This window comes from Eutrigla gurnardus, assembly GCF_963514095.1.
Source record: "Eutrigla gurnardus genome assembly, chromosome: 10".
NCBI classification, from domain to species: domain Eukaryota; kingdom Metazoa; phylum Chordata; class Actinopteri; order Perciformes; family Triglidae; genus Eutrigla; species Eutrigla gurnardus.
Genome location: NC_139924.1, coordinates 14,250,609 through 14,389,801, shown reverse-complemented (window position 1 = coordinate 14,389,801; position 139,193 = coordinate 14,250,609). Strand labels below are relative to the sequence as shown.

Below are 139,193 nucleotides of genomic sequence, written 5' to 3'. Positions count from 1 at the left end.
AAGTTCATGTTTTTATATGACGACTTTAATAAAGTTGAATATTAAATGTTTTAAATAAATGCTGTGGTTTTTTTCCCATAGTTACGACATGATGAGCTCTCTTTCTAATTTATTACATGACTGGTTCTTTGCCAAAAGTATCACAGGATCCTTGTGTGTAAAGCTGATCACAGTCTGAGGGATTGTAAAAGCTTAAAAGCATTCATAAAAGAATGGATGCCCCCAGCTCACTGCTCCTAAAATGCTTAGGATGGGTTAAATGCAGAGGTTAAATTTCATGCATGTACGTGTATATACATAACAACTGAGAAATAGTTTAAGTTAATGTAAGCACTTTCAAAAGAAGGCATATTTTGATGAATGAAGCAAATGGGTATCCAGTTAGCCAAACACACGCTTTATTTGCCAATTGAAAGTGCAGCGTAATAAATACCCTTGCAATAAAAAAGAAGTAATTAAAAAGTTTCTAGTGCTATATATAATAATAATTAAATGCATGCCTACACACACACACACACACACAACCACGACACACAAACACACACACACACACACTTCTGTGACTGACTGATCAATGAAGTATTTAGTGAGGATACAAGCTCCCATGTTAAATATTCACTTGTTTTCCAAGATGAATAAAGGATGAGCAATTGACGCATTTATCTGCACGCCTATCTGTATGAGTGTCTGATTGCATGTGTGTGTGTGTGTGTGTGTGTGTGCATGCGTGAACTATGATAGCTGACTGCACACATTTACTCACTGCTTCTCAAGTGTCGATTTGTTACAGCGTCATTAGACTCTGATTAAGAACCAAGACAGACACGCACACTATCACTGCAATATAAAGTGAGACGATCAGTCTCCATCTTTAAATCCTTGAGATATCCTTAAGGTAATGTTATCAGGTTTCTTATCTTTATTTTAAAATAGTCGTTTTTGGTACTTTGTTCCTTTCTCTTCACCCCTCTATCGTCAAATCTTGTTTCTATAATAAATAGCCGTGTGTCAGCTTCTCCTTACAAAGGCAGATGCCAGAGTCTAAACACTTTGAGTGGACACAAGGCTCCAGTCCAGAGAGGACAAGCCTGTGACTGGCTCAATAAACATTCACTGTTGCTTCCTCTTATATGGGGTTCAAACACAGCACTGTTATTTTTGTCCTGATTTTCTTCTCCTGCAGTAATGTGGAGCTCAGAAACAAACCCACCCTTACAAATGAATCACAAGATCAAAAGGGTGAGTCGATAGCAAACATCTGCAACCATGTGAACAATGTAGTCGTAGTACGTTTGCATCCATTTCACATTTCAATGCTGGAGTTCATTTGAATTCGAGTGTTAATGCAGAACTGACAAACAGAGCAAATAATAATCAAGTGTATGTTTGCAGTCGGCCTCCAAAGTGTGTCAGAGCACATTTGGGTACTCGGCAACAAGGAGATATTTGAAAAGAGTTTAAACAGATTTCCATTTTTGTTTCATCTGAAATGTGTTGCATTTCGTGCTGCAAAAAGGATATTTTTCACTGCTGTTTATACATTTTAAAAATAGTCTTCTTTTGTCAAAAACTGCTCAGATTATATATATGGCATACAAAGTGAAGTTTTTGCTGATTATGCAGCAGATCATCAGACCCTCAATAATAATTTATATTATAAAGCAATGTTCTAATTTCGCCCATTATTTTTTTTTAAATAGATAACTAAAGATCTATTTTGTGATGTAAAAACTGAAAAAAGTAAGATTGCAAAGAGCAAAAGCATGAGGACAAACATGAGTGACAGAAAAGTCGAGGAACAACTGTGGGGACGCTAACTCTGTCACCTTCACGTGGTCTATCAGAGCTCATTTAATCAGATGGACTGACAAACATCCAGACTGTCTGCACACACACACACACACACACACACACACACACACACACACACACACACACACACACACACTGGCCCACTCATGAACACATGGCATATGCTTCCTAATGTGACCTTCTGCCCCCTGGAGGTATGAATGCTCCCTCACTGTCACTCCTTTACCCAGCATGCCCTGCTCTGTGTCCAATAATATCGTGGGCTTTTGATTAATCTTTTTCCCCACTAGGCTGATTGAATTGATTTCTGCTTTAATTTGGTCTGTGTTATCAAATATCAACAGAGTGCCTTTGCCATTTAGGTTAAAAGGGGATGTCCTAGATTTCTGCTTTTCCATTTTTTTTTTAGGGAAAGTTTGATTGAACACAGAAACAGTTCTTTTTCAGCTTAGTATTCATTTAGTTACCCCAAATGAAAATATGAAATCTGTCTTCATGTGGTGGAGCACAGACATATTAGCTGCACAATGGCATAATATGTCCAAAGAGCATAAAACTTGATAACAAAAGAACATAAAACGTCTCATCCATCTCCTGCAAACAGTGCAGAGTTGATTTCTAGTAAAGTGTTTCAAATTCCTCACACTGAAGTGATTAAACATGGCAGATGGCAGAGGTGTAAAATACCAAACCCTCTTTTAACACTATGCAAGACCAGACAAATAAAACAAAGGAGAGTGAGAGAGGCGAGGTCAACACCCGCGTAAACACAGAGCGCCCCACGTTCATTCAGCGGGGAGGCGTTCAGGGCCAACCTGGGTGGATGTCTAAGTACGTCTCTAAACCAAAGTGAATTGACTGATCTCTGCTTTTCTAACATGGCTCACTAATGTCGTCACATGGCAACAGTATCCGGGCCCGAACAGATGTTTGGTGTGAACATTCGCCACGTTAAGGCCCGAGGGACTGTTGAATGCATCAAGACGCGTATTAACGATGAAGTGAACATGCACATCGAAGAAACAAACACACAAAAGACACACACAGATGCTCCTTCACAACTGGAAACACACCAACGCCACCAATCACACACACACACACACATGAATAATAAAGTGTAGGGCAAGTGAGGGCACGCTGTGTAACTCAGGCTCACATCTTCTTGTTTGTCTATTCTTCCTCTTACCATCTGCGCTCTTTCTATAGGATTTTGAATTAATCAAACATTTACACAAAAAAAAAGAAACAGTGCATATGAGTGCGATGCATATGCGCTCTTTGCATCTGAATTGAAGCATGAAAGTGGGTAAAAATACACTTCTTATGTACTTATAGCACTTTGATCATAGCACTGTTGTACTTAAGGTATCCTTGATGAACAGCTACTACTTTACTCAGACGAGCACTTGATTCTATGTTTTTGCTCTTACTTTATCGGCAATGTTATGTTGTTGAAAAAACTATATTTTGTTGGGTTTAAATTTGAATTAATTTCAGGGGTTTCAGTTTGAGATAAGGATTGTAGTTGGTACAGCAGCTCCCGATCTGGGGGCCAGGACCCCCACCATGGTATCACTGGATCCCCACCATTGTATCACTGGACCCCCACCATGGTATCAGTGGACCCCCACCATGGTATCACTGGACCCCCACCACGACTGGACCCCCACCATGGTATCACTGGACCTCCACCATGGTATGACTGGACCTCCACCATGGTATCACTGGACCCCTACCATGGTATCACTGGACCTCCACCATGGTATCACTGGACCTCCACCACGGTATGACTGGACCCCCACTATGGTATGACTGGACCCCCACCATAACTGGACCCCCACCATGGTATGACTGGACCTCCACCATGGTATCACTGGACCTCCACCATGGTATGACTGGACCTCCACCATGGTATCACTGGACCCCTACCATGGTATCACTTGACCTCCACCATGGTATCACTGGACGCCTACCATGGTATCACTGGACCTCCACCATGGTATCACTGGACGCCTACCATGGTATCACTTGACCTCCACCATGGTATCACTGGACGCCTACCATGGTATCACTGGACCCCTACCATGGTATCACTGGACCTCCACCATGGTATCACTGGACCCCTACCATGGTATCACTGGACCCCTACCATGGTATCACTGGACCTCCACCATGGTATGACTGGACCTCCACCATGGTATCACTGGACCCCCACCATGGTATCACTGGACCCCCACCATGGATGATTAGTCTTGCAGAACCTAGCTCCTGCTTGAGAAAGCTCTGACTGCACCCATTATCATTTTACTTTTGGGGTAAAAACTCTCTTGTTATTTGGTGCTTCTACTATTTCCCTAGCCCAGTTGTTTGCCCAGCTGTCGTGGACTGCACTAAGCACACGATGTAGGGACGGTGCACTTGCAAAATAGAAGGAAGGGTAAAGAGAATGCTCTGTGAAATATGCTGCCAATGGCAGGCTTAGTCTGGTAAGTCAGACTACAGGATCATTAACAGGATAGGCAAGAAGCAGAACTCTACTCTCTACAGAGCCAGAAGGATTCAAACAGAGAACTTGTTGGAAAGGCACAGAGGGCACTTCACTGAACTGCATCTCTTCCTTTGGGCTGTTCATATGTTGTTTTTAATAATGCGTAGGTGACTGTTCCTCTTCCTGTTTGATAAATAATATTTGCCGAAGCTAAAATAGATTTTTCTGTCCTGTTTGTGTGAGTATGCCTTAGAAGGAGTGCCAAGCACAGGTCTCGACCGCTAATACACACTGACCTGGAAAAAGGAAGTCGGCAGCCAGCTGTTTTATCATGGTTGCCATAGCAACGAACACAAACGTCAAGATCTAAGCCCATACACACATATGCCAAGGTCCCAAGGAGAAATTCTAACAGCACACATGGCCATATGAGCTCCCATAGCCAGGTTGACCCAATAGGGACACAGACTGCCATCACACACACACACACACACACACACACACACACACACCTCTCTCTCTCTCTCCATTGGTGGACATGGGAAGTAGGGAAAGTCACGCTCCATGCTGTCATTTCTTCTGCACCTACACAACCAGTTGAGGTTGTGTTATTATTACACTGATTGTAAAATGTGTTTGCATGTGCAGAATATAACCCCTGAATCAGTGATGCAAGCGTCCGGGGAATGAACGAGCCATTCAAATGACCGGAATGTAACTCATGGAAATGTTAAGCCATAAGTCTCTCCAAATATAAAACACTCATGGACACCTCATTTCTAATAAACACGGTGGAGTTAAATTTGGATATTGTGTGATTGGCATTACATCTGATAAAATGACAAAATGAAATTTGTGAGGGTTGTCCACAAAACGCACATTCATGTTCAGGCAACTCTCTGATTCATTACAAGCAGTGACCAACAACAAACTCATATCAGAGAATGAAATGCTGCATTCAAGTGCGTTCTTCTCCGTTGGGAACAATAACACAATGAAGGCAGAGCGGCTACATGCTGCTTTCTAGCCGGAGGGCTGAGCAGAGATCCACAATGTTCCAATCACACTCACTCAAACCTCTCGCCAACAGGATGCTTTGTCCCAGATGACAAACTAGAGGGAAAAAAACAAGCACGCAGCGGCGGTGGGAAGCACTCTGTCATGAAGTCGACTGTCATCAAAATAAAAACTATGTAATATTTAACAGGAGTCATTCTGGGGATGATTTAATCCATTTCTTTTCCTATTCACATGTACGCATTCTGATGGTACGATAACGTGTTTAACATTACACTTTTTTTTATGTCCAGTTTAAAACTGTGCTCAAGTTAAAGTTTGGTGCAGTTTGTAGACATGTTGATGTATTCAGTAATACGCCACAGGATACATTTGTGTGTAAAATATGGTTCAATCCAGCTTGTGTAAGAACATGAAAAATGTGACACATTACAAAAATGTTCATGTATTTTTAATATATAAATATATTAAGAATTCATTTTTCCAGAACCATAGAGTGATGAACGAGATCACAGTGATTGAATTCCACTAATAATACAACACACTGACATAGATATGTGCTCTCTGAGGGCGATCAATCAGCTGTTGGTTTCTGTTGGGCGCTGCTACCAAATCAACGTTTTAAGGCCACACCTCACGTGGCCACTGTGCGTTCTTATTACAGATCCCGGCATCCAAACACATGACATGACATCATGCAAACAAAGAATTGCCAAACAAACAGTTGCCGAATGACTACGAGCCCCACAACCGTCCAACTATGCAGAGCGACACGTCCCTCAGCCGTAACATGTAGAAAGTCCATTCTGGAGCCAGAGATGACAAAGTAATATCAAAAATAATCAATCAATGAGGAAGAGGGATCTAAAGTTAACACATTCAAAATCTCATGTCAGCAGTGGACAGAGACAACATGCGGGATGCTTAGCTGTAATGCTGTTGGGGTCGCCATGGCAACAGATTACAACAGGTATTGCCTTGGAGGACGGCAATAAAAGTCTCCATGAGAGTCCTACAAACATTTGCGCGCGCACACACACACACACACACACACACACACAGTGTGAGGTTACCTGTAGATCATGCCTGTCTGGCTCTTGACCGTGTCGTGCAGCGACAGCGAGTGGAAGTTGAGAAACTCCTCCAGCTGTTTGAGCTGCACCACACTGTTTGACTTGTGTGGCGTCCACAACATCAGAGGAGCGTAGGGTCGCGGGCCTGTCCCCGCGGACGTCTGCCTGGCGAGCCTCCCCTGACCCGGGCCTTGGGCCTGGACACCGCCCTGCCCTCCCGCCTGACCCCTGGACCCCTTCTGCTTGGGGTTGGGGATGTCCGGGCACGTTGCTTTGTACAGGTACATCTTCCTGCCTCGTTCCTCACTTTATCCTCTCTTTCAGTCTCTCCCGTCTTCTGTGAGTCTGTCCTGCAAACATGTACGCTCAGAGTAATCCAGGTAGGCCGCCTCGCCCACGCAGCGCCACCGAGAGCGGAGGACTCTAGTGTATGTGTGAGTGTGATTGAAGCTCAAAGGCAAGTGAAGTATTCCTCTTGATGAGGCTCCAAATGAACTATATTCCTCTTATTTAAAAAGAAGAAGAAAAAGAAGACATGCAGGAAAATTCAACTTCGAAAAACATCATTTGAAAAGAGAAAAAAAAAAATAGAATTCAAGAGTCCATAATTAAACTTGAGTCCAATTTGTCTGCAGGCTGCACGTCCACACTGGAGAAACAGGCTTTTTCTTTACATGTGCTCCTCCATTGGCTGTGCCACATATGTTCTACATGCAGATATAGAGACACAGATAGCCCAGTCTCTCTCCTCTGCTCTCTCTATCACACACACACACACACACACACACACACGCTGTCACTTTGCCCCCTGCTCAGCCAGTCTACATTATAAGCTCAGTTTGGTTTTGCTCCCTATTAAATGGCATGGGAATCTGGGACATTTTTTGCCGCCCTCTCTCTCTCTCTCTCTCTCTCTCTCTCTCTCTCTCTCTTCTTTACCCTTTTTTCTCCGACTCCCTCTTATCCTCTCTCCAGCTCTCACTTTCCCCATCATCCCTCCTTTGTTTCTCAGTGTTCTCTCTGTCACAAGCTCTTTCTCTTTCTCCTGATTTCCTCTGTTGTCTCTCTTCCAGCTTTTATGTCTCCCCGTTTTCCTTTTTTCTTTCTCCCATCTGCCCATCTCTCTCTCTCTCTCTCTCTCTCTCTCTAAACAAAGTGTACTCTGGAGTTTCACCCATAACAAACACCCAAAGTAAACACACTCTCGCACAAGCCGACAATAACTTTTGCCCAACTGTATGCAGTCTGTGGGCACTTTGTTTGTAATGAAATGAACCACAAAATAATACGGGGAAGCCTCTTTATTCTGCTGTTTTCCTTCTTACTCTCTCACTCTGTCTCACTCACACACACACACACACACACACACACACACACACACACACACACACACACACACACACACACACGCATGTAATCTCTCACCTCTGGCCTCCTCTTGGGAGTGTTCAATGACATCACGTCTGGTTGTTCAGTGGATTGTGGGAATCATGAGGAATGTCATTCTCCCATATCAGGAAATTTGAGTTTAGAAACACACACTGTCACTTTTTCTACAGTATAAACACACACACACACACACACACACACACACACACACACACACATATTCATCTTTGTACAAATAATTGTGCACATACAAGCAAAGCCGAAAATGAAGGAATGACACGTGGAGCTACTTGTGAATGTGCTAGCGACGCTGTTTATCATAAAACAAATCCATCCAAAAAGTGTAACTTTTGTTCATCAGGATTAGATTTCTGCTCAGGTATCGACTGCATCACTGCATGGGTTTTTAGTTAATCCTGGAATAACATTTCATTCTCGAAATATCCTTTTCAAAATTTCAAAAAGAACTGCTCAAAGACAGCACAGTGTATTTTAAACAACCACAATTTAGATTTTTTTTTTTATACATTTTGTAAAACGTGGACTGACTCCTACCGGAGCAAGTATATGCACACACACCCAAACACACAGACAGACAGACAGACAGAGGGAGGCTGAAGCAGAGGGGCAGCTGTGTCCATTGTCCGGCAGGATGGGTGGAAAAACTGATCCTGCCTGGCAGCAGGAATGTCAGCTGAGCTTATGCAACGCCAGAGTGTTTACAGCGTATTTATAGTCACTGGGAGCGTACACATCCATACACATGGAGCGTACGATGCATATATAAACTTTGATCAACTTTAAGTAAACTTTACTATCGCCATCAAAAGAATGAATGCTATTTTTTCAAGATTCAAAAATCAAAACACTATTTTATTTTACAGTCATGTCACGTGTCTCACTTTGATGTCTTTGTTACTTTTTTCTCTTTTATTGTGGATGCTGGTGGTGAGAATAGTCTCCGTCTCCTGTGAGCCGATGAGAACGTGGGCAGGTGAGTCACTGACAGGAATACCAAAAAAACAACACCAGGAGGATAGATGGAGGGGAGAGAGAGGGGAGGGAGGGGGAGGGAGAGGGGGTCTGAGGGGAGAGAGAGGGGAGGGAGAGGGGAGGGAGAGGGGAGAGAGAGGGGGGGAGAGAGGGGAGAGAGGGGAGAGAGAGGGGAGGGAGGGGGGAGGGAGGGACGGGAGAGAGAGGGGAGAGAGGGGGGAGAGAGGGGAGGGAGAGGGGAGAGAAGGGAGGGAGAGAGGGGAGGGAGGGGGGAGGGGGAGGGAGGAGAGAGAGAGGGGAGAGAGGGGGGAGAGAGGGGAGGGAGAGGGGGAGGGAGAGGGGAGAGAGGGGGGAAGAGAGGGGAGAGAGGGGGAGGGAGAGGGGAGGGAGAGGGGAGAGAGAGGGAAGAGAGAGGGAGGGAGAGGGGAGAGAGTGGGGAGAGAGAGGGAAGAGAGAGGGAGAGAAAGGGGAGAGAGTGGGAGAGAAAGGGGAGAGAGAGGGGAGAGAGTGGGGAGAGAATGGGGAGAGAGAGGGGAGAGAGTGGGAGAGAAAGGGGAGAGAGAGGGGAGAGAGTGGGAGAGAAAGGGGAGAGAGAGGGGAGAGAGTGGGGAGAGAATGGGGAGAGATTGGGGAGAGAGTGGGGTTGAAGGGGGGAGGGAGGGAGGGGAGAGAGTGGGGAGAGATTGGGGAGAGAGTGGGGTTGAAGGGGGGAGGGAGGGAGGGAGGGAGGGAGGGGAGAGAGAAGGGAGAGGTCAGTTTGGGGGTCCAGTTGTCTGTTATGTCAATGAGTATGGCCGTCATGTATTATTAGAGAGGAATATGCTCTCCCCTTCCTCACCTCCTCTTCCCGTCTGCTGTTTACATTCTGAATGTTTCCATCACTCCGTGCTCCCTGAGACTAATTAACCATCTTCCTCTGCCTCTCTCATGTTTTCGTCGCGTCCACTCCCACATGCACTCCTTCCAGTGAGCGAATCCCTTTACAATAATCGCAAAAGTCTGATAATGATCCAGTGGTGCACAGCGTGATAGAAACACAACAAGCAGAGCAGCACGCCACAGAGCAACAATGTGCAACTTTCTTGTGAGGATGAATTAAAAAATGAAAGATGAAATGAGTGAAATTCATGTTCATGTTGTAACCTCTCACTAGTGAATTGCAGTGTATAAAACAATATTTCTGCGTTGTTTGCTTTAACAAGAAAGCTCTTTCTATGGCGTCTGATTCTATGGCAGCAATAATATGCCAGTGATGAGTCTCGGGCCCTGAGGGAGCGTCCTGCTCCTGTTTAACACCAGTGCGTTGGCCTACATACTCCAATAAATCCCATTGTTACAACCACTGAAAATCGAAACCCACTTCAAGCTGAGTGAGAACAAAGCCATGATGACAACATTATATTACACTGACTGTACAAAATATATGGACTATACACCAAGGTATTGCATAATCAACATTTCAGCTTCTCTTATTTCATTGTTATTTTAATCATCTAAAAGGGTTTAAAAGATGAACTGAGGAGATAAATAAAAACATTATGGATGTGTATTTTGTGACATCAGAAAGTGTGAGGATACTGTTATCAGGCAAAGGTCATGCTGTGTGAATCAAACCGCTAATCCTGGCAGCACTTTCATGCTTCATCCATCAAGCTCAGCTGTAACATGTGTTTTGTTCATCGTGTTGCCACACCTTTGTCTCTGGCCAAGAGTGGGAGGGACATGTGTAATATAAGAATACCCAGGGTTCCTCCGGCTGAGTGTGAGCGCGTTCGCACGGAAGCAGAGCAGCATATTTCATAAACCAAGAGAAAGCTATGATTTTAGACAAATATAAGGAGGAACGGTTCAAACTGCCTAATGCGGGAACGACAGCTGACAATTAATCATGACTTTATGAATGTGCAAATTAATTGGTTAATAATGAATAATTAACCATAATTACTTGTTTGGGTATTCCATAAAATTTTCCAACATTCCAATAAATAAATAAATGTTTATTCGTTCCTCTGGCAAAATTATTACATTTCAGCCTTATTCTTTCTGCTGCAACCTGCTGCAAAATAGCATGAATATAAAAACGTAAACATTATTATTATTATTTAACCAACCAAAGTTGCCTTGCATGCTTTCTGTTTCTGTGTGCACCAAATCTTCTCAAGTCTTTATGGAATAGCAAAACAACAGACATGAAAGTCCGAAGATACGATTTGTTGGCAAAAACACAAATATGAGAAAAGAATTCTAGCTTGTTGGCAACTTTCAGAGTTGATTGCAGCTTGAAGCTGTTCTAAAGGCAAGTCTATCACAGTTCATATTCTTCTTTATAAAAATATTTTTATTTTATTCTCCAAGATTTGATGATTTCTTAATCAAACATATTAGAAGATTTCTGATGGGCAATAAAATCAGTCCCTTTGAGTTTGAGTTTTTTTGCCAGTTATAGAAAATCAAATACAGTTACCTTGATCGCGTAAGGCAGCATACATTCATTAAATTAAAGACAATTAAGAGAAGGAATATTTCAAATACTGTATCAAAAGCACATGGAGTGGAGTAAACAACATGCATCTTTGGGGGGCTATTTTTAGCTCAGCTCTAGATGTCTGGGATTCCTGCAGTGAAATTCTGCCCCACTTTTTAGGAGGAATCACTGAAGAGTTAAAGAATTATAGCAATTGTTGTGATTCAAATGACAGAGGAGATATCTAACCATCGCCTGCTGCTTGGCAACCACAACAGGGTGTGTGTGTGCGTGTGTGTGTGTGTGTGTGTGTGTGTGTGTGTTTGATCTCATGGTCACATCTTTTCTAGGTCAGACTGAGACGTTCAAGCAGCAGACTGCCTCCCTGTTATATTAATGGAGTTCCAGTGATCAGACCCTAATGATCAGTATTGATCCTCCAGAGGGGATTCATTATAATGTGGGGGTTTTTTTGTTCCCTGTGTGCGGTGAAGGTCGTGCTAATCTTATGGGGATTCGCACGTAGTCATTTTTTTTATTGGATCTTCCACTGAGCTCATCACTTTGGAAACATACCTATTAAACTCACGCACACACACCAGGCGACACCCTCCACCCTCCACCTGTTAGCCTGTCAGCGGAGCCCCAAGAGGCTGTCATCATATCTTTATGAGCCCGTAAATAAGGACGACTGTGCAACAACCACTAACACGTCGCCAACTCCTAAAAAACATTAGACGCAACATGTGGCAGGTCAACGTTGACATGCTTTTTGATTTGACAAGGGACTCCACTTGTTGAGTCACGTTTTTTTTTTTCTCGTTTAACAGGCTACAAGCATTATTTCTTTGTTTGAGAGTGAGACAGTACTCACTTATAACTCTTCATACTAGCAGCTAGAAATAGTTGCTCCTGTCAGTTATGGTGTCTGAATAACAAGCAAGTTTGGATTATAGAAATCCATTTGAATTATAAGATCTTCTGCTTTTGGCGCTCCGTGAAATAAATGGATCCTTTCATTATTCGGGAGACCTCGCTGCACCCTTTGCTCTTAATCATCCTAGTGTCTTGTCTTTGCTCTGCTTTGTTTTTTCTAAATTAGAAAGTGAACAGAGCACCAAACCAGCAGGGAGCCCGTAGAATAAAGAGGGGAAAGAGAGGAGGGGAGATAAGAGTGAAGGAGGAAGGCTGGAATAAAGACCTATGAATGTGGAGCTTAGGCTTGAATGATTGGAATGGGGCGAAGACAGATTAGGCATTTAGCAACAAAAAAAGCAGAGCAGAGAGACAGACGTGGCAAGAAAGAAGGGGGAGAGGCGGTAACCCAACGCTGAAAATATCCATGTGTGAGAAAAAGAAGAGGAGACGGAGAAAGGGAGGAGATGGGAACACAAGATCACCACCACACCAACATTCTCACGCCATCGGTGCTTTCCGTCTGTCGGTCACACCAGAATCAGATCGCTCCCTCCAGCCTCCATGTGTTTTGTCGCCATGGCATTGGAGGACGTCAACATGGTCTAATGCGGTAAGACAGATGCTGGCTATTAGCATTAGGGCCGGATCAGGTGACACAACTCTAAGCCAGAGATCCTCAGGACCAGCGTGACTCCCGTGACACACAATGCTCACAAATGAAATGATATGACGGGAGGAGGACAACTCATCAACAGATGGCACTGATGGTCCGGCCCAGAAACACAGCATACCTGCACACGCCGCGTATGTGTTGCACACACATGCAAAAATACTGTGTGTGTGTGTGTGTGTGTGTGTGTGTGTGTGTGTGTGTGTGTGCTCTTAACAAGCAGATCTGTACCAAACATTAAACCTTCTTTCTGTTTGCACTGTCAAGTGTGGCTGCACGGGCACTTTTTAATCTCTCTCTCTCTCTCTCTCTCTCTCACACACACACACATGATCACAACTGACCTGTAGGGCATGCCAGTCTTATGTGCGACTGTGTCCTCTTTGCCCAGTCCAAACATTTTCAGATACCAGTTGGTCTCCATCTCTCTGATAAGCGCCGCCTTGTGTCTGTGCTGCCCCGTCTGCTTCCCGGAGGAGGAGGACGGCCGCTTGGCATCCTGGCTGCGATGGGCTTTCGTCCCACTGAGAGAGGCCACCGAGTGCTTGCGGTGCGGGTGGTGCGGCTGGTGGCCACCCCCGACCCCCCCTCCGCTGCTCCGGGCGGCTAGCATGGCCCCAGAGGGTGGCCCCCTCCCCTCAAGGGCAGAGTTCAGAGAGCAAGGTGAACAGGAGGAGCTGCAGGTTTCCCCAGCCCTTCTTTTTGACTGTGTCACGTCAGAGAGGGATGCACGTCCAAGGAAAGCTTCTTCTCTCTACTTGTTGGGGGGACCTTCCACGCTTCTCAAACGCTCTACATTATGTTTTCAGCTCCTATCTGTGTATCCTGAGTTCTGTCCGTCTCTCAGTGTCTTTATAATCTGTCTGTCTGTGCAAGTGTGCTCTCTAGTCTCTTATAGGCTCATCCAGCCTGAAACAGGATCCTGGTTTCCTTGTCTCGCCACAGACAGCCCTGGCCTAAAAGGAGGGAGCGAAACATACCAGGGTGTCGACAATGCGTATTCAACATCTCACGCACACACACACACACACACACACACACACACACACACCCTGCAGATATGACGGTGCTAAAACAATGTATAAGACATAATATGAATATGCACACAGACTGCATGCGTGTGAGCACAGGCAATCCACAGAAACAAGCAAAGTGTAAGCAGTAACAGAAGATAAAAAAAAATGTAGATTTAGACAATAAACACACCACATGTGCAACAGCACACACATGATGGGCCTCATGCAGCAACATTCGCTTACATTTCGCAAAATTTTCTGTTAAGAGAAAAAATAAAGTGAACTCCAGATGCACCGAACGTTCTTCACCATCCAAATCTACTCTAAGGCGTGCTGAAAGGTGAATTAATTGGAGGCATGTGGCCTATTGTTTATTATTAGCATGGGAAATGGCCGCCTAAACACTATATAAGGGCTGGTGTTGTGCCATGTGCAAATGCCCTGGCACACGCCCAAGATGTCACCAGAAAAAGGCAGCGAGAAGAAGATCTAACTGAAACAAAGTAAGAAGAACGAAAAATCAGAGGGAAGAGCAGCATGCATTCTCATCTTACTTAGGATCAATAGAACAATAGTATATCTTTAAATAATCAAATCATCATTATTGCTCTAAAATATATAATAATCTTTTGATGATGTGATATTTTTTATGTTCAATATAAAATGTTTCCTTGCATTGGACCAACAATGTGTGGATTGTGAAAATGTTTTTTTTTTTTATCTTAAGACCCGTTGACCACTCAACAAATAAAAATGGGAAGAGTGTTTTGTTGTGTTCAAAATGAAGCTATAAGAGCAGTTATTTAGGTTCTAAGTCAGCTTTATTGAAGAAACAGCGAAGTCGCACTGGTTACAGGTCTGGGTCTGACTATGTTTCCCTGACGAACAACAAAGTCCAGCAGTTCACGAAGTCTGATCACTATATCTTCCCTGACCCAATCTTTTATACAATATTGAATATTTAATCATGCTAGCGGGGTGTCGTCCTCTCTGATTGGCTGTTTCAAAAGATAAAAAGAAAACCAACAATGGGTAGGCCAACTAACAAAATAAGAAGAAATCATGCAGACAAAATGAGAGGAAACGTGTTCTTCTATTGCTTCCTGCGTCTGTTTTTATTTGCATGGTTGGTATCAGTGACAGCTCTATATTTACACTCCTCCAGGACCGTTTCAGAGTCTTAAGTCCTCCTTAACACCATTCCCTGTGTCATCAGACTCCAGACAGAGAAACTATCTGACTGGCTTGAATGTATATAATTCTTTGTGTGGGGTTTTGTGTTTCAGCCCGTTTCCATTTGTGTGTGTTTGTTCCACTGGAAGTTTCAACTCAAACAAACACCCGGGAACCTGTATGGATTTCTTCCTGACAACTTCCAAGCAGACTTTGAGTTCTAGAGAGCAAAAAGCAAAAGCACTGCAAAGAGGGGGGGAGGGACAGTATATTAACTGAAGGTGAGTGGAAGGACCCAGGAGATGCATGCATTCAATCATCGTTTGTGTGGTGGAGAGGGATTGCATGCTGATGAGATGCTAACTCACGGACTCAGGGACTGCAGGAGAGCAGGGGGCCGATGAGACCCTTCACCACCTGACTTCACACAAGTCTAGTGGATTACAAAGAGAAGTCCATAGTCAGTCTGATATCAGGAGGGGGGAGGAGGAAGGAGAGAGTTTGTCTATTATAAAAGCTGTCGAAGCAAAGTGCTGGCTAACTTGCACAAACCAAAGGATGAGAGCGAGCTTTGTTGGGGGAGCGTTGCATTTTAATACTCAGATCGTCTTCTGTTTAACTGCAAAGGTGACAGAAATGTCAATGAGGTCTTATTTGTTGAAGCTCACTAAAGTCACTCACGGAATTTAAGTGTTCAAGCAAACGGACCCCCCTCAATCCTGCACACTGGTCCTTTAAATATGCTTTTAATGGCTGCATGTACCATATCATGCTGAAAGACTGAGGCTAAAGCTCTATGTCAGCATCATCGACATCTGATGATACATGGAAGACAGGAAGAAGCAGCATTGTTCATGTCTTATGAAGCAGAGTCTCAGTATTTAGCGGCGTGCTTGTTTTGTATTTTGAAACCATTATGCTATGTTTTTAACAATGCAGGGCTTTTACAAAGAGGACTAACCAGTGGGTTTAGCTAAAATAATGATATCCAATGAGTTGGGATGCCAATCCAATCCAATGGACAGAGTTGCCAACGTGAGCTAAAACCCTCATATCATCCATAACTGGCCTCCACACAGTTCGACCAACAGATGGAGGTCGTCTGAGACTCCACGTTCTCTGGCTGGTCAAGCTGTGTGGTCTGAGGATCCTGCTGATATCTAAGCAGTCACCCACAGGTTGGTGTCCTCAAAGGTTAAGTGAATAGATCAGCGATGGAGTGTCAGCCCTGAATTATTTAGACGGGTAATGAGACCCTGAAAGCTCACAGGAGGTTTCTCCAGGGCCTAGGGTGGGGGGGGGGGTTGGGGTCAGTGCTGACTCTACAGTATCAAAGGACCTGTGGTCGACAGCTAAGTTGCACTGGAAGTGTGCTGGCGGTCTGCAGTTTGCTGTGTCTTTGAAGACCATGTCACTGAAAGCTCCCGCTCTGCTGATACTACAATAAACCCGTGGAATATTAGAAATACATCACCTGGCAGAGATTGCAGGTAACGTTGCATATCGGACTTCGTCTGGATGTTGTCGCTGCCCAACGATCTTCTTCAGGCAACGTGAACCCGACTTCTCTGTCCTGTTGTCGTCACTAAGAGAGAAACTCAAGCGTGGATAAAATTAGTCATTCAAGTAGTTTATCCTGAATCCCTGCTTAGACGCAAACTGATACACAGGCACACACACACACACACACACACACACACACACACATTGCACAGTGGTAGTGTTAGATTGCACTATGATTCATTTTAAGTAGATGCTGCATGCATTTATATGAATGAGGTTCTGCCTTTCAGATTGTTCTCAGGTAATCGGCTTAATGCTTCATTATCAGTATGGTAATGTTAATTATACATTTGTGCGTACTTTAATGAGAACTTTAAAACCCTCCACCTATACATCCCTCTCTGCAGTAGCAGAGCATGATGTATCCTTGCATTTATTTTATTATAATGGGTGTATAGAAGGCTTATTTTACATTTACTGCAAACATTCTCACAGCCGAGTAGAATCATTTCCACCTTAAAATCTTCAATGCATAATTAGATAATTTACCTTTGCATGAAATGTCATAGGCTTATATTTGGATAATCACAGAGGAAACCTAATCCTTCATGAAGCAAGTTTACTAGTTATTAGTATTGTGAATAAATGAATAAATGCCATTGTCGTGTTTATTCTTCGCCTAGTTTCAGCTTCCCGGGATGAGCCTGGGTTATTTTAGCGGTAGATTTGAAGCAGGTAACGTTGTGGCTTCAGACACACAAACACATGCAGACTGAACCAGAAACAACTATGTGGAGCAAAAGAGAACATCTGCCACCGTCAGTTCTGGATCTCTGCAGGTCGGTTTTGACAGATTTAGTTTTGAAGAGAGTGAAGGTCTTTTGTTTCACTTCAGAAACACAGTTGAACAGTCTGTTCCTCCCCTCCATCTCTACGTCTCAGCACTAACAAGAACACTGTGGTGATTGATTTTCCCCTTTGAAGTCAAATAACCTGCATCTTATTCATTGAGATTTATGTATATAGAAAACAGAGTGTGTATCTGGGAAAATGGAAATTAATTTTTCAGAGCTGGGAGGTTGTCACTATTAATTAGCCCAAATTGCCCAACGATCTACACAGCGATTCATCTGGACTTCAAAAGAGTGTGAGGTACAACTTTCACATGAACACCACCGTTCATCCACAGTGAGCAGTTTGAGGACGATGAGGCTCCGTTTACAGCAATCTGCCTGCGACACCAGCGTGGGTGACCTCGGCTGATACTGTGAGTGGTAAGAACTGGTGACAAATTAAGAAAATATCGGAATAACTGAGTGGAGAAATGCAAGAAAAGGAAATGTTCCATCCACTACAATAATACTAAAATAAGAGCAGGACCACCTCTTGGGAGTTTCTGTCTCCAGCATTTCAAAGTAACTTGTTTCCTACACAGTTCACATCTGTAAAGTTATCTGGATAGAAACATGACATTGGCTCTTTGGCTCATTTGGATTGAGTCCAACTCGTTGGCTTCTCTATCAATCACACCGAAGATGTAAACTCCTTCAAGCGTATGAAGTGGATGAGAACTTCTCAAAACGAATCACAAAAGTGGTCCAGAAGCAACGCAGGCTCATTTGCACTGCGTCTGTGCAGTGATGCACGTGTGCACATTCTAACTTGATTGTCGTCAGCTGACAATAAATCATAAACACATTACTCCACCGCTCCGTCCCCAAGAGAACGTATCAGCGTGCACGGTCACAGCATATCACGCCTTATTAGTGTTCACTACATCTTTTTTCTTTCACAGTTCTGCGCTTCTCTCTCTCATATCTTGTCAACTCCGAGTCATCCATCACCCGTATTCCAGCATAACTCAATTCTCTCAAACTGAATATTATTTGAAAAATTCATGCAGCATCATATTTCCCTTCAACTTCTCATCACTTTCTAGGCTCCGAGGGGAAACGTCTGGCTCTTTAGCTGCTAGATTTTCAGTCACCATGACAACCCCATTAACATTAAAGTAATTTGTTCTGTTTTAGTATAAAAACATATTAAATGTAAAAATGAGTGCAGCTTTAGCACTGCTCATGTAACACTTATTGTCCATACATTATAATTTAGCTGGTGGCCCTCTAGTGGCCACACGGAAGCATGGCAATGAAACAGCATCCTCTGCAGTCATAATCTTAACTGTAGGAAGACAGTAATATCAGAGAGCAATAAAAGTAGCACCCAAACATGAGCATACATGTATTTATTTCTTCAATAACAAAAAAAAATAATGTTTATTATATTAAATGTATTATGCTAACAGAGTTACACGAGTTTGTATCACATTGACAGATTATTATGGATACGGAAAGTTCAGTTTACAGTGTAAACAGCTCATACAAACTGTAGTTCTTTAGCTCCACTAATCATCAACAGCAGTGGATGCAATCGAAGCATTGACCTCAGTAGCAGTTGTAGCGAGCGAGGCCGAGGTCCCGGTCAGGGTCCCATCACGGGGTTTGGCGCGGGGCCTCATCATCTCCTCTCTGTTGCGCTCCGGTTTGACCAGGAGGACGTAACACTTGGGCAGGAAGATGCAGGTCAGCAAGCCGAAGCTGGACGCCAAGATGGCAAAAATCTGGACAGCGACCATGAATTTGCCACGTGTGCTGAGGTACGCCGGGACGAAGGAGATCCACACGATGAAGAAGACGAGCATGCCGAACGTCATGCACTTTGCCTCACTGGAAGACAGAGGAAGAAACACGCTGCTCAAGTGTCCAAAGAAATGTTCAATATAAGACTCAATATGGGAAAGGTGGAAATTAAATTCATTAAATTGATATTTCATGGATTATTATGTGTTTTTCTGTGGTTGTGCCAGCTAATTTTACACATTTACTGCTGATGTCTGCATAAAGCCTGAAGATGAGGAAGTGTAAGTAGAAAGAAGTAAAAAAATCCCTCGAAACTTTGCACTACAATACGTTTTCTCTTTTTTTCTGGACAAAAGTCCATTTCAGAACCCGTTTTACTAGAACACAGAAACATTATTGTGTATTTCCAGCATGTCCCCCTTAGAGGGAAACCTCATGTGTTTCCTACCTGAAGTGGTCCTCCAGTTTGCGGGCTATGAAAGCAAAGACAAAAGCCAGCAGAGCCAGCAGGATGTCATAGGCGAAGATGCAACAGATGAAGACCACGGAGCCTTCGTCACACTCCAGGATGATCTTGATATTTTGGGCAGAGGTGTTCTCAACGGGGTGAGGAGGGAGGATGACGAGCCACACTGTGCATGCTACAGCCTGGGAGGAAGAATGCAACATGTACTACAGGAACCCGTCAGAGGAAAGATGTCAAGCAAGATGAGTGAGAAGATGCATTTACTTGGATTAAAGTTGCCACAGCAGCTATCGCCCTCTGGTGGGCGCAGGTGAGACTGTCGACTTCAGGGTTAGCACAGGCGTCATAGCTCTCGATGGTGTTGGTGACAATGACATCAGGACTTCCGCCGTTGGCTGCCGCCTCAGCTGCGGCCAACTTAGCAGCTTTGGCAGCTGCTTTGGCTCGGAGACGGGCCGCCTTCAGAGCCTGAGCTCTCAGCATCAACACGGCTGCCTTACCCATGATAGAGGAGAGGCAGAGAGCAAAGCCCAGAGCCAGGGCTACTTGACTGGTCATGCAGCTCCAGTGCTGGGGCTCTCCGAGGAAGACGATGGAGCAGAGGAAGGTCACTATCAGCGAGAAGAGCAGCGTGAAACTCAGCAGAGCGTCGTTGGCTTTCACCAAAGGGGTGCCGCCGTGCACGACGAACACCACCTGATGCAAAGAAGAACCGTGAAACACGACAAGGTTTTAGCTCGGCAACAAGGGATCTTGTCGGCATCGCAAGGAGGCGTGTCTCACCCCGACAGCGATGGTGACCAGGGCGCCGAAGGCCGAGATGGCGATGAGAGTGATGCCCAGCGGCTCCCCAAAAGCCAGGAACTCAATGATTTTTGGTACACATGCGTCATGAGCATCGTTGGACCATTCTTCGTAACTGCACAGGATACAGGCGCGAGCATCTGGCGGAGAGGGAGGATCTCTGAATCAACCGTGAAACCAAAATGACCCTCAACCAGAAATGAAGAGCAAGAGGCCCCTTAGATACGAGTGTCCTCTAGAACAGAAATACACCTGACATAGTACGCTTTCAGAGGGAAATAGCCATTTATAGCTTTTGTAGAGCCGTATGTCTTATGTCTTTTGTTTGATTAAAGCAAAATGTAGTCATTCCTAAGATGTATATTTCAGCAGAAGCAACAGATTGTCCAGGAAGACGCCATCATGTCTGAAAGCTGTATACTGACTGGTTGAGTTGCTGATCTCTCCATCAGCACACGGGATACAGTCGAAGCAGCAGACCGGCTCTCCCTGTCGGATCCCCTTCCTGGTGCCCGGCTGGCAGTTCTCACTGCACACTGACCGAGGAGGCTGCAACACACACACACACACACACACAGATTTATAAAGACACACATGCACGTGATCATTATCATTATCTAGAAGAATCTAATTAACGGCTGTCTTGATCAATATGACCTCCAACATGTCGTTGTTCCACACGATGGAGTCGTTGGCGATGGTCATCCTGTCCCCCGGAGCCGCCGAGCCGTTGTAGCGCCCCACGGTGACGTAGGAAATCTCCCCGCTGCCGTTGAACTGCCAGTTGATGATGTCATAGATGCCTTCCACATCCCCGTCGTCAAAGTAGATCTCCTCGTCCGTGTGCGGCACTCTGAAGCGCACGTTCTTCAGGTAGTACATGAGCTGAGGGAGAGAGAGAGACTCAAGCCTGAGTGAAACATGGGCATTTAACAGCGGTTGTACATAAACACACACACACACACACTGGTTTACCTGCCATGGTTCAAAGTTGGTGATGTCAGCACAGCTGTTCCCAACAAACGGCCCCCGTCCATCTTCACAGTGCTCCAGGTTGTGCAGGGCGTGGGCCACGGCATACACGGCTTTGTACACACTGTGGGGTGGCATCTTCATTATTTATTTCCTGTAATAATGTCTAACTCACTGTGGAAGCATGAAGGTAAGACAGAATAGTGCCGTTATAAGCAGTGACACAGAGCTGACCTGTACGTGATCCGTAGCTGGGACACATCGGAGTAGGTGTTACCGAGCTGTGCCAGAGACTCGCTGCCCGTACACAGCCCGTCGGGGAGCCCCCTCGCCGCCCTCGGCACCGTGCCGTTCACTTCCTTGGCCCTCTGTTTCGCCCGACTCACCGCTTTGCCGTAGTCCAACGTGCAGTTAAACAACTACGAGACAACAATAAGGTCACACGTTTTCTCTAAATGTGTGGATTTTGTATTTGGTATGTGGAGATGCATATGAAGACAGTCCCTAATGCTTCTCTGACCAATGAGTCTTATGATTAAACCCACCGTCTCCCAGAACTCCTCAGTGAGCGGGTCAGCATAGGGGTCCAGTTGCAGTAGATGGCGCTGAAGACCCGGGATGTCAGCCCTTTTGACCCCGAAGCCCAGCGTTCCACCCAGTACCGAGTCCACCTGGGTACAAACACGCACATCGCCAACTTCAGCTCAGATTGTGCTCCATCAACCAATCAGTGAGCTTCCCCTCTCCCCGTCATCACTGGACTCACCCCGGGCTGGTTGATGAGAGCAGAGGTGACCCAGGCCTCGCTGGCGATCCAGGTGCGGTTGGTGACATTGTGCCGGAGCAGCTCACCAATAAGAGGACTCAGGTCCACGTCCGAGGAGAAGACCACGATGATCTTGGCCGTGGCCTCAACTACAGTTTGAACAATACGCTGGATGTCCTCCGGTGAACTCACCTGAAGTTTAACAAACATTTTTAAACATCCGTTCATGACTTGTGTTTCATCTCTAAAGAAGACGATCAACGTAGTATCGTTACCTTGGGCAGAGTCTCAGAGAAGGAGATGCAGACGCCGGCTTCCTCCACCTGCTCCTTGAAGGCTTTGATGCCATACTTGCCATAATCATCGTCGGCAGCTATGGTTCCCACCCAGGTCCAGCCGAAATGCAGCACCAGCTGGGCAATAGCTGTGGACTGGTGCTTGTCGTTGGGAATGGTCCTGAGGAAGGTGGGGAACTGGAACTTACTCTCCAGGGCGGAGCAAGTGGAGGAATAGCTGACCTGAAGATGACAGGGAGGAGACTGTGATGAGCTTGCTCTCTCCATTGCTGTCTGCATCTACCTCACCACCAGGCCTACCTGGGGGAAGTGATAGAGACCAAGTATCCTCGCCGTGGCGATGGACAGGTCGGAGCCCCCGGCGCCCACCAGAGCTGCCAGAGGGGCCCCGGTGCCGCAGCGGTAGTTGGGCACGGCCTCGTCTTGGCCCGTCAGGTAGGTGAGGGTTCCCTCCACGGCCTTGGAGATGGTGAAGCAGGAGTCGTAGATGACGTAGCCCAGGTCGGTGTCGGGCAGCAGGTCGTGCCGCTTGTTAATTTGGTCGATGGCAAACAGCATGGTCTGGGTCCAACGGAAGGTACGGAAGTTAAACCTGGAGGGGCGGTGGGAGAGAGATCGTAGCAAACACGAAACATGATGCGTCTGTGAATTTCACAGCAATACTTGATGACTGGAAGCTATACACAGACTTTTCATGTCATTACCTTAATTACCCACAAGAGGACAGTTTGCAGACTTGCTGATTATTGTTGCATATTACACTGTAAACGCCTGTCTCCAGGATAAGAAGTGCTACTGTGGCTAATTGGCCCCAGGGGTGCTGCCCTGCTCCGTTTGGATTTCTAGTCAAATCTAGAGGCTCTCGGAAACACACTGTGTAGATAAAACATAACCTCTCATATATGCTGAAAAATTATTAAAGAATTTCACTTCTATATATATATATATATATATATATATATATATATATATATATATTATATATACACCCTAAGATGAGTGTAAACCATTCTAACAGAAGCTAAAAGCCAACACTGTCACACTGATGAAGAAAAGGACATATAAAGCAGCTCGACTCACCCCTCGCACCCCGAGGAGACCGGCACCCTTGAAGTGTTGCCGTCACTGGAAGCAATGCGCTTGTGAACGGGGAACATCCCGCCAATCACGACCGTCTTCCTCTCCACATCCTTGTAGCCGCTCAGGTTGAATTTGGCCTTCAGCTTGCATGTGGACTCTGCTGAGACAGACGAGCAAAGGAAAAGAAAGGAGCACAATCCAAACAAAAGGCAACTGATTTCCATGCTATGCAGAAAGGAGTGGTGGAGCGCTCTCGCCGTGTCAGACAGCAAAGGAAGCAGCAAAGTGTGACAGGTGTCCCCGTCTGCTCCCCGGGGAGATGTGCTGCAGGGGAAACCTGGAGAAGGAAGAGGACGTCGCTGGACGAGAGCATCATCTCCGTCCATAAGTGTATATCTATGCCTTCTAGTTGGGGAATATTTTGTTTTCTGTATTAATTTTGACATGTTTGAAATAAAAAATCTAAATATAAACACGAGGGCATTTCATCAAATTTTCTCCCTACAAGAGCACTAACGAGACCATGGACTTCCAAACTTACACACACACACAAATTAACTTAAAGAAATATCTCATTTAATTTCTCTTTCTGTTCTGCTGTAAATTTAAATCAGTTTTTCCGTCTGCAGAACATAAACTGCCACAGGCAAAGAGTTAATTGGCAGCTGCGTGTGGAAACTTGTAGTCTTCTACACAACTCAGCTACTGTTCCAAGATGGTGGCTTGTCCCCCAGGTGGGCCTGCATGTGTGTTGATGGGTGACTGAACTTGTCTGCTCTTGTCTCGCAGTCAGCGGGGACGAAGGCACACCTGACCCTCCGCCCGCCCCGGCTACAGTCTCAACAATATGGCTGTTTACGAGCAGGAGTCTAAGTAAAGGTTCAGAACAGTTGCTGGTGATAAACGATGACTTTCAGGGCGTGTGATTGGACCCTTGTGATCCGTCTCAGGCACATGAGAGACGCCTGACTGATGCTGATTAGCTCTGCAAGAAATCAATTACGCACAGTCATTTAGGAGTAAATGCTAATGTAATCATTTCAAAGGCCCTGTTTTGAGGCCGACATTCGTAAAGAGGCACATGACTGGAATAGGTTTGTGTATTCTACTTTTTCCATTTTAATGGATTTTTTTTGTAGATTTTGAACTTCGAGATAAATAGTCAAGTGGCTTATACGTTCACTCGCTTCCAGTGCTAAAGAAAACTTTAATTTACAGGCGGTACATGAAACGCTGCATCGGAAAGCAAGTTGAATCATTTTAAACCACTTTTTGTGACAAAGACAAGACGAAAATATCAATATTTGAAGCAGCATTAATGCAGATTATACTTTCACCTGTATGAGATCATAGCAGCCTCCTCACCAAAACAGACAACAAAAATACCCCCCCACCAAATAATGTAAAAACATATCTACATAACATTATGAATAGTATTAAGAAAATGACTTTGCAACATTTCTGCTCTGCTAAATATTTACCTTCCACACTCCAATGATACTTAATTGTGAGGGAAAAAACAAAATAACCTAATATCTGGATAAAAAATATTACAAATAAAGTTATGCAAAAAAAGGTCAACAATTACATTGCTCATTATAGAAGTGAGACGTTTCAATATGGGGATCTTTATTAAAGCTGAGTTGTCCATTGTACAAATGTAATCATCGTTGAAACTGCATGCAGTGGCTTGGTTTGAGGCACGTTACTAAGGAGAATGACCGTTGTTGAATACAAATTATAAAACAAAATAAACAGACATTAAATTGCATAACTTAATCTTATCGATATTGCAATTAAATCTTACTACAAACGTATGCGTCCAATATTATCAAGCTGTTATTTTCCATGAAGACATGTTACAGAAAATGCACACATAGAAAAGGCCGGTCTGAGGGAGAAACACTAATAGCAGTTAAGACGAGTTAGGAATTTTGCATTATCATTTTTTTTATTTTGCCGCTAAAAAGGTCAAAGAGATACCAGAGGATGGGAGGCACAAAGACAAATCCTGGAGGCGTGAGAGCCACCGCGTCCGAGTGAAATGGCTCTATTAGGGGACACGTTAAATCTCAGTTAAACCGGAGCTCTGTATTCACTGAGGTCTAAGTGATGGGACTAGATTGTGGATGTGCTGGAACGGGAATTCATTTAGCAGTCAATGCCTTTTGAGACACAGTGACCTCATGTTTGAGATGGTAACAGACAGAACGCTTCAAGTCGAGCTGAAAACGTATTTCAGGGGTCTCGGGCTCCCAAACCGTGATGTGGTTTCCAGGTGAAATGGAACCGGCAGGCGGGAGGAATTTAGTTTGATTGTTCAAAAGATCATGAGTTCTATGAAGTCACAAAGTCTTCATTGATGGATGGATGCCATGACATTATAGGTTGGTACTAGTCGATGTAAGCATGTCATATCGTGTTTTCCCAGGGGGGAAAATATATTGGATTTCGATATAAAAATACAAAGAAATTGATTTTGGGAATTATTTTGTTACATCGTTTTTTTCCATTTCAGTTGACTTTAACCTGACCTTTGACTCTAAAGAGAAACAATTAAGTTTTCACTGGAAGCACGACTTAAAACGATAAAGCACCGAGGCTTTAATTAAGGGTGAGGGGAAAAAAATGTGCAAAAATGTTCCCCTGAGCAACAAGGGGAGGCCAAATAATGATGAAATGACAACAACCATTTACACGATGTGGTTATTATAAACTCTAATGTATTTATAATTTTGTTATTAGCTAATCCTCCTGCTGTGTTTCATAAAAAGCATACATATTTCAGCATGAGGAGGAACGGTGTTATATACTCCTTTATGGAAACACAGTCCAGGTCACACCGAAGAAGTAAACAGAAATAACAGAACAGGCACGTACGAAAGTTGCCCATCACATTGGCCTCCTGCACACGAGTCATCATACTGAAGCTGATTTCGGGTTGTCCGCTGGCCACCACGCGGTGCAGCAGCAACACAAGCCCTCTCGTCAATAACTGGAGTTTGGAGAAGATCGTCAACGTTACATATCACTACAGCAGATTCTACTTTTGGCAAAATAAAAAGCTTAAAAATTATTGATTGGTCACATAGGTTGCCTGTTGGATTTGAAAAACAAGCAACCATCATAGCACAGTATACAGGCGGAAAGTGAAGATGATCAAATAGAGAGGATAGTCTTAGGTTGAGCATATTTAGACCTACAACAAGGAAAAAAAGAAAGAAAACGTCCGACAAAAAAAAGGCAGAAACGATTGCTCAAACTCTCACTACTTTCTGAACTTTCACAGCTTCTCGCCGCTTCCCTTTCATGGTTGACCTTACAGAAAGGAAGCAGCAACTTACCTCTTTTTAATCATTAGAGAGAAAATACATTGATGTACATGGAATCAAAAAAAGACGATATATTTTCAATAACCAATATTAAATCAATCCCTATCGCCAAAAAATATTAAGACCAGGGAGGAGTGTTGTGGGGAGAGCAGAGTGGTAGCGCCTTTGCATCTGCGCCCGTCACAGTACGGTCTGCCTTCCATGGGAATGTTGACGAGAGGGGGAGGTACAGGAGGAGGAGGAGGAGGGAGGGAGGAAGGACAGAAGAGGAGAGGAGTTCACCAGCCCTCTCTGATATCTGCCGAGTGTGTGTGCAGTGTGTGTGCAGCGTGTGTGTGCAGTGTGTGCAGTGTGTGTGTGTGTGTGTGCGGTCATGTTGCGGTTTATTCCCACTCTGTGGTGCCAGGTGGCTTGGAGGTCAGATCATACATGACTCTGGAGATGCCTGGAATCTTCTTGATCTCGTTTACCATCTTCAGCACCACCTGAGCAAACAGACGAGACAAATAACTCAAAACATTCAAACTTTTAAAAGCATTCTTGGGCCAATAATGCTCAATCCCTGAACTCAGGTTGGTAGAACGCAGCGTAAGCGATCTGTAAGCAACCATCCTCACGGTTCTGCATGCATATTAACGTTTTGCTGCCGATAAAAATATCAGCGTCCATGTTTTCTAGTCGCCAATCACTGACAATGCTACACTGTGAACAACAAATCTGTGTTGAAATCAGCAGGAGCCAACAATAAACACGCGGAGGTTCCACTGAGTTACATTATCACGTGTTCATTATGTTTTAAATGGAAATTTGTAACCGGCAAAAGTATATTTTATTAATTATGGCAAATCTAGTTGAGAGCCTGAATCCCAACATACCTCCTCTGGGATATGGTTGCCCGGCATGGCAGGGATGCCGGTCATGAAGTCGCTGGTGATGAAGGTGCGGACCACCACAGAGCGCCGGCACGATGGCTGCTTCTGCAGAGGGTCACGGTCAAAGTGCAGGGGGGTCAAGATGACCGGCATCTGGCTGATTTTACTGGAATAACCTGAACGAGAGAGAAAACATTTTTATTTAAAATAAAATCTGAAAAATGTTTTTCAAGATTAATTAATTATGTCCAGCTGTATGGTGGATTGTGGCCCATAACTTGGACCATTGATATATCAAATGTGAACAAAATTATTTTCAAATCCAACCTGTTAATCACATCTTAAATTAACCAGGAAAAGTACATATCACAAAAGAAAACTATAGAAGCAAAGAGAGGCAAACCACATATTTGCAGTGAGAATTAACATTGCTCATAAATAAAAAAGAAATACAACTCCTCCCCAATAAATGTATAATGCTTCCATCCATAGGGCTAAATTAAAAACGTCCTATACACACTTACCAGACTCTCTAAGGATGGAGTGAGCTACAAAGTCAGCCTGTCTGAGTGTGCTCAGCACGCCTGTGGTCAGGAAGGTTGGCGTAATGTCTGTTGGCGGCTCTTTCACGTGGGACCCAAACACATACACGACTCTGGAAAAAGGAGACATAAATTAATGGAGGTCCATAGAATATAGTGTCTAATGTGGAGTATTACTGAGGAGAGATGAAGAGTACAGCTGTGTGTGTTACCTGTTGATACTATGGCACATGCGAGGGATGAGTCTGGTCAGGAACATGAGAGATTCCCAGTGTGGCGACTCTTTACTTGTGACACCACACACATAACTGTAGGACCGGCAATCACCCTGAGACAGAAGAGTTATTGGTTTTCATTTATTTGTAACAAAAAAAATAAAACGAGAACACAAATCTTCAACAAATTTGAGATAAGTGTGGGTGCATGTGGCTTTTTCCAGACATTTTCCTTTTAAATAAACATTTACGGTTCTATAAATAGAGTGCGCAAAATCCGTCTGTTTTCAATTCCAACATGGGCCCCAGGCAAGAGACGCTAACTGTGTTTGTCCACAGTCTGCCCCACAATTTGAGGTTTATGGTTAAATTTAAAGCTCTGGCTGCAAACAGGAAGTACTAGGACACACAGACACACACACACACACACACAGCCACTGGCTGACTGCACTGTTTGGGTGAGGAAAGTAGTCACGACTATCCTTCCTTTTCCAGGCAACACGCCGCATAAGATACTGGAAAATTATGGGTTGGCCATGCATCGCTACAGAGCACACCCTTAGTAAAACAAAAAACTTGTCTCAATAGTGGTAACAAATCCCTCTCTTGACGAGGGCGAGAGAGAGAGACTGTGTGGGTGGGTGTGTCTCGTGGTTAACCACTGTTGCCCTGCCTCTGAACATTCAGCAGCAGCTCTTGAACCCTACATACATGTAAAACAGCTGCTTAGTGACGCTTGGATTAACCTACAAAATTAGAGATTATAGAAACTATTTTGACTGCAGATTAATACATTCAAGATGTGTGGATTAAAACTGTAAATCTTACAAGATGTATCTGGGCACACAGTCGCACAAAAATACAGCGTTGGGTTGGATTCGATGGAACCGACTAGATTACCTGGACGCCGACAGTTTTGATGGGCAGCAGGAAGGCATTGAGTGAATGAAGGCTGGTGATCTGCATGAGCTTCTCTTCCTCCTCATCTGAGATGCATGACTTGACTCTCTGCAGCAAGGCATGGGGCTGGGGGGGGGGGGGGAGAGACGGTGGTAAAGCACCATGTAAAACGGAAACTGCAAGCAAAATAGCCCCGTCTCTATTTGTGACGGTATGTAATGCAACGTCTGTGAAAGGGTGAGCGGCAAAAGCCCTTCCTTTAGCAGCAAAGTGAAAAACAAGGGTACCAAACCCAACCTAGACACTAAACATTTTTAATCAGCAGAGTTATTTGACTTTGATGCAATGTGACCAACGAACCAGCAGAGGTTGCACATTATTAACTCCATAATTAGCCATTCAGGGCCACGAATGTATTCTCACTTGTATTTAGGCATAGCTTCCACTGTTTTCTTGGCTTAAAAAAAAAAAAAACACAAAACAGCCACTGCTCATTACTTGGCCTCTCGGGTGCTGTATTTTGGGACAAATTAACCTAGTTGCCAAAAACTGCATGGAAAGTCAATTCACAGTAATAGATCAGACAAGTCCTCACATACAGCATTTTAATGACTGAATATTTCATTAGTAGTTTGTGATGCTCAACGTGTCACACACTATTTGTAAGATATTCCTTCACTGGAAGAACCCTGTTTGGTGACATTTCCCCAAACCCAGAACGTCAGACGACAACTCACTAGATTTCCTAAAGCATCTTTACTGTTCTGACCTTTTTGACACTTGCAGAGAAGTCTGTGATGATTTTGAGGATGTTGTTTGTTTCAGCAAAGTCCTTACAGACGTAGGGCTCCTCTGCACAAATGACTCTGATGGACAAACCAGGACCTAAAAAAAAAAAACAGGGAGGAAATGCACTTTTAAGCCAGCTTTGAGTAAATGGATACACAAGGGAAAGATGGCCATATCTAGAAAGAAGACGATGGCAAAAGAGCATTATATTAATAACCACGCTTGTCAGAGTGGTCACACAATGATGTACTTGCCAGGGAAAGGGTGTCGGGAGACGATCTCCTCTGGCAGGCCCAGCTCTCTCCCCAGCGCTCTGACCTCATCTTTATGGAAATCTTTCAGTGGTTCGATTACTTTTCCCTGGAGGATCACAAAGGAGTGGATCAGCATTACAACAGGATGGGAGTGAGGGATATGCTTAGGAGTTGCATAGTTGTGCTTTTTTTTTTTAATAAATAAAATAAATATTTAAAAACAAAAACACAAAATAATGCATGAGCAGTAAAACACTAATAAGGAGAATGAATGAATGGAGTTTCAGCGCTCCTTTGAGATACTCTACCACTGTTTAAGAAGGAAACCCTCTTCAGGGGTTGTTGATGTAGAACTACATTTTCTAATAAAAAGTAAAATGATATTTGCCATCCTCCTAGAGTTCAAGCAATAATGCTTGAATGTGTGGACACAACATAAAATGTTCTCCAATAAGTCAGGGTTACTGCATGTTAGTGCTGCTTTAGGTTACACCGCAACAACCTATTTTCTTTTCACACAGACTTGTGGTGTTCAGCATTGAAATTAATGCATTAATGTCAGTCTTGTATCATGCAGTTCTTCAAAGCATTATAAAATGACTTTAGCTGTGCTGTTTAGCGATGGTATTTAGCAGAAACTGTGCTTCCATTTGTCAAATTCTGCCATTTTTGCGAATAATCGTCTCGACTCTAATGTGTAAATGTAATTTGGCATTCAATTTAAAATTGTATGAATGTATTACAACTCTTGAGGACACCGTTGATCCATGTATCCACTTCACTGAACATGATGGAATTATACTCTGAAGCATCAGGACGCATCAGAAACTGATGAAGTTGGTGTCTGTGCGGTGCAATACCTCATCTCTGAGTTTGCGGATGAGCTCTGTGTCGTTGTGGTGCGTTTTAATGACATCTGCCTTGCCACTGGCAAGATGAGAGGCACTCTCAATGAGATCGGGCCGCAAGGTGCCCTGGGCCAGGAAAACCTCTTCTGGCTTCAGATTCATCTCTCCTATCACTTCATTTGCCACCTGGGAAGCAACGGAAATTCAAAAAGTCAAGACACGACAGCCAAGTAGTAAATTAAAGACAAAATAAAGCAGCCGTATTGGCAGATGTGAACATGTGTGCAGTAACGACTTCAGCCGATCTGACAGTGTGATACATGAATATGTAATGCGTGGTATTGAGGCTGTAGGGCAGACGAGCTGGCTGTTTCAAATAAAGTGTGATGTATGACCAAAAAAAAGTCAGATTGCACTTTTCACAAAGGAATTGATTGAGATCCAGAACTCACTTTGACAAATGTATCTCCAATGATCTTCCTTTTCTCTTCCGGGTTGGTAGTCATATTCAATGTTTTGCTGATGCGTTTCCGTGGCGTCCTGTCCTCCTCGGAGATGGGGAGAGTTGTCGTTCCGTTGTAGAAGGTGTGAGCTGCATTTACCACTAAAAAGAGGAGACAATTGGGTCGTGAACACAACATTTCTTCTTCAACACAATTTAGAATTCCAATACTTCAGTTCAATATCCAGAGTTGCAACTTTTATCTTCAATAATTAGCCATTTTGTCCATAAATTGTAACATTCTTACATACTCTTTAGACTGCTAAAGTCTTATTGTACCACCCCACTTCATTGAAACCACCAGGGCTTCGGTCCCTACCTTTCAGTTTGATCCCCAGCTTGGTGAGGGCCTCCTCCACACTCTGACTCTCTCTCTTCCTCATGAAACCGTTGTCGATGTGAACCGCTATCACCTGGTCCTGGTTAAGTGCTTTGTTGAGGAGAGCTGTGCAAACTGTTGAGTCTACCCCGCCACTCAGCAGCACCTGAATAAATCATCAGAAACAGTCACCAACTGTGCAGCCAGATAGTCGAGCATCGACATCCAACCTCTTTAGAGCTAAATGTGTGAGCCTGCTGGATTACGGAGAGAGGATATGCTACTCTGTCTTGCTCTAAAACAACTGAAAGGATCATCTTTATGTTAGCATCCCATTGCATTAGTTCTTTGTCTTTATCAAGTGTTTCATCTGCTATATTGCCAAAAGCTACTGCAGGAACCAGCTAAACAGAGTACAGGGAAAATAGTGAAGCATGCATCCCTCAGACTGTAGATGAAGAATAAAAAAACAGGAGGCTGCATCATTTTTTTAAATATAAATCTTGTGCTTTAAACCCATTTATTACATTCATTTATTGCCTTCAAACTCCCCTGAGATGAAGCCCAGTTTGAAGGCGCTCAGGGAGTCGACTACCTCTTTCCAGATAAAACAGGGTTTAATTTGATAGTTTAATTGGTTCTACTTTGCTTCCCACTGCTGCTGCTGCTTTCACCACTTCCTGAGCAGCTACTACACTTCACACTTAGCGTCAGACTTTAAGTCAAATTATCTCCCGTTATAGCTTTAAAAAAAATATATATATATTTTCTGCTGGTCTTTTTTTCTTTTGTTTTAATCTCTCTCCCCTGAAATGGTTTGGATAACACACACACGCAGACAATATCATGAGATTTTGTGTAATTTTACTCACCAGCACTTTAGACTTGTCTACTTTTTCTCTGATCTCATTTATGCAGTCCTGTTGGCGGTTCTGTACGGTGAAATTGCTTGTGCATCCTGCAATCTCGAAGAGGAAGTTACGCAGCATCTCAATGCCTCCCTCCGTCAAGTCGACTTCAGGGTGAAACTGTGTTCCATACAGCTTCTTCTGCTCGTTAGCAATGCCTGGAGGGGAATTCAGACGATGGAAGGGACTGTTAACAGCCATTTATCCTCTTTGAATGCCCCTTTATCTAATATTAGATTATGTTAATGAGGGCCACAGCTCATCTCGTGTGCTCACCGGCAATGATATTCCCAGACTGGGCCACCACTTTGAAGCCATCAGCAACTTTATCCACACTGTCTCCGTGGGTCAGCAGGACCAGTTCCTCCTTCTGAAGGCCTCTGATGAGATAAACACATTCACGGACGTCAGATGAAGATGTGTGGTGTTCAATAGCGCTGCATATAATAGTTAAATGTGTGCCTGCTTTCACTGGGTGCACGTGAGTTAAATACGAGGGGCAGATGGTAATAAAAGACTGCAGCAATCTATTTTAGACTCTGCAGTATTTGTGTAACAACCAGAGGAAAATATGTGACTGCTGGAATGGACAAACCTGTTGAGCGGCAGTTGTGTTTTACACATTTCACAACATTTTTATTATAGAGAAGAGATGGTACTGGAAGTTTGCTGACTGATTAAATATTCACTTTAAGGGTTGGGTGTCAGGATGATTACATTCAATTATATTTTCAATAGGATCAATTTTGTCAGGTGTACTGCATTTACCCTCCCTCTGTAGCTGCATGCACACGCAAACACCGGCTGAAGGGAGGATGCTGGCCAGAAAAAGAAAAAGATAAATCTGCTCTATTGGCCAGCCCTAGATCCTCTGTAGAGTGCCAGCGTCTTCCATGTACTAATCATCGCCCCACATTGTGCATCAGACCATGTTGTTCCCCCACCAATTATCTTTATATGTTCTGTCTTCATCTACAACCTCTCGGTATGTTTCTCATCAGTCTGCCATGTTCTCTCACCAAATATCAGAGAATATCAAGTTGAACATGCAAAGTTGTGTAAGAAAGTGCGGCTCTGAGAAGCCGATTTTAACTACCGTTTACATCGACGCACATAACACACACCTCATTTTCTTGTGATATTACCTGAAGAGAGAACAAGTGTTGTCCAGTCCGATACTGAAAACTCCATCTTCCCTCACACTCTTTTTGTGTACTGTGCCGCCAAAAACTTTATTCATCATCTGCAACACACACACACACACACACCAGAGTTAACACATGGACACAAAAATGACACGTCAGTGTGATTCCATAGATGGTTAAACTGCCAGCTGTCTAGAGAAATGTGCTAGAGAATTGATGGCTGCTGGTTTTAATTTTACAGGCAAGCTGGGAAAATTGAGCGAGTAATGTTCTCAGCTCCCTCAGCTAGTGTCAAAGTGCCCTTGAAGAAGGTGGTGAAGTCCCAGCTGGCCTCGGAGAGCTGAACAGCAGCCTGGAGTAGACGGGACTTTAAGTGTAGCGACTCCTTTTGAATGTGTGTCACACAAATGTTTCCATGACCAAAAGGCCTTGTGGAAGAAGGATGGTCTACCTAATCACTATAAAAGCCTTACTTCGTGTATGAGCGTGCATAGATACCTGCATCCCATAGCAAATCCCAAGGACAGGCTTTCCTATAGTGAATATGGCAGGGTCAAACCAGGGGGCATCTTCTGCATACACAGAGGCAGGACCTCCTGAAATGATGATTGCCCTGAGAAAGGGAACAAAGACAAAACAATCAAGGCTAAATTGATTGGCTTATTAATTGACATAATAATGTAACAATGCTATTGAGCAAAAGAACCCATCCTTTCTGGTTCATGTGCTTCTCGTGCTCACCTGTAGCCCTGTTCGCGGAGAGCAAAGGCCGGGGTCTCCAAAGGGAGGATCTCAGAGCGTACGCACATCTCTCGCACACGTCTGTCGATCACCTTGCCATATTGAGCCCCGGCATCCAGGATCGCCACCGCCCCCTCACATGATCCATTCTGCTCTGCGCTGCTGATCTCCAGCTGTGGACACACACACACACACACACACACACACACACACACCGTCAGTAAAAACAAAACATTGTCTTGATTCAAGTGCTTCTGTTGAGCTGAGCTGGCATAAAAGCATACGCCCATGGTTGCTTTTGCACACAATTGATTTCGTCTAGCACACTATTTTGTCGGTGTAAGGTAACCCACTGCTCCTTTGACCCAACTGCGTTCCGCTTCAGACATCCCCGTGGAAAATGTGACTCAATTAGACCTAACATGATTATGTGACATGTGAGTTTCAATGCAGACAGAAAGTCACTCTCGTGAAACGTGGTGTAACCAGTCAAACCCATCAGTAGAATCACATGAAACCCACAAGTCAAGACAAGGCTATTAGTGAGTAGGGTCTACAGTTTCACTTTGACACTAAACGTTTGTTCATCTTGGGATGTTTATGTTACAAACATATGCGGGGACTAAGTACTATCTATCAATAAAAGATAAACATTATCCCACGTGGTTTGGTTAAACACGTCCGCCGTAAACTCAACTTGTATTAGGCGTGCAAACGTTACACATCACCTCAGATTTGTTACCCAAAAATCAAACTTCTCGTATTGTCGTTAAAACATCGGCAATCACGACAGCTCCAACACTATAAATCACGTAAAAAAATACATACAAAAACTCGACCGTTTCACAGGAAACTTTCTAAATCGGCGGATAACACAGCAGCAGAGGCTCCGCTTGTCAGGACGGTAACGTTAACCGCAAGTTGGCTCCTCGTAGCTTAGTGACGACGTTAGCATAGCTGTCAGCTAACGTCCCGTTAGCTCAAAGCGTGTGACAGCAGGCGGGGAAATACACTCGTTATCCACGACCTCAATGTCACTTTCGTAACGTAACGCCAAAGCGGCCACGACACAAACACTCTCGGTTAGCAGCACTGCCTTTACACATTCGCACATCCCGGCTAAAGCTAGCTAACACGTAGCGCGTGTAGCATGCTAGGTCGCAGGTAGTATAAACAGTGGTAATCACCATTAGCATGTTAGCAGCACGTCCTGGGAGCGGAACAGGCTAAGTTAGCGGAGCTATGCTAAAAAACCCACGCGGTGCTTGGGACCAAACGGGTCCTGGGGAGGGATCCATCACAATGCGAAGGCAGCCGACCCTAGAGGGGAACTGTGTGAGAGAACTGTGCTTATCGTGATTGAGATATCCTGCGCGGTTAGCAGCTAGGAGCAGCGTGTTAATGTAACACCGCAACAGGCGCACAACAGCGTACTCATTGCTCTACAGCGGAACTGCTGGTAACGTTGCATGCTCTCTCAACTTTCCCCCCGGGTACACAGGCCGTAATTAACCGGAGGGGGGGTGGACGGCACCAGAAATCAGGTCCTAACACTTGGTACCGGTGAACTGGGCTACCCCGGGACCGAAGCAGCGGGTCGCCCCCGCTCCACTGACCTTGCTGTCTCCGTTGCACAGAGCCATGGAGGACCGCCGTGTTGTGGAATGAGCGCTCCCCTCTTCGGTGTCCCAGGTCTCGCACTGTGAGAGAGAGAGGGAGAGCTGCCGGTTAGCTACTGGCTCAGCACGCCGACTACTGTTTCAAAAGCAGATTGGGTTGTTGGGTCGAGGACGGGCTGTCACTTGCTCTCCTCCTCCTGCGGCTGGGAATAACTTCCACAGCGGGAACAGACTAAATAAACGCCTTCTGTATCACAAGGGTGGAGCACAAAGTTAAATCCCCCAAATGAGAGTGAGGCAGAGTGGCCCCAAGAGGGCTGGACTTAGACAACACGCTGTCATTTCACTGACCATGTTGAAATATGGCTAGCTGCTGAATGCAGATTTTTAATGTGTAGTAAGGTATGGGTTCTCTCAGGATACAGACCATCCCTAACCATGGGGGTGTCCAACGTAACATGAAAATGCATACATTTAAAATAAAAAAATCCTGATCCATCACAATACTGACATATTTTATTTTTCAGTATTAATATTTATCATAATATACACTTTTATTTCTGGAAATTCATTTGAGAAAAATGTCTTTAGATATGAAAAAAAATTTGGTAATGCCCAGTGAATTAATTATCAGACATATTAAGTGTACTTTATCCTGTAAATTCAATATAATCATTAGCAACTATAGCCTCAAACAAACAGGTATTAAGGGGAAGGCTGTCTCTTACAGTTGAAACATTTCTAAATTCTCACGTGTTATCATATCAACCAGCACTATGGGAAAATGTCCTGTGATGAAGAACTTTGATACACAATCTACAAGCACAATGACGCTACAGAGCCTCATACCTCAGACTCTTGTCAGGCAGAAGCAGCAAGTATGTGCAAGGAACCCCCTGTACTTTAACACTACTACTCTACTAGATGGTCCACATCCTCTCCTCCTTGTTTTTTCTACCACTTCTTTCCACATCTTTGTCAGACAACATTACAACATGACTTCAGGCTCATTGTTCATTGTGTGGTTTTATTTGTGCCATTGACATGTATTTCTTTATTTGGCTAATAATAATAATAATGTTGTGGTATCCCTGTTTTCTCTATGTGAAGATTCCGTTCTCTCAGAAACCTTCAGTTGCTTCCAGGAATGTTTCAGCAAAAACACAAGTTCAAGTGTTATGTAGATGTCAAAGTGGACTTTGGCATCTTTGACTTTAACATCTGTTTTTCTTAGTTTTCTAAAGATTTTGTTTTTTTAAAGGAATAAAAATTTTTTTTTAAAACAGATTGGTTAGTGTCTGAGAGACATTAGTCCCAGAAGGCTTGAGGTGATTTTAATCCTGGGGGTGGCAAACATAACAAGGGGATAGTGTGTTATGCACTTGAATATGCCTTTTTCATAGCATCCTTTTGGACTAATCACACACATTGAATTACACTTTTAAATGTGGCATTGCATTTTGATAATTGCTGGAACAGAGTCATTAAGGTTATTAGCCCAGCCCAGGCATTTCCTGCATTGACAAGTCAAAAAAAAGTCCATGGTTGTCATTAATTTGGGAACAATAAAGGAATAAGACTTTAGACTATTACAATTTGAAGAATCTTTCCCAACATTTCAAACAGCCTGACTGAAAAGGTCTGGGAACGACTGCTCCTGCAGATCAGTGATTCTGGTGAGTTATTCCTATGATTCACAGGTTATGGGGTAAAAACAAACGTTCAATAAACACGCCTGCGATGGGCCATTTAAAATGTTTTAAAGGTACATAGAGGTGGAGAAGCACTGGGGTAATGAGACACTCGGATGCGATGGTAGCGCCATCCTGTGGAAAATGGAGTGAAAAACACGTTGCAACACAATTGTGGAAACTACTCATTTCTGTTTGGCTGCTAGGTGTCAATTTCCAGTGTTCAAAGAACTCCAACAAACCCATTAAAGTGCTTCCTCTTCAGTGAATGCTCCCAGGTGAACCAGTGAGCATGGTTGGATTAATCCATCACAGACCACAGGGTGAAACTGATCTGTGCGCCCCTGATCACCCTCTGTTTTGATCATTTAGTTTCAGTGTATCATGTACTGTATATTTTAACAAAGATCATCCCTACAAGACAGGTATGGCATGATGTGATCATTCAAGCCAGTGTTATAAGAGCTAACATTGTGCTTTTATTGGTGCATATTCAAAAACAAATTTGCAATTATTCAGATAACCACAAACCAATTGAGACAAAAATAGGAGGCCTTTTGGGGGGCTGTAGCAGAAGTTAAACAGATTTTTAAAAAACACTTAAATATGGAAGTTTGTTGGAATTATAAAGGAGCTTATCCTCTCGTTTTGTCTGGGTAATGATCATAGTATAAGTGCAATAATATAGAGTGAAAATTAGGTATATTATTTTCCCATTTTCTGACATTTTGCGGTCGATTGACATCCTCTCACATGGTTACAGTGCTCCTGTTATCACATGCTCATCCATCCAAATACGCCTTTATGTTGTCACATGCCATCTGTGTGGATAAGCGGCTTCACATGAACTCCCAGCAACCACAAGACAGAGCGTGCAGTCGTTCATTACCTCTAACTCAAATGTGGGGCATTCACCACTACCAAAATGTCTTTTGTTGGAGGAGAATGTTTGAGTTTGGTTTCGGCTCAAGAATAACGTGGGTGGCCTACTTTGTTCTTAATTTGGATTTCACTCAATTTTTTATTGTACACTCTAATTTGGATCCTCAGACTACCACCTGGAAGTCACGCTTTAGTGCCTCAATGCTCTCAATCAAAGTTTAATAACATTAAGTCTTTAAATATGACAGGGGCTTAAAGAAGTCAGCTTAGGTTGTTTTTATGGAACAGGGCAACACATTTGAGGTGGTTTTTGCAATGATATTGTAGTTTTAGTGGCCCTCATTTTATATTGAGTTATTTATCTAAATTGATTAAATGTTTTCTTAATATTAAGATTGATTTTTTTCAATCAATCATTCAATCAATCAATCAATCAATCAATTGGGAATGATGTCTTGGTTAACCAAATTATATTTTCCAGTAGGCTACTGAAATGCATCTCTGTTTAGGAACAGGAAATCCTACTACTACTACTACTAACTATAATAATAATAATAATAATAATAATAATAATAATAATAATAATAATAATAATAATAATAATAATAATACAATTTAATAGATAGTGAATGAATGATTGAATTAATAAATCAAAACTTTCATCATACACTTCATATTGTCCAGTCATTTAAAAGTGCATACATAGTACACTTGCCTAATTAATATGCAACACATTAATTATTGTCTATTACACTCAAAAATACTTGCTAACAGATACAATTACACATTTGTCTGCCTTACTGTGATTGATGATGATGATGATGATGATGATGATGATGATGATGATGATGATGATGATGATGATGAAACTCAGGTTTTCTTGGTGTATTTTTACATTATGTATCTTTACTTTATTTTCACGCCTCTGTTAATTTATTTTTTTAATTCTGCTGGTTAATTGGCCGTTTCGCAGAACTGATGTAATTATTTGTGTGGTATTTCCAGCCTCTAATGACACAGCCCTGCTAACCATAACTAGCCACTGGTGTACAGTATGTATGTATGTATGTATGTATGTATGCGTGCCTGTCAGCACAGAGGCGGAACTCCTTTCAGTTGGCTCTGACACGTCAGCTATAGGCGCCGGACACATTTAGACGTCGCACACGCCGCACTTCCTGGCTCCTCTCTGTTGATGTTCGCCGATGTAAACTGTTTGTGCCCAACGGTAGTAATCTTCTTGTGTTTCTTACCTTCATTGAGATGTCGCCGATCTGCGACTAATCGATCGTAGAATAAAATTGACTTCCGGATGATTTGCTGTGTAATCCCGCCGTTTGTGTTCCGTGTCTCTGCTTGTGTTTGGCATGCTGTCATCATCACCAGGTATGCATGAATACATCTGACGCTTGTGTGTTTTCATTATTTATCTCTCTCTCATCCATCTCCCGGGAATATGTATTTCATAGTTTTGTGAATTTAACTCGATATTGCCCCTTACGTCAACACAATAATGATCCACTCCATAATTAGTCTAAATTACTTCCTGTTCGAGACTCAGCCAGACAGTAAGTATTATGTTATTATTATAACTATGACTTCTTTCACACTGCGGACAACCAGTTTATACTTAATATGACCTGAAAAAGCGATCGACCTATTAATTTACATTAATAATCCTCATTTTTAATTCAACGCAATTCTTGATCTTTTTTTTCCAGTCTCTGGAAGTGTAACCTTCACCTTTCACCCCATACACAATTGTGTATTTCTTTACACTCTAACAGGTGCGTGTGTGTGCGTGTGCGTGTGTGTGTGTGCGTGTGTGCGTGTGTGTGTGTGTGTGTAGAGAGAGAATATTTAACTGCTCCTAGTTCACTGAATGTGTTTCCACTCATCACGTTGGCTGTTCACTAGTGTTACACAAACCTGTCTATTCAGTATTGTATTGTAATTTGTTTTTTTGTCTTTATTCTTGCTATGAACCACTTGTCTGTCTGTCATTGTGCCTTCCAAATAAAAACAACAATCTCAATGGAATTCAAATCATTGTCAATATTCACGGCGTCTTCAGAGAGATGCTGTCGGTAAAGCTGCTTCAATGCTCTCCTATTATCCCCCCCCTGCAGATTTGCTGAGGGTGCAGCGGGTTTGATGCCCACTGTTCCAACATGGAGCACTCCGATTTGGTGACGCAAAAGAACGGCCGGCAAAGGAAGATGGTGGGTGCCACCTTCCTATCTGAAAACGTGAGGGTCATGGACGGGGGAGAGTTGAGCTCCTCGGAACCAGAGCTAGAAGAGGAAGCAGAAGGTCTCATCAAAGGGTCGGACTCTGAGGACAGGAGGCACAGAGTCCGGCCCGGGATCCGTGGAGAGCTGGGGAATGTGATGCTTCTTCTATTCTTATACGTGCTGCAAGGGATTCCCCTGGGACTGGCTGGGAGCATCCCTCTCATCCTACAGAGTAAGAGCGTCAGCTACAAAGACCAAGCCTTCTTCAGCTTCGTCTTCTGGCCGTTTAGTCTCAAGCTTCTCTGGGCACCACTGGTAGACGCTCTCTACTGCAGCAGGTTTGGCAGAAGGTAAGCATGTATACCGCTCATTTTGATGGTTTTTTTTTGGTCTTCTTCCTGATAATGTTTTTTTTAACCACCCACCTGATCCTGCAGAAAGTCATGGCTGGTGCCCACACAGTACCTGCTGGGCCTCTTCATGCTCTACCTCTCTGTGACGGTCAACTCACTGATGCACAGTGAGGGAGGGCCGAATGTGATGACGCTCACTGCAGTCTTCTTCATGCTGGCCTTCCTGGCAGCCACACAGGTAGGTGATCGGCAACACTGTAACACACACACACAGTCTTCCTTTATCTCCTGCTCTCCAATGGCTCTACCTCCTCTGCCTCTAAGGACATAGCTGTGGATGGCTGGGCCCTGACTATGTTATCCAGAGAGAATGTGGGATACGCTTCTACATGCAACTCCGTGGGCCAGACAGCTGGATACTTCCTGGGGAATGTGCTCTTTCTGGCTCTGGAGTCGGCCGACTTCTGCAACAAATACCTTAGATTTGAGCCCAAGGACACAGGCATCGTCACCTTGTCGGGTACTATTCATCCCTCGGCCCACAAGGTTTTTGTGATACTTGACAACAGAGCTGGAAGTTCAATAAAATGTATTTTCTAATGTTTTCTCTTCTTCTTCTGCTGCAGACTTCCTGTTCTTTTGGGGAATAGTGTTCCTGGTTTCCACGACATTGGTAGCCATTATAAAAAGGGAAAATGAGCAAATCAAAGGGAAGAGGAAAGTCCACGTGGAAACCCAGGGCGTCACGAAAACCTACAAGCTGCTCTTCTCTATCATCAAGATGCCCACAGTCTTCACCTTCTGTGCCCTGCTTCTCACTGCTAAAGTACTTGAGCACGAATAGATACACATTTGCTTCACCATTGGAAACACAACTTTGAAAGTGTTTCCCATGAATATCACATTGTGAATGAACGATGTCTCCCGTGTGTGTCTTCTCGTCGTGTTTCAGATCGGCTTCTCGGCAGCAGATGCAGTGACGGGCCTGAAGCTGGTGGAGGCTGGAGTCCCAAAAGAGCAGCTGGCATTGCTGGCAGTGCCCATGGTGCCGCTTCAGATCCTGCTACCTGTGATCATCAGTAAATACACAGCAGGACCCAGACCTCTGGATGTCTTCTACAAGGCCTTCCCTTTTAGGTTGCAACACACACACACACACACACACACACACACACACACACACATACACACACACACACACAGGCCCACAAGCCACATTTGGTAAAAGCTAAAAGCTAGCGGCGTGTTGCTGTTTTGTGGTTGCAGGCTGCTCATAGGACTGGGGTACGCTGTGCTGGTGTGGTGGACCCCCAGTGTGAAGGAAGAAGGAGGGTTCCCTCTTTACTACTACGCCATAGTGCTGCTTAGCTACGCATTGCATCAGGTTTGTACCGTCTTTAACATGACTGAGCACAACAGGCAATTTTACAGTTTGTGTAATACTTTGGTTTATGACGAAATACCCGCAAATACTAATGAGCCTCGCCTGCTAACGAAGAAATGTTAGCATGCTTTGCAAAGCGAACATAGCAAACATGTTAGCATTTAGCTTAGCATTTAGCTTAGCACAGCCTTGCAGCGCTGCTATCATGGCTGTAGACTTTTGTTTAGTCTTTCAAAACATGAATTGTTGACACACAGATGGATGTTTGTCACTGTCTCATATATACAGTGCTGGCCAAAAGTATTGGCACCCCTGCAATCCTGTGAGATAATGCTCAATTTCTCCCAGAAAATGATTGCAATTACAAATGCTTTGGTATTAATATCTTCATTTATTTTGCTTGCAATGAAAAAACACAAAAGAGAATGGGAAAAAAAGTCAAATCAATTATCATTTTACACAAAACTCCAAAAATGGGCGGGACAAAAGTATTGGCACCCTCAGCCTAATACTTGGTAGCACAACCTTTAGACAAAATAACTGCGAACAACCGCTTCCGGTAACCATCAATGAGTTTCTTACAATGCTCTGCTGGAATTTTAGACCATTCTTCTTTGGCAAACTGCTCCAGGTCCCTGAGATTTGAAGGGTGCCTTCTCCAAACTGCCATTTTGAGATCCCTCCACAGGTGTTCTATGGGATTCAGGTCTGGACTCATTGCTGGCCACTTTAGAAGTCTCCAGTGCTTTCTCTCAAACCATTTTCTAGTGCTTTTTGAAGTGTGTTTTGGGTCATTGTCCTGCTGGAAGACCCATGACCTCTGAGGGAGACCCAGCTTTCTCACACTGGGCCCTACATTATGCTGCAAAATTTGTTGGTAGTCTTCAGACTTCATAATGCCATGCACACGGTCAAGCAGTCCAGTGCCAGAGGCAGCAAAGCAACCCCAAAACATCAGGGAACCTCCGCCATGTTTGACTGTGGGGACCGTGTTCTTTTCTTTGAAGGCCTCGTTTTTTCTCCTGTAAACTCTATGTTGATGCCTTTTCCCAAAAAGCTCTACTTTTGTCTCATCTGACCAGAGAACATTCTTACAAAACGTTTGTGGCTTTCTCAGGTAAGTTTTGGCAAACTCCAGCCTGGCTTTTTTATGTCTCTGGGTCAGAAGTGGGGTCTTCCTGGGTATCCTACCATAGAGTCCCTTTTCATTCAGACGCCGACGGATAGTACGGGTTGACACTGTTGTACCCTCGGACTGCAAGATAGCTTCAACTTGTTTGGATGTTAGTCGAGGTTCTTTATCCACCATCCGCACAATCTTTCGTTGAAATCTCTCGTCAATTTTTCTTTTCCGTCCACATCTAGGGAGGTTAGCCACAGTGCCATGGGCTTTAAACGTATTGATGACACTGCGCACGGTAGACACAGGAACATTCAGGTCTTTGGAGATGGACTTGTAGCCTTGAGATTGCCCATGCTTCCTCACAATTTTGCTTCTCAAGTCCTCAGACAGTTCTTTGGTCTTCTTTCTTTTCTCCATGCTCAATGTGGTACACACAAGGACACAGGACAGAGGTTGAGTCAACTTTAATCCATTTTAACTGGCTGCAAGTGTGATTTAGTTATTGCCACCACATGTTATGTGCCACAGGTAAGTAACAGGTGCTGTTAATGACACAAATTGGAGAAGCATCACATGATTTTTCAAAGGGTGCCAATACTTTTGTCCACCCCCTTTTTTATGTTTTGTGTGGAATTATATCCAATTTGGCTTTTTGACAATTCTTTTTGTGGTTTTCCATTGAAGACAAAAGAAATGAACATTTTAATATCAAAACATTTGTAATTGCAATCATTTTCTGGGAGAAATTGAGCATTATCTGACAGAATTGCAGGGGTGCCAATACTTTTGGCCAGCACTGTATATATATTTTTTTTACATAATGGCACGTGAAAGTGGGGCACGGTGGTGTAGTAGGTAGCAGGTCCCGGGTTCGATTCCCCGGGTTCGATTCCCAGTTTCTCCTTGTCAAACTTGTCTCGACCAGCAGATGTCAGAAAATCCAAAGTATCCGGGATAAGGAAGTTACCCCCTTCCCTTTCTAGTTTTCCTTTTTTTTGTTTTTTTCCATTTCTGGCATATTTAAATTAGGGAAGTTACGTTTTCATGATCGTTTCATTAATTTGTCTTTTTAAAAGGATACGATTTTTTTATTTTTTATTATGCACCTTGGATTTCTAACATCGAAAAAGAAGTACTTATATGGCATGCTAAGTTTTGAAAATTGAGTGACGTGTTACTACCACAGGTGGCGTTGTACAGTATGTACGTGGCCTGCATGGCCTTCCATGCCAAAGTGAGCGACCCCCTCATTGGTGGGACCTACATGACCATGCTGAACACGGTCACCAACCTCGGTGGAAACTGGCCCTCCACTCTGGCTCTGTGGATGGTGGATCCGCTGACGTCTAAGGAGTGTCAGGGGGCTGTTGGGCAGAGCTGTGGCTCTCCGGAGGCGGCAGGGGTAAGTAGGCAGCGAGGGCAAATCTGCACAGCGGCGCATATCATCACCTAGACTTGACACATTCCTTTGTCCCTGTTCCGATCTCCAGCTGTGCGTCAAGGAGGGTGGCGTCTGTGTGACCACACTAGACGGGTACTACGTGGAGTCAGTGGTGTGTGTTGTGATTGGTTTGGCCTGGTGGGTGTGGCTAGGGAAGAAGATGAGGCAGCTGCAGGACCAGCCGCCCACCGCATGGAGGTGCAGAGCTGATCAGTGACGACACCGCAGACGTCTTTCTTTCTTTTCTTGCATCTCCACATAGTCTGCTCCAAAAACTGCTAAATGGCAGACAAACTGTTCAGAAAACACTTGCACACTTTCCCACCTTGAAGTACATAAAGGACACCATTGTCTCTCCGTAGGTCAACATTTGTCTCCTCCTCATTATTCGTGTAAACTTTATCAGTGGCCTGAAAACTGAAGCAACCCGTCAGACTAGCTGAGAACTTGAGTTTTTTCTTCTGAAACCACATTCTGCTGCTTCGAACAGCCTAACCAAACGAGCTGAGTCAAAGAATATGTTCAAATGACTTCATGGATTTGCTATAACATGCTTGGGTAGCCAGTTTGTTGAGTGTCTGTGTGAAGTGCAGTTGTTCTGTGTAGTTTTTGCCCTCAGACTCTCGTGTACCTTCCTGGCCAGTCTTCATTTAATCCATATTCAAAGGACACTAAAGGTAAAACATAGTTAAAGTGAATGAGAAGACGACCTTTCACTGCTGCCTGACTCAGATGCTTGAACCAGTGTTTTGAAATCATTTTTATTTGAATTGATTTGTGCCTTGTTTAGTGTTTCAAAGTCTTTCAAAGCCGACCCTGTTTGAGTTCAATGACCATGGGATGGACCATTCCAGACATTTGAGGATCAAGCAGTAAAAATGAATAAACATGCATAGTAACATTGTTTTCCAGTAATGTACTGTACTTTGCTAGACCACACAAAACATCATTTCCTATTACTTCAGTTCTTACATGTGAGAATATGATGCCGAGTGCACATTCCTTATGCAGAACTTCATGGTTATTAATATCATCACTGGTTAAAATATTAAATGTTTTCAATGGGAGCAATCTTTTATTCTCCCAAACTTTCCATAACTCGGTTTTATCCATCATAGGATCAATTTATATAATTAATAGCAAAACTGGACATCCCAGCTTTGAGCTGTTATGACCTGGTTGGAATGTTATTTTCTCCCAGCATTTCCAGTTTTATAGGTGCATTATTATTGAGTCACATTGTATATGAAAGGTCAATATGCTGTATACTAACTGTTGATGCAACAATTTACAATAGGAGTCCTAATTAAGACATTTTAACACCCAGAGACCAGCAGCCTTGGTGAGAAACTCTATACGTTGATGCCCTGTTTATATTTCGTATATGAACCGAATGTTACGATATTTTCTTTTAAAGCCAACACTGGAAATCCAACTGCTCTGTTAAATGTAAATGTTAAAGCACACAATCAGGGTTCATGTAAGGATAAACCTCATTTTTAAACTCATTTTGCATAGTTTGATTTCTCGTGAAAAAGGTCAAACGTTCCTAAGTAGCTGTTGTTTTTCGACTCGTGATTCCTCTGAAAAGGCCCTCATGTTGTACATTAACTTATCACATGAGTTAATTTCAGACCACATGACTTTGCTTAAGTGTTTATTGGGCCTTTCTTTAGGATTTGGAGCGCTTCTTCCATTAACAGTGCACAAAATTTGTTTTCATTTTCTTTGCAAACATGATATTTGATTGCGCGACAATCAACATGGGCATTTTTTTTTAAATAATATTTTGGATCAGGGTTTTAAATGAGTTTCTGTAATCTTTAAAATTGTTTTTTGGTGGTGGTAAATGGTTATTTCAACAGTAAAATATATCAGGGTTTTAATTTATTTCACATAATCCTTTAGTTTATTTGTTGATTTTTTTTACTTTGCACAACTTTTGACTCCAAACCTCCGTTCATATAAAGGTAAAGGGCGTTTGAGAGAAATGCTAGCAGCAGCAGCAGCTCTAATGTTCTGACGATGAATGTGAGGAACTGACATTCATAGGATTCAATGTTGATGAGATGAAAAAAATTGTATAAGAAATTAAAAAACATACACTCTTGTGAGGTCTTCAGATGTTTTTCCTAAAAGTTTGAATACAAATGGTTATCTGCGTACAAATGAAGACATGATGCATTCGATTTTAATTATTTTTTTATTATAATTTTCCTTGCTTTTTCAGGACTTCTAAAATGTCCCTCCTAAACAAGTCAACGCTGATGTAAGAGGCTGTAATGTTGTCCCGAGGTTTTTGGAGCATTAAACCCCGCAACTGCAAACGGTGTCCAGATCAACTGGTGCCGCGGCCTCCAGTTTGAGCTCAGGGGTCAGATGGGGGCTCCAGGGGTCAGATGGGGGCCCCGGACGTCTCCTGGGCGACTGAAGAGGGGTCACACAAAGCAGCACCTAGATCAGTATTTGGGTTGTCATGGTGATCATGTCGACGTATCCAGCGATACACCCCAGTGTAGCGTGCACCGAGAGCTGATCATTCAAGTACGCTTCCCACATCAAATAAGCCATCCACAACAACAACAACGCCAAAAGAATGTAAAATGTCCACTTGTTTTTTCTTGTTTAATTTCGGCTCTCTGATTCATCTTTGATGAATAGCACAGTTAATTCATCCATTTTGTAAAACATTATAAGACATAAAGCTATATTCATCAATAGAACCTCTGCTTGTCCGCTGCTCATAGCGATCATTTCTTTGATTTGTTTCAATAAACAAACCTAATTCATAATTTCATTCCGAGCCGGGAAGCATTATCATTTTTTTCCGTCAAAACCTCCCAATGGAAGCAAATTGCGTCACTGGCACGCATTCAGATCGCACAAAGCACTTCGGACGTAATCTTGCACAGCAGACTCACTGATTTGAGAGTAAATCGCTCGCATACTGTGTGATACGTTATCGCCTTTGATTTCCGCGATGCACAAAAGGCCGTGGCTCCTCGAAAGCTTTCCGGTCCTACTAGTCCAGTTCAGGAAGGGAGGGTCAGAAGACTAAAGGTCCTGAGACCTGAGGTGGAGGAGAAGTGGTGAGGCGGTGATGTCGTCGGTAGCTCTTAACTGCTGGAGACCCGCGCACAAACTCCAGGTTGTGACAGTATATGGAGTGTGCGGCTGTGCAATTTTGGATTGTAATCGTCTCTAGAATCCATATCTTTTTGCTGTTTCTTAAAAAATACTCCCCCCCCAAAAAAAGTCAAAGAAATTCTCCTAAATAGGTGCGGCGGGTCATAGGTTCATACGTAAATGCTCGGGCCGCTTGGCAACGACCGGATAGGCTTGCTGCTTCATATGAGCCAGGTTGCTCCCGGCAGGCTGACGGATGGGAAGAGGGGCCGAGGCTTCGGAGCTGGATGTGACGTCCATCTGCTCCGGGGTGGACAGCTCCATGGCCTGGTCCTGAGGTGACTGGAGGACGCTTGGTCCTGCGCCGGGGAGAAGGGGGCTCCGGGCCCAGCACTCCCCCCCTGAGAACTTCACTGGGCTGAAAGGACAAAGGAGTGGAGGAACACGGACGGACGTCACTGAGAGGCATTTGAAACAATCCTAAATGATTCTGCATGACAGAATGTCGATGCAACAAAGTGAGGCCAGAATACAAGGTTGTTTTTGTCAGCTATATGTTTGCTGCAGACGTACCTCAGAGGTGTTCTTGGGCTGCCCATGATCCGTCGAGGTGAGCGGATTTTTGGCTCAAATGAGAACTTTTCTTTGATGTTACCGAGGACTGACGGAGCGACGTATGTAAAGCCCTACGGAAACAAAGACACCAGGGGCAGGAAGACATTAAGGGAATGGCCGAGGACAGCAACGGGAAGCGCAACCTTCCAGTATGAGCTTGTGAGTCATTCGGTTCTTAACTTGTTCCTGAAAACATTAACTTTTAGCAGAATCTCGCCTATCAAGTCATATAGAGAATTACCACCATTGTCATCACTTCATCATTTTATCCAAAATTGTCAGGATGAGCAAAAAAAAGGTGTTTTTTGAGGTGACCTTTGACCACAACCTTGAATTCCCATCAGTTCAATCTTGAGTGCAAGTGGATGTTTGTCTCAGGCTGTTGGGAAGTCATGTGAATGGACCGGACGACGGCTCTAAAAACCATAATGCCTGCGGCAGATGCTTTTGCTGGCGTTGAGGCAGATCAAGACAAAAATGTACTTAGAGAGATTACCAGGAAGGCTTGATTTGCACTTTCACTGAGGGTCGAGTCATCCGGGCTGTCGACGGGCGTCTGACTGGTGAACTTCGAGTCGAACTGACTCACGTCTTCGGCTGATTGCTGCAAAGACAGCAGGGAGGGAAAAACACAGGTGAGGAGGTGCAGCAACATGAGCGGATGTGTCGACTCACAACACGCAGGTCTGAAACAAGAGAGCAAGGGTTCAGTTACTGAAACCTGCTCGGTTGGTTTAGTCCGGGAAGGGAACCGGAATAAAACCGCATCTCGATCTCACAGAAAAAACAGACGCTACTCAACAGAAGTTCGCTGCCAATTCACAATTTATCCAACATTCTCATACTAAAATATTGTCAGATCCAACTCAGAACTCCTCTGATACTCACCAGGAAAGGTTTGAAGGGGGGCTCCACTTTCCGAGCCAGCAAGTCCTCCCAGTTGATGTGTCTGAAGAAAGGATGGGCCTATGGGATGTCAAATACCAACAGAGGGCCATAAAACATAGCTTCTGTGTCTGGGAGAGGTTAAACAAACTGCCCTTCATGTAACCACAGCTTCCCCCACATACAAGAGGATGAGTGTTGCTCCTTTCATAATGTTTTCTCTCACCTGCACCTCCGTGGCATCGCCGGCTCCCGCTCCCAGCCGCGACGAGGCGTTTCTCTTCAGCAACTGCACAACCAGCAGCCAAACGTCAAAAGGATACTTACACACGTTTATTTTTGGATAAACACACGTAGTATAAGCTTTAAACAAACAGGAGATACCCGTTTCAGGAGATCTCTGGCTTCTTGTGTGAGGTAGGGTGGGAGGCTGAGCTTACACTTCAGGATCTTGTCAATGGTCTTTTTTCGGTTTTCACCAGTGAATGGCGGCTACAGTGGGGGAAAGGAGAGTTACTCAAACACTCACGAATTATGACTGATATTTTATGAGTAGTATAGTAGGAAAAGCTTCACTGACCGCTCCTGTGAGCATGTCGTACATCAGAGCACCCAGACTCCACCAGTCCACCGCTCTGTTGTGTCCGCTTCTCATCAGGATCTCTGGCGCCCTGCGACGACACGAGTGCACATCTCTCACTAATGAATTCATGTCATCGCGTCAAAAGTACGCACGCGTATCAAAGAGGAAAATGACTTACATGTATTCGATGGTGCCACAGAAAGTGTGGGTGACTGTGCCGTCGTGAATCGACTCTTTACACAGTCCAAAGTCTGTCAGCTTTACATGGCCTGGAAGGAAAACCACACATACTCCGTCTTTATTTACTGGCATTCGTGTAGCATGAAGGTTGTGCTTAAGGATTGGTGATGTTTTGCGCCAGGGATATTAATAATTAACCAACATTAGTTCTATTCTAAGCAATTAATGCTATCAGTTAAACCATTCAAAAGGAATATTAAACAAATCTGAGCAAAACTCTAAGGAGCGGCATGTCATGTAAAGGAGATAATGTGGTTAGTCAGGACTAACTATCACGGGAACTTAGCTTGTTTCTCCAGGAGGTCAGCATCATTTACTCACCAACAAATAAATGGTACAAAATCGCCTAATGCTATGTGGCTTTTGCAATAAACTGGCGGAAGCCATGAGAAAGTGTGCCAAGCAGACAGACAGCTGACAACACACACACCGTGGTTGTTGAGCATGATGTTCTCTGGCTTCAGGTCTCTGTAGATGATGCCCTTCTGGTGCAGGTGGCCCAAAGCCATGGATATCTCTGCCAGATAGAAACTAGAGAGACAAATGGTGATTTCATAACAGATGATACTGATAACCATTCCTCTTAGAACACCACTTCCCAATATGAAAAGAATCAATGCTCACCAGGCGGTGTCTTCCATGAAGATGCCCTCCCTCTCCAGCTGCATGAAAAGTTCTCCTCCTGCACGGATGAACACGCCTTTAAGAACATGCACTTCCTGCAGAGTGTGTATTGTGTACCAGGTGTGTGCATTGTGTACCTGGTGTGTGTGTGTGTGTGTGTTGTGTACCAGGTGTGTGTTGTGTACCAGTTGTGCGTTGTGTACCAGGTGTGCGTTGTGTACCAGGTGTGTGTTGTGTACAAGGTGTGTATTCTGTCCCAGGTGTGCGTTGTGTACCAGGTGTGCGTTGTGTACCATGTGTGCGTTGTGTACCAGGTGTGTGTTGTGTACAAGGTGTGTATTCTGTCCCAGGTGTGCGTTGTGTACCAGGTGTGCGTTGTGTACCATGTGTGCGTTGTGTACCAGGTGTGTGTTGTGTACAAGGTGTGTATTCTGTCCCAGGTGTGTGTTGTGTACCAGGTGTGTTGTGTACCAGGTGAATGTGCGTTGTGTACCAGGTGTGTGTTGTGTACAAGGTGTGTATTCTGTCCCAGGTGTGTGTTGTGTACCAGGTGTGTGTGTTGTGTACTGTGTGTGTGTTGTGTACCATGTGTGTGTGTGTGTGTATGTTGTGTACCATGTGTGTGTGTGTGTGTACCAGGTGTGTGTGTGTGTGTGTGTGTTCTGTACCGTGTGTGTGTTGTGTACCAGGTGTGCGTTGTGTACCAGGTGTGCGTTGTGTACCATATGTGTGTTGTGTACCATATGTGCGTTGTGTACCAGGTGTGTGCGTGTGTGTGTGTTGTGTACCATGTGTGTGTGTGTGTGTGTGTGTGTTGTGTCCCAGGTGTGTATTGTGTACCAGGTGTGTGTGTGTTATGTACCAGGTGTGTGCGTGCATGTTTCTACTGACCACTCAGGTACTCCAGGATGAGATACAGCTTCCCTCCTGTCTGGAATGCGTAGATGAGATCAACAATGAAGGGATGCTTCACCTCCTCCAGGATGTTCCTCTCTGCCTTCGTATGGGCCGTGTCCTTGGCGTTGCGCACAATCATCGCCTGGTGGCCCCGCCCCCGAAGAAGGACATGGACATTAGTCAACTAAACAGGCAGATACGAGCGGTGAAACAATGTGCATGTTTGGATTCACGCTCCTGTCAACAGGCTGTGTATCGCTGAGCTGCGAGCTGCTTGCTGCTTTGGCTCTATTATGACTCTAATAGAGAGAAAGTATTCCACTATACCATATCTGAGGTAGGGCACAGCTATGTCACGGAGATAAAGGAGAGAGGAATACTGATGTCAATAGAGCACTATTGTGGTTGTATATGTACATTCCTGTTCTTCACACTCTGTCTCTCCTGCTCCTGTTTGCTAACCATTTCTGTCAGAGAGCCGTCTGTCAGCAGCAATGTTGTTTCAGCTTTAAGTGTCACAACAACAGTAAGAGCTCGAGATCCAACCGGTGGACGGAGGCTGGTGGTGAGCCCTTGGATTTTAAAGTTGCAGTACAAGCATCTTGAAATGTCTTGACGCTTTTTGTTGAAACCGATCATGACTCGTGGATTATATAAATAATTTAAGCTCCTTCCCACTCGTAAACTGGGCGTTTGTCCACTTACTGCTGAGCCTGTGAGATTATCAAGCAGCTCAGAATTACAGTGGTTCAACCTAAGAATAGGACTTAAGTTATTTATGAACACGAACACGAACACACACACACACACACACACACACACACACACACACACACACACACACACACACACACACACACACACACACACACACACACACACACACACACACACACACACACACACACAATCAAAGTTCTCATCTAAGAGTTATTAAGATGATTAATGATTGGTATATGACACATTAATCATTCATTAAAAAAACATCTAGAAGTTTTTCTCAGTGGTTTCAATGTGTTTCAATCAACACAACAGACTGAAATAGAAATAATGTGAAGCTGAACAATTAAATCTATTTTATTAGAGCACTTTTGTTACAAGCTATTAAAAATAACACATAATTCACATGTTAGGACATAATTACTTGTTTACGGTGTAGTAATATCCATATCCGTTACATCCCACATCAAAGCTGTTGCAGCTATATGTTCTAGTTTTTAAATTCCGTGTAAACTGCAGCGATACCATTTAAAACTTCTGCAGTTGTATAATCTTAGGACACAAACCTGAACTTTATTGTTTACTTTGATCTGAAAAAATCTCATTATTTTAAATCAAATTGTGTATTTGTACACTTACTAGAATGTATGTTGCCATTTGTTTTGGCACTCTCTACCTGTTGGGATCTCCTTTAATCTGGAAAAGACTAAATGCAGCACTACATGTGTCAATGAGTATTTTTTTATTAAAGTCGGGACTGATATCTTATTATTATTTTGAGATTCTTCATAGTTAGTGGCCCCAAAAACTACAGGCCTTTATCAAAGCTGTGCTGCCTGCTGCTTTCCTGCTAATTACTGCACCGGCTGGTTGGAATCTGGCAGGTCTTCGATGTGTCACTGGGGTCGTTTTAGTCAATCAAGCAGAAGCAGCGGGAGTATGAAGCGGAATCTAACGGGCTGAGGCAGAGTGTTTGTAAGTGCCAAGGCTGCAGCAGCGCAGATGGCATTCTACCAACTAGCAGTGAAATCTTACCCCACCGCTGGCTTCAAGGACAGCCAATATTTGCAGACAGAAGCAACATGTTTATTTGTAATACAAGCATGCAATTCCGTTCATAGGATAGAAACTGGGAGCAGCCAGACATTTTCTCTAACTGAAGAGATTTAAGCAGAAAAAAGTACCTTTTTTAAAACTTTCATGGCAAATATTTTGCCCGCTGCAGCTCCAACAACTTTTCGAACTTGAAAGACCTGCACCAAAAAGGAGAAATGATGTTAAGATCATTAAATCAAAAACTTGAAAGAATTATGAGTCACTACAACTCACATTATTGAAGGAAAAATAATAAAATAATCCGAGGTGTGCATTTGTAGGACTGTGTGCATGTTACGTGTACTTTCTCGTGTACTTTGTCAAGGCTTGCTGCTTCTTGGGTACCACAAGTACCTTTCCATAACCACCTTTCCCCAGGACCCGCAGCAGCTCGAAGCACTCCGGTCTGATGTTCTCCGTCCCCTGATTGACGTTGTCCTCCGATATCTCAATCTTCTCGCAGTCGTCCATGTTGCTGCAGAGACACATTCAATGCACCGGGCTCTCGTTTTTCACTGGTTCCATTATAAAACAAATTACACGAAGAATGACAAATGGAATACTTACAACTCAAATCCACTACACTGGTCCATGATATCACCGATTTGGACCTGGAAGGTTAAGCAGAAAACACAACGTGAACACAAGTCCGTAAGCAAACAGTGCTTACTTGACTTTCTTCCTACAATTTTACTTTTTTTTTTTTTTTAAACACTGTACTTTAATCTCATAAGGACATTTCTGTATTTCCTATTTCATTGTGTTTAATCACTATGACAATATGTTGTCATCGTTTACAAAGTCATAGCTATAAACAGGATCAGGGCTGCAATTAAATATGGAATTAAGCTTATTCAAGTGGTCATTTTTCTAGTTCCATCTTCTCCTGTTTGAGGATTTGCTGCTTCCATCATGATATAATTGTGATCCGACTGTGAACGGAATATTTCGGGGCTTTGGTCATACAACAAAAACACATTTGAACACAGAAATTTGGCTCCAGTAGACTTGAAAGTATTTTATTTCTTCTTTTTTGTTGTTATTGCTATTTTCTGAAATTAATGTCAGATTAACTAATGCTGGAAATAATTATTAGTTGCAGCACAATTGATATAATATATCCTACTGTTCAAAAACTTCAGCCAAAATATCTACCAGTTTACAAAAGGTGTTTGGCTTCAAGTTAACACAGGAGCTGTGATGTGACACTGACAAACAAGAGTTGCTATGATGTAATAGTTGCCCAATCCAAACTACATGGACGTGAGGCAATATATTAAGCAAAAGTTGTTTATCTTAATGAAAAATATCTACATGACCTTTATGTGCAATAATCATCTCGTATTGAAATGTCTATACTATTCCTATAATAGCAAGCGATTATGGTTTTGCTCTAATAAGATAGTGAATTAACTTCTGCATAAAGCAGTATTTACATTACAAATGATTGAGCACTGATTCATAATTCACATGGAGTTTTCTGTACAGTCAGCTGTTGTGTTGTGGGTGCGCTCGGTGCGAACAGAGAAACACAGGTAGCAGCTTTACGTCCGTACAGTCCCGCTCTGCAACTGTAAAATAACTGTTGCACACCGAGCCACATTTATTACTGCAGCACCTTCGGCCGAGTACGGCTCTACTTGCACAACTCCCAACGTGACAACGACGGCTTTTAAACGAGACGACGTCAGCAACGCACGCAGCTCACCGCTACCGGTCGAGCACATTAAAACCACAAGTGACAGCCCTGTCATGATCGCTGTCAGGCTAACGGCTTAGCTAAAGGTGGCGAGCTAGCATTAGCCTCTGTTCACCCTGTTGGAAAAGGCCTGAGAGCTCCGGCTGCGGGAGCAGGCCTGTGGTGGCTGGCTGGCTGGCTGGCTACCAGGCTAGCTCTTAGGCTAACGGCTAGCTACTCTGCGTGAAGAGTTTCTCCTGTGACAACTCCCGCAGTTACGTTCAACATCCTCCATTCAAGTACCTCCTCAATCTCATCGTCGGAGACATTGTCCTCCGGCTGATCCAAATCAATGTCAAACACTCCAGCCATGGCAGCGCTTCGCTCGGATCGCTCTGTCACAGACCGCAAGAAAAGCAGGCGTCCCCCCACCTCATGGACAAACACACACCGCCGCCATAACCGGCTACTACACTGAGCATGCGCACTGCAACATTCAACAAAAGGGGCGGTAACCGTAGTGATTCGCTTTTATTTTTTTGTCATAAACAGCAGCGTTTCACGCTTCAGTCTAATGACTTCACTACAAGTTAAATATTAAATAAAGCTGTTAGATCTTTCCATTGCTATTCATAGCAAGATTTTACATCAACATGTCGATATTAGATACGAGACACATTTTGGGGAAATCTAAAAATAAAGTGAAACCAAATATAATACATTCTGAAAATAAATCTTGGCCTCTCTCAAAAATAATCCAGAATGTGACCGCTAAACTATTTGGCTGTGTGTAACCTCTTATGCACATACTGTAATACTATGCAACCAAATACTGAAATGCACTATGCGTAAATGGATTATTCTAAAAACATAACCATTGAAAAACAAGACATATTAAATCCAAGTTGAGGAAATCAGCTGTTATGTATGTTGATGAAAGGTTTTTGATGGTTGTCCATTTTAATCACATACATGATAACATAATAAAATCCAAAATAATACTGTTACCATTACTAATACCACCGCTATAAAAAATATCAACAACAAAAATGGTGTTATTATAATAAACTATATTCATTAAATTTAATTGTTCAAGTATTTAATAATTTCGCCTCATTCTCAAAAAACTTGCAACCGTTCACCCTATCTGAATAGGAGTTTTATTTTGAAGGTTTTGACAGTTTGCGCCGGAAATGCCATCCTAACGTCTCGTGGCGGCAGAAAACAGTACGAGCGGCGCTTTTAAACAACAAGACGGTGGCAGCTCCATGGACGCAGCCATGACACCTCAAGGCCTGACTTCACCAGCGGATTTCAGACTGTACGCTCTCATACTCTGATCGGAAAAACCCTCGATCCTCCCGGAAATCCTCCACTCGTCTCTCCCGGGTGAAAACATGTCCATCGTAACCGTTCAGCTCGGTCAGTGCGGCAACCAGGTGGGTCATGAGCTGTTTGACGTCATCTGCAGCGACGCTCAGGAGGGACAGAGGAAGGTTTACAGCGCAGCCAGCTCTGAGCGATTCTTCCACCAAACTGCACGTGGAGGTAAGGCACCTGAATGGTGACACACCTGGATAGTTACACACCTGGAAGAAACAAGGCGGTTCTTGTGTCTGTACCACCCCCCCTCCTCGCTCTCTTTTAACTGTCTTGCCCCCCCCGCCCAGACCTCGAAGCCAGGGCGGTGCTGATTGACATGGAGCCCAAAGTGATCAACCAGAGTATCAGCAGGGCGGCGAAATCTGGCAGGTGGAGGTACGGAGAGACGTCATACTTCAGCCAGAAGCAGGGCTCCGGGAACAACTGGGCTAATGGGTGAGGACTTCGGCCGCCAACTTTAATGTAAAATATGTAAAAACTAATAATCTGTTAGAAAACATAGGCAATTATCTGATCAAGTGTTTGTAATCATGTCAAATGTAACTTAGTATCAGTCAATTTTTTACAACACAAATAAAGCAAAACCTCACCCTGTGTATAGAAATAAATGGGAAGCTGTTCATGTGCCTCTTGTGCCAGGTTCTGTGTCCACGGGCCTCGTCACAGAGACGTGGTGGAGGAGCTGGTGAGGCGAGAAGTGGAGCGCTGCGACAGGCTGGCCGGACTCATGGCCCTGATGAGTGTGGCAGGGGGCACGGGGTCGGGGGTCGGCACCTACGTGACTCAGTGTCTCCGAGACATCTACCCCAAGTCCTTCATCCTCAACCACCTCACCTGGCCGTACGGGACTGGGGAGGTATGGAGGCGGCCTTCGAGCGTAGGCTGGTTGCCTGGATCTAACGTGCCATTAAATCAGCGCTGCCTTCGCCCCATCCTTTTCAGGTGATCGTCCAGAACTACAACTCCGTGCTGACGCTGGCTCATCTCTACCCGCTGTCAGACGCCATCCTGGTGCACGAGAACGACACGGTGCACAGGATCTGCAGCCGGCTGCTCAACATCAAGCACATCTCGTTCGGGGACGTCAACGGGGTGATCGCTCACCAGCTGGGCAGCGTCCTGCAGCCTGCGCTCACTGCTGACTCCCGGGGAGTTCACAGCAGGAATCCGCTGGGTGAGCGAGGCTCAGAAACACACACAGCACGTCCCCACAGGGCATGGCTTTCCTGGAACTGGATTAGAAGAAGTGTAGTCTACACTTTCAACATATTCCTCTGCCACTGATTCAGCCATATTAATTGATACAGAACCAGGAAGTGACTGACTCTGCCGACATCAGCAGATCGAACCATCATACATTCAGTCTAGTCATTGCATGTCTTCTGTGCCGTCCTCATAAGCCAGCACGTCTCTTCACTGGCGTTGACCTTGTTCTTCTCTCTCAGGTGAGTTGGTGAGCGGCCTGGCGTGCCACCCGGAGTACAAGCTGCTCAGCGTGTCCACTATCCCTCAGATGCCCAGTTCCTCCATGGCCTACAGCACGTTCAGCTGGCCGAGCCTGCTCAAACACCTGCGACAGATGCTCGTCTCCAACACCAAGATGGAGGAAGGCAAGTCGCGTCCAACTTGGCTCTTCGGTTTAAGTTGTTAAGCTGAGGGCAACGGATAGCTCAGTGGTAGAGTTGGTGCCCCATGCACCGAGGCTAAGTCCTCACTGCAGCGGGCCCGACTGGTGGCCATTTCTGCATGTCGCCCCCCTCTTTCTCCCAACTTTGACTCTCACGCTGTCCTCCCTATGATAAAGGCAAAAACAACCAAAATAACTTTAAATAAAATATGATTTGAGAGTGAGTGGCAAATGGTGAACCACTTGTGAGGACCTCCGTTGTTCGTCCCGTCAGGTATAGACTGGCAGGTGCGTCCAGCCGCGGGCTCTGACCGGACTGGGAGTCTCACAAGATCCAGCTTTAACGTCTCTCTGGCCAACCTGCTCATACTGAGAGGGAAGGACGTCTACAGCGCAGAGACAGGTCTGGTTGGAAATCCACAACGGTCAAATGTTGTACCGCAGCATCAGCAGCTTTCAGTCTCTGATGTTGTAACCAAACCAGGCATGTGGATTCTGTAATGTCCACAGGTGGCTTTGAAGACCCGGCCATGTACACCTCCTGGCTCCCATCAGAAGACGCTTTCAACTCCTGGAAATCCCCAGTGCCTTTTAATAAGTATGAAAAAAGTGCAACGCTGGTCAGTAACAGCCAGGCTCTGCTCAGACCTCTGGACGACATGGTGGGGAAAGCCTGGAATATGTTTGCGTCCAGGTGAGGCAGCCTTAATACTACCGTCGAGCCCTGAAGATGCTGAAGTAAAGCTCACATACAGTCGTTTCTCGATCGTTTTCCTTCCCTCTGTTTCAGGGCCTACATCCATCAGTATGTCAAATTTGGAATCTTGGAGGAGGACTTTCTAGACAGCTTTACGTCGCTTGAGCAAGTCATCTCCAGCTACCGGCAACTGTGCTAGGAAGAGGAGAGAACTAACGAGCACCGCTGAGGGACTTGGACCGTTAGTCCAAAGGGAATGCCATTATGTGGGACATTGCAGTTTTTGTATTTTTATACATACTTTCATGATTTCATTATTTATTTCAAAACTGTCAGCGGGATACACATTCAATTCCTTTTCAAGGGAAACATGTAAGAACTATTTAATTAAATGTATTTAATATGGGTGTTGATCTGCTTTCAAACTGACTCAACATAAAGCCTTTTAATATCAATTTCAACATCTAATTCCAAGACAAGAATGCATCGGTCTACTGAGGAAGATCACACGTTGAAAACATGAATGAATGTTCAATTAAGCAATTATGTTCAGTAGGTACAAAGAAAAGTGACAATCAGAGAAGATACTTTCATCACTTTATTGTTCATATAGTTTTCATTACACTCTTCCAGATGTGGGATGAACATAGTTCCTTGCAGCCACAAACAGACCAGCTGAAGTGCAGTTTTAAGCCAAGTGGAACAGATGAAGAGCTGAAGGCCCACAACTTCAGCCAGCTTACAGACTGCTGTTGCCGTGCCATTTTAACAGCCAACACCAGTCTGATAAGCTAGCTGACGGGGTGGGAAAGTGGAGTTCACGGCTGAGAATATAGGCAGGGATCTTATCCACAAGCTGGAGCCGGCTCAAATCTGCCAAGAATGTTTGGGGCAGGACTTCTCCCCAACACTATTGGAAAGTCTGAATCAGGACAGATAAGGAACTACGACAAAAAACAATCAAGAACCAATGAGTGCTAAACTGTTCACTTACCTTAAAGATGCTCAATTGTTAGAGAAATGTAACCATTAGCTGCGTCATGACAGTTATTAAACAAAAGATCACAAAATAGCTCACTGGGATAAACGCTTACAAAGTGAATATTTAAACTACAAGAGAATCCAAAAAAAATTCAGAGACTTGGAAACAAGTGCCATGATTTACACGTTTTATATATGATCTCATCCAAGGTTCGACCTAAATGTACAGAATAGAAATGGGACTAGTTAGCTGAGAGTACAATGTCACTTTACAAATGATTTCACCTTTTCTTTTTTTGTTTTGGTTCAAGTTAACTAATGTCCACACAGACCATTAGAATAGAAATACATCTGCGCATACTGTCAAAAAGATATTAAGATATTTACACAATGTGCAAACCATCAATACCACACTATATTAAGTTGATATTGCTTTTTTTTCCCCACACAATTTTAAACTGACGATTCCAGAGACAAAAAAAAGACAAATTACTGTTTAACAGGACAAAAAAAAGGAGAATTAAACCCTGAAAAAAAAGACCATCCATAGCAGTTATCCTGGCAGCACACTGTACAAACGAGTCCAGCCACACACAAATGTTACAAAATTAAATAAAAATCATTTTTTAAGTCAAGAACTATATTCAAGGGAAGTCGGACCTTCCCGTCTTGCATAAGGCATAGCATCTGCACGTACACAGCAGTCCCCACCAAACTGCCGCTTTACTTCTGAGGTCAATGAATGGGTTAATTTAACGTTTTAAGTAACATGTTAAGATCAGCAGTAGGACCAATCGCACTACTAAACACCTAGAGAGTGAGATGAGAGGAAGAAATACAAAACCTGAAGAGGGACAAACAGTAAACCGCACATACATCCTCAAAAGCGCGCGCACACACACACTACGAATAGTGTTTTCGAGTGGTCAGCCTCTGAGAATGGATGGAGGTTGAGGTTTGCTATTAAGTTGTAAGTGGCTGTGGCTGAGTGGAGGGCTCTCAGCAGCAGCAGAAACACAGTCACTTAGATGTTTGCACCGCTTGAGTCTTGTCATCATCACTTGGTCTTCTCCTCCGAGTGCCTCTGCTGCTGCAGGCGCTTGGCGTAGCTCTGAGCCATGGAGTTGACAATGGAAGTGACAAAGTAGCAGACCATGACCAGCACCACCTTCTCAAACACCCATGACAGCCAGTTCTCATCCTGGAAACCCAAAATTGGGAGTGCTGTCAATGACCATCGTAAAAAGCAGAACTGCAATGTTACAGTTTGTGAGCACCCAAATACTGTGACTAGTGTGGCAATATTAGAAGAATGGGTATTGAGATATAAAGACAAACATTCCCCATTTTAACAGTTTAACCTGGAAACTACAAACTAGAGCTAGCTGGTCAATGAGTAAGACATGTCTACATTTAAAATGTAGTTTCTTAGCGGTGTATAATAGCAATATTAAGTATCAGTTGGGGTATACTAAAACAAGATCCCACGCCTGATGTTGCTGATGTTTTTCGTACAGAGAAAAGGCTAAGTTAACAAATAAATACACTATTAAAGCTCACATTTTGGTGATAATAATCACTTGAAAGTGGTAAAAATAAGAGTGTTCTTACCGCTGGTGCACTTCCCCCAGCATGGTGCAGCTTGTTCCTCTGTGCTTCCAGGTACTGACTGAAGGGCTTCTGGAGTGATGGCCCCACTTTGGGTACAGAGCTGGCATTGCAGCCCGGCATACATCCACACAGAAAGGCAAAGAAAAGAGACACAAGAGACAGGGGGGGAAGAAGATTAATTAACTTACCCTTTAAGCACCCTTCCCTTTGACGTGGAGCCCCAGACTGAAGCTCTAGACGCTGAACACTTATACCCTATAAGAGCCTCAAAGAGCACTTCCTTGAACACAGGTCCTCAACCAGCATCCCTGTTACAGCTGCTACCTCCACGTGGGGCCCATATAGGAACTTCCACCTCCTCTACTTACTACTGTGAGCAGCAGCAGGCAGCAGAGAGGAATGAAGCAGAAACCTTTCAGCCCTCCTTTTATACTCCTCAGCTCTCTTTAGGAGCCTATGTCAGCCCCTTCAATCAGGAAGTGAGTCGACATGATGTCATCACCTTTACCACCATAGCTGCCTTCTTGGTGGAAAGATATCTAATCAGGGCGTGCTCATGTCCTTATTTGGCAATGTGGATTAGCTCACCAGGGGCCCAATCATAATGGATGGACCATTGTATTAATGCATGTCATATAGTGATGGTGTTTGTTATGTATAGCAGGCTGTAGACACTCGAGTCACAACAGCCTTCCCACCGCATGAATTCAATTCTGTCCAAGGTTGGGATGTTAACATGTTGTCTAGACTCGACTAAGCAAAAAAAGGGACAATTTACTAAACAACAGCAAAAGGGAAGTGGATAATTGCTGATTTCAAATAAACCTAACCAGTTTGGACTGACTCATTTTTGTTATCTCTCCCACTTTACATGCAAGCACACATAAATAAACACAAGTACCGAAAAAACATCCTGTATCAGCACTGAAGCACTCGTCATAGCGAGTCACGGGCCATCTGAGTTTCATGGGAAGCAACTGTGGATTTCATTGGATCGAAAAGTAACGGGATACTGGCTATGACCAGATTCAGGTTCAAATATGGTCATCGTTATTACCTGGACATACATGGATCTGTAATTCATATCAATTGTTGCATTTCCCGCCTCACTTGGGCAAATCTCATTTTCCCAAGCTGAACTTGAGTGAGTCAGATAAACGTGTTTGGATGGGACCTCACACGCCTGACCACCAATGCTGCAGGGACGGATCGCATGCGGGGTGAGGGAAAAAGCTCTATTGAAAAAATGCAAAAGGAAAGCACGTAGACCCCCGGAGTGAAAGCATGTGTTCATACAGGATCTCCAATCAGCGGTCAAAATGCATCTGAAAATGTTTTAAAATGCATTGCCAATCACAAAACCAGGACAAAGACTCCACAAAATACCTGATTAACATCTTACACACAGACACGCACAAAAAGACACTTACCCAAGGAGTGACACCATTTGCTCCACAATGTGCTTGCTGAAGGTAATGATAACAAATAGTTTCTGTAGGAAAACAAGGGAGAGATTAATAAGCTTCATGATCATAATCAGAGGTATACAACACACAGGACATTTATCTTTAAATACAATTATGTCTTTAATAGTCTTTATAATAATTTACAGGACATTGGAACAATCATTTGGTATTGAATAATGAATTACCAAAAATTATCAATAAGACAAACGGATATATTGATAGATTTAGGGTTTTTTTTTTTTTTTTTTTTTAGCGGCACAGCTGTTGGAAATTGAGGCCACATCTGCCACTCTCCACAGACAAACCAATTATAAAACTCAAACTTGGCACTAAGCAAAATTTTGGGCTGCATGGGGCTTTGTGTGGTTTGCAGAGCGCCCAAGTTGGGGGGCAAAACCACAATATTCTATCTCCGGTCCTGAAACTGATCAGCTCTAAAAACAGCATGACACATAGGCCCCCTGGACAAAATCAGACAGGATATGACACGTGATGTCCCAGAGGTTCAAGGTAGAAAAAAGAAAGAAACGGTTATAGTACAAAGAACCCCCCCTGCAGCCTCTAACCGTCTGCTCAATTTCCTTCTCTCATGTCTAGATTCTCACATCCACTCTACATCCTCCGCAACCCCTGCTGCTCGACGGCCCCTTTCAAAGGTCTTGGAGTGAGATCACTGGTTGGTACCACCGTGAGATGGATAGGTTTAGTTTGTTAAGACACTCGGCGACTCACCCGCAGACCCAGACAGACTTTCAGTATAGGCTTATATTACTCACTGGTGTGGCAGACTCAACAATGCACTCCGTAATTAACATGTTTTTTGATCTTGTGCAGATTTTAAAAGAACTCTTCTTAAAGACTTCTTAAAAGATTCATTCCTTCTTTCATCTGGTGCCTGTTTATATGGTCTGGATGCATCTCAAAGCTGGAACCAGAATAAGGAAGGAGGACCGGAGCACAGTCAGAAAGAGTTAACCAGAAGTGCACAATTAGGAGTTTCTCACAGCCACCGACTCATGATCCAAGCAGTCGGTTTGATCTTAGTTCTCCCACACGTCTTGATGGTGTGGGGATTTTCAATCAGTCAGTGGTGCGTAACCTTTTTTTTTTTTTTTTTTGACATTATTACAATGTGGACAGAGAATTGTGATGACATGAAACAAAAGATGAGTCATATTTGAAAGCAATATATGCTATGTGCCATTGTGGTTTTTATGTTAAAATGGAAAGAACCTGCTTTCATTTTTTCCAGTGAACTGTTGTTTTTGCTTGTTTCTGATCAAACTTGAGCTACTGACCTGTATATGCATCTTGATGATTGCCTTCCCAATTAGAGTTGCTCCAAAGAAGGTCCAGAAGGGAACCATGAAATGACCACAAGTTATTCCAGCCAGGTCGAAGAGAGGATTAGGGATCTGAAACACACAGACAATATTACCGATCCACCGTCTTATAAAATTATATTTTTACCTTTGCTACAAGTCACAGATTTAAAAAAATAAAAAAATAATAAAATACATTTAAAAAATCAGGGGGGCATTATAAACAACCTCCAATGAATTTCAACTTACAGAGGCACAAGCCAAGATCCCAAAAAATCCCACTTTCTGCACCATATGCTGAACTCCCAGTTTTGCTCTGGTGACAAAATCCTGCAAAGTGATAAAAACAACAAACAAATTAAACAAACATTACTGTTAGGAAAGGACGAGGATAGGACTGTGACTCACAGTTTGTAAAACAAGTTCTAACACACGAACAATACGCAACACATGTCATCCTTTTATTCTTAATCCTGCTGTACTTCTCAAGATCGTTGTTTTCAACCAAACAAGTGTTTGCTATGCCAATGCTGTTTCTGCAAGATTATTATAAGAAGCAAAAGCTTTGTTGAGAGCGCTGTCGTAAAACACCTGCTATTTCTGAGCATTGTAAGATTTTTTTTTTGTTTTGTTTGGTGGATTACAGCTAAAAATTGTGTGCTACAAAAGTGCTGAGGATCTTTAGATCCTATTTCCATCCCTGTGGGAATTTTCCCCCCACATCACAACAATAGCGTGTTAGTATGTTCTGCAGCAGAACACGAGTACACTCATTTAGCAGTTTACTGAAATATATTTCTGAAAACATTTGAGGTGAGAAAGAGCCAATGCATGAGCAGAATCCTGCTGCCTATTTTTACAAATAGTTCTGAGTTCACGAGCTTTGTGAGCAGTGATTGACAGCTCATTGGCTCTGATTGATTGGTTTTCTGCAGGCGTGGTGAAATCTTGTTATTTCCTTTAGGAGCACTGAAGGGAGGCAGAGGTACATTGATATTTTGCAGATTATCTATCCCATGTACTAATGGCCGGCAATAGTGAGACAGTAGACAGCAAATATGACAAAAAGTTATTTCATTTCATTCACTGTGTGAAGTTTACAAGTGAAAAATCGCATTTTAGACCATCTCTCTCGACCTATGTGTTGACTGTGCATTTCATAAGCTCCCTGTCTACATTTTATACCTGTACCTTATATTTGTGTAAAAACTCAATAAAAATATCTTTGAGAAAAAAAAAATCGCATTTTAGTCCGATGAAGGATACCGACTTGACAGTACGCATCATCAGAAAGAAAACCCTCTAAGATATTGTGTGTGACTCTTATCTATGTTCATCGTCATGTGTTCCGCAGCTCTTAATAAACAGAGCTTCTGACTCGTCTGTGAGATGACACATGAACGTGTGGACACATCCTGAGCACATTTCCATGATGCTAGCTCGGCCTCTTTAGCCTACTCAGCTGAGAACGGGTGAAGTGAGAATAAGTCATGGAGACAATGTACACAATTTTCTCTGATTTCGGCTGCTGCTGCTGCTGACTCAGCATGTGATCTCAGCCACCTCCAGTCATGTGAGCATCGGTTCCTGACAGAACTGTCCGTCATTCAAATTAGAGGTCGGTGAAAAACGACGAGGGAGGCAGAGAGAGAAAAGCCTGAGGGGTGATTAAAGGGGGAGCTGTGCTCAGGGTGACTCACCCACAAACAGACAGATTTACTGGAAGCACAAGGAGGGAGGGGCTTCACTGAAGTCACATGGCACTTATAGACCAATCACCGGACAGTGACGCCATGGTCATTTGTGTATTATAAAAAGGTGAGGCAAAATCAGATATGATCATATTGGGTGAGTATAAAGACCTGTGTTAATACAGAACCAAATAGAGTTGCTGTGTGTTTTCAATGGGGGACGGGAGGTTAAATCTGTGCGAGCTTTTACACTGAATGTGACAAATTAGTACAAAGAAAATGTAGCTTCTAAATTCTTTATTATATGCGTGTGCGACTCTGACCTGAGCGCCCTCGGCCTGCTCCAGCATCTCCTCAAACTCCTCGTAGTCTTCATCCTCGGGATCTGCTCCTGACTGGCGAGCCGCTCTGGCCATGAAATATGGAGGCAGCTCTCCGATGGCAGTGCCTGCCCCCTAAAGCAGCACAATTAGAAACGCTCCATGTCAGCATTGGCTTATCTATTTCCCACATTCACCCGCAGGCAACTGTTTATGCCACCATGAACTTTTGAATTTGGTACACGCAACTGCTTTGTGTAAAGAAATTCAAGAAACATACTTACTGAGTGTAAGACACAATACAAGCTTTTTATGTTCTATATGTATACAGCATTAGGCATGTTGAAATGAGAGGGGATGTAAATACCAGCTGTCACAATGACACCTACTGCTGGCACTGACAAACATTTTTTGTCATTTTTCAGTGTGGATCACTGTATTGCCTGTTTATTCAGACTACGACTCACCCACATGCAGGCCTCCAGGCGGACCTTCGACATGATTGAGAAGAGTGAGATGCTTCCCTCCATTGCTCCACCTTGGGGACAGACAATCTGGTCTGGGTACGGAGGCTCTGGGAAGTCTGTGGAGCCACACTCGTATGCTGCCAGGGTTACTGATGCTATGTGAGGACCCTGAGCAAGGTGAGACAGAGGGATAAGATTAACTGGTTTAAAAGGGACTGGAAACCCCTGAGGCATATTCTGGCACATGCAAACATTTGGTCCGGCGTGTCATGAAACACTTGGACATGTGCCCACATTGTGTAGTAAGAATTATAGCTTGGGGAAGCTGAACAATGGGATACAAAATAAACAGTCAAATCTGCAGAGGTCACGACACAGGGTAAAAGGATAAATTATATTTTGTTGTTTGTATTCTTCTTATTCTATATGTATTGTAATACATTTCTTAAAGTCTCAAATCCCTAAAAAAAACCCTCTTAAGAGGATTTTTTTTTTTCCACATGTACAACTGCAATCACATGCACAGCAAATAAGATTCAGCTGCCGATAGCGGTCACAAATGATGCCCATTTCATAGTGCCATCTGTGACCGCAATCCATTTTTTGTGAATTCTCTCTCTCTCGTGTATTTAAGTATTTAGTATTTGTTAAACCTTTGACAATGATGTATGAAAATGTATTCTGCTGTTGCATGATTAAACACAGCTGGTGTGCCAACAGTCTCACCTGCCCAGAGGTACAGACACACACCAACAGTACAGCAGCTGAATCAGAGTCTGTCTGTTAGATCGGAGTCTGTCTGTCAGACATGTCATCATTCATTATTGTGGCGAAGTCTGGTTATGCCCAGCCACCTGGTCTCAATAACAGCGGGCCCACCTGTAACTACAACACAGCTACTCCATTATCCCTCTTTAAGGTGATAGAGGCACCACTGACAGTAGATGGACAGCACACAATTAATCTGTGTTGACTGCACCTCCCCCCCCACCGAGTATGAGCACGCACAAGACTTCTTAGCTACACAAAACAGAACTTCACTTAACCACATTTCTTCACGATACAAGTCAGTGTTAACAAGAACTAAGCTGTGAGTCAAACCCTGAAAGACGATACGTAGGCCCTGATGTGAACTTCTTTGTTCACCTCAGACAGCAGAGCACAACTCTTGACATGAGAGACAAACCACTTCTTTGCCCAGTAACCACTGAGCAAGTGGATTTCATCAAGTTCCCATGAAATAAAAAAAAATACATACAAATACAAATCTGTTTAATTAAGAACAAGACATAAACAATACTTGTGGACCCGTGAAGCAGCGAAGTTCATTACAACCTACAACACTAAAGTGTTGGATTGGCAAACAACAAACTAACCATTTTTCTGTCCTAACCAGTAGTGGATCTAATATGTAAATATTATTCAAATGGGTTATCCCCTTAGCAGCATGGAGTTCAGGAAATATCACGGCAGTCTGCTTGGACATTTTGACCTCTAGAGGAGGGAAGCTCTTGGGTGCAATTCTGTGCACCGCCAAAAATGTTATGATTTGATGTTTTATTAAATGGTGTTCTGATCAAATCTACAAATAAAAGTAACGTATGAGCATGCATTCTCTTTTATTTCAACCACAATATTATGACAAGAATCAAGCACTTGGATGCATTGCAATGACCTTGAAAAGATCATAATGAAACCATCATACTAGTGAGTGAATTCCCTTTCCCATGAGCGTGATGACATCATCCTCTCTGTGGGGCTATCTATGAATGCTTCAGGCTTCCAAGTTATTCACAATGCAACTCTGCAGGTGGGACTTGTGGTTTTCCTTCAGAATTAACACTGGGGGGTTTCCCGTCTATGAGTGACATCAACACTGAGTGGGCAGTGATGGGAGCTGTTGCACTGTGAACTAAGTTTCAGTAACATAGAGGACATTAGCAGCAGGACAGACAGTGTCGCTCCACACGTCACCTTTCGAATGCACAAGACCATTCTCATCAGAAACTAATAGTATATATTTGGTCAGTTAATGATGTTAAGTTGGTAGTTATTCAAAGCACCACGTTCTACTGCAGCTACTTGGGCCACAACAACACTCCCACCTCTAATGACAAAAAATGAATGAGACATGGGATTTTCCTGAATTTCAAAAGAATGTGTTGTAAGTGTACAAACTAAATATGTTTCTACTGTGACTTAAGGGTAGTTCAACAATTCTCAAGCACAATGTCAGGTTGGGAAAGAAGACCGGATGATCCTCCAGTAGGCCATCAAATGCTTATGGGACACAAAAGGGAGCTCCTTTACAAATGTAAAAGCTGGTAATTCAAACTAAAAAAAAAAAAGAAATGAGGTAAACTGGTGTAATACATGCCAGTTTGTTTCATATGGGAGAGATGACGGTGCCTAGAAACCTCCCTCACATAGAAGGGAGAGGGCGAGGTCACATCTTCCCAGTATTACAGAGAACAAGTATGCACACAACAGTATGAGCTACCACTGCCATTGCATTAATGTTGGACACAGTATATAAAGTAAGTGTTGAGTAGTTTCTAGTGTCTAATGTTTTTCACACACATGGTGAGCTGTAAAGTATTAATAGAGGGAGTGCACAGCATCTCTTTAAAAAAAACAGTTGGGTCATAGTTACATATTTTGCCATTATTTAATTATGATGGAAACGGCTCTCTCAGCTGGCACACAAGTTCTACAATAAAGAAGCCACATCACAAGCCCAAAACTGTGTTTTTTTTGGTTTGATCTTGCCATGTTCTCCTTTTTACCACAACCAAGACAATGACACACATTTTATTGAGTCAGTCACTGAGTCACTCTGTGAGAGCATGTCGGGGAAAAATTACACTTAACTTTTGGTTAAACTCGGACTGAAGGATGACAGTATGGAATGAGTTTTTAAAGAAGTAGATGACAATGATTATGGAGTGTGACGCCATCATCTGGCAACTACAGGGATATACATACACATAGGCTTTTATGTCATTCTGCAGGTATAACCACAAGAAAATGCTGTGAATTAGATGTTATTTACATCTGAAAATGAAAGTCTGACAGCCATTATTATATTGAAGCCTTTTCACTGTTGAGATATGGGTCGTATGTGGGCCAGCTGAGTCAGTTTTCCTAGAAATATGTAGATGCAGCATATGGTACCATCATGACAAGAACATGCTGATGTTTAGATATGAATGAGGTCATTAACATGTATTTAACGTTTGTGTTTTTTGTGCACTTACAGTGTGTGGGCAAATGAACTACTTCATCACAGACCGACATTCACCGCTTTTTTTCAATTACATGATAGTTAATCAAATTACATTTCATCAACATATGCTGCAGTTGACTTAAACTTTATTTATATGGCTTCACATTTATAAAGATTTTTTTCTTTTTCCTCACTTGAGATTTTTGCCATTGCTAAAATTGAATATTTCTCGACAGCTTCCCTCAGAGGGAGGTGCTACTGGGATTGCAGCACTTTGTTAATGCAGTGAGTGCAGCCTATGCTTCTGTATTCTGTACAGTTCAACAACTGGTGTGGACACCTTTGCCAAACCATTGAGTGTTAACTTACCAGATAGAGGAGAAAGGTGTGCAGACCAGTCCCAAGGCCCACCGAGGACAGGATACCAAGGCCTACCCAGTAGGCACACCATAGAAACCTCTTCTCCAGGTAGTTAACATACTTCAGTGAGGAAAGTAAAACAAACAGATTAGAGGGCAAAGTCTGGCACTGTCTGTTGGATTATACAATGTACTGATAATTAATCTCTTACTAAGGAACTACTTCTCTGTTGTAAAAAATGATGATTATAATCATACCAGGATTAGAACTTTTAGCTGTAACTTCTATATTAATAACACATGATTTTAGAAAGAAAGATTTTAGTGACATGTCTTAACTTTTAATTTGCATATATTTTGTAACGTCAGTTACCTTCATCATTATATATGTGATGAATATAGAAAGATGTTCATTTTAAACTGAAGTAAACATGACTTTCAGCCAACCAACTGTATGATCAAGAGTTACTTGACAACAGTGGAGAACTCATTATCTCCCACCACAAGCTTTCTTCCAGGAGAGTTTTAGGTGGATCAAGAGTGACTTATCATTAACCTTTAAACAGGCCGATGATGAAGCAATGCTGTTGGCTGTTGATTATTAACGCCACTAAAAAAACAAAATCGTTGAGCCTTACGTGTTGGTGCGCTCCCTCGGTGGAATAGGCGATTGAGAAAAGAGAACATAACATCAAAAGTAAGAACACTGTGCCTCGTCGTTCCCAAAGCCTGGACAGGAAGGAAAGTAAACAAAATGTCAACAATGGTTCCAAAGATACAAACTATTATTGAAGTCAGAGGTCATGTCTGCTTTATCAAGTAGAGAGAAATTAAGAGTCATGTGGAAAACACACAGGACACAAAGTGACAAGCACAAACATCCTGGCGGAAGAACAAGAACAACAGGTTTATCTTCTTACTCAAACGTCCACTCCTTTAGCTTGATAAGGGTCTCCAGAAAGAAATAATGCAGTGTGGTGAGGGGCCTCCGCCATACCACCAGAGACAGGCGATCCTCCTTATCTTTCTGTCGCCTCTCCCTTACTGAAGAGTCTGGAGAACAAGGACAATGATATTCACCCTCACATAGTGTAACAGCTGCATCTACATCCCTGCATCCTGCTGAGCCGTTCATGGTAAACACATGATCTGTGCGACATCGAGCAGTGCTATTGCAGGCCACGTCGTCCTCACCTTTGAAAACTGAACGTGACAGAACATGGTTTTTATGACTTTTTCAAACCATGTGGTGGTTAGATATCGTTCTGTCATCAAGGGTACCACGTGATCAACATTCCAATGATACGCCAGTTCTTCACTGTACGTTTAAAGAAACGGAAGTGTACCAACCTGACGATTTGCCGTTCTGTTTGCCTTTGCCTACTGCACGTCTCTGTGGCTGTTCACAGCTCGCTCCATTGGCTGCCATGTCAATCAATGAGTTGGCAAGTTAGGCAATCTAGGAGGAAAGACGGCGACAAGTTGGTGTCACGCGCTCAACCGTGTCCCTCGCGCGGTTGTTTCGCTTCCTAGTGACCAAGAGTCAGTAGGCTACGCATGGGGAGGGACCGTCATGAAATACTCATACTCGGCGCATAAGCAATATTAAATATTAAACTGTCAATGCGCTCATATCGTCAACACGACAAGTGACATTCACATTACGTTACACGGTGATTACAAAGAGAAATTATCATACAAGCGATAAAACGAAACAGAAAATATCACCAACTGCTTCACAACAGTAACATGAACATATTGTTAACTTGAATAACCGCCGCTCTGTCGGTTTATCTGCGACAAGATATGATGTCAAATGCGTGCACATAATCACCCTCCACATGCTAACCGGTTAGCCAACATGCTAAATGCTAAGCAAGGGACGTAGTTTCCACAACAAATGTAGGGGTTTCAAATCAATAAGTAGTCGCCTTACTTGTGGGAAGATATGTAAAATGTCCCTCGTCGTTCTGCTGTTCAAATAATGATAAAACATACGCTTAAAATAAGTGAAAACGAGCGATGTTTGTTTAAATCAGATGACAGTCGTACCTCTTTCCTGTTGTCTTCCCCCGGAAACAAACGACGGGCGTTTCAAAGTAAAAGAATGTGTGGCGGTTCAGCCGTGAATACTTGTATTAAATTGGTTTTCTATTGATCCGTTGTTGTGAAATGATCTGTTGTAGAAACGTGGAAGCCGGGCGCTGCACATGCATAGCATTATTTAGCCTTCAAATTCAATTCAGGGGATTCAACTCATAAAAGAGATTCTTTTATTGTGAAAAATGAGTGAAGACGTATTTCCGTAAGTTGTATTTTATGGTCCAATAGAAGGTTGCCAGATTTGCCAACACAGTGAGACAATTGCAACACTCGCAATGGGTTAGTGTTAACCTTGAGCCATGTAGCAATAGTTGTCTAAATCAAGATGAAGATGACGTTGCTCAGAAATAATTCATTCATTAGGTGAAGATAATTCATGATGCCTGCCTGTTCAACTGTACATCAGGTATGCATGCTTTTAGGATCAGTCTTTTTGAGCCCTTAAAGGACAAAGCTGACAGTCATCAATGCTGCAGACTGTATATAGGCCATCATTATATTCAGACAATGAGCAACATTCATTTATTGAGCCATACATGACATACAAACCCCACATTCCTAGCCAAAGCATTCGGTCTCTGCGTACTGTCTGAGTCTACCAACTATGAGTATGTCATTAAATATCATTTCACATTTCACTACTTTTCTGTTTCATTAAACCAGACAATCAATGAAGAGAATTCGGTGCTACAAAAAATACAAAACATTTTAAATACAAACCTATCATCAACATTTGCTGGATTTATCTAACGAGTCAAATATTGACCAAGACCGTTTGAAACAGCATTTTATCAACATGCACTCATTATGACAAAGTGCCCCAAAACAAGTGTGTGTCGTAGTACAAAACAATGATAATTTAAAACAGAAAAAAAGCATGAGGATACAAAAAATATATAACAATGGTTGCCCTACTGCTGCTGCATATAACAAAACTTCATGCAGTTAAGTCCCTCATTGGCTTAAGGAGACATTACAGCTTATAAGGTCAAGGTTGGGCAAGGTTACTAAGAGAAACCATAGGCACTGACTTAGCAGATGGCTTGCTCTATTCCTGGAGAGATACATGAGCAGGTAGTGACGCGGTCCTCATTTTCTGTTGGTGTATCTGGTGTCATTCATCATAGTGAAGTGAAGACAGGAACTTATCCACATCCAAGTCGTGGGGAAAGCAATCTACAAGTTTCTTTTTTTCCTGCAGATTTAAACCAAAAGTCAGAATTACATTACAATAATATTTATGAAAATACACAGTTGAATGCATGAACACTGCATTACAATCTTAATGAAAAGTACCAATAGCAAAGGCAGTTCATTTCTGAAATCTAATCCTCGCCAAAAAAAAGAACAGCTTGTGGTCGTGTGTAGATGAGATACTCGTCACACACCAAAACACAAGTCTTAGATGGATGCAAAAACAGAGACAACTCTGGCATTCACATGTCTTTATGGATGGGGACCAAAATTAAAGATTGGCCTGATGGTGGCACCAGAGTAAAGGCCACATCACTGTTAACCATCCATCTATCCATTCTTCAAACGGCTTCTCCTGTTCAGGGCCACAGAGGGCTGTCAGCCTACAGGACTAACACATTAGAGAGATTTACAGCTACAGGCCATGGTGTTTACAATGCACCGACACTGCATGTCTTCAAAAGGGTTCATTCTATGTACCACGGCCATAATAAGACTTCTCAGTCTTACTTCTAAGTTAAAAGACGAAGCTCAGCTCTCATCAGTCTAAGCCGTTTTGTTAGACTTCACCTATGACTGCTGAAGAGTCAGAGTTAGAGAATATCAGTACTCTTGTGGGAGTTGTTAAGTAACATCTGCTTGAAGTTATAACTCCACTCTACATTAAATTAATCTGCATCTATTTTGATCCAATTTCTATTTTGTCTAAATATGAAGGTAAATCATGGCCATTTATAGACTTCATAAACAATAATAGACAATACTGCTGAAGTAGAAATTTTCTATTACAGAAAACAAGGATAGTTTTAACAACATAATATATTTTAAACATGACAATTTCTTGTGTTATACTCACCCGGTCTGTCTTTTTGCTGGGAGATTGTTTTGAATCCTTCTTTACACGTGGGCTGGCTGCGGGAGAAGACAGTTTGCGTTTCTTAGAGTTCTTTGAGCTCGTGGGCGATTTTTCTCCCACTTCCTCCTGACGCAAGCTGTCCTTCAGTGGAGTGCCCGTCCTGGCGATGGCCGCACGTGAAAGGATCATGAGTGTATGAGCAGCCATGTTAATGCTGTTTTCACTGCCAGCCTCACTGGCTGGGCTGCAGGTGGGGACATCCGGGGTGTTGGGAGGCATTAGATGCTTGGGAGTCCCCTCTCCGTCTTTACCCTTCTTCTGTCTGGAAGGAGTCCTGGGACGATCAGCACACTCCTCCTGGTGACAGGCAGCCCCAAGGGTCCGGGGAAGACTATGGTCTGAACCGCCTGCTGCAGGCCTCTTGACTGGGGAGGAAGGAGAGTTGAGTCCCTGGATGTCGTGCAGCATCTCAGCTGCCTGTTTGGCCAGAGAGATGGTCTTTGAGGGTGCTTTTGTAGCCTTGGACGGAGGATTAGATGCAGGCTGGGCGACAGCTGGGGGGCTGAAGTCTCTTAACGTGGAGGATGAAGATGTTGACTGCTGCTGCTCTTGCAAACTGCCCTTCATTTCATTCTCCTTGTTAGCCGTCACATTTGGCATCTCCTGAGTGGATGTCCTCTTTTCTGTACGCCCCTCACGCGATTTGCCAGGAGGTTTTTCTGCAGGTTCTTTTCTGCTGCTCTCCTCATTCTCCTTTCTAGTTCCTGCTCTCGGAACAGAATCAGAGGACAATGACCTAGAAGTATGAGAATCACTAGCTTTTTCTCCATCACCATCATTATCATGACCGTGTTTGCCATCAATAGATTTTGATGTTCTTCCTGATTCTGACTTTTTCAAAGTCTCAGGCTCCGAAGCATCAACCCTGCTGGTACTTGGCCTTTGAGACTCTTGGTTGTGACTGCTATGATCTTGTTTGCGAGAGTTCTTTTTAAGAGAGTCTTTCTGATGCTGTTGTGGAAGCACAGACGTCTCTGGGTCCTTCATGAAGCCTCGTCCACTCTGCGGATCTGCTGGACATCTGATAGTCTCTATCCTCCTCTTGGCCTTGTTGCCACCCAAGATAGTAGGTTTTGTTCGAGTCACCTGCCGTGTATCGTCTTTCTCAGTCTGCTGGACGGATTGTGATGAAGATGTTTTTGGAGCTGAAGGTTTAGGGGATCTTTTCGTTTTGAGAGTTTGTGGTTGAACTTCGGCAGAAGAGCTGAAACTTAGAATCCTCCTATGACTTGGGCCCTTTGCTTTATCCTGCTGGACCGTGTTTTCAGCCAACAGAGGCTGGACCAAATTCCCAATCACGTGTTGGTCAGTGTCTGGAATTCAGACAAATAAGGTCAGAGAAGTTAGGCAGTGCCATTAAAACATTAAGCAGAGAAACACTGAGGATATCAGTTAATAATAAAAGACATAAGGTAATTTTGCTGGCACTTGTAACCTACCAGCAGGTGTAGACTGTTTGATAGCCATTGTGGGAGCCTTGGACTTGACAGTTTGTGATTGCTGGACCGGTACTGGGTTTGCTATGGCAAGAAGCTGTAAAGATAACATTTTAATACATTTTATTTTTCCAGAAATTGCTAAACGTCTTCAGCCCCTTGGGGGCAGCTGCAGGCAATGCTCATTATATCACACAGTACAGAATTGTGAATCTTGGTTGAACTGAAAAACATAGTATATAAATCCATTGTTTGCTCGTATGAAAACGGTCATCAGCTCTTTAACATTTTACTTGTTTATTACTTTGGAAAGATAAACATGTGTTGCAAACTGTATGGCAATCTGCCGATTAACTTGTGTGCAATTTGACAACTTGCCTGAGTAAACTTGCGGGTCAGTGGACACCATTTTGGTTTATTATTTTGGAAACCAAGTTAAATAAATACTGCCATTGGTTTGGGCATGTTCACTGAGGTGTCCGACTTCTCAAAAATGTCCTCCAAGGTTCAGAATGGTAAATGATCACCAGGATGATCAAGAATCATCTCATTATTTTGGTGAAAATAGTAAGAAAGGTAATACCTCTTAAAGACAAACAAGCTATGAACTGCAGATTAAGTCACGTTACCTGATTGGACACCATTTGGACCTTCCCCAGAGTATTTGGTGTCATAACAGAAACAGGAAGCATCATGGGCTTAGGTGATGATAAGATAAGTGTTGGTCCTGCATTAACAAAAGAGAACCAAACAAACAAACAAGAGTAAAAATTAACATTAACATCATGAGTAACCTTACTCCAAAATGTGACTATTTTCTGTTATTATATTATATAATATACACTGCAACCTACAATGTGTGTCAATATTGACGAGCACCAAATTGTGCATTGTTTCATAGGAATTCATTATCATTGCATATTATAACAAGTTCACAAACGGGGCAAAAGCGACACTAAGAAAGAGTGTTCCCTACATAATAAGTTAAGTAATCCAAATGAAAATGACAAACTAAACATCAAAAGCTGCCACTACAAAAACCAAAGTCAGCTAGTTAATTCATTTCTATTTAGATGACCCACTGTTGTAGTCTTTAGTCTCTTACCGGTAGAGGGGTCTCGAGTGCGAGATGGTGTGGTCACCCCATACTGGTTGGTGGACAAAGGTAGCACCTGTCTGCTTTGAGTGTCCGTCGGGGGTTCAGTCACAAGGAAGTAGCTGGCAGTGGCTCCTTGGAGGGCAGCATTAGTGGTGTCCAGGGGTAGTTGAATGATGTAGTTTTGTTGGGCCTGTGATGTCCCTGTTAATGGGGACATCATTATGGCCCCAGCCTTACAACTGAGAGGACTACCATGTGCTTCAGAGCTTTGTAAGCCACTAACTGCCTGCGCTGTCTCGTCCAAGTTGGCCTTTGGTGTGCCAGGGCCTCCAGAGGACTTGGCTGGAGAGGAAAGATAGATGGTGGGTATCTTCTCTCCAGTTATGCTAGAAATTGCCTGATTCAAGGTAGTGTCACTGGAAACATCCCCATCCTGGTTATCACTGATGATGATCTCCAAAGAAACAATATTACTGGAATTAGTTGCTGCCTTGCGTGGAGTAGTGTGGTTGGTGGTTGGGGCACAAGAGGGGGAGGATGCTGGCGAGACAGGTAAGGATGAGGCAGGCGTGAGCGTAAGTGTTGCAGAGGTAGACGCAGACGCAGGTGAACCAGGTGTGGCTGTGAATTGTGCAGCGGCGGACGCTGATGAGGGCGAGGCAGGCACAGTTTTAACGGCGGCACTGCTCGAAGGCGATGTGCAAGAAGCAGATTCAGGTGTTACTGGGAGTGTAGACCCTGGTTGATTGTCTTTTTCACTGCTTGAAAGTGACGTATGAGGTAGGTCAGCAGTCTGTATTGGAGCATTGTTAAGTTCAACTTGCAAGGGAAACAAAAAAGCAGAGGGGGCTATAGCAGGTTGCACTTTAGATCCTTGTGCTCGTTTATGCTCCTGTTTGTTGTCAACATTAGATGCCACTTCTGGCACATTAAACGCAGCAAAGGGAAGACTGGTGGAATCACTGGGGGCGCTCGTGAGGGAGGCCATGCTGTCTGAAGGAGGGGGAGGTGTATTCAACGGTTCATCAATATCCATTGGTGTTTCAAAAACACTGTTGTTGAAGAGCGGGGCTTTTCCTTTTCTGTTTACGTCCACTACAGCAGATGTGAGAGCTCGATGCTCCCCGTGACTCACTAACAATTTGGCTGAACTGTTTTCAATTCTGGATGCTCTGCCGCTGGGGCCAAGAGGCGTTTTCTTGAACAAGGTGGTAGACTTCCTGGCCTTACGCTCTTGTCCAGCTCTCATCTTCACTGTCATTGCTATGCTATCAGATATGGTAGCATCTCCATGAGTAGTACCTGAATAAAAAAAAAAAATATTTGATGATTCATATGTCCCCATTTTTGTATTTTTTATGCAGCTCCATCTTCAATATGGGTATAACATTTTTTTGATTTTAAACAAAAAGCTTGTGACCTTTTCATCACACTTTTGACTTTGCACAATCAATTATAAATCTTTATGTAGCCACAGTGTGGAAATTGCCTGTGAGGCAGACAATAATCTAAGTTGACATCAGTTGTCTTCTTCTGAGACTACTGTATTACATTGTAAATATACCTAGATCTTCACTCTGGAAGGGTTCGACTGTAGATGAAGGTCCAGCAGCGTTGCCCTCTTCTGGACAACTGCTTAGATCTCCATCCCCTGTTTCTCCATCAGTAAATTTGGTTTTATCTGCAAATAAATATAAAAAAAATTCCATTTTGCTTTATAATATAATTAAAAAGAAGTGATCAGCAGTGCTCTGCACAAACAAAAGCAAAGTAGGTCATAGTTACTGTAGTCGAAGAGCTCAAAGAGGGCATGAAAGGCTGGATCGGACTCTGTCTGTTCCAAAATGTCATGGATGGCATCGTCACTCATGTGGATTTCTCCCTGTAGCAGAGGACATATGTCAGGAAACAATGACAAACAGGACAAGAAACACAGCTCAATGATCATTATAAGGCTTGTCATAACTGTCTATGAGGGTACAAAGTAAATAAACTGTTATGGTTTTAATATTTATAGTATTTCAACACCTGCAATCCCAAGATTTCATCAATAGACTGGTCTGCCTCCACCACACTTGTAGGGGCCTTAGGTGTTTGGGATGTTGGCTCACTGACATTAGCGATGAAACAAAGGAGAAATTAGTACAGCCATGTAATAACATGCTTGCATGTCACATCTTTGATTACCACTGATGATCATAATCATATACAACAACTTAACACATATGCAGTGAGGCAATGCCGAGTTCCAGCTGAACACTTACTTGGCAAGGATTTTGTTGATGTTTTCAGCGAGCTTCTCTTGTAAGGATCTGTCCCCCAATATCTTGTCACGTGCATTTTGTATCACAAGTTGCTGTGAAGAGTAGCATGTGTAATGAAGTCACAAATATATCAAACATGAATCTAAAAAAAAGAAAATACGTTCATGTATATGATGTTCTATTATAAAGCTGAGGTCCTACTGAACTTAAATCACAAAATAGAAATATTAGAATCAAGAAGTGTGTCCCAGGCAAGCAGGCCCTGCACAATTAACCAAAACTTGTCTGTGCCTGATGCATGCGGTCATTCACCATACTATCAGACTTTATTTCAGGTGTCCTAAAAAGGTGACTTTTGTTGCACAACTTGGACCAAGATCATTGGATGAGCCAAAATGTTTCTCGTTTGTTCAAAATGTCTGTGTGTTAAGGAAACCCAACACGTCATATGCAGATTTTACTTACGGGATAGTTCTCACTGCCTGCTTCTTCAGGTTGGGGTTCTGCATTGGGGGTACTGACAGTCATGGCACATCTGACAGGGGCACTGGACCCACTCTGAGCACCACCTCTCTTCCTGGGGGTGTCCCTGAAGGCAGGAGAAAACACATATAGATGCAGCTGCCAACATGTACAAAATATGCACAAAACAAAATGAGCTCATACAATAACAACACAAACTAAAACAGAACAACAGGTGTGACTGATACCACTGATGATGATGATTCCATAAATTTAGGTCAATCAGTTCCACAGTAATTTTATTCTGCTCACATGAATGGAACAGACCTATCATTACATTTAATAAGTAACACCTGTGCCTTCCCTGCAATCACATGTCTGCTGTCTATAAGGTGTAAACCAAGGCCCTGAAGCTCGCACAGCTCAACAGTATCGAGCCACAGTCATACAGATACACTGATGATTACATTATCAAGCCTTCTATCGTTTTTTCACAGCAGACATTCTTGCGGTGTCCGAAATTCCATGCTAACATGCCATCTAGCATGCAGAAACAGTACATGAGATTTTAAACCTTATAATGAACCCAATTGTCTGATAATTGCATACTATTTCCAGTGAAACATCACAGTATGAAAACACTGGACACTATGCCGGCAGTCAATTCACACAATGCAATGTGGTAGTGATGACAATGCTCATAACAGACAATGGTCTGCTTAGCACAATATAATTTGTAATTAGTTCAGATTCTCACAAATCATCATGGGTTGGCACATTTTACCATGGTCACACATTTCCAAATGCCAAAGCTCCCTGGAAATTACGCAATAATTACAGGTCAGTGTTTCCGAGAAGATACATAAAACTGTGATTCATACAAAACTATGTGAACGGTAGTTCACACATTGAGTATGTAGTGTATAGTATGCCATTTTGGACACAGTCTTTGACTCGTCATAGTAAGAAAAGCAAAGGTGTGACTCCTAACCATCAACAGTTGCTTCCAGTAAGCTGCGACAAGAGCCAGCATGCAAAATAAAAAGGACCCTTAAATTGAAGCAGCTAAATGGAATTTAGAGCTTGTTCATTTTATTATCTACACACCTTTGCATTTTTATTGCTATCATGACATGTCAAAATGTCTTCTGTGAAATGTATTAAAATCTACTTCTGTACTTTAGTTTTGCACCGAGAAAGGAGAATAAGCAAGCCAACAAGGATCGGTAGGACAACAGAGTCTGTCTTCAATGCTGCAACATAACTGCAACATATATATAAATAATCACCCTTACCATTTCCGTCGTCCAGGAGACATTGGGCCTGGATTTAGCCGATGTTCTGAAACAATTATCTGTATCGGTGAATCCCCTGTAGTGGACATATTATGTTACACGTCAGAGAAAAGCAACGTTTTTGTGATTCATGATGAATTCATTTACATTGTTGTGGATGTAATTCAATGAGATGCATGAAATCAAAACACAACCTTCTAAACGCAATTAAATGAAACAAAACAATATTGAGAGTACTGCATATTTTGTGATACTCACTGGGCGTATTTAGTAACCGGTTGCCATCTTGGATCTGCTGGTGTATGCCACCACTGGTTGCTGCTCGGGTCTGCGTGGCAGTGTAGCTCACGGGAGTGGAGTGGCCGAGCATGCTGTGGGAGATGTGTGCAGGGCTGATGGAGGTTGTGTCAGAAAGTGGTGAGCAGACTACACTGCCAGACGAAGCCATGGTCAAGGCCCGCTGTCTCGCCATGTTTGCCACTCCGATGCGTGAGCGTACTGCAATGAACAGAGGCCAGTAAGTAAAAGGCCTGCAAAGGAACCCTGAGCAAAACACAACTCAGACACCCTAATTCATACATTCCATCCATCGTCTACCGCTTATCCTGCATTCAGGGCCACAGGGGGGCTGGAGCCGATCCCAGCTGTCATTGGGCGAAGGCTAATTCATACAGTATCAATGAATAAACTTTTGTGAATTTAGTTTAGTAGGGTGGATTTTATATGCTGGTGCTACAGGCTGCGGTATTCAACACTGCAATAAACCGCAATGTAATCACATGAAGCTGATTTATTCTTATTCTGATTAGGGAATAACATTTTTAATATGTAAGGATATGAAAGGTAGAACTAATACTAACATTTTGACAGATGCACTTGGGTGGGTGTTGATAAAAATATATATTAGAAAAGTCGCTATATACATTAATGTAGCAGTATTGTACCTTTTGCTGGCAAAGAAAATGAGTGTAAACAATAACATTTTGAATCAAAATGGAAAAAATAATAATTCCAAACTTACATCTTTGATTTGCTGATATAGCAGGAGAATTCTGCAATGACCTAAGTAAACCATATAGAAGAAAACGATATCAGTGATGATAATCCAACTCAATGTCAGCTTTGAATAGAAAACACTGAGATTGATATTGTGGTCAGCTTCAAACTGCAAACAGTTGCAGTAATTTAGAGGATGACGCATGAACAATAAGCTCATTACTTGATCTGGTTGAGAGTAAAATCCAGCTTTTTCCATAACGAGGTCATCATGGCAGGCACCTCATGACAAGACTCTGTTGAGGAAAATACAACCACCACAAATGTATAATCACAATATATATGTATAAGAATAGATAACATATGATGCATTTTGTTATTGGAACAATGTCACATAAACTCACCTTTCGTTTTGGCAGCTACATACTCATTTAGGATGGTCGTCAGGCCTTTCCCGAAGATAGACTGTGTGGGGGAAATAATGAATCACAGATCCACCTTCTTGAGCATCACATACACGTACAGAGCTTATGAGAGGGCACATTAAAAGACAAAAAGGCGCACTTACAAAAACACACGCAGGAATAGTACCGTCCTCCGTAGTGTGCTCGACATACTCTTTCAGGTTTGGGCACTCGTGGATGAAAGCTTGCGTTGTGGCGGACAGTCCCTCTTCTTGGAGGTAGCCTGGGGAAGGACATGTACCAACATCCACTCAGAGGACAACAACGCCCAAACGGATAGTTACACTGCACGTCTACCGTCGGCCAGTTAGCCGTTAACGACCATGTACGTTGAGCTCCGTTTAACGTAAACGTCAGTTAATGAAGTCCTATTGTTGGCTAACGCTAACGTACAGCTAACGACACAGATTTGCTTGGTCCGACAACACCAGAGCTGACTAGACTTACCCAAAACAAGCCGGGCGACGTCGGACGGCAGCAACATGGCTCCCTCTTGGCTGATATAAAGAGTGAATAGTTAGCTAAGCAGCTACATGCTCGAGAAAGACGTCTCAGAAATCCCGTTAAACGGCGTTAAATGAATAACCCCTCGGTGGTATTATTGTAAAGCGTCGTCCTGAGAGACTTTCGCTTACTCAAAAGGCGGGGAACTCAAGCACGTAACCCGGAAGTTTCAAAATAAATGTGCCGGTTGGAATGTTGGTAGTTGTAGTCCAACGCGAAACGCCCACCTCCACTGCATCCTACGGGATGTTAAATGCATACATAGCGTGTACTTTACGTATACACACTCTTTAGCGCTTGAATAATGTTGCACCCGACAAAACATCGGGTTTGTTTTGACGTCGGCGCCAAAGTTACGCGACACACTCAGCTCGATCCGTGACCAGGAAGTGATGTTTGACGCCGGGGCGGGAATTTTCTGCATGGTCTGCGTGTGTGTGTGTGTGCGCGTGCGTGACGTGTGCGTCTGGTAACGCACGCGAACAAGATGGCAAAGTTGTGTGGAGCTACCCTAGCAATGTATCAGCACCCCAGTTAACATCCGCACCTACGTGTGCGTTTCTACTGTTTCTACTGATCTGAGTACAGTCATCCGAGGTCAGTGGACATACTGAGAGTGTTTCAAAGGGCATGTGTGACGCAAATCCAAGGCTAGTGTAGCAACGTTGTGTTGCTAAAGTAGCTCGTCAACGCCAGACTGAATATAAATTGATTTGCTTTATGCAAGTCAAGTGTTAGGTGGTTAAAATGTCATTTCCTGTCAGTAATTTGTCAAGAATGCTTTGCATGCGTAATGTGGGGGAATAACAACATCCGGGTTTTGCAGGTAGAATAGTGCCCTCATCCACTGTGGAGCAAAATGAGTCTTGCTCTCCTGGTCTGCTGCAGGGGGCTGGAGAATGACAAAGCAACAGAGAGGAAGGTAATCCCTGTCACACCTGCCTATGAGCTGCATTTAAACAACAGCATGATATATCATGTTAATCAGTCAGTAAGTGAGAACTCTCTTCCTGCCTCCAGAAAGAAGCTGAAAACTTCAGACGACTCCTTCGGAGTCCAGAGGTTGTACAGGAGTTGGATAACCCCGGACCGAAAGCTAAAGGCTCCAAGCAGCTCACATGGGATACTGTTTTCAGGTCATCTGAATTTACATGGTTTTACTGTGCAACAACATGCTTAGGACGTTATCTAGTAGTGTAATAACAGTGGTGTCTAGTTTCTCTGTGATTTTATGCACACTTATAAAACTATCCTTAAGTTTGCCACCTTCCTTTCCTGCCAAAACAACTGTCCCGAGTTACCAACTTATCTGCATTTGTTTCTTTAACGTCACCCACAAAATCTGCACTTAACAACACAGAAAATATGATTTTTCACCTTATATTTAGGAATGCTGGTTTAGTTCAATGTGTGCCACAATGATCTGTTCTCATTCCATGTTGTGCACGATCTTTAAATTGAGTTAATTGAAGTGTTTGGGTTTTATTGGGTTCAGTAATCTGTCAGAGCCTGGCCTTGATAAATAAGCATTTCCTATTCTGTGGTTTCCCCGTGTCAGATTTCTGCAGCGTTATGTCCAGAAGGAGACGGAAAGCATGCAATCAAATAAATCCAACGTCACTGCAACTACGCTGGCGACGCGGAAGAAAAAGATGGCTGAAATGTGCAGCTTGATCAAATACTTCATTCGCTATGCAAACAAACGTAAGAATACAGCATTCATGACGTCCAGTTGTACAGTTACAATACATTTTATTTAAAATTATTGTCATATTGCAATACTTTCAACTGTAATAATCTACAATTGGAAGTCGTGTTGGGACTGCAGTTATAGTGTGTCCCTCTCTGCAGGCGGGCCTCGTCTCAAGTGCAGTGAGATGCTGAAACATGTGATGGACGTCCTGCAGAATTCATACAGCTGTTCAGCCTATGGAGAAGATTACAGCAGCCTCCTAGTAAAGGACATCCTGTCTGTCCGCAAGTACTGGTGTGACATCCTTCCGCCGCAGTGGCACAGTCAGTGGGATATTCATTTAAATAACCTCTATTTTATATGAATGATATGAGAGTTTTAGCAGCCTACGAAATGCAGTAGTATACATTATCAAGGCCTCTGACTTAGCTCATTAAGTATAATCACTGCCATTACATGGTTTTATTACTGATGATGATATTGTCGTATCAACGTGCCATCGTATTTGTGAACTTTAGATCTTTTGGACTTGTACTGTGACTTCTTCAACACTTCGTTCAAGTCCATCAACCGTGTTCTGGTGAGCAGAGTGATCCACACGCTGGTGCAGGGCTGCTGCATGCAGACCGACGCGTTCAACAACGCTCTGTTCAGCTTCTTCTCCAAAGCACTGCTGAATGCCAGGTGAAGACTTTGGCCGACATTTAAAATTTGACTATTGCAGTGTGAGCTTGAAAATATTCCATAGTGTGAATATAATGCACACAAGCTTGTTACATTGATTCAAGCTTTCTTTATTAAAACCCTGTGATCTTGTTAGGCAGGAGAAACACTTGACTGTTTTGGAGCACCTGGTCTCTGCTCTGAACATCTTCTCGAGATCCGCAGCCATGAACTGTCGGATGAGGGTGTGTCAGCTGGGAGAGGAGCTTCTGCCGTCTCTGCTGTATGTCTGGGCGGATATGAGGCCCAGTGTGGCTCTCAAACAGGAGATTGTGGAGTTCTTCAACCTGCAGATTTGTATTCACCACCCCAAAGGAGCCAAGACACAGGATACAGGTAGAGGGAGCTTTCCTTTTCCTTTCAACCACTTTTTTTTAAATTCTGTATAATATTAATTAAAAAGTCTGTATAATATTAATTAAAAAGAGACACAAATACAGTGTTATACGATGAAATCATTGAAAACCTATGGCTTAAGCTTAACCACATAAACATGAACTAGTTGTCCCTGCTGGCGTATCTTAGGTGCTCATGCTGAGGACTGGACCAGGTGGCAGAGTCTGCTGTACAACCTGTACGACGCCTTGATCAGAGAAATTAGCAGCATAGGCAGCAGAGGGAAGTACGTCACAGGGACGCGCCACATCGCTGTCAAAGACAATCTCATTGAGCTCATGGCGGACATCTGTCATCAGGTAATCAAGATGAAGTCTCTGCATTCATAACATCACAGTTTCATTCCATATAAATGTTCATGCAACTTCGATTGGCAGTTGAGCTAATATGAAATGTTTGACGTCCGTCCCGATGAGATTATTTTCTTCGTCTTGTGTTTCCTGCATGTAGCTGTTCAGGGACGACAATCAGGCCCAGGTCTTGGAAGTGACCCAGGCCTCCCTCAGAGCCACCCACATGGGCAGTCCCACCCATGGAGCGGCCAGCAAGCGGCGGCGCATCGAGCTGGGCTGGGAGGTCCTCCGGGACCATCTGCAGCCTCAGCATAATGACTTTGATGTCATACCATGGTATGGAATTCACAAAACAATTAATATAAGATCATCAATATAAGAAAATCACACAAACTAGCCTAGTTTGTTTCCTGATTGTACCCACTCAAGATCAAGGATGACATTTAAAAAACAAAAACCTCTTTTCTCCTCTCAGGCTGCAGGTCACTGCAGTGCTCACCTCGAAGTACCCGTCCATGATGCCCAGCCAGGAGCTGGTCCCACTGCTGTCGGTGTTGTACCAGCTCCTAGCAGAGCAGCGGAGAGGAGAGAGGGGACTGTACGTGCTGCGCTGTCTGAGGGAGGTGGCCCGGTGCCAGGCCCGCTGCCCAGAAAGGGCCCAAGTCAACAGGATGGAGCTGGCCCGGCTGTGGGGTCGGGTGTGGGCCCTGGCATTGCGAGGGGTCAGCTCGCCTCAGGCAGAGGCCTTCAGCCTGGACCTGCTGAGCTCTATTGTCCATGGCGGGCTGATCAATATGGACCGAGAGTTCTGGAAGCTCTTCTCTGGATCAGCATGCAAACCTTCTCAGTACGTCTCCGGGGTTTCTCACTAACATTAATTTGTGAATACTGAAAATGTGTCATTATGTATTTTTTCTCTCTCCATGCACAGGGCTGCTGCTCTCTGTCTTGCCCAGGCTCTGCTTAAGTGTCCGGCCCCTAAAAGTATTGTCTCAAGCTCAGGCTGGGACTATGTGGGGGCCACAGAGGGATCTGCATCACCCAACCTGAAGGAGACACTCCTAGCCTGGCTGCTGATGACCGAGCAGAGCGATGAGATGGAGGATAGCTCCAGGCCTCACCCCATCATTTGCAGGTTGGCACTGTGTTTGTTTTTCATGTTAACTGTGGATTTATCTGATTCATGTCTTTGTTCAGGTGTATCTGTTTTTCTTAGATTTTTAAGATAACGGTCTTCATTATGATCTTGTGTGCAGAGACTTTCCTTACAATCTAATAGCGAAACTCCTGGTCTCCCTGACGTTGAAAGACACGAGAACTGGCTTGAAGCGTCTGCTGGGACCTGAAGGGGTAGAAAGGTGAGGAAACGATCCTGGCCTCACCCACTGAGTGTACAGAGGTTCTAAATCATGATGTGAAATCATGTCTACGATCCCATTTTGCTGTTTTGGAGCAGAAATAATTCCACTTTCAATTTCGTTTTTTTATTTAAAGTGCCCTTTTCCAAGAGCAAACCTCATCCGGTGCCAAAGGCGACCTGGAAGAGATCGAGAGGCTTTTCTTGCAGTTCAGCTTCAACCCGCTGCCCTCGCCGACGCAACACACTAGCGAGTCCGTGGCGACGAGTTCGGCGGACAGCCAATCCGCCGTCGTCCCCTGCCTCAGGAACAAGTTGGAGCAACTCCTGCTTTGTGTGGCTGACAACCTTCTCAACTGCTACTCTCCAGATGTGAGTGGAAGTCGATGCTTGTGTGTTTACGTGTCTGTGTCGTCATCACAGTGACACATTGATTCTGATTCCTCCCTCAAAACAGTCTCAGGCCACGCCTCCAGAGTGCCTGGTGCGCTGCTTCAGTCTGCTGACCGGCGTTCTGGCAGGTTACGTGTCCGCCAAGTTCCTGACTGAGGAGGAGGCCTGTCGCTCACAGCTCTTCACTAAAGCCAAGGTATCGTTAGTATAGTATAGTATAGTTATTCAATCCCTTAAACACTGGCTTCCTAAATATGAAAAACATGATATCATAGCACAGGTGTGTGTTTATTACTAGGCGCTGGCTCAGGACTTCAGCGGTTTTGTTTCGACTGTGAAAGTGAAGCTGAGTGAGGAAGGAACCATGAGCACGCTGAGGTCCGTCATGAAGCTCTGCACACAGTCAGCCAGCAAAAGAAATAAGGTGAGAAAGGCCTCCGTTAGGGCTGGGAATTATTATATCCATACCCTGGTGTCCACTGCACTTTTTGGGGGGATTGATCCTTTTATCCTTTCGTCTGCAGGATAGCATTTGTCCTGTCTCCTCCAGTCTGTTCATTATGACGCTGCCGGCCAGTCTCCTCAGTGAACTGGCCGAGATCTGCAAACTGTTGGTAAGTGACATATATTTAGTACGTAGCACATTAAAGAGTTTTGTTTGTCTCACTCCCTCGTCTCCTCAGTTAAACAGTGTTTCTAAGAGATTCAGTGTTGTGGATGAAGACGATCATATGGATGATGACTGGGACGTGACCAGAACTCAACAAGGGGATGCCATTGACCTGTTTGATGAGGGCGAAGGGTCCCGCAGCATTACCAATGAGTCCCCGAGACAGAAGGGAGACAGTGAAGCTCCCTGTGGGCCAGGTAGGCAGGAGGGATCAGCACCTGTTGGAGATATTATTGTCGTTGTACATGAGACACCAGCACAACCAAGTTGCTAGATCCTGGTTCTGTCCTCCCTCAGGTGCAAAGAGTCTGTTATGGGACGATCACCTGGCCCAACAGGACCTGGCTCTCCTTGCCGTCTTGGAGCTCCTGTGTGAGTGCGGCTCCATCCAGCCCGCCCACGGTGTGCTTTTCAAACCGCAGGAGGTGCGGCGTCGGCTGCTGCTGCTGGTGGAGCAGATGGACTTCAGCAAAGCCCTGCACCTCAACATGGTGGGTAGCGACTGCTGTGGAGAGTCACGGCTGCAGTGGCGCCGCTGGTTCCGCTGGTGAACATGAATATCTGGTTCTCTTCCAGTATCTGGTCCTGCTGAAGAAGCTTCCTGCCGAGGACACGCTCTCTCCGGAGGAGTTCGACTCTCTGCTTCGCCCTCTAGCGTAGGGGAATCATTTCTTTGTGTTTCTTTTATAATGCTTCGAATCAATCAGATTAAAATCTAATAATCTTTTAATTCACCTGTTTGTCCTGCTACAGGGACCTGTGTTCTCTGTACCGTCAGGACCAAGACATCTGTGCTGCTGTACTGCTGGGTTTGTTACCCTCCATTATGAGCCTTGGGAAAACCCACATCGTGCCGGAGGAGATGAGACATGTTCAGGGATCTTTGCTACAAGTGGTGTCTGGATTCTGGTAAGTGCCATTTCAAAAAAATAAAAGCCTCTGTCTGTGACGAGGAGCCTTGAGGATTGTGGGTCAGAATGGCCAGAAGAGCTTGTGTGCAGCAAAATGCAAGCGGTTCAGTAACACAGTATATTTGGCATACTATATATTGGGAAGTACTCTTTTTTTTTCATAAATAGTATGGCAGTACTCTCTGATGCTAACTTGATCACTGTGCTGTGTTTCAGTTTCCTGAGCCAAACAGGAAAATGCGTGGCAGCTGTTAGAACTGCTTTAGTGAGATGTCTGGTTGCTTTGCTGGAGGTGAGTTCTCACAGAGGTTTAGGGAATACTATTGCAAGGTTATCATAGGTTTCTCTACAACCATGAATAAATATATATATGTACTCTGACAGGCCGACCCCTGTTGTAAGTGGGCAGCCTTAAGCATCAGAGGGCCTGACAGCGAGGAAGACCGCCCAGTGTCTGTCGTCCTTCCTTCTCACCTCGCCGATGCCCACCACCAAGTCCGCATGCAGGTAGCCATGTCAGTGGAGAGGTACGCTTTTCCTGGAGGGCTGTTATTGCATCAGCATACATTTTATAGAAAGATGACCTCCCACGTCTGACTGTCACCGCTCCTCTCTCGTGTCTCCAGGCTGTTTCTGGAGATGAGACCGGAGCGTCCAGACGAGAGGAACATGCTGCCACTTAAACACCAGCAGGCGGCTTTTGAGAATGTTTACCTGAAGGCTCAGGAAGGAATGAAGCTCCCGGTAAGATCATGAAGAATAGCTTCTCACGCGTGTGTTTTCCACCTGTGTTCTCTTTTTTCCAACGCTCCTTTTGTCCGTGTGATCATACATAGAGAAGCGGCTCTTCAGAGGAGCAGAAGGACGAGCTGTTTAACCGCAAGGCCACCCTGTTGAAGAGTCTCTCCGTGGTGATGTGTTGTAGCCCGGTCTGTGAAAAACAGTCTCTGTTTGCACTTTTCCAGTCATACAAGGAGAACGGTATCGAGAAACGACCCATCAAAAAGGTAACGATTTAAGAGCCAGGTTCTTTGTGGAAAGGGAAGATAAACATGCTGAATGCTTTTTAAAAAGTAACCTTTAGACGGGTGAACAGATGTTTGTGTTTGTCATCTGATACCTGAGCTTTTATGCATCGCTGAATAATCTAATCCCGAATCAAAAGTGTGTCCTTTTTCCTATAATAAATATGATATAACAACAGAAAAAGCCAAGTAAGATGAACCATTCCTGTCCTTTCACAGATGTTGTGCTCTGTATCCGGAGCGCTGGGCTACAGGAGCGTGAAGACGTTCGTCAGCTCTCATCTGTACTACTTGGTAGCTGAGTGGCTGGCGCAGAGACAGTCTGACGACCGCTACACTCTTGGATCTTTCCCCTACCCCCTCCTAGACCACGACACAGTCAAGGATTTCTATAGGTGAGGAACTGAACGTCTGCTAGAACCGGTCCATATAATGGTCTTACATTGAGTAAATCACAATGAAGGAATGGTCGATGATATTAAATATCCAGCGTCCCTGTTCTCCCCTTGAAGCTCTTCCTACCAGGTGTTAATCCCCCACCTGGTGTTCCTGGATGACTTTGGGCAGGTGAAGTCTATCGGCAGATACCTTGAGAAGGACTGGAAGGAGTTATTGGCCGACTGCTTCCCCAAGATCATGGTCAACATCCTGCCATACTTTGCCTTGTCCGGCCAGGATTCCCAGGTCGCACAGCAGAGAGAGAAGGCCAGCCACGTGTACGACCTGCTCAAAGATGCCAACTGTCTGGGCAAACAGGTCATTTATTATCTTATGCAGCTTTTACACTTTGAGCACATTATGACAACAATTAACGTTTGAAAAAACTGTGAAAAGAGACTATAAGGGAACCAAGTGTGGACATCTGAAATGCAGATGCTTTTGTGAGGTTTTCAAAATGTATTGTAAAGTGACGTTTGCTTGTGTATCTTACTTTTTCAGAATGTATTGCCCCAGTCTGAGTACATTGCTGTCTTGTGAACAAAAATAATAATCGAATGGCACATTTTTGTGCATGTATCCACAGCAAATTGACAACCTGATCCACAGTAACCTGGCGGACATCGTGGTTGAACTGCTGATGACTCTGTATGAAGGAAGTGGAGCCGACGGGGACGGCGGAGACCTGAAACGCTTTATAGGGTAGATCGATTTTTCCATTTGATTTATTTGTTAATTTATTTATTCATTCACTCATTCACTCCAGGTTAATCCATGTTATTAAAGTGATGGTTCGGAGTAGAATGCACCCTAGGTCATTTCCACCATGACATCCAGCCAAATACCACCTCAGAAGCATTTTTAGCGATGCTCAACATTGGTCAAGCTAGGGCTATCAGCTGAATGGCTAAGTACTAGCATGAACGGTACATTATGTATATCTCGTAAATTACCCCACTAATAATGCATGGAATGTTACCAAACTTCTGCAGTAGTACACATAGGGTCTGTACTCACAAAACAAGGTATTTTAAAGTTTGTACGTACACCAGGAGTTTATTTAAATGAACACTTGCCTGATAGCTTCTATCCTCTGCTGCTAACGCTACCGCTGCGTAGACGCTACTTCCGTGTTTACCTAGCTGTTGTCGTGACGCGAGTTTCACGCGAGAGTATGAAAATGTTTCACTGAATTTTTATAAATGCTTGTATTATCAGGTCAACACTTGTCAACACCTGTTGTACGCTAGCCCTAGCTTGACCAATGTTGACCATCGCTAAAAATGCTTCTGAGGGGGTTTTTGGCTGGATGTCATGGTGGAAATGACCTACATTTCACTCCAAACCATCACTTTAGTGGAAGTAGTTTGTCTTTCCCTCAATGTCATTTTTAAGGAAAATAAAAGGAAATGTGTGACTTAATATCCATTGAATGCCCCTCAGGGAGCTGGACCCTGTACCAAACCCACCATACTTCAGCTCGTATGTCATTAAAGCCACACTGGACTACCTCAGCAAGTGCCACAGTGCAAACCACAAGTCGTTGGTGGTCATTCTGTCAAAAACTCCGGTAAGGCACTCGAGTTATCCCCTATGCAGAGCTCCTTGGCTTTTTTTTGCTCACAGGTAGTTTTGACTCTGATGACCTGTTTGTAGATTTCAATCCAGAGGATTCTGCTGGCGGTGAGTGAAAGAGCAGCAGAGACGACCAACAGCTACGAACGCCATCGCATCCTCCTCATGTATCACCTGTTCGTCAACCTGCTGCTCAGAGAGGTGAAGGACGGCCTGGGAGGAGCCTGGGCCTTTGTCCTCAGAGACATCATCTACACTCTCATCCACCACTTCAACAGCAGGTCGGCAGCACACAAATATACTCCCAGGTATCACACGGGCAGCATCAGGCTCACTGTCTTCTCTCATCCTCAGACCAGTGCAGTGTGACGAGGTTTCCAACCGGAGCCTCTCTCTGTGCTGTGATCTGTTGACCTCTCTGTGCCGGGCAGCTCTGGAGTTTTGTGACGATGCTCTGGACTGCCACCTACAGGTCATTGTTGGGACTCTCACAGCTCAGGTGACCAGCAGGCCTGCCATCTCGCAGCAGGTAAGTGACAGGAAGTCAGTTCACAAGCATTTGCGTTGCAGGTTTGCAGATTCAATTTAAATTGTATGTGATTAATGGAAACTTTAGGCAAATGCGACAAAATGATGCATTCAAGAAGGCGTGTATTTTGTAAAACTGCCACTTGCAGGTTTGTTACACAGTGGACAAACGCCCTTCAACATGTGTGAGCCACACACTTTGACTGCTCCTCCTCTCTGACCCTCCAGGTTCTCAGTCTGTTGCAGTTTCTCGTGATAGAAAATCAGCAGAAGTTAAAAGGAGCCATCAGCAGGTTGGAGCCCTTCCCTGACCTGGCTGAGTACAGAGAGCTGCGCTCTGTTCAGCACAAGCTCAAGTATAACACCGGGACCTTCACACTGAGACAGGTCATATCCATGTATAAGTATCATATAATAACTGCATTGTCGGCGCATATGTAGCTCTGATGCTTCAGTGAATTGAGGTGTGAAATTTTCATGGCTATTCAATGGCTGACATTCATCCTCCATGTTTCACAGGAGATCGCCCACTTCCTGTCAGTGACGCCCTGTGACTCCCTGCCTCTGACCAGACTGGAGGGGCTGAAGGAGCTGTCCAGGCAGCTGCATGACAACAAGGGGCAGATCAGAGAGTTGCTCAAAGAGTGCCATGGTGCGTTGCCCGATGAGGGGGAAATGATCTGTTCATAAAGACGGCATGTTAAATGTCTCTCTCTCTGTCCTCCATGCAGCTGAACCCACTGACAGTGTGCTGGTGAAGCTGGTTCTCAGTCTCCTGCAGCTCTGTAAGCTAGCAGCCAATCACCCGGGAGGAGCCGACATACTAGGTTTGAAATCCAAGTCTCCTGCGTTCTCAGCCATGTCTGGAAAGTGGAAACTGTTATCTTTTTCAAGTTTCACGAGTATAAACATACTTTTCCTGCAGAGGCAGCAGGCAGCTGCCTGGGAGAACTGGGTCCGGTGGATTTCTCCACCATCGCCCTGCTTCATGGCAGAGACCCGCTCTACGAAACGGCGGCGTCTCTCTTCACCTCCACTGAAACGCAGCGTCTCTACATCGTTCTCAACTGCATGAACAACGCGCTCACCCAACCGCGGTACGCTGGCTCCTCCACCTCAGGGTTTCTCGTATGTGACTATGGCGCGGGGGTCGGTTGGTGTTGTATTTACCGTGTTCTGTGCTGTGATCGTCTGCCAGCATCGAGGTGAGGCAGGCAGCCGCGCAGTGTGTGAAGAGCATCCTCGCCACTCAGTCCGGAGTCGATTTCTGGGAGCAACACAAAGACAACAGAGACCCGATGCTGGCCTACCTCAATCCATTTAGGAAGGCCAAGAAGCAGGTGGGTTTTGTGTCGTGTTTGCAGTACGTATGATGGTATGGATGTGTTAATCTGCCTCTGCCCAGTTACTACTGACAGTCGTCCCTGGTTAGGTGGCCGCTGTGAGTGCTGAGGAGAGTTCGCAGGCCAGGGAGAAGCTGGAGAGTCAGGAGTTTTGGCTTCCCCAGGCCGGCGGCCACAAGGCCTGGCTGAAGGCTCTGTGCAGCGCCCTGCTGGACAGCGGAGGAGTGAGGAGTGAAGCTCTGCTGCTGTCACGGCCGCTGTGTCTGGTGAGTTAGCTTGTGGATTCATGGATTGAAAGTTTCCATATTTCGAATATGTTAAATGTCTGTAGCTTAGAATGTTTTCTACCATTTTTTTGCCACATTTTGTCCCATCAACCAGTTCTGGTTGAAATCCAGAGCTCCAGGTTTAACCACACGTTATTTCCTGTGTCTGTGTCCAGGTGAGGGTGGACTCCTGTCAGAGGCTCCTTCCGCTCATCGTTCATTCCATCCTTCTGGAGGACTCCAATGCTTTGTGGAGGGATTTGCTCTCCTCCCGCATTCAGGAGTTCTTCAGCTTTTGTTCCAGAAGCGCAGAGGCTGCCAGTCGCTCTGCCACACCTCTGAACTCTGATTCTGGTAAGTTAAAGAGTAGGACCAATAATAATAATAATAATAATAATGATCTTCGTCTACTCACATCCCGGAGATTGTTTTTGTTTATGATTAGCATTTAATATTCTTTACAGAGTCGGACACTGCCAGCCCGGGCTTGTACGACAAGACCTCTCTGCGTACCATGCTTGCTGTTGTTGACTACCTGAGACACCAACAGAGACCACTGGAGGCTAATAGGTTTGCACTGTTTTGTTGTTATTGTTGTAATCCTAGATATGTTCGATAAAGGTAAGCGTACCTTGTTCATGCTGTGATTAAACTGATATGTTTTTGTAACTGGGGCATGTAAACTGACATACAGTGTCTTTGAAACGCGCACCGTATCCTTGTTCCAGCAGCTCCTGTGCGACAGTGTGTGACTCAAACTTCTGGCTGGAGCTGAACTACCTGGAGGTGGCCAAAGCTGCTCAGTCCTGCTCGGCACATTTCACCGCCCTGCTGTACACTGAGATATATGTGGACAAGATCAAAGCCAACATGGAGGAGAGTAAGAGGTATGCATGGAGGTTTAAACACAGGATTCAAGCATTCACACGTTATTTCCATTCCCTTTTTATTTTTCATACACATTAAATGTTAAATCTGTACCCTGCTATTCATCAAATATGTATATTTCATTTTTGTTTGTGCAAAAATCAGCAGAACCAAGTCCAGAGTGACACGTAAGATCAATTTTGAAGAGAACAGCCAGAACGTCACCATCTCCAGCCTGACGGAGAAGAGTATGGAAGACACCAATATCAGCCTGCAGGTCAGTTCTTCATCTAACAATGCAAAGCAGTTCAGATTTGCATGAGGTATTAAAAAAAAAAAAAAAAAAAACCTGATGCAGTTGAACTGTTTATCATCTAATCCAGTTTAATGATCAATATCTTCTAAACTTGTGGCAAATATGATTCATCAAAGCGACATGCGTGGCTGTAAAATAGTATGCAATCCAACGCTTGGTCATGCATCGTCTCCACTCTCTTCCTTCTGTAGGAGCTGCTGATTGACGTGTATCGCAGCATCGGAGAGCCTGATAGTTTGTATGGCTGTGGCGGGGAGACGATGACCAGTCCGCTGACCAGGTAATCCATAAGTGGATTAATGACGCCTGCGTCCATTTCATACGATCACTTGTTTCCTTCAGTGTTCAGTCAAATGTCGTTTGTCACCACATTGTATAGGATTCGAACCTACGAGCACGAGGCGATGTGGGGGAAGGCCCTGACTTCATACGACCTTCATTCCACTCTGCCCGAGGTCGCTCGACACGTGGGAATCGTGGAGGTGAAGTACTGAAAAGACATTCAGATTCTCCTTGTGGTTTCAATGCAGCCTGTTGGATTGTCATGTTTGCACCAACAGGGCCTGCAGAACTTCGGTCTGAGCAGCATCCTGGCCACCTACATGAGGGGTCTGGAGAGCGAAGGTGTGGAGTGGGGAGCCGAGCTCAGAGAGCTGCGCTTCCAGGCCGCCTGGAGGAGCACACAGTGGGACTGTGAGCTGCCGGAAAGGTGAGACGAGGAGCAGCATAAACGTAAAAACATAGCTGTAACCCATTAAGAGGCAATCTCTCACTTAATACCAAATCCGATTTGTCTCTCCAGGAGTGAGAAATCCAAGCCGGGCTTCCACGAATCTGTGTTTTGTTCCCTGCAAGCGCTGCGGGACAAAGACTTCTCCGTATTTGATGAAATCCTGAAACAGGCCCGGTATGACAGACATCTTCTAAAAATGTCAAGTTTGAATCATAAGCCACTTGTATGTAAGTCACCCGTCTGTGTGTTGGTGCGTTTCCACAGGGGCGCAGACGTGGAGGAGCTGTGCAGAGGCAGCCTAGAGGCCGTGTCCTCTCTGTACCCGACTCTCAGGAACCTGCAAAGCATCAGGGAGCTGGAGAGTGTCAAACAGCTCTTTTCCAGGTGATGGCCAGTCATAGATCTGGGGTTGGACTGATGCAGAAGTCTACCTGTCTAAGTGAAGTTATCAGTAATAAAATATGTGTTTGATGTAATGTCAGGCCCTTCTCAGATGTGACTCTGAGGGAAGTTTGCAGCCAGTGGCGACAGCACTCCCAGCTGCTCGCCGACAGTGACTTCGCTTTGGTGGAGCCCGTTCTGGCCGTCCGCTCTGTGGCCCAGCACACCTTGATGCCCACGGTGGAAGACCAGGACAGCAACCAGTACCTCCGCTCCGTGCTCACCGACCACCTCATGGAGCTCTGCCGGCTGGCTCGTAAGGCTGGAAGTACACAGGTAACGTGTGTGGGTGTCTGTGTGTCTTATATTTTAACCACAAAAATACTCATTGTTGTAATTCCTGTCCAGCTGGCAGAGCGGGCAGTCTTCCAGATGAAGCAGCATGGTGGCGGAGGGTCCTGGGCGTCATCCCCTGTGTTGTCATGGCAACTGGAGGAAGCCCAGGTGTTCTGGGCAAAGGGAGAGCAGGGATTGGCCCTGGGCCTGCTGAGACAGATGATTCACAAACTTGAGGAGAAGGTCAGATCTTAATATACGGACTTGAACAGCATCTATTAAAAACCTCCCTGTGGCATTTATGTTATAACACCATCCATTGATGCTTTTCCACATTGTAACAAATACAACACAGCAGGATTGAGCGCTTTCTAAACATCATCAATTGTCATCAGATTGTAAATGTCAAGCGGCTTCACTGAACTCTTCTCTCTGCTTCGTCTGTTGTTTGGCCAGGTGGACTTCAATCCGGCTCTGGTCCCAGTCTACACCGAGTGCCTCAGGCTGTGTGGTAACTGGCTGGCTGAGACGTGTTTGGAAAGCCCCGGAGTAATACTGGAGAAGTACCTGGAGAGGGTAAGAGGAAAATATAATAGCCATAGTTTCCATGCAAGCCTTGTTGTTTGACTTTTTTAATGGATATGTACTTCTGTAAATGGCAACATATAGACAAAATGTCATTATTCATTGCCACCCAACATCCCTGTTTTGTAGTGATGGAGCTCTAGAAGGGCTTCTAGTGGTTGGTGTTATTTTTGATGGGAGAAGCTGTGAAAGTCTCTGACATGCTGTTCTGTCAGGCAGTGGAGGTGATCAAGGAGGAATCGGGCGTTCACGACTCCAGGCTGCAGAGTCAGCGGACTGAGGCCTTCCTGTCCCTGGCCCGCTTCTCTGACGCTCAGTACCAGAGCATCGACAAATACATGAACTCCTCTGAGTTTGAGAACAAGCAGGCGCTGCTGGAGAAGGCCAAAGAAGAAGTGGACTTGATGAGGGAGCGTAAAGTGACTTCCAACAGGTGTGTGCTCTGTTAATTGTTGCACGGCACGCTGTCGAACACGTCCAGGGAAAAGAAGTCGATAGCTTCTCTGACTTCACAGGTACACGGTGAAGGTGCAGAGGGAGCTGGAGCTGGATGAGAAGGCCCTGTCCAACCTGCAGGCAGACAGACAGCGTTTCCTGTGTAAGGCGGTGGAGAACTACATCCAGTGTCTGCAGAAAGGGGAGGAGCACGACACCTGGGTGTTCCGCCTGGCGTCGCTCTGGCTGGAGAACGCTGGCGTCAAGGCCGTCAACGACATGATGAAAGTCAGCAAAAACGCACCTTTGCATTTGAGCTTGACTCTCTGAAAAATGGATGCGCGATGCTTTAAAGTTCACTTCTGTTGTGTTCCAGAAAGGGGTGAAGCGGATCCCCTCCTACAAGTTTCTGCCACTCATGTATCAGCTGGCTGCTCGCATGGGAACCAAGACGGCGTCCGGCATCTCCGAGGATACTGGTCTTCACGATGTCCTCAGTGACGTAATGCAGCACTTTATTTTTTAACACACACTAACAGCTGTTTATTATTGGTCTCCTGCAAGACGCAGCCGTCTGACTTCTCTTACTGATGACTTTCGTGTACATATATGTGATTTTTGCTTGGATTAATATAAAAAAACACCTGCTGCCTCCCTCGTTTTCTCTCCTGGCAGCTGATCTGCCGAGCCTCTCTGGAGCACCCCCACCACACACTCTTCATCATCCTCGCCCTGGTGAACGCCAACAAAGACGAGAACTTTTGCAAGACCCGGCTGTCTAAGGGCGCTCCACGGCAGCCCTCGCCCTTTGACCTGGTGAGACTTCATTCCTTAATTCTACACGAGAACGGTTAAAGGCACAAATTATTATTAGAAAATGCAATCATGTAAAGTATAAAGTATAAAGAAATATAGTGTTTTATTCTTAGGATGGGGACACGGGGGTGGAGAATTGTGAGTAATGTATTGAAGATTTTGTATTGTCATTATGGGCTAACATGTCTTGTGGGGGTTTTTTTTCTTTAAAGTCTATTAATTGATTATTACTTTTTTTTTAATGTTCGAAATTAAGTTTATTTTATTCTAAAGGCACAAATGAAAGTGCTGGACACAATCATGATATTGATAGTATGCATATATGCTTGAATGTGGGTGGGTAGAAGGCAGGATATGTGGCTGATCCACATGTGCATACATTTCCAAGTTGATGGGATTTATAAAAGGAAATGTTGCACTAGCAGGCATATGTGAGATTTCATAAATCTGAATATTTTCAGGCGTATGTACATTTCCTAATGTTTACATACGCAAACGTTTAGTGTGAATCCTACGCAGTTTTATAAATTCTACACTAGTTTGTTTCAGTCTATACATCATTCAGTCACCTTCCCCAAACATGAATTCTCTGCAGAGCTCTTTAAACCCCACCAGTTCTCTTTGACAAGTAGTATTTTTCTGGTGCAGGAGCGTTCCGATGTGGCCCGGAAGATCATCAGTGCAATCAGGAAGAAGAGAGGCGGGATGATCCGAGGGCTGGAGCGTCTGTGCGATGCCTACATCACTCTGGCTTACATGGACGTCAGCAGGCACAAGGCCGAGAAGAGTGAGTAGTTAGAGCACAGGGAAAGCACAAGAAACTCCAACATTTACCCCAATGCTACATGCTTGGGCTTAGTTTATCATTTGTTTTAGTTTGATAGACAAATTGGGAAAAGACACATTTTCTTCGCCCATCAAAGTGTGTATTATATCATTGTATCATTCTAGAGGCTATTCCCATCCCTGCTGATCAACCCATCATGCACATCAAAGACCTGGATGAGATTGCCATCCCGACAATGGAGATCAAGGTGAAATAGGATCAAACTTCGATCAAACTATGACAATTCCTGCAGATGCTTAAGTATTTATGAATGCTGATTATAGAAAAAGAAGACACAGGTTTGTACCATAAATATGAACTTCGTTTCCCGTGATATCAAATCCTTTGGTTTCTCCCGCATGTCAAACACCAGTACAACACAAAGCCCCTCTAGACCAGATCCCATCCACTAAGGACACCTCATGCACATTGAAATAGTCAACACTTAGTGCAATATCTTTGAACAAGCTGTGAGATAACAATATTTGATTTTGTGTAAATAGGTGGATCCATCTGGTTGCTATGACAACCTGGTGACTCTCAGGTCCTTCATGCCCCAGTATCACCTGGCCGGAGGAGTCAACCTGCCCAAGATCATCGACTGCGTCGGCTCTGATGGCAAGAGCAGGAGACAACTGGTCAAGGTCAGTGTGTGTGTGTGTGTGTGTGTGTGTGTGTGTGTGTGTGTGTGTGTGTGTGTGTGTGTGTGTGTGTGTGTGTGTGTGTGTGTGTGTGTGTGTGTGTGTGTGTGTGTGTGTGTGTGTGTGTGTGTGTGTGTGTGTGTGTGTGTGTCTGTGTGTGTCTGTGCGTGTGCGTCTTCTCTTTGAAGCTGAAGCTGCTTTCATGTGTGATTGATGTCCGGCCCTGACGGAGGACGTGCTCTCTTTTAACTTGAGTTCTTTTCCATTTCACTTTCGTAATGATTAATCTTGTTTGTTTTAACCAGGACAAATACAAAGTTTGTGAGATTACTTTGCCACCTTTTGTAATGAGGACATTCTTCAGGGGTGTGTGTGTGTGTGTGTGTTTGTGTGTGTGTGTGTGTGTGTGTGTGTGTGTGTGTGTGTGTGTGTGTGTGTGTGTGTGTGTGTGTGTGTGTGTGTGTGTGTGTGTGTGTGTGTGTGTGTGTGTGTGTGTGTGTGAGAGCACACGTTTGTGTTTGCGGGAACACTTGTCGGCCACTTGGAGGCTAATAATTCACCACTTTGGCATTTCTGAGAGTCACGGTGAAAGAATCGTTTTTTCGGTCTTTAACTTAAGTGAAGCCTATGTTTCCATTTAAAATGCAGTCAGTGTGATTTTGTTATTTCAGTATAAATCGCGTGTGAGTCTGGTTTACCTGTAGCTGGGTTATTTGTCTCTCATCATAATGAGGTGTATCTCTTGTATTTGCGTGACTTTAGTCTCAGTAAAACAAAGATCAGAATCAGCTTCTCAGCACTCCTAGGTGCTGTGGAACGCTACGTGTCCTCCAGTGACCTTTGCCCTCTTGGTGTGAGCAGGGTCAGGACGACCTGCGGCAGGATGCAGTGATGCAGCAGGTTTTCAGCATGTGCTCCATGCTGCTGCAGCGCAACACGGACACCCGCAAGAGGAAGCTGAACATCAGACGATACAAGGTGACACTTCATTTTATTTACTCTATTTCTACCGTTGCTTTTTAATGCAAAGAGAATCAGTGCAGGGTTGTTGGGTTCCATGATGAATGAAGCCCTAACGTTCCGTTCCTTGTCTGCTTCGTTCAGGTGGTGCCGTTCTCGCAGCGTAGCGGCGTTTTGGAGTGGTGTTCTGGCACGGTGCCGATCGGGGAGTTTCTGGTGGATCCCAGTAAAGGAGCCCACAAACGCTTCAGGCCCCAGGACGCGACCAACCTCGCCTCCCGCAGGAAGATGATGGTACTTGTTCTGGTGTGTTCAGATTGCTCGTCACGGGTGCAGCTGTGTCTGGGTTTCAGTGTGTATGCGTCGTCGTGTCTGTGCACCTGCAGGAGGCTCACAAGCTGGCGTTCGATGAGAAGCTCCAGGCCTTCAGCGAGGTGTGCAAGAACTTCAGGCCGGTCTTCAGGTATTTCTGCATGGAGCGATTCCTGGACCCGGCGGTGTGGATGGAGAAACGGCTGGCTTACACTCGCAGTGTCGCCACCTCATCTATAGGTACATGCATGCATGTTCACTGAGGCCCCACAGAGACAGAAGGAATGATCATAGTTATTAAAGCCATGTGTCATTTAATTATCACAAATCATTTGTATAGAACATCCAACACATGACTTGAGACTTGAATTCAAACAATGAATTACCTATTCTCTGTTTTTTATTTTTTCACAGTCGGCTACATCGTTGGACTTGGCGACAGACACATCCAGAATATTCTGGTTGATGAGCAGACTGCTGAACTGGTGCACATCGATTTAGGTAAAAAAAAAAAAAACACATAGAAATGATAGTCGATGATGGTCTTTTTTTACTTCTCTGAGCATATCGAGCACGCTGTAATTGAATGTGTTCATTGCCGTCGGTTTTCAGGAGTGGCCTTTGAGCAGGGGAAGATCCTGCCCACGCCTGAGACCGTCCCCTTCAGACTCTCCAGGGACATCGTGGACGGGATGGGCATCACTGGAGTGGAGGGGGTTTTCAGAAGGTGAGGAGGTCGTGTTTGTTCACTCATCCAAAGAAAAGTTCACCAAACATGTATAAACCCAGTGAAGTGGAACCTGCGAACATTTTCATTTGCTGTTGATTGTCATCATTGTTGCGTCATCATCATTTTTGTGTGGTTTGATTTGTCGTGAACATCTTAGTCCATTCACCACAAAACTAGTTCACTGCAAAGACACCCGACATAACTCCTGACTGTTTCCCACAACATTTCATGCATTTTAAGACGGTGTTTAAAAAGAAAAACCTACTTGCATGGACATTTTAACTTTAGTAAAAGACAAAGACACCCTGACAAAAAAGGAAATGTATTGAAATGTGGCTGGTTTTGTCTGGTCAGATGCTGTGAGAAGACCATGGAGGTGATGAGGAGCTCCCAAGAAGCTCTGCTGACGATTGTAGAGGTGAGATCACGCCGCAAACACCCGTATCACTGACAACAACCAAGTATGACGCATGCTTGCATCAGCTAACCAATTTCAACCAATAAAATCGCGGCATACGTCTATCAATCTGCATCATCTCCTGCTCCGGCTCACAGCACAGTTAGAGGGGGTCGCGACCCGTATTATGTCCCGCCTGCCTTCCCTGTGTCACGTGGAAACACATCACCATGCAGATTTAGATGCTCTTTGTCTGCGTTAATGCGCTGCTGTGCAGGTGCTGCTGTACGACCCTTTGTTCGACTGGACCATGAACCCACTGAAGGCCTTCTACCTGCAGCACGACGAACAGCAGGAGCTCAACGCCACGCTGGGCTCCACCATGGGGGGAGACGACATAGACAACCACCGTAAATCCAGGTGCTACAGCGGACGCTGAGAACCGTGTTGATTCTGAAACTACTTGCTGTAGCTCTGTTGCTATCCCTCTGTAAACTGTCTCATGGTGTTCTCCTCTCTCGCCGCAGTGACAGTCAAAGCTCCAACAAGGTGGCGGAGCGCGTGCTGCTGAGGTTGCAGGAGAAGCTGAAGGGGGTGGAGGAGGGCACCGTGCTCAGCGTCGGGGGGCAGGTCAACCTGCTCATCCAACAAGCCATGGACCCCAAAAACCTCAGCAGGCTCTTCCCAGGCTGGCAGGCCTGGGTGTAGAGGTCAGACGGTACACTAGCGCTGGTCATCTTCTCTTTCTTCTCCATCACTCGCTCTTTGTTTGTTTGTGCCCCTTTAAGAAGTCAAACTGTTTTAATGGACGCTCCCCTGCTGCCCGAAGCTGTTTTTGTAGAACAACAATACCAATACAGAGCTTGAGGGGGGAGAGTGGACACACGCTATGCAAATGAGCTTCAGAATGGAAAAACGGTGAAACAAGTTTTCAGACTAAACACACAAACATAATCTGTTCTTTAGAACTGGCACTTTAACAGAACAAAATGTCTATTTGGCAGATTGCGTACAATAATACTTGCAAAACAAACCATTCGATCACCCTTTTTTTTTTTTTACTGTAAAAGGAATGTTAAAAGACCAATAAAAAGTGGTGAGAGGGAAGACTGACACGTATGTGTGAAGGTGAGATGGATTTCTGTTTTTGAGCCCGCGGGATGTGAATGTTATTATGCTGCTGACGGTTGTATGAAAAGATATAAAATACTCCGATGAGACCTGCAGGAGGGTTTTGTTTCGGTTCAGCTCTTTGCTACTTCAGTTACTATGAAATTAGTGACTATTATGTTGTGCTGTAAAGCATGATGTTTTTTTAAGGCTGAGACATGTATATGTATATAGATATCAACTCTTCTAGAGCAACTTTATTCCACTTTACTTGCCTGCTCTGTAAAAAACCTGATTTATGTATCCTTAAATAAAACAAACTGCATTAAAGGTACATTTTATTTGTATTATTTTGTCTCTGTTAAAGTCATTACAAGTTAATGCACATATATACCTGCGTTTTCCGCCAATCATTGACTCAAGGATCGAAGCGTGATGTGTTTGTGACAGTTGACGTGGTGAAGCACGCTGGCTCACACTGGTGTTTGGACGAGGAGACGGTCCTCATTGTGCCTGCTGTGTGCTCAGGAGGGTGAAATGTGAGGAGTGGCCACTCAGAAGATCACACAAACTCTTTGTTTCATCATTGTGTTGTGAGAAATCAGAGAGCAGAGTCGCCAAGAAAACCTCTCTTGCACCTTCAACAACTCCTGGAGTGGACGTTGATTTTGACCAGATTATTATTAAATTGTGAAATATTGAGGGTTAAACAAGAAAATGAGCACCAATCTGGTAAGTTATCATTTCATTCATATCAGTTTGAAGTAGATTAAGTCATATTCATACTATAATAATAACCGAATTTCCAATATAATTTTATACATATCAGTGAATAAAATGTGTACGACTTGTATTTGAAATGCTGGAATTTATGTTTTAGTCCCTTTTTTTTAAACCTTTTTTCTTCTTGAGCTCAGATTGATAAATCCTGACAAGCGTCTCTCATCACTTCTGCTTCCCCGACAGTACATGAACTCAGGTCCTTGTTTCATCCGTGGAGAGGACCAGAGGAATCTTCCTCCTCCCGGCCGTTCAGATGTTAAGCCTCAGTATGTTCATCGTCTGGAAGTTCCACCTGAGATCAGCCACTCCAGTCCCAAACACAAAGGTAGTCCACTCTGCTGCTTCATACTGGGATTTTTAATACAACTGTTAATGCAGGCCAAATATAATGCAGTCATTTGTTTTACAGTGTTTACTGTAGATGTAATCAATCATTTAGTCATGAAACCAAAAATGTAAATAAACTCGACTGTTTAGAGATGCATAATAAATAAAAAACATGTCATTTCCATATTGAGGACAATACAATGACTACTTTCATAGAGATGCATTCACGTAATTAAAGCAGGATTCTTCCCATAAAGAACAAAAAGATGGTTTCATACAGCTGTGTGTGTGTGTGTGTGTGTGTGTGTGTGTGTGTGTGTGTGTGTGTGTGTGTGTGTGTGTGTGTGTGTGTGTGTGTGTGTGTGTGTGTGTCCTGTCAGATGTAAAACGGAGGTGTGTGAGGTTCGCGGTGGCCGCTGGGATCTGCCTGCTGATCCTCCTGCTGCTGGCCGGGATCCTCCTCGCTTATTACCGTGAGAGCAGCGCTCCCCGCCCGCTGTAATGCCCCGCGTGCTGTTGCAACCCCGTCTGAGTGGCTGTCTTGTCTCCTAGTCTCCTCGTCCTGTGTGCACGGGAGGCGCTGTGGTGACGGCCGCTGTGTGTGGGAGTCCCAGTGGTGTGACGGAGCGGCGGACTGCCCCGCCGGCCAGGACGAAGCTGACTGCGGTAAACGAGCATCCAACTTCACTTCGCAAATAACAAAAAGCATCCGTAGTGGTGACGTCTCTACGTGTGTGTGTTTGGTGCTCAGTGAGGCTGCGCGGCCCCAGCTTCCTGCTCCAGGTCTACTCCGCTAAAGGCTGGAGGACGGTGTGTTCTCACGGCTGGACCGACCGGCAGGGGGCGACAAGCTGCCAGCAGCTGGGCTACAGCAGGTGAGATGCTCCTACCTTTGCTTTCAGTCTGTTTTCTGGAGATTGTGACGTGTGTGTTTGAATAAAGTTGTGCATTTCCCGTTATGTGGTTGAACAGGGGCACGTACTTTAAATCGGGCCAACAGAAGACGGATTCTGATGATGGATTCTTCATAGTGAAGTCCGACTTCAACCCCGAGGCGTCCATTCTCCAACAGCTGGAGCTCAGGTCGGTGGACTGGTAGAGATGGACCAGTGTCAAGTTGTTCATGCTACATTAATTACACCTCTTTGTCTCTGTTTGGCCGCTGCAGCAACACCTGTCCCGACAACAGAGCCGTGACGTTGCGCTGCACGGGTATGTTATTGCTGTTTTACTGGTTTGGGATTACTGTTTGCTGCAGTTGAAGGAGTAAGTGGCGTCTGTACTGCCTTTGGTCTCCTCTAGGGGGTGCTGTTGTGCATGCACCAAATTAAATGCAAATTTTTTTTTTTTCTCTACAGATGCTTCCAGGTTTAAAATAATGATGTTTGATGTTGGATACTGATATCGCTTTGAAAGGTTTCCTCCCTAACGGCAGTTTTGTCCCTCAGACTGTGGGCGTGGAGTGAACTCCAGCAGGGCCTCTGGGGGCCAGCTGGCCTCCCCTGGGGCCTGGCCGTGGCTGGTTAGTCTGCAGGTTGCGGGCTCCCACCGCTGTGGAGGAGCGATCATCTCCCCTTACTGGATAGTCACTGCGGCCCACTGCGTTGCCAGGTGAGGCCTCCTCCTCATCACACTTGTTAAATCGGCCTCTGTGGTCTGACCCAGGGTGAATTCCTGTCCCATGCAGAGCCTCCAGCCCTGCAGACTGGGCCGTGTACGCTGGAGTAGTGGATGCGTTGGGTACTCTGTTTAAACCTGCGCACTCTGTGAGCCGCATCGTAGCCCACGAAGGCTTCAACAGTGCCACACGCAGGAATGACGTCGCTCTGATGAAGCTCTCTAGATCCTTGGACATCACAAGTACGTATCGGCACATTTACATGCAGTCTAATACCACAGTCCTGCAATTAACCTCCATGAAGCTTATCATTTTGGGGGATGTAGTTGTGCTGACAAGTGTTTCTATCATTTTGTCCATTCTATTTGTATCATAATGACCTGACGTTTTCTTTTTCAATACATCATCACCTTCATGAAGTGTGGATTTATTGCAGGGCTGTTGTAGTACACTGTATACATCCCTTACTCTGTGGAAATAAAGGCACCGTTTCCAGAGAGCTCTCACCACAATGACTCACAACGACAGACACCTTTCTTCCTTCGGTAGCCTCCGGTGATATCGGAGCCGTGTGCCTCCCGAATGTCGGCATGAACATCACTGATCCTCAGACTGGCTGGATAACACGGTTCGGTCGCACAGCAAACGGAGGTGAGACCGTTATGAGTGCATGTGGTCATGTGGTCATGTGTTATGATTCAACGACAAATTTAAATACATCCCAGGTCGAAACAAATTTACCAAGATTAGATATATTTATTTGGAGGTTAAAGGTGTTCACTGCTGTTTGCTCCATTGGCTGCCAGTGCTGTGTGCCACCACTAGATGGCACCAAAGTCTGGAGACGTGCCCTCGCACTGTTAGACCTGTTTTATTTGCTGGTGATTTAATAGTGAAAGAAGAAGATATTTGACTTAAGTAAAACCTGCATCAATAAAGTTTTTAAATACTTTGTTGCAGTTAAAACAATACAGAAGTGCACATAGTACAGATACTCATTACGTCAAATTATATTATTGGTTTATAATTATATGGATTAATTATGTGTACATCAATTTAATGCCGCAGCTTGTAAAGATGAGGATCATTTAATTACTTTAAGTGTTATATTATATTAACTTAGCATATATGTTGTATTCTCATTCTGCAAAGTAAGTAGTAAAACTACAAACACAAACAGAAAATATACTTTGTTTACTTTGACAGAACCTGTCTCTCTACACCTGCTGGAGGCTCAGGTCTCTCTCATCGATACCTCAGACTGCAACAGCTCTGCCTCCTCCGACGGCAGGATATTGCAGGACATGTTATGTGCCAGAGAGAAGGAGGCGGTCGCCGACGTGTGCCGTGTAAGACGAACCGCACGACGACCTAAATGTTTGTTTTATTCCGCAGAGAGCAGCATGCCGGTTGCAGTGTGACGGGTTAATATGTTTAGACGTCGGCTGCAAATACATGGTTTTAATAGACCCACAAGTGATCCTTATAGGACAACGTGCTCAAAGAAAGCATTGTTCACACAAGCAGCGACACACACACCCTTCATAACCAGAGTTTTTCTGGTACAATTTGATTCTGCTCACACAACATTGTGTAGTTCCTGCACTTTAAAGGAGTCAAAGCATTTTCACGCTCTAATACAACTTGCTTTGAGGCACAGTCAAACAAGACCTGCATTATGTTCTGTACATAGTAACGGCTTGTAACAAACCATACAGTCGAGTCAACAATGAATGTAAAGTCAGCATTGGCGTGGCAGCTGACCATCATTTCATGTTTTATTTATGGACCTCCGACAGCCTTGAAAGACCTTAAATGCTCATTAAATCCAATGAATAGCATTTATAGTGTTTGAATTTCCCCAAAAGAGACATTGAGATCATTGTAATCCTCTCGGTTTCCACTGTGGGAACCGGGAGAAGCGTTATTTCCCGAATGTGTCGCTCATAAAAGTGTTTTGCGCTGAACTCTTTCCTCAGACTGGCGACGCTGGTCCTCTGGTGTCCCTGAAGGAGGGTGTGTGGTGGCTCATAGGGGACAGTATATGGGGGGAACACTGCACGGGGCAGAATAAACCCGCTGTTTATGGCAACGTCACCTACTTTCTGGACTGGATCTACCATCAGATGAGGGTAAAGAAACAAAGATTCCAAAATCAGATTCCAATGAATTCTGAGGATTTCCATGTACTGTATGTACAGATCATTCATAGTGTTTGATTTAATGTGCTTGGAGCACCAGATGCAGTACGGTTTATCTGCTCCAAGTTACACTGCTTGATTTATGCAGGATATACAGTGAGAATACCTTAATACAAGCTGTGTTTTGTAGTGTAGTGTGTGATTAGTTATGGCTGTAAAACCCCAGTTATGGAACGTTTCCCCCCTTTGTTTACAGAAGCATCAAGATGACTGATGACAGAACCAGAGATGAAGCATCTGAGATGTTTGCATTTGCAATTTCTTTCAAGTGTGCATTTCAAATGAATGCATCAACATCTGTATAGGTTACATAACTTATTTCTATGTGATGTTACTGTTTCTAATTTAAATTTAAATAACTGTTAACTCCAATGAATTATGTCTTCTTATAAGCTTTTCATTAGTTTGTACATTTTAATTTTATAAACTGTGTGTGACACGTGTAGTCTTTGTTTTAATCGGTACAATTATAGAAATGTTTGACTTACAGTGATATTTGAGCCATTAGATGGAGATAACATGTGCCAACACAAGATATCACTCACAAAAACACATTTATTCGTTTTAAATGATTTACACCTTTGATTTGGTCACAAGTTCAGTTTTATTTATTTATTTTACATCACAAGTACAATTTTTGGCACGGGAAAGAAATTCAATACATTCAAAGATTCAAGTGTACCTTCAGTTTGACAACTTTAAACTTTGGTAAACAGTTACAGGGTTGTACAGCTGGAGCCGTTGATACTCAGAATCAACAAGCACAGTGTCATAGTGATCGTGTGGCACAGTTTCTTGGACTGCATCATTGCGGGTTTTTTTTTTATATGAAGAAACTGAAACATAAAACTTACTTGCAAGAGAGCTAACTGCAGTCCGCATGTGTTTTCAGAGTGTCAAAAAAATGTAGTCTTCGTATAAAATGTGGTATAAATATGTACCCCTGAACATCTAGTGTCTAAGAAAGCAAAGATTTGGAATAATACAACCACATTCAGAGAGATTTAAATAGAAACATATACAGAATTAGTAAAATTACAAACAAATTGCATAACAGATCGAGAAATATTGATCTTTAGATTAACATTACACTTCAATAACTTTAGATTGACTTTAGAAACAAAGTGCAATTCAGCAGAGTAGGTCTCAAACTGCTGATAATGTATAGCAGTTAGTATTAGCAGTGAGACTTGAAGGCACGTGTGTAAAGTATGTAACCTTGCCATTGATATTCTTCCTATTAACAGTGATCGTTTGAGCAGCTTTTCTCCTTAACCTCAACATACAAACAGGCATTAATCTAACTCCAGAGACGACTGGAAGCTCAAAATATAAGTAGGCACAAGAAACATTCCTTCACTGATCAGTCATTTTGCATAGAAATAAAAATCTGTAACTTTTAAATAGTTCATCAATGCATCAAAGGGTGTCGATCGCAGAGGCCTGCTCTTCCGTGACTTCAGGAAGAAATCCTGCCGTCGTCGCTGGTGTGATATTAAGTGTGCACCACGAGTTTATTTTGTGATCAAGCTTTTCATACGTTGGTTCATGTCCTACATTTCCCAGAATGCCATCTGACATCCCTAAAGGGAATATTACACTTGAACTGAGTCTGTGTAGTTGCAGGGAGAGCAGTACTGATGGCACAGGAGTCCTTCCAGTTGAGAAAAAAGTAAGTATGACTAGATTTATTACAGTTTCTGGGGTGGATGTTCCTATCAGGAGGCCGGTGATCTGTCTGTGTCCATCACCGCGGGCCAAGCTGATGAGTGCAGTCGAGTGTCAGTCAGACATTCAGAGGCGAGCGTCACTGTCCGGTGCGGGCCGAGCCTCGCCCCTTTCTCCACGGCTGTGGAGGGGCTCTGATCGCTATCCGCCCGCCCGTTCATCCCCTGCCCGTTCGCCCTGTCTGCCCGGCTGTTTCCTCTCAGTCACTTGATGCGGTGTCGCACCAGAGAGGACTCGTCGGTTATCTCCCCGGAGTGGTGTCGGTATCGGCAGGGCAGGACCAGCAGGAGCAGCAGGATGACGAGCACCAGGGCGCAGACCGCCATCAGGGCGTAGGAGATCATCCACAGAAGAGGCTCCTTCAGCGTCCCGGAGCAGTTGGCCGCCACGTCCGCTGCCGAGAAGGGCCCGGCGATCTCGGACAGAGCCACCCCACCGCTCACTGCAGAAAGTAACGAGATGTAAATATCAATGCACCGGCGAAAAACAAAATCCACCTCCTGACCCGGAACAAACACTCACTCAGTATTATTTATCAAGTTGAACCACAGCAGAATAAAATCTAAATATAGGAGTTTATAGATGAGCTTGACTCTAGGGCAACTCATCAATAGTTAATGATAAGTGTAGTTATCCATCTAGACTCAAAAAATTAAAATGTGAGCTGGCAAGCCTTCTGTCACAAGCCTGCACCCTTAACCTCCAGCCTCCATCTGCCAAGTCTGTCAGCTTAATAAACAAAGGTGATCTTTGTACTTTGAGTCGAGTGGAAAGCCTTGCCAAGCTCATGCGTACTCTGAATCACAGGAAAGTACCACTGTTGCTGTTTAAGTCATGAACCGGATATTCTCTGGATATTCCATATCTAATCAGTTAAAGGGATACTTCACCCATTTGCAATAAGCTTTGTATTGTTAGAAACCTGGTAGTCTTTTTGAATGGCCGTGCATCATTTCCTCATTTTCCCCCAGAGATGGGAGAGCTCTGTATTTCTATTCTGAAAAAGAGCCTCCGATGACGCAAATATCGCCATTTTGTATCATCGGAGGCTGCTTTGGTTAGAGGGGGTAAGACTACAACACTAGTTCCTCATGTTTTCAACCCGCCTATAGGGGGCGGGACCCATTGAGACTACAGACCTATTACAGACCAGTGGCGAGACTCACTTTAGACTCGGGGTGTGAGCGGAACTGCATAAAAAATAAAATAAACTGAATAAAAATGCCAGTAAGCTCACCACCGGGCGGCCCAGTCCACTCGCCGCTGGACCCTGAGCCGGCAGTCTGGAGCGCTAACATACGCCATGTGCAGACGTGACTTGTCAGTAAAGTTTCAGTCTGTGTTCTCTCATTGCTTTTTTAAATTCCTTTAATCAATACACTTTATGCAACATATGGACTGTGGTTTTTATGTCCTGCAGTAAAATCATCAGCGACTTTTACTAGTGATGGATGTCATATGCTGACATTCTGCTGATTCTATCGCCTTTCATAAAAACCTTCACTATGTGCTGCTCGAAGCAAGTATGAAGGATCCAGCTTTCCTCTGCAGGTTTTATGTTTTACACAAGTGAACTCAATGCTGCCTCATTCTTACTGCAGTTAGTACTTGCTTACACTGAGAGTAACTGTCATCATATCCAGTGTTCTGTTGATGTTGTGCATGTGTTGATAACTGAGAATGAATAGAACCCTGTTTGTGCAAACTTAGTCTTTTCTGCTGCTCATTTCATGCAAACACATACTTAAAATAGCATACTTAAATCACATTCAAATGTTATCATAAGGCTGACAACATATTAATGTGTATGACAATCTGTAGAGCTTCATGCACAACTAGTCTTTTGTTTTCAAATCAATATTGCAGCTAATGTTTTTATGATGCACAGTAAACCCATTTGGACATATGATATGATATATCTTACACATTTTCCCGTCTAAGTCATGTTCTTGTATGTCCCCTCACCTGCACAGCTGCTGAGTGCAAAGCCCAGTCTGCGCTGGGCGCGGTCGAACACCACGTTGAAGCCTTCCATAACTGTAGCTCCGATCACCAGGCCATTAGCTGAGGAAGACAAGCCGAAACGGAAGCAGTCCAACGTGCCCACATCTGTGATTGGCTGGATGTACATCTGCCACGCAACACATACATTAACATTAGAGTGTCTCTTAGTGTTGACGGACTTGTTTCTGTGCTGGTGTTCATCCAGGTACCTGAGGCAGGATGGTGATACGGAAGGACTGGCTGGTGTTGGTGGCTCTTAGGTAGATGGACAGCTTGGGGAAAAACCTCCAAGGGGTCTCTCCCTTCAGCCAGCATGCAAGCTTGCTGCCATCCCAGAACCCTGAAGAAAAGTCCTGGATCTGAACCAAAGGAATAGACAAAGTCAGACAGAGGGATGAACAGACAGTGGGTCAGTAAAGCACTAAAACAGTGTTGCTATTCCCTTTCATTTTCCCACTTGGGATTAATCTACAAGGATGTGGGTGAATTAATTGAAAAGGTTCCGTCTAGGTTCAAATCTTGAGCACTGTTTGTGTGTAGTTACAAATGGTGAAAAATGTGTTAAGTAGAATAGAGGGGGGGGGGGGGGGGGGGGGGGGGGGTCATGTGTGCGCACACATTATTGTTTTTGTTCATAGCAGAAAACTCCTGATCCATCCTCCCAAAGCTGCTATGTCCTTGAGCAGCGAGCGTGCGCTATCCTCCCCTGCATCGCTTTGCTCTGACAACACGTTTCATCACTGTGGAGAGACGGCAGTTTACCAGAGAGCTGCGTGTGATGGCTTCTACCACGGCATTGAAGACTTTGACAGGAAGGCGCAGCAGTGTCGTCCCACTGTCAACTATAGCTTTATCCATGTTATACTGGAAGAAAGGGAGAGGGAAGTGCAGTAGTGTTATTCTCAGCTCAACGGTGCTCCTATGGAGGACCTTGAGCAAACTAAAACGTGTAAAATGAGGAAGCCATCCATCCTGTAACCTCAATACAATCACTTCAACAAGAATGAATGTTATTTATTTGCAACGAATTCCTTTCTGCTTCAAACTTTGATGTATTTTAGTCTGAAGTATACCTCTCTACAGTCCAGGTCCAGATTCTGGTCACCAATCTCCAGCTTCAAAACCTCCACTTGGTAGTACCACTCTTCTACTATAGGGGTGTACCACACCGACCCCCGATACAGAGTTGGTTCAACCCCTCCCATGATCTGAGGGAGGAACAAGAATACATCTTCAATCACCCACAGGTCAACTGTGACTCCAACACACTCAATATCCAGCATGTATGTTCTAGTAAAGAACAGTAAATAAGTACATAAACACACGACAGCACCCAGCCATCTTCCCCATCCGTCTGTGTCAGTGGGTCACATGACGGAGATGCAGCGAGGCACAGAGACAGTTTGTATAAGTGACAGACCTGCTCTCAGCAGGATGCTATCTTAGCTTAATTAGCTCCACTCTAACTATATTAGGCCTCCACACTGACAAGGAGGATAACAGCTATTACGTTTCCAAACCGATCCACTAGTGAAGGATTTTATTTTAATCCAAGATGAATTCTCAACCGCATCCCAGTCCTTAAAACAGTGAAGCACATGTTATACTCTACTCTATTACAAACATAAAGATTTCGAGGAAGAATATCTATAAATAAAAAAAGGCCTGCAAGACCGTTTAGGTCTTTTTTGCCTTTGAGCAAACTTTACAATCAAGCCATTTTGGAAAAGTTCACTTGATCACGCTCGGCCCCTCCTGACTACTCACAAGACTGCCTCCTGCGGTGTCTTCCATGCTGCTGGCTGACAGTCCAGCACCGCACATCTGGAGGGAAAAGATGTCAGGAATTCCCAGCTGTTGCACCAAAGAGTTGAAGAAGGGCTCCACAGACGAGTCCGGCTAATTGAGAGACAAGAGGAGACGTGTAATCATTAACTGGTGTTCAAATGTGTGAGATTATCCAGACTTACTTAAAAGTACCTACATGTTCTATTTGCCAAAGCATAGACGCCCATTAACATACACTATATGTTCAGAAAAGGACAGATCTAAAGAATGAAAATGTTGTGTGGAGGTTCTGGAAATATTTCCAGACATCCTAACATGATTTCATGGGGAAAACAAAGTCTGAAAAAGAAAAAAAGCAAGGAAGTTTAACACCAATTTAAGAGAACGACTGCTTTGTCTGTGGGGATGCCCAGTCTCAGGCTCCCAGTATATAGGACATGCTCGTATATTAATCAAATTGACTAAAAAGAAAGCATAGCACTTTGAGTATGTATTTCTTCCACAATAACAGAGTTTCATGGTCCAAGTGCTATTAATTAATCTATGCCAAAACAAATTAAATGATCTGGTACAGCATGGTTATTCTTTTGAGTTAATTTTTAATTCTTGTCTAAAAAAAAAAGCATCACACCCTTGCATCTGAAAATAAGTCACAAACAGGAAGCTTTTCCGTCGTCATGTGAAACATCCATGACTACGCCCAGATAAGATCTGTGCTGTAAAAGACATGCGGGACAGCAGGAAGTTATGCTGTGCTGCTTGATTAACTTGCTAAACCATTCTCATTTCAATGTTGTTTTATGTCCAGACTCACAGTATATGTAGTGAAGACTTTAAGAAAGAAAAAACAGAAATGATCACTCTAATGATTCCAGTGAATCGTTTTGAGTGAGACACATGCTGCCTTTACTTGGAGACTATTTTTACAGAGGAGCACAGAGGACTGATAGAGAGCTTCGTCACATGGCGCTACCGGAATCACCTGAAGCTCAATATCACCAAAACCAACGAAACTTTGGTGGACTACCAGAGGAACAGGAGACACCCTGTCCTGGTTGTCATCCAGAGAGAGGAAGTGAAGTTTACAAGTACCTTTCAGTCCAAATCAATAAAATAAAGAACACTGAAGCACTCTTCAGGAAGGAACAGAGTAGACTGTTCTTCGACTTCGAAGCTTCAGTGTGTGCAACAGATCTTCTGTAAGTCTAATAGCCAGTGCTCTGCTTTTCACAGTGGCATCAAGGCATCAACACGCTGTTGGAGCTGGACAGTGTGGAGGCAGTGGTGGAGAGGAGGGACAAATTCACAGCCACCCATCCTTCAATTGCCCCTCAGGTTAACACTTTAATTCTGTCAGCACTTGTTTGCATTGATAGCACCATTACCTGCAAAACGCTAGCTCAGTGGTCACCATGTCAAAAGTTGTGTTTAATAAAGGAATAAACTAAGTTGCATCTCTCTCACCCGTGCCAGCATGGGATAGGCCAGTCCCAGGATGCCCTGCCAGTTGACCCCAGGAAGGAAGAAGCCCTCAGATGACAGGATGGCAGCTATGTTTATGATGACGGTCCCATTTGGGCCTTTGGGGATGGAGACACGGTCGATGCCCAGGTCACCTTCCCAGTTGCCCTGGGTGTACCTGACAGCCACAGTTCGTCCCACTGACTGGTAGGTACTGGAGCTAAACACAGGGGAAGAAGCCAAGTAGTGTGAATATTTACAAAGGCACGTGGGTGGGTTTGGGGGGGGGGGGATACACATTAAATAATAACACTAGGTCTTATGGCATGTTTAGTTGAAAAGTATGGCCATTTAATTGAATTGTAACCATGCACTACATCACATGTGCAGATCATATTCCTTTTGTGATTAATATCAGTTTACCAGCAGATGGTAGCCAAAGTACACAAAGTTAAGTACACAGTTTAACTTTTTCACACCTGCTATTTTCTGCTACCATCCGGGTTGTAGCTTGATTGAGCTAGGAGTTTTAATTAATTTGACACTGTATGTAATAATTAAAACATTAATGGATTATTCTGTGTATGATACAGTAAAATGTATGTTTCTATCTGCATAAAACAGCCTAAGCGGATAACCCCATATATATCCATTTTATTCCCATTATTTCACGTTAATTTCCACGGATAGTTTAAACTTTGATTACTCCTGGAATTTTGCAATCCTAGAATACACAAAGAGTCCCGGCCACTCACAGCGCCATGTTGAAGTAGTGAGTAATGAATGGGTGTGGAGCGGCAGCCACAGCAAAGTTACTGCTGCCCGTATCCACCAGGATGTTCACCTGAAAAACACAAGGTGGAGTTTGCTTTAACAACCATGTCAGTCAGCTGCTTCAGGCCAACCCCACCCTAACCTTACAGAGCTCATAGGTCACAGGCTAAAAGTAACATCAATAAAAGAGCTAGGCACATTGATGATTTTACATTGGTGTTTGCATAAATAATAGTAATTAGAAAGGAGGAAACAGAACAAAATAAAGTAAATAAAAACAAAAAATTAACATGGAAATGGCAAGGAGAGGTCATTTGAAGACACACAACACTATGAAGATATATTGGAGTAATGTCTACCTGAGCAGGAAGCTGTGATCAGATCTGAGTTATAATCTGAGCTTCTCCTTGCATTGTTTATACATCTGGACCGGCCGTACGTGTTTTTAATGCATGCTATATGCATGTGTGTACACATGTGTGCATGTAAACCTGCCTCTCACAGGCTGCTCTGCACTGCTCTCATTAGGCAGCTACAGCTGATAACGCCATCCCAAATAACACACCCACCCTCGGCGTTCCCTCTCAGGGAAACACTGTTAGCTCTGTCAGCACTTTGGCGGTTGTCAGTACTGCTAGCACCATTAGCGGCGAACCATTGTTCCAGCCGTTGCCATGGTGAGAGACGGTGAGAGACATTGAGAGGCAACAGAAATGCTTCCAATCTTGTATACAGCACCTTTAATGCAAAGTGTCACAAATATTTTACTCAAAACTGAAGGGAAGAGTGCACTTTACAGCTGTATTTTGGGACTAAGCATGAGCAGGAATTTCATAATAACTTGAGACCATGATTGGGGTAACCCTAATTTCAGTTCAAGTGTCACACAAACTGCATGTGTGTCTAAATGACTATGCTCCTCTGATACTACACTCCGTGTGATCTCTGAGACAAACTGGCAGCTACAGACTGTATGACCTATCCAGCCATCCTGGCATGTGTCATGCACATAGTAGGGACCTGCAACAGCGGTTGAGATAATGTTATCTTCCAGGCATCAAGTCAACGAGCAGCAACTAATTAGCTTGCAGACTTCTGTCACCTCCACTACTGAGTGGGAGCCACATTCACACTCGCTAGCAAGCATTCCTCACCGTGACACAGTCGTAAAGCCAATGCCCCGTAGGCACCTGATGACTGAACAATAGAGCTCCACACATGTCACATGATACACTCTATGGAAATGCACATTACAATACAAACAGGGTTCATTCAGAATGCTCAGCTGCACAGGTACAAATAACTGCAACCAATCAATCTATCATGGCTCCTCTGTGGCTCGCTTTGTTTTCATTTAGAAAGACCCGAACAGCGGGAAGTAGTTCATTTGAAATAAAAGTTTTGACAGGCATAATATATATAAATTATAACATTTTGCCAACATCCCTATGTCATACTCAGGTGTGCATGAAGCCACTATGAACCGGTTCAGTTGGGCACAGGAAGCCCTAGTTGGCCCGTCCATGGTAGCCAGCCTTATCGGTTCCTCCTCATTGGACAGGCCTGGCCCCATCACTGTGGCTGTGCCACGTAAAACCCCACTGCTTCCTTGTAGATTGCATCAGTCAACTCTCACAGGGCCTGAACCGGCCAAACAGGCCAGATTGGAAAACACTGAGACCTTGTGGTGAGGGGAAGGGAGCGTGGGCATTTCCTTCTCCCCAGACCACGTATCATGTCTAGTCACACTATCCTCCCTTAGCTGGGCTGCCGAGCCCCAGGCAAACCTCCACCCCTGCTGCTGCAGCAGCCTGCAGTTGAGCGTTCGCCGTCTAATTGGCAGTGTCTCCATGGCGGCAATGTGCATCTGCTACCTGTTTGTACCAATTAGCAGATGTGAGGCTCTCCAGCAGACACTTCAGCCTGGCAATGGCACATGCTAACAGATGCGGCAATTAGTGGCTCATTTGAATAGTGGCTCATTTAACACCGCAGCCCTGTAATCACATCATTATTTAGTTGGAATAATATTGAGAGTATGACTCAATAGTATGGAGTTACAGGACATTTTGGCACTGCATAACCAATCTCAACCAACGTGGATTGAGCTCTACTGGATAACTGATCTAAGGTTTCACTAAAGTATAAACGCTGGAATATCAGAGGAGAAATATCAAGCGGTTTCTCCATCTTACAAATACAATTGTGTCCCCCACAAAAGCATCATCCATAGGTGGAACATTCAAAGCAATGTATACAAATCCCCATCAGCTGCTTGCTCTTTTTTTTTTAGAGCACAAGCATCCTAAATGAAGGTTAACAACAGTTAATAATGTTGGGATTTCTGCTTAAATCATAGATTCATAGATCATAGAATTGAAGTATTTATTTCCACATAGAATAAATTGATTATTAGAGTTGCTTCTTAGGTGATTTGTTTGATGAGTAATGCTTTGTAGACAGTAGGCCTACATTCTTTATGAGAGAGGCAGATGACAATATTATAAATGTAGTTATAGTGTACTACAGCTACTTCCTAGTCTGCAGGAATAAAACATTGATTTGAATAAACATTAGGTTTGGGGGATTTTTCTCCTTTTGAGCAACATCTTTAAACGTTGGTGTTTTGTTTTGAACGGCAGATATTGTACAACTATTATACAACCGGGTTGTAAAGTTGTGTGGGAACTGTGCTCAAGTAAGTGCTGCTTTACCTCCTCAGAGGTTGACACAGGGCCGTGTAATGGCAGGTAGCAGCAGTAAGCCTCTGTGAGCCTGAAGAGAATCTGAGACTTGCCACCCAAGAGTCTTAAAAGCTCTGATCTGTTTAACTTGAGAGGCCCAGAGACAACAGGTCATGTCACTAATGAGATAATTCACCTTTGATTTAAGCTCCATTTCAAACGCATTGTCTTACAGCACAATGGCAAAGCATAGCGTCAAAACCTACAACACCCTAAAGTAACATATGATGTATTTTTAATAAGGTAAGGGAAGTGAGGGGAGAATCCCTCCCCTAACTCCGCTGGGACCATTTAGTCGCACTTAATCATTAATACCATCTAGTTAGGCACTTTACATAACAAGCAGCATAAAATGACACAGGCGTATTTCCTCGCAGCCGAAAGAAAAATAAGCAGCAGATCTGTCTGAACCAGGGTGAGTGCTGTTTTGTACTCCCTGGGAGCCTCATAATCCCCATCAGCTGCCTGGTAAGAAAACAGTGGTCCTCACAGGCACATCATGTGAGTGCATGTAAGCAGGGCTTTAGTCTACCTTCGGACCCCCAGGCTGCCGGGATCTGAGCCAGCCACTGCACCCCTCAGCCATGCTACCATCAGGCCGTCCCAGACCAACAGGCAGGCCTGTAAATAAACAGCTGCTTTTGTTTAATGAAGACAGTAATATCAACATATGCTAGTTTAATCTTCCCATGGCCCAAGTCCTTGTTCGGCTGTTGGGGACATGCAAACCCCCCACCCCCCTCCCCTTCAGTGGATCACATGGTGGACGGACCGGCCCCTGTTCACACACACCAGACCTGACATACGTGACTGAGCACAACACATGACCCTGTGCAGATCCAATGACTAATAAGGAAAGCAGGAAAAACGAAAGGGAATTAGTAAGAAAGGGATATTTTCGGTTTTACTTACACAAAAACAGGAATCAAACAAAAACAACAGACACAACAGTAACAGTAACTGTGTGTGTGTGTGTGTGTGTGTGTGTGTGTGTGTGTGTGTGTGTGTGTGTGTGTGTGTGTGTGTGTGTGTGTGTGTGTGTGTTACTATTACCTTTTGGCCAGGTGTACCGATTTCCATTTCAATGTAGTAGCCTCTCCCAGAGTCCCCTTGCAGGTTATTTTGCATGTCCAGAAAGTTCACGGTCCCGGTCGGATCCGAGGCCAGAGAGAGGCCGTTCCCATCCGACGCTAAAGCGACCTGCCGACTCAGAACCACGTCCGAGGACACGTTGTAAGTCCCCGCGGATATTCTGAGTGGAATAGCGAAGTAACAGGTGGACACGTCGAAGTATAAACTTAGGACCAGAGCCCATACCGAAACAGCAGTAGTGTGAGCCATGGCGGTGTTTCTTTCTCTAGTGATAACAGGGGACGTCGCTCCGGCTCCAAAGTTTGCTCCTTAACTTTTCGGTTTGGCCATCACGGGAACGCCTGAGCCTCGGTAACCGCCATCACGGGAAGGCTGCCTCTCCTCCGTCAGAAGTACGTTACACATAGAGACATTGTCAACAGTACGAGTAACACTACAACCACTGTTTGACCGCAGTCTGTAGTCTCTCAGAGATGTTTCACTTCCACACACACTCCTCCAACTGGAATCAAGCTAGCCGCTCTGGCGGAAACACGGCGCCCGGTTACACTTTCAAATTAAAGGCACACTAAACGGTTCTGGTTTGCAGCACAGATTCAAGGACCTCGTCTTTACTCAGGACATTGACAGGACATGTACAGAATTATGAAAAGGAGGGAAATAAAAAAACGTCCCCACACTATTATACAATTAAACGTTTGAGCATAAGCCAATTAATAAGTTCTTCAACTATTTAACATTTGATGACATACCTTGTGGTGCATTGTATGTCAGGTTAACGTTTTGGATTTAATCCAAGATCAAGTACTCTACTTTTGTTTTGTCTGTGTGTCATGTTGGGTTTTTTTTGTATTGTGAAGTTTATTTTATTTTGAAGTTTGAAGTGTCCCGACCGTTAGTCTAATTTTAACCGCCTTGACGCTGCTGGGTTACCACTTCCCAGATGCCAGGTGACAGTTTTTTTTCGACATTGACACTTTTTTTTTTTTTTTTTTTTTGCTTCGCTTAAAGTGTCCTCATTTACAGCGCAAATCCAATTCGCTACCACTTTTCAGAATGTTTCAGTGACAGAAAAGGAAATTCCCTCAACCAGAGGCTTGATGTCACAATTATTAAATCTTTCCAAGTCAGTTCAAGTACTGTGAATATTTAAAAACAGTCCTGTATGTCAACTCATACCTGTATTGTAGCCTATAATAAGTTGTCAATACTATGATTCATATGTCAAATTGTGCATGTTTTTTATGTTTTTATTTATTTATTTATTTTTACTATTTTTAGTTATTATACTTTTGGATTTTTTGAATTTTAAAAGATAATCCCCATCAGCAGTCAATGTATTAGTTTCTTCTTTCCAAGTCTATTCAGTTGCTTTGCATTTATAACACAGTACCATAGTGTTTTACATTCGTTTCAAGTCTCTCAGATAACTTCACATACTCACATCAACTCATTATGATGACATGTGCATTAATAAACTATAATTTAAAAGCCTGGTGCAGAAGTGTTAAAGCCCATTTCCTTTGTATGCTTGGAGTTCATTTTGTTTGCACATGATTAAGACATCCAAAATAATGCCAACAGCAATCACATGCATTTCCTCCCGAGCTTCTTTACTTCCTTCTGTGCCCGAGCACCAACTGCTGGTTAACGCTTGTCCACTACATTTGAGTAATAAAACCAGCTGTGGGTGTTTGTAAAAAAAACATACATTTAATCTTCCATGTTAGAAACCCAGGGGTTTTTGTTCTTTATGTGTTCCAGCTGGGAAAGTCTCATTTGCTGCGTTGACAGTGCATAGAAAGAGGAAGAACATCCCAGTGGTAAGGCAAGATCAATGTCACAAGCCTTCTCCATGCTGCTGCTGCACACAGAGACAACCACTGTCTCGCTCTGAATTCCTCATGAGTCCACAGTTACGCTGTCACATGTTCACCCCCATCTCCCTCTCTGTTTCGGTCGTCCATTGAAGTCGAACACTATAGTTACAATAACCTGAATAATATGAGGAAAGACTGTGACCACAAAAAAGATCTTTCCGGTGCATTGCTTGTCATGCACTGGGTCTTGTGAATGACCCATTTAAGCACAATTCTCGTTTCTTCTTCCCCACGACTTTGAGATATTTCCTTAGCCCGAGAGTATAAAAACAGTGGGAAGGAGGAATGCATTGTTTACTTGTCTGTTATAGCCATGAAACACAGTGAATCCAGTGATTGATCATGTGTGCTATACCTCATTTGGTTTGAGGGTGTCTCAACCCCATGACCTATCATTTTTGTGTACCAATAAAATTCTTTAAATAAATCCAGCAATCAGAGGCCTGCAGTTTTACACATTCATTTTCCTCTGCTGCATACGGAGCTGCAGATGTATTTGAAATGGTAAGAGATATCTAATCAATTTAATGTGTTTTTTTTAATCAGGCGAGTGTTTATCAGATAGAGTAAGAAAAAAGTTACAGCGTTCAGTTTGTGATGATAAGAATTTTTCATGCAACAAACGGTTATTGGGGTTGAGGTTTGTCCGAGACATGTGAAAAATATTACCATTGTCCCTGCAGGACTTTCGTTACCCAGTAACTTTTGTTGTTGGTCATATTTGAATAATGTGCCTGTGTTGTATCTGTTGAGGCAATATTTTGAATATGTCCATTCCTCCTGCAGTTCCACTGCTGGCCACAACAAGGCACTCCACACCATTCTTATGCCTTTAATCTAACCTGCGGGTGATGTAGCATCTCTGTGTGTGAGCAAATTAGGCAGCTTAGTAGAGCCAGTGGTCCTACATTTGGCAGTGCAAAGCTCCTTTACTGGGACATTGGTACTTAATCCTCACAGCTCTGATCATTACAGCTGATGAGAGAGAGAAGAGGAGAGCACTCTACATTATTTCATGTGCAACCTTTGCCTCAATATCACACACGCACACACACACACACACACACACACACACACACACACACACACACACACACACACACACACACACACACACACTTCTACCAAATCACAGATGTAACTAGAGATCATTTAGGCTTTAGTTTAGTGGTCACTCTTTGCTAGAAATATGGATTTAAACTGTTTTGTGTAGTAATTTTGAAGCTAATTGATTTTCTCCTACCTGATGCAATATGCAATTTGATTGTGTTTTAATAAGAAATTAGACCATCATGTCAACTATTAACACAATATAATTTAAAAGTGCACCCCATGTCTGATATGGCATTCCCGTAACATTGGTCAGGAATGCAATTAACGGGTTTCATCATTGATTCATATTTTTCCTTTATTTTAAAATTATTATTTTAAAATTATATACAGTTATGACATAAGGATCCATCACAATTTCCCAGAACTCAAGATGACATGTTTAAATGTTGTATTTCGCCCAACTTCCCCAAATTCAGATACAACAAGATATCCAATATACAATCGTATAAAACACAGAAAATCACAGAATACATTTGAGTAGTTGGAACCAGAGGGCGCTGAGTTTTTTTTGATTAATCACTTTTGAATAATAATAATAATAATGATGATGATGATGATGATGATGATGATGATGATATTGATGATGATAATAATAATAATAATAATAATAATAATAATAATAATAATAATAATAATAATGATAATAATAACAACAATAACAATAAATAAATAACAATTAGGCTACACAAAAAAGACCAAAAACAGCAAAAAAGACAATACATATTGTATTTTCAACACTTTAATGAAACTATGCTGTCCTGTGAGATTTTGGGACCATACACTAAAAGCAACAGTCGAAAAGACACTCATTTGTTTAGCTCAGAGGAAGATGAGAAATCATTACCATGTTCATGTAAGGTAAATATGAAGCAGCTGATTGGCTTACCTTGGCATTAAGACTGGAAACTTGGAAAAACCTTGCCTCGCTTACAGAAATTCACTTAGAAGCACCCCTAAAGCTTACATTTTCACACATAATATCATATTTATTTAATTTGTACAAACAAAAACCAAAGTGTAGAAAAGAAAAGTTGTTTTTTATTTACAATTGTTACAATTTAGCCGTTTCCCCTGTGCCATCTTTATACTAAACTAACCCATAGCCTTTTATTTTATATTTTACATTACTTTATATTACACTTCAAGTTATTACAAGTTCAATCAAACATTATATAAACTGTGCATCATGAGGTGTTGAATTAGCAATATTACCGGTGATAAGTAGCCCCAGAGACGAACCCGCAATCACCGCCAGTCTAATGCTCATCAGAGATTCGCTGAATCTGTTAGCATTTTCCAGTGATATTAGATGCAATGTAATTATAGCGCAGGCATGGCAGAGCTGGATGAGCAGCACATGGGGATTACCGAGGGGGGCAGGCCATAATGAGCAGGACGGCCACATGTTTCTGAGGCAAATCTCATTTTGATATCCAGTCTACCATGTTGTTTTATTAGCAGAGTGGCCGGGGTCAATTAGCTTTTAGCTCAGAGCATTGAAATATTGAACTTGATATAATGGGGTTTGCTCCTCTAATTAATTTAGACCGAGATGAAAAGATGATTTCTATGTTTTTCACATTTCTCGACGAAGCTCCCTTGTTTATTCTTTGTTTTATTTTTGTGTTTCCTGCCTCCGCATAGCAGGGATTGACATGTAGTTAGCCTGTTCTTCATAACAAGCTACTTCCCCCGTCTCTCCCTCTGCCAGAACTGTCAACCTCCTAACAAGGTGTACATATTCACAGCCGCTCCTGCAGGAGAGCAGCCCAAATGAGGAGAGCCTGAATAAGATGAGAGGGACGCTCCAGACAACAGGTACACCGCTGGTTCCCTGGTTCCACGCTGCATGTTTCCAGCCATATAAGACAGCTGCTTTTGATTTATTTTAGGGTTTTTTTTATTTTTTTTTTAGATCAATTACTTGTAACTGTATGGCAACTCTCACTGCCGAGACAGGCGGGAGTATGACTAAGGATGGCTCATGCTAGTCTCACAGGCTATTCACGCTTACTCTTCCCCCCGTGGTGGTAGCGTTGCCTCTCTGCAGTGTATCTGTATCTGTTTGTTCATTCATGGGAAAAGCATTAGTGACACGTAGATGACTCACAGAAGCTAGCGTCTAAACAGGCCGCAGTGGGAGTCAGGAACCCTGCCACCCCTTGTGCTCCTCGCCTCAAGGCACTACTCATACCCTCACCGGTCTCCCTGGTTACTCTAACGCTTACATACACAAACATATGCCGTCTGTGTTTGTTCAAATACCACCGATCCCACCTGATGTGTCGGTGCCACAGAGCAGATGCAGCTCTAGCGCTGGGCAGGCTGGCTGTGGCCGTCCCGGTTATGGAGATGCTGTTTGTCAGCAGTCTGTACCGGGATTTGGTTCAATGCAGCCGCTGTTATAATTAGTCACCGAAATAACTAAAATAGTAGATAAAGATGTTGATATCTATTTTTCCCAAATAAATACAGTTATTTTTGACGGTTTGCAGTCGGTTTCTTTGGTTCTTGCGTTCCAAACCCAGATTTTAAACGAATGACATCAACGAAGTTTGCAGATCTTTGCTCTGACTTTGCGGCGAATATCCTGACACATTATTTCCTGGGGGTGCTAATTGTAGAGCAGGCAGATGGAGCAGGTGTGTGTGTAAACAGTGCATGTCACGCTCCCCATGTGACTCTCAGGGGTTGTATCAGGTGCAACACCTGGAGTTTGTCTCCTCATTAGGATGGTCTTCTCCAAGGTGATAGCCAATTAGAAAAGCTGAACCCGACTCTCAGGAGCCATGAGCGGATAGAGATCACGTACGTCTCATCTCTCACAAGCAAATTGCCATCACAAATACAGCCTGTTTGTGATGCTCATTGCGGAGGTAAGCCCATTGTATTTTCGTTGTTTTCTCCTGTGCACAAGCACATTTTCTCACACTCTGTCGCCCCTCTTCGCTCCTGCATCAGGCAGAGCAGCGATTCCACTCTGAAGTAACATTCTCATGGAGGCTGGTGCACCGATTCACCTTGCGGTGTGGTGTTGAGTCTCCTCTGCGCTTGCTCGTGTCCCCTCTGTTCTTACAGCTATCTATCAGTTTCATAGCGTGCAATCTGCATCCTTCCAGCCTCCCACTACCCGCCCACTAGTGCTGTACCCCTGTGTTCTATGAGCATGCAGCGTATACAAGCGCATTGTGGTGTTGCACGAGGCTCAAGTGTGTACATGTTTCCTGGCCCCCCCCTGTAATAAAAGAGAGGGGAGCTCCCGGGCGGATAACACTATTCGCGGAGCTGCCCTGGCAGGGGTAGGGGAGCGTGGAGGGTGCTCGCCCCCTGGCTAGATGCTACTCAATGAGGGGGAGATAAAGGCTGCGAGGCCGGTAGTGTGGTAGGAAGGACTGAACGAAAGCAGGGAGGAGGTTGGAAGGAGAAGAGGGAGGGGGCTTCTTCATACATTTTTATGACCACATAGATAAGGTCAGTAGTGTGCCATCGTTACTAGGCAACACTGCGACCCTGAGTTGGATTGAGTTGTGAAGCTGAAAAGTCAGATATTCTTATTACAACAACCTCGCTTTTCGGTTCTGCTGTGTGCATTCGATAACAAGCAGCCCATCTCCGCCCAGAGCCCAGTCTGAAAGACCGCTTTAACTGGACGATTAACTGAGCCACTGAAATAATTAGGAGGCCATTGATTGGGTTATTACATTGTTACAGCCGTGTTGGTGATATACCGATAACCGTGCCTGCTCAGATATGTGATGATGGTAATAGTGATGAAAAATGACGGTGGGGTGTTTGATTATATATTTTTAATGATCCAGTTCATGTGGGGATACGCTAGACTGTGGGGGTATTGATTTTTCCAGTTTTCAAGCAGAGAATGGAGGAGATGGAGACCAGGCGCATATGCAGCCAGAGTACAAATCGCCAAAAACCCACCCTGTTCTCTCCCTCCTTTTACTCCCACTCTCCACCTTCACCCCCTTCCCTCTCTCCGCCGCCCCTTTCTCTCTATCCCCCCCTTTTTTTCTCCATCACCCTCTCAGCTCTCCGTCCTCACTTCCATATTGCCGCCTCTCTCCAGCCTTTCATTACATTTTCTCCCCCTCTCTCCTCCTTTCACTCGCTCCCCTGCCTCTCCCCTTCTCTCCTCCCATTTCTGTCCCCTTCAGCGTCCTAGTTTAGCACGTCAAGGTTGGCTACAGATATGCTCCTCTGTGCCTTGGGGCTAACCAATGGGAAACTGGCTGGGGTTGCTGTAGCGGGCTGGGATGTTGGTATCGTGAATTGAGAGGGAGATGGGAAAGGTTACTGTAGTGCATGGTACTGTGGGCCGTTCTGCAGAGTGAAGTCTTACAGGTTAAAATACAGTTTTCAGCCAACGCGGGGCTGTGTGTCTCGCCTCTGAAATCCTTGTATATCCGATGATGGTCATTTGAGTCCAAATTAGAATGAGCAATTTAGAGGAAGAAATGAAAGAAATTGTTGGGAAATACGCTCGTTGAGTTTCTTGCTGTGAATTTGATCAATGGATACCACTCTTAAACCGACTGCCTGCTTCTTGCAAGTTGTTGAGGACCGAGGCACAGCCACTGCACACAGCATGCCTCAGCCCTTATAAGACAGCCAGCAACCAGGCAGCTCAGCTTAGCATAAAGACTGGAAACGGGTGTTAACTAAGTGGTTCAGTGATCAAACCTCATCGAGAAATCATCATCAAGAGATGAATATTATCCTGGAAAGCTCTGAAGTTACAGTTAAAGTTTATATATGTGTGTATATATATATGCATATATGTATGAACATATTTTATGTGGGTGGCCCTCCAATGAAGGTCATCAAACTCCTTCACTCTTTCTACTGACCTCCATAAACTCATCTGCTCTTTGTCATTAGTGTCTGTGACATGTTGATTTCTTCCACCCTCTTATAGCCATCCTAATTTAAAGAGTGTGCATGTGTCCTCATGCTGATTGACCTGCAGGTGTCTTTTCATCCCACTGGGACCAGTCGAGGGTAAGAGTACACCACCCTGAACTCTGTTTAGGAGCCACACCACTCCCGTCCTGGCAACATGTAACCTTATACACACTACTATCAGGAGCCACGAGCGCGCCTCGTCTCTTATCAATGTCATTGTCTTTGCAAACAAAGGATCATTATACCGGCGCTGAGAATGTTTCTATTCTGAGTTAATGGGTCGCATAGTAGAAAGGTAACCCGATCCTCCTTTGGGTGATGAAGGAGTGAGCCGAGGGCTGACATTCTGCTGATGATAGGCCAGTCTGTGTTTTGTTGTAAGAGACACTGGGCTTCACAGGAGTTGTCAAAACAAGAGGCCCCATCCTGAGGGATTACCCAGCCTGTCTGCACACACGCCAGGGACCGGGTCGGCCAGAGGGACAGGGACAGGAGGGGGGGCGACTCTGTGTGTGTGTGTGTGTGTGTGTGTGTGTGTGTGTGTGTGTGTGTGTGTGTGTGTGTGTGTGTGTGTGTGTACATGCATGCTGCTTGAAAAACATGTATTGCTGAGGAAGAATGGGCTGTACCGCCCTATCATTTTTAATATTTTCCTTGAATAACTCAAGGATGACATGCAGACTGGACCACAGAAGTATTTGAATGTTTCAATAAACCACAAGAAGCACTTGATTTGATTTATCTTATGATCAAACCATTAGTATGACCACTGGTGTGCACGGGAGAGGATGGCATATAACAGCGTTGCATGCTGGCAGCGTTTTAGACATTTTTATTTAATGTTTAATGTCCATCAATAATATATTTTTTTGTCCATTATCACTATTGGTCATAATAACATTTTACTTTCCACTTGACATTTGAGAAGTAAGTCACGTTGATGGAGGCAAAGAGCTCCAGCCTGCTGCAGCTCTTCAAACAGCTCTTCAAACACATACTCTGAAAATACACAAAATAGTTCCTTGGAAATCTCTGTAGCTGCAAGTTAGTTGGTACCTTGACTAATAATGATAAAAGAACAAAACGTGACAAAAAATCCCCTTTTAATATGAACCTTTTTTTAAACATAGACCATCAATTTGCTGATTAAATAAATATGTAATATATGTGTTTTGTTCGTGTCATTTTTGTTGCATTTTTATCCAGATTTTTTCCAAATGAATGTCTCAATTAAAGGTTCTTGATACTGAGCATTCATGTAGCAGCAAACAACGAGTCGCTCTCCCTCTGTGTGCTTTATTTACCCAGCCAACCAGCCATGTGAGCCTCTCAGCCCCACAGACGAGCTCATGGCCGCCGCTCCGCGTTGCCCTCGTACCGCAGATAGAGCTGATAACGCCGTCCCGATTGGCGATGTCATCACAGAAGTGTAGCGCCCCCCAGGTAAACATTGTTCTGTCAACACTCCTGCCATCGTTTTCCACTGTTAGCATCATTAGCTGGCTCGGCCATCGCCATATTGAGAGCCGTGTGGAGGCCATAGAAGTGGTCTTCCCTCCTGAACTCCTTTCAAGTTAACGCACTAAGATGCATCAAATGTTACAGTTCTTACATTGCGGCTAAATTAAAAATACTGCAAATTCCACTGATATAACTGCTGCCGCGACTCTGATTAATGTGTTGTTTGATGGTTCATGATGAAGTTGGCAGTAAAATACAGAGCGCCCCGCACAGATCCCATTCCAGTGTATAGAGATTACAGAGTATAACAGTTGGAGGAGTCCTGACCCGGGGGGGGGAGCGTTGTTCATGAATCGTCTCACATGTGCTCTACTTCTTCCCATCCACACACTGACATGGTGGCACATGTACACACACCCACAGACGGACACACAAGGCCACGCAGCAAGGCCAAGATGGTCTGCAGCCGCCCAGGGGCCCCATTGTCACATTCACTTACCACTGTTTCGGCATCATGCTGGGGGCCGACAATGAATTATACCCTTTTTCTACCCACATGGATAACTCAAATTCCACCAAAAAATCCACTCTGCTCATATTCAAAACACAACTGGGGACGGATAAATCATGATTATATGCGTGTAATACATCTCAAGTTGTATGACCTGTTGTCATGAGGATATATGATGATAAACTATACATTTGGTGTGTTTTTTTATCACATTATTTGTTTTTTTTAGAGTTTATGTCAACTGAAATGTTGATATTTCCCTTTAAATCATAAGTTTCTATTGAAGTGATTAAGTAACACGGCTCAGGTCAAATTGACCAAGCTGATCAATGTTTGTTATAATGCAGTTCCACTGTTGGGCTTTAATACCTCCGCCTACTGGTTACAAGGTCAAGGCTCTTGTCTTCAGAGTGAAAAACAGGGTATTGTCTTTCACGTCGCCAAGCGGCCTGTTGGGTTGCACAGCTGTCTGCTGGTGTGAGTGCTTCACAGCGGCAACTGTTTTCCATAAAGATGGAAGTCTGTGTGTGCCACCAACAGTGTGTATCAAAGCGCTTCGCTAAATTTGATCCTTGTATCGCCAAAATTGAGCAACAGATCTCGTACTCTGATGCAAAAATCGTGCGTTTCTTTGTGTTTTTGTTATTCGGCGTGGGTCAGGAATTAGATTCTCATTTAAAAGTTTCCCTCGTAGCGTTAGACATTTGTGGATGTAGAGAAGGAGGCAATGCTTTTTCAAATTACAGTTTTGAAGGTAAAAGGGCGATTGATCCCCACTTACTAAACATTAGACACTATAAGGGGATCACAAATTAGTCAGTACTGTACTAATTAAAGCACAATTATATAGAATTTTCTCCGCCTCTTAATATCAGTAATTTGAGAACCTATATATGCACAGCTGCCGTGGTGTTGTCGCTGTAAGGTCATTTGGTCAGTGTTGATGTTTCTGTGTGTTTGTTTGCTGTCAAACACACGTTGTGAAGCTGTGCTTATACCGGGTAACTCCCACGTATGGAGTGTGTGTACAGTGATATGAGAGTGTATGTACTGTACACACACTACGTAGCCCCCCTGCCAGCGTTGCCTTCGCCTATATGTGCTAGGGGGGGAAAGGGTTTCCACATCCCACAAAAAAGAAAAACAAATATAAACTTTTGATTTGCTTTTCCTTACTTATTCCATTTCTTTTTAAATTTCGTATTCTCATAAAATCCTGTTTGCTTAGCTAGATTATACCAATGCCTCATTTCCCCCAAAATGTCAGATGGCACCCTCTAATTCCACAGATCCCCTCTTCCAATCCCTTGAGCCCACAGTCGGATCTTTTTTTCCCTCCCTCTTTGTTTGTTTTTTTTGGTCTTTGCTGGCTGTTAATGTCACCTTCAGTGAAGGCTGAATAAGGAAAACTAGTACTGAAGTACTTCTGTGGTTGATTACCTGTAGGGCATCATATAGACACACACATGTGGACAAAGAAAGTACATTAGAAATACAGAGGTGCCCTTTAGCAAGGTGTTTTCATTCACTTTGTCCACTCAAATGTTCAGTGGCAGTCTAAAGCCTTTGTGATGTAAATGGGGAGGGCTGAGAAGCCGAATGTGCATCTTGTGAGCGGAAAAACAAATTTGATAAATTTGCAGGCGGGCTGGTATTGCATCCTCCCTCTGAAACGATCATATCTCACAGTCTGCTGCTACTAATGAACTTACTTGCCCATCCATGCCAAGAATCCAGAGCTGAAACACAAGCACAGCGCTCCTAATCCACTCTAAATGACGAGCAGGATCTCTGACCCACTGCCCTGATTCACCCGTGTTTTCTCCTCAGTGCTACAGACACTTCAACTTGTTTGGGTTTATCTTACAGCTTAGGGGTGGAGGGGACAGTAAGTAAAACCATTGCCTACTTAATTAAACATACATTTTGGTGTAAGATTAAAAAAAAGGACATCTGTGATAAAAGCACAATTTAATTTTCGGGTATTGCTGAATGCGAACGGAAGGGAAATCATTTTATAATAAAAAAAATAAAATAAAAAATAATAATAATGCAAGCTAGAGGACAGGCAGACAAGTGGACACAGATACATGTAGATAAAAACACCCCAAACCCACCAAGACGAGATTATTTAACACGAACATCTCAGCTACACCCATGCCTGAGCTTTTATATCACATTTCATCTATTCATTTCCCTTTGTATGGATTCAGAATGGTAAAGATCTCCTATATTAGAGCAGAAATGTAGTATCCTGGGGTAAATAACAAGGACTTCCAGTATAGTCTGTCATGTGGAATAGAGAATGAGATGCAGACTGCCCTGCTGGTTATATCACGTTCAGTGTACCCGGCTCTGTGGACAGGCCCACAGGCTCCCACTGCCACTACAGCTACACCCTTGACTTCAAGGCAGGCATTAAAATGGAGGGGTGGTGGATTATGGGGTTGAGGGAGGCGGTAGGCTATAGTGTGTATATGTGTGTGTGTGTGTGTGTGTGTGTGTGTGTGTGTGTGTGTGTGTGTGTGCGCGCGCGTGTGTGTGCGCGCGCCTTTGGGGTGGGGGTTGCTTTAGTTTAACCCTGTATTTTCTGCAGCCACTGTCAAAAAAAAAAAAAATGCTGCCTTTCCTTTCTATCCTCACACAATGTTGAAGCCACTTCAATCAATTCCAAAGAAAAACTAATTCGTGCACTTATGTGAACACAAAGCAGCGTCATTGGACGTCCTTGTGGAGATCTCCGTTCCTATAAGCGACTCTGGGAGAAATACAATGATCTCCAGTCCGATCCGGCGTTATAGTGCGGCACGCGGAGCGCACCTGCACACCGGGCACCCAGACTTCCTGTTCGAGCCGGCGCATCTCCGTGCGTAAAGAATGTTCTCCTAGGTGCCTCGGCGCGTCAGGTGCAGCTCATTTCCTTAATGCAAATGCCCCCCCTTCGCTGAGTGCTCTCACACTCTCACCTCCAGAAGTGCCTTGCCCTCTGGAGCGACCGGTAACCGCTTCTGCTCCTTTAAGGCAATGAGGAATTAAAGCGTCTGCAGGGGCAGGAGAGGGTTATTCTGTGTAATGCTCAGGGAGTCAGTGTGGTGCGATTAGAGAGCGGCAGCGGGGAAGATGCGCTTGCTCGCCTCTTGCTGGACGCTCAGAGGCGATGAAGATGATCTGACTTTGGAGTCTCAGAGAAAAAGCTGATTTCCATTCTTATTCTTGCGCCCTCTCACACCCCCTGCTCGCTTCTTTGCTCTTTGGTTATTTTCTCATATTTTTTTTTAAATGTATTTATTTCCTCTCTCCCCGAGGATGATCCGTCAATCAGTCTTTTATTCCGGAAATCGGAGCTCTTTTTTTTCTTCAAAAAAAGATTTAGTTTAGCCAGTTTTTTTCTTTCTTTTTTCTCTCTCTTCCCTCCATTCATTTTTCTTTCAGGATCGTACCGGGCTCTGACTCAGCATCACACACACCTGGGCTTCACCCCTTCAGCATCCTTTTGAATAACAGGGAGAAGCAGCAAGACGCGGAGCAAGAGGAGGAGAGAGTCTGAGCACAGCTCTTCCCCAAGACAATCACAGAGGCGCGTTTGTGATCCAAGCGCAACGAGAAGGCTCCGGGAAAAAAAAAACAATCAGAGCGTAACGGGAAAAGTAGGAAGGAGATATTAAAAAAGTAGATACTCGGACCGGTTTCCATCAAGACAGTGGCAAATGTTTAACCTTACCCCAAGCGCACAGAAGAGAAACCCAGGGAGGCACCGGTCGGAGGAAGAAGAGAAAGCATAGCTTGGGGGATTGAACGGAGCAGGGCATGTGGATATTGGCTTTTATCTTTTTCCAGAGCATCTTGAATGGTAAGTTTCCTTACCTTTTTTTTTTTTTTTTTTTTTTACATATGTATTTATTAGTGCTCATTACCTTTAGCAGAAGGCAAATCACCAGCAGACAGCTAAGTGACTGGAGAGAGAGGATGGAGGTCACCTGTGACCCACATGAAATGGATTTTATATGGTTGTCAAAAGGCTGACACCCTTGATGGAGGGAGCCAGGGACGGGCGAGGCATAAATTGCGTTCTAAATCCTTTAAGCTCTCCTACAAACCATTAGACACATCTCTGGCCTCCAGATACACATCCTGAGCCGGACCAAATCAAACGGATGCATTCTGTTTGTTTTTGGGGGCCTTGGATCGAATTAATTGGTTTGATTGGTTGATTTTTGTATTCAACTTTTAATTGTTTTTCATTTGCATCCACTAAATGTAATTTGTTTCTGTTTTTTTATTTTATTGCATGCCTGATGACACTTATTCTGCCACAACCTTGCTCCACTGTGGCCCTTAGTAATAAGTGACGTATTTGATATAATGGAATATCGGTTTAACCCCTTCCCCCTCCCCCACAGTGAGCATATTTTTCAAGTTTAAAGTGCCCTAAATGCATTCACATGGTCATTTTATCCACATGTTTAAGAATCTGTGATTCATATTTAAATTTTGAACATATTTGATGTAAAATATCTATTTTTTTTGCGTCTGTCAGAATGCTTCCAACATCTCGACACCCGATTCTGTCACTAAATCAAACCAACTTTCTATTATTTACCTTTAAAATTTAGCTTGAAGAGAAAAAATGATCACCATTAGCACAAATTGCCCACGCCAGTGTTTAAGAAAATAAAAATAAAAAATCAGACGCATTCCACAGAGATCACTTTATTTCCACATGTAGTTTACAAACAGACCCCCAAAAAAAGTGACATAAATTTTCCATTCAAATAGTCGAAAGTCTCATTCTCCATTCAAATACCGTATTCAAACACCCAGATTTGGTTGTGCATCTTGTCTGTGTTTTCTCGCACACATGTGTATTTGCTTCCAATGCACACATGCATGCGGCTGACACCACGCACGCATATTTGCGTGCTCATATAGTGTATCTATAATCAATAGCAGAAAATTGATACAGTTTATTGCATTCACTTATTGGCCAGAGCCCCTTCTACAGGGAGGGATTATGGCTGACTGGGTGTGTACGAAAACAGGGGAGGAAAAAAAAAAAGAGGGAGAGTCGAAGAAGGAGAGGGAGAAGGAAAGAAAATGGAAACATGTCTGTGAGAAAACACATCAGGGTGACAAGATGGGGATTGTTCCACGTATCGAAAACAAAAACTGAGCCCGGCAGCGGTCGGCATGCATTTTTGTTTTAAAGGGTCAAGAAAAGCTGAATTCACAAAGCAAACATTTGGGGGATTTACAGGTATGAATACATTAAACCACATCGAAGGGCTGTGACATGATATGGCGCGACCCCCAAAATGGATTTTCCCTTCTGGCTGGGATGATAAAATAAGGCTTCAAAATGGATTTTTGTTTCTGTCGTCGTCGCTTATTCAGTGCCGAGGCAAAAAACCCTCGCGCGGTGCCGTTTATTGACACGGACTCTATATAAAATGGTATCTCCCTCAGCCCAGCTTGTGCTGAAACTCATAAAGGAACAATAAGGAATCCTCATTAATCATAATCATCTGAGTCTGACATTAGATCAACTGCCATGCAAGATTGTGTCCTTTTATTGCATGAGGGATTATTGAGGAGGCCCCGTGGCAAACAATTTATAGGGATTAAGCAGTAAGACAGCATTGAGTGCAGACATTACACTTTTTGTGTCCATCGTACGCGCCGCAATCGTGGAGTTTTTTCATTTTTTTTTATCATTTGCTGTTGGCGTTGCCATTTTATGCGTCTCCCTCCTCATACAGTAGCGTAGCCATATATGACTTTGTCCTCTGTGGTCGGATGTTTTGTTGATTATCATGAAAATGAGGCGTTCGACGGCTGAACAGGCGTCAGAATGAATGAATGACCTTGTGGATGGAAACCAGCACAGCGATTGGATTCCAGACAATCCTTGCTGTTTCAGAGTTAGGCCTATCACATGCTCACTGGCCTGTCTCTATGGTAACCTTCTCAATGGGTGTCAGGGCTGTCCGAAAACGTTCGCTCACTCACTCTATATGGGGGGGGGGAGAAAACTATATGGCGTGTTGTTGTCTGGTGGCCATAAAAGAAGATCGTTTAGGATCCACGGTGCTTGTTTACTGCTTGGCAGGATCATTTTCATTGTCCGTGATGTTTGCTACAATAAAGCTTCCAATACAAAACCGGACAGCACCACAAAATGGCAGACCCAGGGAACAGTGGACTGTATAGGGAATGATGGTGGAGGTGGAACTGGGAGTCTGAGTTGACCCAGAAGTGCTTGATTAGGAGCTAATCACATCCTGTTACATCAGTGTGTCCATAGGTGATAAGTGGCCAAATGGCAACCAGGGTTCTTTCTCACATTGCATTGTGGTCATTTCCCTGTACTCGCCTCAGCTTAATGAACTCAGAAATTGATTGAAAAGCACCCAGAAAGTATACACACACAATGCACAATGCAAATTGTCAGATGTTTAATGGCTTTCATTGCCAGTTTTATCAAAAGGAAGCACAATTTTAACGCAGTCCTTAGAATGTCTGGAGTCATAACTCCAAACTTTCAAAAAAGGGTTAATCTGTCATATTCAATGACCAACAAGCACATTTATTTCTTGTATTTAAGACGTTGCAGTTTTTTTTCTTCCTATTTCCTTTGCCTGTCAAAGTAGAATCTATAAATGCAGTCATCAGTACAGGAGAGGAAACACATTAAATATCTCTCCCTGAAAGCTGCCTCTGGGCAAAACCACAGCAAGCTAAACTGGCCTATTCAAATTCCCATTGCAAAGATATAACGAGACAAGGCGCCTCGCACTGTCCCCGCGAAGAAGGCGGTGATTTGTAGACACGCGCGGCGCAACCTGATGCTCGTGGCCTCAGAAGGACTTATCTCGTACGTCTTCAATAAATGAACATTTACGCAGAGGTCAGGGGATCGTGCAATCAAATTCTGATCTCAATTAGCTGTGACATTTCTCAGGGAAAAGGCAGATTCACTTTGAAATCGGGAAGCTCTTCCAGAGCATCTAGCCCAGTGTAGCTTACAGTACAGTAAATAGCTGCCAACATCAGTTAGCCTGCCAATTCTGCATGACCCCACATTATTAGCAACCTGAAACACTGGATGAATATGCTACGGGACCGGGCTGGATAGATAGATTGAACTTGGCTACGACTGGAACGAGGGAACCAGGTTTTTTGCGTGGCCATAAATCTACATTAAGCACGAGACAATGAAGGCGGCGCACTGATGAGGGCCCAATTTGTCGGAGCCGCGAGGCGATTCTCAATTCCCGCGCAAAGATGTGCGGAAAAATCGGCGTCCTCCCGGCGGCCACGGCTGCCGTTCAACCCGACCAGCCGTATGCTGCGCTCACAGCCATTAGCGTGTTTACTAATCACCAATTAGGGTTTGGTTGCCGAAGCGGTATCACAGCTCATGAAATTAAATCACCCCGTGAAAACGCGTAGCGTACAGTCGAGTGATGGATCATCTTGTGCAGTCTTGCTCTGATATGAATATCTAATGGGCTAAATTAAGTTTACAAACCCACTTAACTCTTGCTCACTTGTGCGAGTTATGAGAGGGATTGTTGGGCTACGTTCTGAACTCAGTGTGTGATTCCAGTGGAAAGGGCTGCTAATGTTGGGTAATGGATACCCTGATGTGTGATCATAATAGATATCCCCTAGTTCATACACCCCAGCTGTATAATGAGGGCTACTCTACTGTACTGTACCTCCTCGAGCCTGTCTAGTGCTCTAATTAGGAGCAAGC

The 139,193-nt window shown here is 43.9% G+C and overlaps 12 protein-coding genes across 21 annotated transcripts in view; 5 read left to right on the top strand and 7 right to left on the bottom strand.

Moving 5' to 3' along the window:
* kcnab1a (potassium voltage-gated channel subfamily A regulatory beta subunit 1a) overlaps nt 1-13,645 on the bottom strand; it is a 104,223-nt gene extending 90,578 nt beyond the window's left edge. The window contains exon 1 of one of the 2 annotated variants that reach the window (XM_084020200.1): nt 13,169-13,645. In XM_084020200.1, the coding sequence (XP_083876326.1) occupies nt 13,169-13,437 (269 nt within the window). In that variant the 5' untranslated portion in view covers nt 13,438-13,645. Of the gene's footprint in view, nt 1-6,390; nt 6,896-13,168 lie in introns of those variants that run through there. The other variant, XM_084020199.1, reaches the window with a different exon arrangement.
* Nucleotides 13,646-18,809: 5,164 nt separating this feature from the next.
* Nucleotides 18,810-23,787, bottom strand: vmn2r1 (vomeronasal 2, receptor 1). The gene is made up of 13 exons (XM_084018878.1): nt 23,540-23,787; nt 22,760-23,051; nt 22,439-22,681; nt 22,164-22,355; nt 21,943-22,068; nt 21,632-21,816; nt 21,401-21,521; nt 21,083-21,310; nt 20,851-20,974; nt 20,405-20,565; nt 19,886-20,317; nt 19,604-19,803; nt 18,810-19,242 (listed from the first exon to the last, which is right to left on the bottom strand). Exons 1-13 carry the CDS (start codon nt 23,761-23,763, stop codon nt 18,921-18,923), a joined length of 2,850 nt encoding a protein of 949 aa, XP_083875004.1. The 5' UTR covers nt 23,764-23,787; the 3' UTR covers nt 18,810-18,920.
* Nucleotides 23,788-25,147: 1,360 nt separating this feature from the next.
* gmps (guanine monophosphate synthase) lies at nt 25,148-36,701 on the bottom strand. The gene is made up of 16 exons (XM_084018717.1): nt 36,523-36,701; nt 34,907-35,079; nt 34,664-34,778; nt 34,166-34,263; nt 33,297-33,400; nt 32,985-33,178; nt 32,113-32,278; nt 31,744-31,895; nt 31,304-31,477; nt 30,444-30,549; nt 30,170-30,285; nt 29,401-29,526; nt 28,498-28,613; nt 28,268-28,398; nt 27,747-27,919; nt 25,148-27,356 (listed from the first exon to the last, which is right to left on the bottom strand). Exons 1-16 carry the CDS (start codon nt 36,547-36,549, stop codon nt 27,255-27,257), a joined length of 2,073 nt encoding a protein of 690 aa, XP_083874843.1. The 5' UTR covers nt 36,550-36,701; the 3' UTR covers nt 25,148-27,254.
* A 3,555-nt stretch (nt 36,702-40,256) lies between these two features.
* Nucleotides 40,257-47,743, top strand: slc33a1 (solute carrier family 33 member 1). Of its 2 annotated transcripts, none has more exons than XM_084020190.1 (9): nt 40,257-40,326; nt 41,228-41,682; nt 41,770-41,923; nt 42,010-42,205; nt 42,312-42,511; nt 42,638-42,822; nt 42,952-43,069; nt 45,379-45,594; nt 45,683-47,743. In XM_084020190.1, exons 2-9 carry the CDS (start codon nt 41,270-41,272, stop codon nt 45,848-45,850), a joined length of 1,650 nt encoding a protein of 549 aa, XP_083876316.1. In that variant the 5' UTR covers nt 40,257-40,326; nt 41,228-41,269; the 3' UTR covers nt 45,851-47,743. The 2 variants fall into 2 exon arrangements, with proteins under 2 accessions (XP_083876316.1, XP_083876315.1); XM_084020189.1 differs by having other exon boundaries at nt 40,283-40,484.
* A 97-nt stretch (nt 47,744-47,840) lies between these two features.
* rps6kb1b (ribosomal protein S6 kinase b, polypeptide 1b) lies at nt 47,841-56,606 on the bottom strand. Its single transcript, XM_084020191.1, has 15 exons — nt 56,400-56,606; nt 54,986-55,029; nt 54,773-54,893; nt 54,508-54,576; nt 52,598-52,745; nt 51,707-51,764; nt 51,513-51,613; nt 51,021-51,111; nt 50,840-50,930; nt 50,644-50,751; nt 50,486-50,548; nt 50,263-50,340; nt 49,871-49,978; nt 49,333-49,445; nt 47,841-49,177 (listed from the first exon to the last, which is right to left on the bottom strand). The coding sequence occupies exons 1-15, from the start codon at nt 56,466-56,468 to the stop codon at nt 48,922-48,924; spliced, it is 1,518 nt and encodes a 505-aa protein (XP_083876317.1). The 5' UTR covers nt 56,469-56,606; the 3' UTR covers nt 47,841-48,921.
* A 627-nt stretch (nt 56,607-57,233) lies between these two features.
* tubd1 (tubulin, delta 1) lies at nt 57,234-60,323 on the top strand. The gene is made up of 8 exons (XM_084020198.1): nt 57,234-57,644; nt 57,767-57,914; nt 58,119-58,335; nt 58,422-58,653; nt 58,925-59,089; nt 59,381-59,509; nt 59,617-59,800; nt 59,897-60,323. The coding sequence occupies exons 1-8, from the start codon at nt 57,494-57,496 to the stop codon at nt 60,000-60,002; spliced, it is 1,332 nt and encodes a 443-aa protein (XP_083876324.1). The 5' UTR covers nt 57,234-57,493; the 3' UTR covers nt 60,003-60,323.
* Nucleotides 60,324-60,958: 635 nt separating this feature from the next.
* Nucleotides 60,959-73,325, bottom strand: LOC311020256 (vacuole membrane protein 1-like). 2 transcript variants are annotated; one of them, XM_084020203.1, is made up of 13 exons: nt 73,299-73,325; nt 73,183-73,219; nt 72,597-72,705; nt 72,167-72,299; nt 71,885-71,975; nt 71,257-71,367; nt 67,662-67,829; nt 67,198-67,329; nt 65,433-65,513; nt 65,160-65,276; nt 63,826-63,887; nt 62,396-62,495; nt 60,959-61,985 (listed from the first exon to the last, which is right to left on the bottom strand). In XM_084020203.1, the coding sequence occupies exons 3-13, from the start codon at nt 72,673-72,675 to the stop codon at nt 61,842-61,844; spliced, it is 1,218 nt and encodes a 405-aa protein (XP_083876329.1). In that variant the 5' UTR covers nt 72,676-72,705; nt 73,183-73,219; nt 73,299-73,325; the 3' UTR covers nt 60,959-61,841. The 2 variants fall into 2 exon arrangements, with proteins under 2 accessions (XP_083876329.1, XP_083876328.1); XM_084020202.1 differs by having other exon boundaries at nt 73,183-73,323.
* A 205-nt stretch (nt 73,326-73,530) lies between these two features.
* npat (nuclear protein, ataxia-telangiectasia locus) lies at nt 73,531-84,113 on the bottom strand. Its single transcript, XM_084020205.1, has 17 exons — nt 83,923-84,113; nt 83,580-83,698; nt 83,416-83,476; nt 83,235-83,307; nt 83,037-83,077; nt 82,274-82,513; nt 82,016-82,091; nt 80,724-80,847; nt 80,259-80,350; nt 80,023-80,104; nt 79,780-79,876; nt 79,559-79,675; nt 78,001-79,296; nt 77,525-77,622; nt 76,899-76,992; nt 75,400-76,772; nt 73,531-74,544 (listed from the first exon to the last, which is right to left on the bottom strand). Exons 1-17 carry the CDS (start codon nt 83,957-83,959, stop codon nt 74,464-74,466), a joined length of 4,101 nt encoding a protein of 1,366 aa, XP_083876331.1. The 5' UTR covers nt 83,960-84,113; the 3' UTR covers nt 73,531-74,463.
* Nucleotides 84,114-84,446: 333 nt separating this feature from the next.
* On the top strand, nt 84,447-105,350 carry atm (ATM serine/threonine kinase). Of its 4 annotated transcripts, none has more exons than XM_084019207.1 (63): nt 84,447-84,576; nt 84,806-84,901; nt 85,000-85,115; nt 85,538-85,683; nt 85,831-85,995; nt 86,191-86,356; nt 86,493-86,731; nt 86,921-87,090; nt 87,242-87,420; nt 87,560-87,931; nt 88,016-88,219; nt 88,341-88,442; nt 88,579-88,813; nt 88,899-89,030; nt 89,133-89,258; nt 89,359-89,448; nt 89,518-89,701; nt 89,802-89,995; nt 90,081-90,160; nt 90,258-90,413; nt 90,632-90,707; nt 90,800-90,942; nt 91,042-91,159; nt 91,252-91,422; nt 91,660-91,835; nt 91,953-92,196; nt 92,465-92,580; nt 93,322-93,448; nt 93,535-93,734; nt 93,808-93,982; nt 94,210-94,368; nt 94,501-94,633; nt 94,713-94,808; nt 94,907-95,078; nt 95,180-95,321; nt 95,414-95,590; nt 95,767-95,944; nt 96,055-96,160; nt 96,322-96,477; nt 96,626-96,734; nt 96,965-97,053; nt 97,153-97,255; nt 97,334-97,482; nt 97,576-97,680; nt 97,771-97,890; nt 97,989-98,223; nt 98,296-98,466; nt 98,680-98,799; nt 99,024-99,241; nt 99,324-99,531; nt 99,620-99,745; nt 99,919-100,059; nt 100,708-100,846; nt 101,011-101,093; nt 101,389-101,529; nt 102,388-102,504; nt 102,631-102,780; nt 102,873-103,038; nt 103,213-103,299; nt 103,411-103,525; nt 103,883-103,946; nt 104,203-104,345; nt 104,453-105,350. In XM_084019207.1, the coding sequence occupies exons 2-63, from the start codon at nt 84,839-84,841 to the stop codon at nt 104,631-104,633; spliced, it is 9,264 nt and encodes a 3,087-aa protein (XP_083875333.1). In that variant the 5' UTR covers nt 84,447-84,576; nt 84,806-84,838; the 3' UTR covers nt 104,634-105,350. The 4 variants fall into 4 exon arrangements, with proteins under 4 accessions (XP_083875333.1, XP_083875332.1, XP_083875331.1 ...); XM_084019206.1 differs by having other exon boundaries at nt 96,623-96,734; XM_084019205.1 differs by having other exon boundaries at nt 96,319-96,477.
* Nucleotides 105,351-105,471: 121 nt separating this feature from the next.
* LOC311020416 (transmembrane protease serine 2-like) lies at nt 105,472-110,403 on the top strand. The gene is made up of 13 exons (XM_084020441.1): nt 105,472-105,767; nt 106,002-106,143; nt 106,526-106,618; nt 106,698-106,811; nt 106,897-107,020; nt 107,118-107,228; nt 107,314-107,357; nt 107,594-107,756; nt 107,833-108,005; nt 108,313-108,414; nt 108,970-109,112; nt 109,743-109,895; nt 110,161-110,403. Exons 1-13 carry the CDS (start codon nt 105,753-105,755, stop codon nt 110,176-110,178), a joined length of 1,395 nt encoding a protein of 464 aa, XP_083876567.1. The 5' UTR covers nt 105,472-105,752; the 3' UTR covers nt 110,179-110,403.
* Nucleotides 110,404-110,561: 158 nt separating this feature from the next.
* Nucleotides 110,562-122,039, bottom strand: bace2 (beta-secretase 2). The gene is made up of 9 exons (XM_084018735.1): nt 121,517-122,039; nt 117,701-117,789; nt 116,949-117,165; nt 115,464-115,595; nt 114,770-114,904; nt 114,459-114,560; nt 113,906-114,055; nt 113,658-113,823; nt 110,562-112,134 (listed from the first exon to the last, which is right to left on the bottom strand). The coding sequence occupies exons 1-9, from the start codon at nt 121,802-121,804 to the stop codon at nt 111,896-111,898; spliced, it is 1,518 nt and encodes a 505-aa protein (XP_083874861.1). The 5' UTR covers nt 121,805-122,039; the 3' UTR covers nt 110,562-111,895.
* A 12,718-nt stretch (nt 122,040-134,757) lies between these two features.
* LOC311020060 (cell adhesion molecule DSCAM-like) overlaps nt 134,758-139,193 on the top strand; it is a 103,275-nt gene continuing 98,839 nt past the window's right edge. The window contains exon 1 of one of the 4 annotated variants that reach the window (XM_084019855.1): nt 134,758-135,287. In XM_084019855.1, the coding sequence (XP_083875981.1) occupies nt 135,245-135,287 (43 nt within the window). In that variant the 5' untranslated portion in view covers nt 134,758-135,244. The remainder of the gene's footprint in view (nt 135,288-139,193) is intronic. The other 3 variants (XM_084019857.1, XM_084019856.1, XM_084019858.1) reach the window with 3 other exon arrangements.

Excerpts from the sequence above, each read along its gene's own strand:
- atm (XM_084019204.1), top strand. The coding sequence starts at position 84,839 with ATGAGTCTTGCTCTCCTGGTCTGCTGCAGGGGGCTGGAGAATGACAAA. Across the intron at positions 88,443-88,578 it reads GGACCTGAAGGGGTAGAAAG|TGCCCTTTTCCAAGAGCAAA; the intron begins GTGAGGAAACGA and ends TTTTATTTAAAG. Across the intron at positions 92,581-93,321 it reads GACCTGAAACGCTTTATAGG|GGAGCTGGACCCTGTACCAA; the intron begins GTAGATCGATTT and ends AATGCCCCTCAG.
- rps6kb1b (XM_084020191.1), bottom strand. The coding sequence starts at position 56,468 with ATGGCTGGAGTGTTTGACATTGATTTGGATCAGCCGGAGGACAATGTC. Across the intron at positions 50,931-51,020 it reads TGTGGCACCATCGAATACAT|GGCGCCAGAGATCCTGATGA; the intron begins GTAAGTCATTTT and ends GTGTCGTCGCAG. Across the intron at positions 49,979-50,262 it reads CCCCCTTCAAACCTTTCCTG|CAATCAGCCGAAGACGTGAG; the intron begins GTGAGTATCAGA and ends CTGTCTTTGCAG.
- tubd1 (XM_084020198.1), top strand. The coding sequence starts at position 57,494 with ATGTCCATCGTAACCGTTCAGCTCGGTCAGTGCGGCAACCAGGTGGGT. Across the intron at positions 58,654-58,924 it reads TCACAGCAGGAATCCGCTGG|GTGAGTTGGTGAGCGGCCTG; the intron begins GTGAGCGAGGCT and ends CTTCTCTCTCAG. Across the intron at positions 59,801-59,896 it reads TGGAATATGTTTGCGTCCAG|GGCCTACATCCATCAGTATG; the intron begins GTGAGGCAGCCT and ends CCTCTGTTTCAG.
- LOC311020416 (XM_084020441.1), top strand. Across the intron at positions 107,229-107,313 it reads CTCCAACAGCTGGAGCTCAG|CAACACCTGTCCCGACAACA; the intron begins GTCGGTGGACTG and ends TGGCCGCTGCAG. Across the intron at positions 109,113-109,742 it reads CGGTCGCCGACGTGTGCCGT|ACTGGCGACGCTGGTCCTCT; the intron begins GTAAGACGAACC and ends CTCTTTCCTCAG.
- npat (XM_084020205.1), bottom strand. The coding sequence starts at position 83,959 with ATGTTGCTGCCGTCCGACGTCGCCCGGCTTGTTTTGG. Across the intron at positions 79,676-79,779 it reads CTTTGAGCTCTTCGACTACA|ATAAAACCAAATTTACTGAT; the intron begins GTAACTATGACC and ends ATTTATTTGCAG. Across the intron at positions 76,773-76,898 it reads CAAACAGTCTACACCTGCTG|ACACTGACCAACACGTGATT; the intron begins GTAGGTTACAAG and ends TCTGAATTCCAG.
- gmps (XM_084018717.1), bottom strand. The coding sequence starts at position 36,549 with ATGGCTCTGTGCAACGGAGACAGCAAG. Across the intron at positions 29,527-30,169 it reads TCTCTGCAAGTGTCAAAAAG|CCCCATGCCTTGCTGCAGAG; the intron begins GTCAGAACAGTA and ends CCCCCCCCCCAG. Across the intron at positions 28,614-29,400 it reads TCAAAACTGTCGGCGTCCAG|GGTGATTGCCGGTCCTACAG; the intron begins GTAATCTAGTCG and ends CTTCTGTCTCAG.
- LOC311020256 (XM_084020203.1), bottom strand. The coding sequence starts at position 72,675 with ATGGCAGCCAATGGAGCGAGCTGTGAACAGCCACAGAGACGTGCAGTA. Across the intron at positions 71,368-71,884 it reads CCGAGGGAGCGCACCAACAC|TATGTTAACTACCTGGAGAA; the intron begins GTAAGGCTCAAC and ends TCCTCACTGAAG. Across the intron at positions 67,330-67,661 it reads GCCTGGAGGCCTGCATGTGG|GGGGCAGGCACTGCCATCGG; the intron begins GTGAGTCGTAGT and ends GTGCTGCTTTAG.
- bace2 (XM_084018735.1), bottom strand. The coding sequence starts at position 121,804 with ATGGCTCACACTACTGCTGTTTCGGTATGGGCTCTGGTCCTAAGTTTA. Across the intron at positions 113,824-113,905 it reads GTATCACCATCCTGCCTCAG|ATGTACATCCAGCCAATCAC; the intron begins GTACCTGGATGA and ends GTTGCGTGGCAG. Across the intron at positions 112,135-113,657 it reads TGCACTCAGCAGCTGTGCAG|TGAGCGGTGGGGTGGCTCTG; the intron begins GTGAGGGGACAT and ends TACTTTCTGCAG.
- slc33a1 (XM_084020190.1), top strand. The coding sequence starts at position 41,270 with ATGGAGCACTCCGATTTGGTGACGCAAAAGAACGGCCGGCAAAGGAAG. Across the intron at positions 41,683-41,769 it reads TGCAGCAGGTTTGGCAGAAG|AAAGTCATGGCTGGTGCCCA; the intron begins GTAAGCATGTAT and ends CTGATCCTGCAG. Across the intron at positions 45,595-45,682 it reads GCTCTCCGGAGGCGGCAGGG|CTGTGCGTCAAGGAGGGTGG; the intron begins GTAAGTAGGCAG and ends TCCGATCTCCAG.
- vmn2r1 (XM_084018878.1), bottom strand. The coding sequence starts at position 23,763 with ATGGAAATCAGTTGCCTTTTGTTTGGATTGTGCTCCTTTCTTTTCCTT. Across the intron at positions 22,356-22,438 it reads TCTCTGAGACTCTGCCCAAG|GTGAGTTCACCGGAGGACAT; the intron begins GTAACGATACTA and ends GTTAAACTTCAG. Across the intron at positions 19,804-19,885 it reads CTGTGGCAACTTTAATCCAA|GCTGTAGCATGCACAGTGTG; the intron begins GTAAATGCATCT and ends TCTTCCTCCCAG.